Consider the following 144,179-nt stretch of genomic DNA (forward strand, 5'->3'; position numbering starts at 1 on the left):
ACTTCCAGACTCTGCCAGATCGTTCAGTCACCTTAGTGGTACAGATATCTAGGCTCTTGTCAGCTAAAAGTTTTGTAGTGTGTTTTTGGATGTTTTTCTGGATCTCTGTAACACCCTTTTTCCCTGTGCCTCAGATCCTCCACGCCAGCTCTGTGCCAGCCTCGCCTCTGTCTTCAGCCACCAGCTCCATTGCCTGCCCTGCTCAGCCATTCAAACCAGCCTCAACCTTCAAAAGAACCCACAATAAACTGTTTTGAACCTCTCTCTGTCTCCAGGCTGTGCTTGTATTTTGGGTCCAATATTGAATGGTTACAACACACACAGTCTGTACAAATTCCCACACATTCTAAGGGTCACACACTGGATTTAGTTATTCATCTTGGTCTCAGTCCTGACAACCTTGAGGTTAAGGATATTTGTGTGTTGGACCATAAAGCAATTTTATTTAATGTAATTTTATCCCAATTACCTTTTAATCGCAATTTACCTGTCTGTCGTCGCTTCTTTAACTCTGTGTCTACCAGCCAGTTTTCTGAGCTTTTTAATACTGCTTCTTTAACTTTTAATCCAAATGTTAGCACAGAGGAGCTGGTCTCCATTTTTAGCCAAACCTGCCACACTATTCTGGACTCTGTGGCCCCTTACAAAGTCAAAAAATCCAAGGGTTCACCACAGCCATGGCTAAATGAATCTATTGCCGAATTGAAAAGAGACTGTAGGAGAAAAGAAAGAAAATGGAAGAAAACAGGCTTACATGTATTTTATGAAATCTGGAAAGATGCAATGAAAAATTATCAAAAAGCAGTTAAAGAAGCAAGGACATCCTTTTACTCAACCTTAATTTTAGCAAATCAGTCTACTCCCAGAATTTTATTTCAGGTTATAGACTCTATCACCACCCCCTCTCCCTGTCATTTTCCTGATGCCTCGCAAGACATGTGTGAAGATCGTTCCCATCACAAATAGCCTCAGTCCCGTCCACAAATCTCACTTCCTCTGCCAGAAATCTCGGTGTAATTTTTGATTCAGATCTCAGTTTCCAAACACACATCAATAAAGTTGTCCAGTCCTGTTCTCTCCATCTATGTACCACTTCAAGAATCAAACCACTGCTCCCACACTCTGACCTGGAAAAAATCATCCACTCATTCATATTCTCCAGACTCGACTACTGCAATTCACTCCTGTGTGGTATTCACCAAAAGTCACTCTCCTGCCTCCAACTGGTTCAGAACGCAGCAGCTAGGCTTCTTATTGGTTTTAACAGACGACATCACATCACCCCAATCCTGGCTTCCTTCCAGTGGCTTCCTGTATGTTTTAGAATTGATTTTACTGATCACTTTTAAAGCCCGCCTGGGTCTGGCCCCTAGCTACATAGCTGAAATGTTAACTCCCTACAAGCCAGTACACAGCCTTAGGTCCTCGGGCAGGGAACTCCTGGCTGTTCCAAAGTCGAGGCTTAAATCTAAAGGTGACTGCGCTTTCTCCATCAGGGCCCCTCGACTTTGGAATGAGATAAGGCTTGCAGATTCAGTGACATCTTTTAAATCACTTCTTAAAGTCCATTTTTATAGACTTGCTTTTATGTGATGTTGATGTTGTCTTATTCCAGTCCTTTATTATTTATATTGACTTGAAAACATCATGTTATGTCTCTGTAATCTCTGCCCTCTTCATTTTAACTTATTCTTAGTGTCATGTTTTTCTAGTTTTACTGTTCTTATTTCTTTTACTGTGTTTTATTGATTTTTTCTATGTTTATAAATAAACATAAATATATATAAAGTTATTATTATTATTGTTATTGTTGTTGTTGTTGTTGTTGTTGTTGTATATTCATTCCATCCAGCCATTGGGCAATGCGGAGGGTGGAGTTTCTTCTGTTAACACTCTTCAGATGTATTGTTGACTGAGCCAATATCCAAAGGAAAGCTTGCCATAATGAGCAACGAATGGGGTGCATCGCATGTGCATCATCTTGCACAACAATTCTGAGTCGTCATAATTACGTCTGAGATATCTTTAAGTTTCCATCTGTAATTGTCACTTAGGATGTGTGACGAGTCAAGTGTTGGTTTCAGTGGCATCATTGGTGATATTTGTAATTCAGTTTTGACTAATCAAAACTGAATTACAAATATCATTGCAGGGCTGACACATAGAGACAAACAACCATTCACTCTTACATTCACACCTATGGGCAATTTAGAGTCAACAATTATACATATTATGCTGCATGTGTTTGCACTGTGGGAGGAAGCCGGAGCACCCGGAGAGAACCCACGCGGACACGAGGAGAACATGCCAACTCCACACAGAAAGATCCTACAACCACCCCCCAGCTGGCTGGGTGATGCGAACTCAGGACCTTCTTGTTGTGAGGCAGCAGTGCACCACAGTGCCGCCCAAATAACCTTAATTACAGATATCTCTAGACGTCCTTTTGACTGGTCAGAATGAAGTTATAGATATCTTGAATGAAAATTCTTACTAGTCACGATCATGACTAGTCAAAATGAAGTTGTTGATATCTATAATGTTAATTCCGGATAGTGAATCTTATAGCCATTAAATGTTAAAACACCTTAAACAGCTTGCCATATTTTCAAGGCTGTGTGCTGTGTTTTTGCCCAGGTTATTTTGTCACGGCCAGCCTTTTTAAAACCGTTCTAACTCAAGTGGATGGCAAAGTCCAGACCACAGCATTATAGATGTAGCGTGGACTTTCCCAAGCCACTTGAGTTAGAATGATTTTATAGTTATGGTTATATTTCTTGGTGGAGATGGCCTTTTGCTGTTTCTTGTTGAGGTCATTTTGTGATATGACAAAATTGCTCTCAACACTTTTTACTAACTTTTGTCTTGGTCTCCGTGTGCTGGGCTCTTTCTTTCTTACATGGTGTGGGCTGCACCTGGACAGCCCTGCATGAGATTGGTGGGAGAGCCGTTTTAGACACATGACGGATCTCTGGGATCGGGGGGGGTGAGTCTGATATCTTGACCTTTTTGGAAAAGGTGGGTGTACGAACCGATTTAGGGTCGGACTTCCCCTGGGGTTTAGCGGAGATGGGTGGTAGGCAGATGTGAGCTGATTTGAGGCCTTGCATTTCAGTGTGGCCTTGCCCTTCACTTGGCTGCTTGTGCAACACATAGGTGATGGGTGGGACCTGGATGCCTACTGATTTGACTTCAGGCACTGGCCTAGACTCACACACCTTCAAGAAATCCCTCAAGTCAGTGTTTTTCATTTTCTCTTTCAAGTACTTTTTTTTAATCTCTGTTTTCTCCTCGAGCAAATTCTGATACATAACATTATGCTCATCAACTTTTGATTGGAGCATATTAACTTGTGTGGTTAAGGATTTGTTTGCTTCCTGCAGATCTTTAATTTCCCTCTGGTACTTAGGGATCATCTTTAACGTCTCTGGAGGCGGCAGCTGTGACATACTGTGCTTCAGCTCCTCACACTGCTTTTCCTTGCACTCTATTATGCGATCCTTCTTCTCCAGTTGCCTGCGTATGGTGGTCAGTTCTTCTATCTTGGTGTACAGTATCTCTTTTAGTAATTTGTTTTTGTTGGTGTGGGACTGAAATAAATCAGGGAGCTCTTTCAAGGGCATATCGATATAGACGATTTCTTGAACATTAACTATCTCTTCTCGTGCCGATTCCAGTTGTAACTTAACGTTATCACACTTTTTCTTTTCTGCCTGAATGATGTCATCTTTTTGGGCAAGTTCCTTTTTGAGCTGTTTTATAGTGTTTACATTGATTGTCTGATTGACATTTGCCTCCTTTAGTTTGTCCAGCTCCACCTCAAGGGTGTTCACTTTGCACGTTAGATCTGCTGCCTGCCTGCTCATGGTCAGTTCCAGGTCTTTGTGTTTCTTCCTCCACCTAGACACTTGGCTTTTGCAGTCTTGCAACTTGATAGTCAGGTCTTGGGTCAACTTCTTCAGTTTCTCTTCCCGTTTAGAGGAATTATTCAGCTCTCTTTCCAGCTTTTTAGAATGTTTCTCCTGTTCCTTTAGGTTTTCCCACGCTGCATTTAACTTCAACGCTAAAGCTGCATTATCTTCACATTTGCATCTGTCAAGAAGTTTAAGTTCTAGTGCATCGTTTTCCTTATTCACAGCATTTAAAGCATTTCTGAGTCTTCTGATAGTTGACTTTTCCATATATTTAACCTTATGATGGGCCTGAATGCCAGTCTCCACAACAGAATGCAGGGGTTCTTGTTGTGCCATCTCAATCCAATTTAAAAAGTCACAATGTATTTTTCCAATGAGAGTGTTTCACTCACTTGAGAAAGTTTTTCCTCTTTTCAGTGCTGGCTCTTGGTGGGAACAATTGATTCTACAGTCTAGACCTGATCTGACAAGTGCCCTGAATAACTTTGTTATGATGTGGCACCATACAAACACAATTAACTTCAATTTGATCTGTCTGCTGTAACTTGGGTAACCCCAAAGAATCTACATTCCAAATAACCACTTTGATGACATCACTGTGATGACATCACATGACAGAACTGTTTTTTGTTTTTTTTTAAATAAACTTTATTTATATCGCACATTTCATACGACAAACATAAAAAGCATTCTATGATCTGTTATTTTTGAATAACAGACTGTTGCTATGAACACAGTTCTAATCATGGACTCTGGAAGAGCAATAAATAATTTAAAAATTATTTTGTATCAAATATATATATATATACACACATATATATAAAGACATTATGAACAACAATTCTGTGCAGAAATGACAACTGAAAGTGGCAGAGAGGTGAACAGATTTAAAGTTTTGACACAAGAACATGATTGGCTGATGGAGACTGGCTAAATCTGGTTGGTTGACTTAAAAAGTGAACACTGAAAGGGAGAAAGAAGAGAATAAAGTGGAAAGAAAAGAGAATAAGTGGGTAAACAAAGAGGGGGAGAGAAAGGCAATTAGGGATGAATGAGGCAAAAAGGTAGTCTTCCTGATTGCAATTACACAGAGCTTCATTAGACTAATAATAGAATAACTGTTAATCATTTCAAATCATTTTAAATAAATATTTTGTGTCAAATTCTTGACTTTTAAAAGTACAAAGCCATCTGATAGCTAATGACCATCAGGGTGATTCAAGAACCACCATCTTGTCAGAGTTCATTTAAGCAATATTACATGAAAGGGTGTGGTTTAATGTCATTATTAACAGACAGACATCAGCTGTGTGTAATAAAACAGACACTTGACAGTGAAAAACACCGACAGAGCAGAGAAACTGCATTTAAAAACATAAGGATTCAGTGTGAAGATAGAGAAGTACTGAGAGCTGAACATAAAGAGACTTTTAAAAATGCATTTCTCTCTGCTCTCCTGCACACATGAGCTCAGTATCACAACACTCACTTGTTCGAGGGGGAGAAAAGGAGGCTTGTCATGGTTTTGTAGCAGTCTGCTCCACGTGACCTCGGCCCGCTTGGAGGTGAGACAGGTTCGCCATTCATGTTGGGCTATAAAAAATGGCCAAAAATGTCAGTACAAAAGCACGGCACCTGTACCTGTGTGTTAATTACTCACCCTGTAAACAGTGTAGCTGGCTCCCCCATGGTGCTGCTGCACACAGGTTTACAAGCAAACATGAAGATAAACCCACTTTTTAATCCCAAAAGTTTAAAAAACAAACTCTGAGCTCTCATCTGGCCGGTCAGCACATCCATAATTGTTTTGTGAATCGTTGCTTCAGAGGGGCTGAGATACAGCAGTAAAACTAAACCCACATTTTCATCTCAAAAGTTTTAAAAAGAAATGCCGAGCTGTTGTCTGGCAGGTCCACATCTCCATGATTTCTTTGTTGTTGCTGCAGAAGGTTGAAGTAAGACTGAAAATAAGTCTACCATCATAGGACAGATTCTCTAAATGCTGAAAACAGAGTCATAGAGAAGGTGCAGAAGAATTTCTCAGTGATATCAAAACAATGTTGCCTACTGTGGTTCTAAATACATTAAACTAATTAGACTCCACCTTAGAGGAAGACAGCACGTTAGGGACATGTCCTCCGAAGTCCTGCCCTACTCTGACTTCCACTACCTAGTACTGATTGCCTTCGTTGGTTTGGGTTGTTAAGATTGCGACATGCAAACTCTATTGAACTCAGGACCTTCTTGCTGTGAGGAAACAGTGCCAATCACTGATCCAGCATGCCTACCCAATATTATTTAGAGTTCCCAAAGAGAGCAAGCACTGAAGCAACGGTGGTGAGGAAAAACATCCTTTTGCGACAGGCAGAAACCTCAAGCAGAACCACTCTACGACTGGTTGGGTTCACAGAGAAAGATGAGGGGGCTAGAACTTGATGGGTAGTGTTGGGGTAAGAATTTCAGGGTAAACCAATCAGAGTAGAGCAGATCAAACCTTTGCCACTGTGGGCCGAAAAAATTCTGAGATGTTTATATTATATTCCCAGAATGGCGAAGCCTCTGATTGGCTTACCTTGACATTCCTACCTTAACCCTTCCCAGTCTCACTCCTCATGTCTAAACCTAACCGACCCAAAAGACAGAAATAGTGTCAGAAAGTGACAGAAGGAGAGGGGAGAGAGATGAGTAAACACAAAAATACAGGAGAGAGAAGATGTTGTCAATTGCGGTCCATCCTTCACATGTCTTCATGGTCATGCATCATTGTGTGGTCCTTTTACATTTACAGCAGGGATGTCACAGTACACCAGTATTAACCACAATATTTAAAAAATAAAATATTGATATCATGGTAATAATACACTTATGATAATATCTTGTAAATAAATTAATGCCTCTTTAACATACTGATATTGTGACATCCTCCAGCAACTGTCAGTCTTCTTCTGGACCTCAGTTCAGGACGTAAGCAGTGTTGTCTTCTTACGAGTCTCTTGAAGAACAGGATGAGTCCTGCCGCTGCTCACACATGGATGCACCGGTTGTGTCGTTGACCATTACGTCATTGAATGTGAGCCAGCAGTCTGTTCGGTCGCCAGGAAGCTCATCTGGATGAACACCGTCACAGATTTAGTGTCCTAATAGGAGAGAGACTGTTAACAACGCTGTAAGATCTAGAGGAGGTTATATAGATTAACTTACTCCAGCTGATGTCAGACAACAGTGATTTAGTGTGTATCAAAATCATAATAGCTTGTGTGTGTTCAGTCAGAGATGACGTGACTAGACAAGGACAGGTGGATCTTAACTTTTACGTATTCTCCAGCTTCTGCTCCACAGTACCTCCAGGAACCAGATCTAGAGACGGGCTGGTGAACTCCCAGGCTCACGCCTGCAAATTATAGAAAAAGTACACATAGAGGTGAGGTGAGTTTGGGAGGTTCTTAGTCGGGTTGTAAAGGGACAAAGTGTTGGGTGGCATCACACTGTGGGGGGCCCTGGAGGCAAGTTGTGTTTAATTTATTCGTATTCTTGGCTGACTACCATACTGAAAATATAACATTAGACAACTGGACAGGAATATTGTTTTTTTTTCACAACTGTAACAAAGGACCATGAGCATCAATAATAAAAGTAATCTCTTAGTTGTTGCCCTACACAGCTTATTACATGAGAAAAGCTGGACAATGTGGTATGAAATTTACTGACAGTTAAAGATAAAGCAGTCTGTGAGGTCTGAAGTGTAATGCTTTCTCATGGTCAGCATTTCAAACACTTCATGGTGTCCTAAATGAATATTAATGGAGTGGACATGCAGCAGTGGTCAGCACTCCAACAGTCTACCCAGGTGTGTGTGTGTGTGTGTGATGTTTCGCTGTGTGCTGTAACCTCTTGCATGTCCTGGTGTTTTCAATGTCGAAAACACGATGGTCCTCAACAGGGCAGGTGTATTGTCTTCTGTCAGCTTGGATGTCCTGCAGCAGAGGATGGCGGTCAGGAACTCGTGAGTGTCCTAAACACACAGCAACACGCGTTCTCTGAGTTTATACACAGAGAAGAAGCTATGAGGAGGAGGTGAAATGATGAAACGTAAAACCAGATGACTTACGTTTTGTTGATGGTCACTAAAATCGGGTGCCTGGACTGAGACAGCCTTCTTAAATGAACGTAGAAGGCTGCTTTTCTTTCGGGAGTCTTTGGAGTTGCGGGCCTTTCTGATCACCATGAATTGTCTGTAGAATGAGAAAGAAAAGAGATCTGTTGTTTCATTTAGTTCTTCAGGTTTGTGGAGGAACTTGAGGGTCACATGTGTGAGTGATGTACCTGATCACTTGGGCCCCGGGCACTGATCTCCAGACCCGCCACTGGCAGATGATGTCCTTGATGATGTCCCCCAGCGTCAGGAGACTCTGCAGGCTGGGGTTCATGTAGCAGCTCTGCCTGATGTTTGGAAATCTGACATACAAACACAGCCAGACAAAAAACACCTGAATGTCAACAGTTCTTCACTGACCAGTCACAAACTGGAGCTCATTTTTGATGGATTCATGCGTTGCTACAACTTGGACCCCATTTACACCTGTTGTTAAAATCCGATCTGTGTCCACACACATTAGACGAATGAGGAAAAATGCATGTTAATGAAGGTGAAGCTTCAAATGTGTCCACATCTAGAGACAGTCTGGCTCACACTGAGTCCCGATCTTAGGCAGATGTAAATGAAATCCATACACAACAGAACATGCAGATATTTGTTTTTTGCTAACTGACTGAGAAGACAAATAATTTAAGAATATGTTGTATATGGTGTTTTAAAAAGGTATAAAGTTTCCCCTAACTAAACAACTCACAAAACTTATTTTTAGAGGGTTTGTGGCTGATTTGTCGCCAACTCAAATGAGGATGAAGGACAAAGATCTGATCTCAATGAGGACAACAAGTAGAAATTAAAAATACCAGGTGTAAACACAAAGCCGAGATGGAATCATGTATTATCTGGATTTATTATCCCATTTTAATACCAGGCATAAATGGGGTGTTAAATTGTGGTGATGTACTCACCCAGTCATTCCTGCTGATGAACTCCTGGCGAGTGTTAAATAGTCACTTGACTGCGCCTCGATGTTGCACTGGTCTTCTTTTTTTAAGCTGTAGATGAGGAACAGTCCTCTGATATTTTTTGTTGTCCACCAAGGAATAAGAAGCTATCCTCCTGCTGCAGATGAATTCTCGTAAACCTAATTGATCAAAAAGAAGTGATATGATGTTACAGACAACAGAGAAGTGGTAGCTCGTGTAAGCTCGAGACTTATTTTGTTTGCTCCTAAATCAAAAAAATGTATTCTGGAACAAGTGTCTTTTCTTTCTTCCACACTTTAACTGGCGAGGAGTCTTCTTGGCTGTTTGATCCAGTTCTGTAGATTTGGCTGGTAAGGTGATGTCAAAAGTGCTCAAGAGAAACATGACTTTTTGTTTACCCCCAAAAGTTTGTGACCCCTTAGAGAGGTTTGCAACCAGCACTCTGAAGTTCTTCTGAGTAAAATCAGTCATTACTAACATGAGTTTACAAAAACTGTGACTACAGAAACTAAAAAGTGCAATCTAGATGACGTGTTGTTCCTTTCTTTTCTTCCAATACTTGCATGGTAATCAAAGTGGTTGATGGGGACACCAACTTTAAATTCTTCCTTAGATTCTTAAATTATCTAATAGAAGTTTTTTTCCTTTCCTGTGTGATTATTCAGATTAGGACCAGTTACATTTATCTTGTAACCCACTGGAGAGGTTGGGAGCCAGTGCTTTAAGATTCTTCTGAGTAAAATAAGTCAATAAATTGCATAGATAGCAAAGAACACGATAAACTTTATTCTTGATAAAGTGTCTTTTCTTTCCTTTCTTTCTTCTAAAACCCACATGGTGATCAAAGTGGTTGATGGTTGGGACATTTGTGGCGACTCATTTCCTTGTCGATTAAACTCAAATTTTAATTTAGACTAATCAACTAGTCTAACAGTAAGAAAACACTCAGAAAGCAGTTAAAATTATTTAACCTATTTCTGGTGCTGACTAGGGAGGGGGTCAACTTTTAATTGTGGAGTTGACTAATCGCACTGATTCCTAGTTTACACCAAAGTTAAATTCTTCCTTGAGCACCCCCTCGATGATGGTCTGCTCCATTTTGGTGTCACTGTCATTGTTGAGAAACTCTGGCAACAACAAAGTCTTTAGAGATTTTTTTTTTCAATTCAACAGGTTTTATTGGCATGATTGTCGTATTAACAGTATTGTCAAAGCATGAGGGATACACAGTTAATAATAGAGCGACAGTGTTATGTGGAGAATTATTGATAAATTAATAGTAGTACACATTAAAGTTATAGTTCACGTTTTTTAATCTACAGGTACATTATCCCACCACTTATTGAATGAAGTAACAAAGCAGCGCCGGTTACCAAATCCAGTATCAGAGGTTCTATACTCTCATTCGACAACAAAGATGTTAAATGTACAGTCACCTATGAATTTCCCTAAATATTTTCTTCAGTAGTCCTGTGGTTGTGAAATATGATGGATAAGATACACGTGGGGCAGACTTTGCTAAACTTTCCAAAAAAAAACATTTCTCATTGTTTTCTGCCCCGTACAGCAGTCAGCCTGTATGTAAATTATGTAGGACAGCAGAGTCTGAAGGCAGGATGCTGCAGGTGAAGTGATGGTGATGCCTTGGTGTACACTGACACCTGGTGGAGAGGTGGTGGTATTACACTTGGTGTGAGTTACACAAAAATGACACGGGGCATTTAAAGGTAAAAAAAAAAAAAAAAAAGTTAAAACAGGAAAAAAACAAACAAACAAAAGTGGTCACTGATCAGAATTTTTTATTCCCTTGTGGACACAACTAAACATAAATATTGAAACATAAAGGTGGACTGCATAATGCAGTATCCACAGGGACAATACAGAAGTAACATCCATCACTTTGCAAACATTGAGAGCTCAGAAGGAGAGGTAAAAAATTTCTTGAAATCAGTACAAACATCAATACAAGCCAACTGAAAAGAAAGGAACATGCTGATCAAATTTAATTTTCTTTTTTTCAATAAAATATAGCATGAACAGGCTCTGTTGTGTTGCTTGTGCCAGCCAAGAAACACAACTGTTATCCATAAAGCTCTGCTTTTGAATAAAATGATACAGAGACAATATAAGCCATATTAAGTGCATACAAAAAAGAAAAAATGAGTGTTATTTGAAGAATAATGCACTTTCTATTCAAATCACTTGTGTTTTTGCTTGTTTCTGAATATGATCTGGTGTCACACACAGTCTAGATGTGTCTTCTCTCTGCATTGGCTGTATACTGTTATGATGTGGCTGTTTGCACACTGCAGGAAGAGTCTAGATATGATCATAAATCCAGATGTAGAAGAGGAAATTTAGTCTTATACACTTAAGGGTGAACATGAAAACATTGAGCACCAAAAGTATAAACACGGGGTAAGTGCCTGAGTTTGTGGAGTGGCTGTTAAAGTACTGTATTGCATACTGATCACCATGAAAAGTATTTTGGTATAAAGTGGCAGACTTGATGTTTTCATGTCAAGAGCCAACCTCCTCCTGAATCCAGGGTTTCCCCCAGTGTTTGGGCCTGATGGGCAAGTATCTCTTGACAGGAGATGGCAGATAGTGTTTTTTTTTGACTCGGGCCAGGCGTGGGCTAGTGATAGGCTGATGGTGGCATTAAGGCAGGGCCTAATAGTTTCTGTTATAACATCATGGCTGGAATCAGGGAATCAAGAAAAGCAACACAGATTTGATAGGGCCCTACATGGGACTGGGTATCTAATGTCAATACCTTTATGGCACTGACCAAATTTCTTCAATATTATTGAGTATTAAAAAATGCCATGTTAGTCAACACCAAATTACCTAAAGAGTAAATCTCATCAGTGTCTCTGAGCAATTCAGTTCTTTCTAGTAGAACAGAAAGTAGTTCTGGTAGATTCTAAAGTTGTTATGGCAGATTCTACTGTCTATGGATAATTTTGAGTAACCAGGCCATGGTTTTTGTAAAGAGACACTGGTTATGAGTTTTTCAAACTTGTTTTGGTGCTTTAAGCACCACAAGTGTGAGTGTGATTCAGTCCAATTATATTAGTGAGAAGGCAAATCTCTCCAAAACTGCAAAGTACAGCAAAAATGGATAAATAGCACTATAGGCCAGGAAAAAAAAAAGTATTTTTGAGCACAGCGCATGCTTGTACCAAGCTCTAATAATGCAGGTGATTGGCTGTTAAGAGGCTTGCAGGCAAAACACTTCATCTTTAAAGAGCTTTCTTAATGTGTGATGTAATTTTGTTTTTGTTAAAATTTTGGATTCGGTATTGAGAAAAGTATAATTCTGGAACTGGTATCCAAGCCAAGGTATTAGAGCTCATACTGGTATAGAACATTTTTGAACAATGCCCAGTCCCTACACTGAGTCATTACTCAGAGCTGACTAGAGATTTGAAATATTACTGCATAATATTTTGTTATAAATAAGTCATTTATTCAACACACATTTAAAAAAAATCAACAACCATAGTTTTACAAAGAATCTGGTCATGTACAGTCTTGGAATGTTGTGTTTTGAACAAGAGAAGAAATAAATTGTGACTTACGTGACTTTTAAATTATCTTTTGAATTGACAAACAAAATATGTGTAATTCATGTCACAAAGGGATCAAAAAACCCTTTTTTCCTTGTCGTTGACTACCTTACATATTTTTCTGAAATAAGGTCCCATGGAGGTTAATTGAAGGGGAGGGACTTCACGTCTCCATAGTGCATTCAGGTTTTAACCATCAGATGTTGCTGATGAGCTTTCCAAGCATCATATCTATGTTTCTAACTGTTGTTTAACATCTTAAAAATACATCCCCTGAAAATAAGGATCCCCAGTCCTTCGTCCCACTGAGGGGGATCAAATTATACAATACACTGAGGGGAACCCTGCTGAATCTAAGCATACAGCATCATTCATGCTGACTGTTTTATGATGCTGCGCTTTGTTTTTATCGAGGTATGTTGTACATTTACCAGTATCATGTACAGTACAGGGCTTCTCTTTGAACCGGTCATATTTCAATAATAAGAGGAACATCATGAGTAACTGTTTGCACTGAGGTCAACACAAGGATCATGTTGTAAGAGTAAAAGCTGTAAAGAGTCATGTCAGGGTTTTTCAAAACGAAAAGGTAAATCTTTGTTGCCGTTCTGTATAAAGTGTCTGATATAGTTGTACGGCCCTACATTTAACAGAGATGGGTCGACAGAACAAAAGATAACGGTAACATGAGTTTAAAAGGGGGAAAATATCATTTGGCCCAATAATCATAAAAAAACAACACATACACTTATAATCCTAATGATTCTAATAAAACATAAAATGTCCAGAACAAGAAAACCTCTGGCACAAAAACAAATGTGAACATCGCTACAACTGCTACAAATGTGAGAGAAACAGATAAATTACTACTTCTTTTAAAATATAAATATTGTTGAGAGTTCTGAGCCCTCATGTCGGGTATCTGCAAGGTTCAGTTTAAGATGAAATATCCACACAAATAGTACGGAGGACCACAATTGTCTGGCATTTCATTATTTAATTAAAACTGTACAATAAAAAAATAATCACAATTCATTTATTAATCTATGAATAAGTAGACTGAATTACAAAGTAATAGGCAATACAAAGAATTATGAAATTATTATTGTTTTTATACATAATGGAATTTAAAATTCTATCTGCAATAATATATAATATAATAATAAAAAATAAATAACTGGATTCATAAATTGAATTAAGAATACAGATTTTAATCAGGCTTTTAAATGCACAATATTAATTCTCCCGATTTTCCCAGGAGGCTCCTGTTTTTATTGTCCTTTCCTGGTTTCCCCCCAAGGTCACAATTTTCATGTATTTCTTCCTATTAATGACAAATTATCACACTTTTTTTCACCCCCTTTTGTTACCGAACCCGTCTCTGACACTGTACAGCATGTATAAGCCCTACAACTGTAAAAGTTTTTTTTCCACCTGGACAACCTCACAGCTTCACCAAATATCATAGCAGAGCTGCTCGTGCTGACTGTATCCAGTTTTCCTTAATATGTTCATGCTGGCGCCTTGTCCTCCTCAGTGAAATGGACAATCGGCTGCTAAGAGAAAGAAAGACTCAAGCAAATTTCAAACATCCCAGGCATTTTTCTTTTAAGAGAAGCCTGACTGACATATCTTTAGGAAAACATTTGTAAAATTTCATTTTCTGCATTATTGTGTTCAAATTTGAAATTGGACTAGGTAAGGCTAAAGGCTGTGGTCCCACTCTGTTTTCCAGCTCAGGCATCATCTACAGCCATCTATTTGGGGGGAAAAAACTACTTACTATTCATTATTATGTTATGTTATTTTCAAGTTTCCAGTATGCAGGAAACAAAGTCTTTGAAGCTGAAGTTTTTGTGGGGAGGAACCCCCACTTTGGTTTCAAAATCTTCCATGTTTTTCAGCTCTCAAGGGCAGCAAGTATGGTTATGATTCGTCTTGTCGTCGTTCCTTCCTCGCTCTTTGTCATATCTAACGAAACACACCGATAACTTTAATAAATCATAGATTTCTCTGTGTTTGATCACTGTTGGAAATATTTGGGATAACGTAAGCACATAACTCAACAAAATATAATAAAATATGCAAAATATATAACATATAAATCTAGCGTTTTCAGACATTTTAATGGAGAAATGTCACATTTTATAGCTTTAAAATATCAAATAATGAATTACAAAGTAATTTAGTCTATTTTTTAGATTAATAACCTAAGCTTCTTTTTATTGTACAATTAGTTATTAATGAGTGAAATGCTTTATTACTATTTCTGTGACACTTGTGGTCCTCCATAAAACAGTAGTAAACCAGAGTTTTTAAACTCTGACTGGGACATGCACATTTGTGAATTAATTCTGAGAGTTTTTACTGTTGTTCTTTTGAGCACCCATTGGTTATTTATAAATCTTGGACCGGTAGCGCAGGTTCATAAGTCTTATTGAGCCAAAGGACTCAAGCTCCAGTCACTGTAGAAGAAAACAGAGCTTTAAAGCTTTAAAGAGCGTCAGATTAATGCCTGTGGGTCCTGCGCCCGTCACGTTGGCTCCACACTGTAGATTGGAGTCGTGCTCAGGAGCTCTGTCATCCTCCCTCTATGTGTTTATCACTGTCCGTCACAGCACAGCGTCTCTATGTCCGCAGGGGCAGCCAGTGTCCCAGACCCTCAAAGAACCTCCGTACATTCGTGACGTAGAAGTCGACGTTGTGAGTGAAGTCGGTGCAAATGTTGGAGTAAGTGCCCACCAGGGTGCAGTAGAGGGCGGTCCCGCCTATGCTGATCACCACGGTAACCAGACACAGCAGCAGCAGGATCAGGCAGGAATCTCCACCTACCTCATCTACAAGTAAGAAACAGACAAACAGAATATATTTCTTTATGGTGTCCAGATATTGACAGTTTGTCTGTAGCACACAGATTTCACTCTGCAGCTGCTTGAAATCACTCCTGGAACATGCATTTTAAAGGCATCGCCCACAATTTTATAGAAGTGTTTGCACTGCAGATGAGTTAAAGGAGCATTATTTAGCAATTGCAAAAAAGTTGGAGCCTTAGACTGTAAATTAAATAGCTTGAACCCTATTTAATACACAATATGATTGAAGCGAGTAGTTTCCCCCCGCCTCCTCCTATTCAAACGCACAGAAGCTCAGGACTCACAAGACAAGCACAACATTGTAAACTGACAATAACAAGCAAGGATGAGTCCTACATTGTAAGTTCACCAGCTGTTTATGACAGTAATATGTCTCTCAGTGTAAAGTTAAGACTGTTATCCTGCAAACAAAAACCCACTGCTCTGAAAATACTCTCTGGAGTTGTAGTTCAGTAACTGCCTGCCAAACTCCATTAACATATTGCTCAGATTAGCCGTTATATACATCTCCTCTATCTAAAAGATTATTAATGTCTTCATGAGACTCAACAGACTCTTACTCCTCCGGCGATCATTCTGCACTAATTTGACCTTAATTTGACAATTATTCTGGTTTGCAGTAGAAATTTCTAAGGAGGATGCCACGGCTGTAGAAGTGCTGTCAGACGTGAATATTTCAACTTAACATGTGTCCTTCATCTTCAACATACCATGGTCATTTTATGATGAATTACAATAAATACATCACATATTTCTCCTTTAAACTGTACCTTGCTCAATGCCGTCCTCTGGCTCACTGAAGCGAACTTTGCGTTTGGAGTTCTTAATTACATTGTTGCTTGGAGGAGGCAGTCCATCCAGAGACGCTCTCCTCCTCTTCAGAATGGAGACCAGGCCATCTGGAGAGGAACCCTGAAGGAGACACAGAAACAAAAGAAATGACTCCTAATTTCCCTTTTTCTTCAGGGACCTAGATTTTTGGATTCACTTAACCCAGAATCTGAGCAGTGGGCATTAAATTAAATCATCCTGATGTCATAATAATAATAATAATAATAATAATAATAATAATAATAATAATAACAATAATAATAATTTTATCAGTCAGTTCACTTTTTTCTTCCCAATAAAGCTCAGAGTTTGTTAAAAACTTGTTCTGTTGATGCTCATGTCAGTTGCCTTGTTGGACCTATTTTTAGTCTTGCCCAAGTTGTGATAAATCATATTTTTATGGTAAGTAATTAAACAACAAGTATATACAATATTAATTGTTCTTTTTAGATATTCCAATGTAACACTAATTTATCTGGCCTTCTGTGGCCTGATGACTTCCCATCATCATCATCAGTCTCTGCTGGCACCAACTGAATTTGAAAACAGTGCCATACTTTCATACTTTGGTCAATGGTCCTTTCAATGGTCCATCAGGGAACAGTGAAAAGAAGTGGCTAGAAAGTCTTTTTCATAAAAGGACAGTTCTGATTATTTGAAGCAGGGTTGTATAAGGTACTTTTCCATGGTCAGTATACCTACAGTAGACGCTAGTCAACGTGCCTCCAGTTTGAAGAAGGAGGAAGGAAGGAGTGTAAGCTAAACAATATACTGCTGTGGACAAGATCAGCATCAAAATGTATTTTAGTTACTTAAAAAAAACAATATCAGTATACATATTATAGTCAGTCAGCCTTTTTTGACAGGAAACTCCCTAGATTTAGCTCTATCTTGCTCCACCACACTCCATTGACAAAAACGTCCTTTTACCTCGCAAAACACTTAAGTTGATGATTCAGACTGTTTTCTCCTTCACGATGCTGATTCTTCTGATTCCCTGAACTATGCGTATGTTACAGATACAAGTATGTTTACCACACATATATATATCAGTCAGTCAGGAGTTAATGAGTTATGTGATGTCAGATCACTGCACAGACACATGTACTCACCAATACCCATACCAGTAGTTTAGGCTGTGTCACAGACATATACAGATACTGGTGTCAGAACAACCCTATCAGTTAGTTTGTTTGTGTCATTGTGTGACTTCTGTGTTTTAAAGTGTTTGTTTGCATTCATTAAAGTCACACAAACGTGCACAAACTTATAGATCGAGGCACTGATAGACCAGTGTTCTGTGAGGTAAAATGTTTTCATCTATAAAGTTTGGCTGAGCAAAAGAGAGTGACATTTGGGTTATACAACAGCACTTTCACACTGGAAAAGGCAGCCTGACCACAAGGTAAAGTGGTGAAACATTCTTAATTGTAGTGGAGACTTAAACTAATATAGATTTTTTTTTGTTGTTGTTGTTCCTTTTTTTAAGTGGCTAAAATATATTTGGTCGCTGACCCTGTCCACAGCAGTGCATTGCCTAGCTTCCATGCTGGTCCTCCTCTCTGCTCCTTCAAACTGGGGGCGTGCTGTAATTAATACACTGATTATTGATTAGTACAGTCAGTCATACAACCCTACCTCAAGTAATTCAAACAATCCCTGAAACTGTACTTTCAAAATACTTGCTTAACTTAAATCCTTCTGTAAGAATATGAGCACAAACCAAAGCATTGTGGTGGCTGAGTGGTTTTTAGACTCATGTAACTGCGGCATTTGATTCAGAATAAAAACCTTTGTCACCACTAACAGCTCAGTTGAACGCTCTGTTTTAAATAAGGAGACTAAAACCACAGAATATAATGAAAGAAACACACCACCTGACAAGCTCCATCAGCAGGCTAATGTGAGACCTACTGTATGTTTGGTATTAGTCAACAGACGACCAGCGGCATTTTAGATGATTTATACTGGAGCCGAGCCACAGAAGCTTGGCTGAGGCAAGTAAACACAGAGCTGCAGAAACACAGGTGCAGCAACACAGAAGAACAAATTATTCTCTGCTGAAGAGACACAGAAAGCCTGAATAAAGTGTTTCAGGAGTAAATCATGACTGGGCAAGATCAACACGCAGAAAGACCAAAGTTGCAGCAATGTCGACACTGCATTAAGAATTTCTGTTTAAACTCTGTTCACTCTGTACAGTCAGTAATAAGTAATTCCTTGCAGGGCTTGAACACCTCCCACCGTGATGGAAACCTTCTGACCTGATCATAATTTCTAAACAAACCACAGAGCAGAAACACTAACAGCGCAGTCATATGCTAATCTGCTGAAGCAGAGACATTTCTCAATCTGTCAGCCTCATCTGCTGACATAATTTATAGGTCAATTATTTACTGAGGTCAGTGGGTCAACAGCGTGCCGACTATAGCAGAGGTCATCACATTCAGACATTCAGTATATCTTGTTTGACTTTTTTAGGAGTGCATTCTGGATCTCAAGTCAAGCCCTGCTCAAATCAGGATTATCTGCGTCGCCACTGTGGAAATCGTGATGCTAAAGAGAAATGCAGCACGGTTTGAGAAAACTGTCAGGGCAAAGTAAAGCTGCATGTGAGCAGGAACAGCTTTCACCTACAGTCCAGATCCGGAGCTCCACCATAGAGAACCGGTTAGATAAAGGCTGCAAAGGCGAGAGAGGAGAGCACCCAAAGCAGATTAAATGGTCGTGGTTAAAATCATTTTGAATAAAATCTTTCTGTAGGTCCTCAAAATTTCAAATTAAATGGTGCAGCTCTGGATTTTAAATAAAACAACATAGGGTGTAATGGGATTTCTGGATTTTGGATATAGTACAGTGGATCAGTTCTACATTACCACTTGAACTGGCTCAATCAGTAACATTCAGCAGTCTTTTTATTTGTGTAGAAAAATGGTTTTATAGACTCTAGCATTCAAATATGAGTACTGTAGGAAAAATAGTTAATTTGATCCATAAGCAGTATATTAAATAGGTCCAGGTCCTATTTTATATACGATCTCTGGTGGAATTGAGTTGTTTCCCCCTGTTCCCTCCTCCCCAGACTCGGAGCTCAAGCAGGTTGCCTGCAGACTGCAGGGACAATAAAACAGGAGCACAAGACAAACGCAACATTATACTTGGACAATAGCGAGAGACGACAAGTCCTACTTTGCAAGTTGATCAGCTGTGTATAACTGTTACTTGTCTGTAGATGTTAAGTTAAGCCCATTATCCCGAAAAGAAAAGCCCAATGTTATGAAAATGAACACTGGATTTAGAGTTCAGTAAGTGACTCCATTAACATATTGCTCAATTTAACCGTTATAAACATATACTCCTTCTAAAGTATTGTTAATGATTGCTTATGACTCATAAAGAGTCACTTACTCATTTAGCAAACATTCAGAATTACCTTTAATAAATGTGAAATGAGCAAAAAACTTGTCAGTATTTCAACTTGGTATGATATCTTTAATGCAGTAAATGTCTTACATATTGATTCAGTGCTGTTCCTGTTGAACTTTTGCAAATCTTAAATAAATAAATAAACTATATATAGAATGGAATATGCAATCATGCCAAAATAAGACAAAGAGTCTGTAGCCATGATAGCATCTCTTCTGATGTTAGCATGCTAGCATGTGTTAATTTGCACTTAACACAAACTGAGCTGTGAAGCTGTACAACAGTGTTTTCAACTAAATGATCACATATGCTATCATCGTATGCTAACATGCTTAAAATGACAATGCTACCATATTGATGCAGGTATTTTTATCAATAGTCACCATCTTAGTTTAGTGGGTTAGCGTGCAAACATTTGCTAATTAAGATTTAACATAAAATATAGCAGAGGATGATGGGAATGTAACAAGCTTTAGGCATATTTGGTCATAAAGTAACCAAAGTACTGGAAATATAAAAAATTTGACTTGATAATGGTGTTAGTAGAAACGTCAGGGGATCATTTAAGTCTGAATAATTCATGTAGATATTGAGATATTTTAAATACACTGAAGAAGAAGTCAGATGATCAGTAGAATTCATCCTCTGGGGATCATGAATGTTCAAAATGTCTTCTAAGTCTGATCAGTAGTTGTTGAGATATTTCAGCACGGACCAAAATAGTGGATGAACTGACAGACCGACATCTCTAGAGCCATGCTGAAAATCTAATCTGCTATGATGCCACATTTACAGGGAGCTGCAAAATACACAAGAAATTTTGTTAAATAACTTTGGCACAAGTATGAGTAAGATGTATGATCATTAGCAGAGGCTCCGAGTCCTGTAACTGATGATCTCCAGGCCAGCTGGTGTCGTGCCAGAAACAGAAATGGACTAACAGAAACATTCAAAGCCACAAACCATCATGAAAAATGACTCATCCACAACAGACGAATATGTCTTTCAAATATTTTCTAGTGCTTTATTGTGCTCTAAGACTTCATTCCACAGTGTTTGAAAGGACACAGAACGGCCTATTCACATTGTCAACAAAGTGCTCTGTTATACAGCACATAAAGTAATGCTGCTGCCTGCTGCTCAGTTTGGTTCAGCCGGCCAAAACAGTGACCTGCTGAGGACTGGATGAGCAGTGAGATACTAGAGTAAGTGTCTTGTATTTGAGAAAGAGAGGTACTGTGGCTTCACATGTTTCTGTTTGCTAGTGGCTCATTTTGTCAGGAAAGTAACCAGCTGACCAAAGGACCTCAAGGTACAAGACACACAGGACTAATAGCTAGAGCCTGACGATACTGAATATATTGATATTTGAGAGTTGATCACAATGCATGCTAATGATCCCATCCATCCATTATTGAGAACTGCTTATCCTTTGGAGGGTTTCGGGGACTGGAACCTATGCAGTAGCAGCTGACATTGGGCGAGAGATGGAATACACCCTTGACAGGTCATCACATCAACACAGGGATAAAACATAGTGACAGACAAACAAAATATATTTGAAAAACTCAACAGCAAAGTCTCTTTCCACAGTTTCCAAGTCACAACCCAGTTACTTAAAATAATCCAGAGACCTTGTTTTGAGCAGTTTCATGTAGGAACTATTTTCTTTCTGCCAAACTACACCTACAAACTGAATCACTGCGCAGAAGGAAATGTGCATCTGCTCATGGATGAAAATTTCTGGAGAAAAGACATTGCTAGTGAGTTTTTCAAATGTATTTTGTATTTTGGTGTGTTGAGCACCATGAGCTAAGTGCCTCTAGTGCCATTATAATCAATATAACAAGAAGGCAGACAGCTCTATGCCTGATCTCCAAAACTCGGCAACTCACACCAAAACAATCTAGATAGATAAATAGCAGAACATGTAAGAGAATCCTGGAGTAGAGCATTTCGTAGTAAGCTAGCAAATGAGCTAGCAAAGTGAGGACAAACTAAATGGTAAATATGTCATTGTGACTTTCTAATCTAATCTATGGTTAATTTGCTGCAAACGTATCTTTCACATTCTGCACAGCAATTTCTTCTTAATCATCAGCCAAAATACACACCAATAACTGGGGCTGCACAATTAATCACAATTGCAATAAAATCACAATATGGTCAAGTGCAATATCCAAACCACAGAACCAAACAGCAATTTTTTGAGGAAGGAAAAATGTGTGAGAAAACAGGATTATAATGAGGCACTGTGATGCTTCATAGATGACCTCGCCTAAAAATCCTGTTCTCCAGATGAACGAAAATGTGTTTGTTTGGTACAGACCTCATTAATATCACATCATCACATTTTATTTAATTTTTTTTTAGTGAACATAAAAAATGTAATGCCAAACTGATCATTTCCACTGATTGTATTGCATATTGCAATTTCAGTCAAAATATTATATGGCAATATTTACCAAATCATGCAGCCCTACTGATAACAATATACTATATGTGCAACATGCCAATTGCCAATTGCCTCAGTTGTCCATTTATCAAAACCACAACAAGCCAGCAACTCAAACCAAATTTTGTCAGAAAATGAAAGTAATGCTTTTAAATTCAAGAGAGTTTTGTCATAAAATTCTAGTGTTTCTTTCTTCTTCTGGCCAGCTGGTGTCAATGTATTCCTGCACTGGGTGTTACATATTTTCTGAATTAGAATTATGTTTCTTATAAAGTGACTGAAAAAGAGAAAGAGGGAACGATCTTCAAAAGCCTCATGAAATGTGATTCACTGTTTTCCTTGCCAAAAAAGCGAGAGTCCCACCCATGCCCCACCCATTTAAACCTCCACTGGATTACATAACATCCATGGTCCTGACCCCATCAATACAAGGCCCTCAGCCTGAACTGCTTGTTTGGAATAGCTCTGATTTCATCTCCACCTGTAGGAAGAACCAGGCCCCTTCAGCTCAGGGTTTGAGCCAGGACATGATGTCTTGGCTCAGGCCCCGGCTCAGTAATCAAGCCCATTTGGCAGGGTCGACATCCCGAGCGTCAGGCCACACCAGTGAACATGGGCGGAGGTTTTTGGTGATGATCTCACCAAGGGACCACAGAGATCATTCATGGGAGTGTCCCAGCAAAGACAAAGAGCTGCGAGAAGAGAATAGAACTTAAACAAATACAGTCTTTCAGTCTCTCTGCAGGCGGAAAATATAGTAGATGGTGAAAAACAGAAGAGGTCAGGGAGAGGAAGGAAGGAGGGAAGGAAGGATAGATGCATGCAGGAGATGATATACAAATGGTGAGGAGAAAGGAAAGAAGGCAAGAGAGAAATACATGGCGGGAAAATAGATTTATACCTCTCCTTCCACAACCCCAATTCCAAAAAAGTTGTGAGGTTGTGTAAAACATTAATAAAAACAGAATGCAATGATTTGCAAATCCTTTTCAAGTTGTATTCAGCTGAATACAGAACAAAGATAAGATATTTACTGTTCAAACTGATAAACTTTATTGTTTTTTGTAAATATAATTTAATGCCTGCAACATGTTTCAAAAAAGTTGGAGCGGGGCTACAAAAGACTGGGAAAGTTGTGGAATTTTCCATAAACACCAGTAAACAGGTTAACTTTTAACAGGTGACAGTATCAAGATTGGGTATTAAAGGAGCAATTCGAAAGGCTCAGTCATTCAGTGTGAGGTTCAGCACTGAGAAAAACTGTGTGGGCAAATAGTCCAACAATTTAAGCAGTTTCTCAAACAAAACTGCAGGAACTTAGAGATTTCACCATCTGTGATCCATCATATCATGAAAAGACTGCACATACACAAAAAGGCCGAAAACCAACACTGAATGCTTGTGACCTTTGACCCCTCTGGTGGCATTGCATTAAAAACTTAATTAAAACCCCATTTTATTGTACTACATGCGATCTGGGACACTTTTGTCAGTTTGTCGCTGCATCTACAAATGCAAGTTAAGACTGTCCCGTGCAAAGAGAAAGACATATATAAACAACATCCAGAAATGTCGCCTGTGAGCTTATCTGAGATGGACTGATGCAAAGTGGAAAACTGCGCTGTGGCCTGACGAGTCCAGTTCAGATTGTTTTCAGAAATTACGGACGTCCCTCAAGAGGAAAAGGACCATTGAGAGTGTTCCTAGTGCTAACTTCAAAAGCCAGCATCTGTGAAGGCCCCATTGAGACGTCCCTGCTTATTTCAGCAAGACGATGCCAAGGCACGTTCTGCACCTGTCTCTCACTGAAAATGTGTGGTGCATTATGAAGAACAAAATACTACAACAGAGACCCCGGACTGTTGAGCACATAAAGTTGTATATCAAGCAAGAAGGAGAAAAACATTTGGATTATACATTTATTTCATACCCAAATCATGTTGTTTTACCAACATGCTTATTAGTTATTACATCACCTCCTCTGATAATAAAAAGTAACAAAGCAGACAAACAAACTACAGACCAGCAGACACAAAGTGTAGTCCTACCCCCTCTGTGTGGGACAGCTTAGCCAGGTCCTTGTCTGAGGCCTGGGGGACTCCTGTCGGCCACTCCACCTTCACCTCCTCCTCCTCTGGCGTCTCTTCACAAGGCTCCTCCTCCTCTTCTACTTCCTGACCTTCCTCATATGTCTCTTCCGCTCCTCGCCCCTCCTCCTCACCTCCCTCCTGGAGGCCCGTCTGTGGTGAGGGAAGCTCTGATTCTGAGCTCTTCATGCTTTGCTCTTGTTCTTCAGCCTCGTGTGTTGTTCCAGGCTTGTGAACTGGAATGTGAGAGAAGAAGGACATTGGTTATTGATTATGGATTATTACTTAAGCCTTACTGTATGTGATCTTGTGTTGCTACAGAGGCCGTGGGTGGCTTAATGGTTCATATGTGGATTAAAAGGTCATGGCACTGATTCTACCAAGGTTAAAGGATTTTGCATGTTTGTTGTGTTATAGGTCGCTCTCCAGTTTTCCCGTTCTCGTTTTGTTTGTCAGTCCTGCTCACAAACAGTAAGTTGGAATAGTTCATGTTTTTTCAAATTTGCAGCAAACACTGAGACATCATATGACCGTTCCAATGAAGACATTCTATTGTGATTAAAAAATAGTCCCAAAAATGAAAGTTGTGCTGATGTCCAGAACATTATATTTTTTTCCCAGGATGATAAAAGCATGTCCCGCTGTACACTGCCTCTATCTGGCTTACTCTGATCCCTATGACAGTCACCAAAGTTGGTGATTGTCATAACAGTGGAAAAACTGGACTGGAGATGGTTTTGGTGAGTTTTATTTTGTTTCTGTCTTCAAGGTTTAAATGAAGTGTTTTTAACTGAGTAAACAAGGCAAATAAAGCTCGTCTTAACTCGGTAAAAGAGAGAAACCTGAATTCAGAAGGTGTTAAGTTGTATGTTCCTGTTAAATAAGGGAAATGTGTGTGAGAATATTTCCTGTCTTGATATTTTGAGTCCATTTTCAGTTGCTTAACCATAGTTGTCTTTGTTTTTTGACTGGCAGTGACAGTTGGTATGCGATATAAAAACCATTACTGGCACCAGCAACACAGCAAAATTACATTTTCTCTTGGTTATGTGGTTTACTACTCTGAGGTGATTGGTGTTTGCCTCCAGTTTTTTAATTATGACATCGGCACAAACGGATCCATATCTGTCCCTGTTTTAAATAAACCAATAATATAAGTGAGTCAAATTTTTAATCTATCCAAAGCTTCATAACGATTTGTCCCATCAGCCTAATTAACAAATGTTAGCATGCTAACATGCTAAAGTAAGATGGTGATCATTGTACATATTGTACGTGTTTAACATCAGTATGTTAGTACTGTCGATGCGGGCGTGTTAACATGCAATTAGCATTGAATTCATAGCAGCAGCTGTTGTCGCCATAGACTGTAATACATGTTTACCTTTATCCTGACAGGACTGCAGTGTCTCGTTCTTGCTCTGAGTGTCTTTCAGTGTTGTGTTCAGGGTGTTCTGTTGAAACAAACATAGCTGATTATAATTTATCATGTAGGACAAATTATTTTTATATGAAACTGAGCAAAGATCAATATAGAAAGGGAATGTTTACTTGTCTTACCTGTTCCAGGCTGGCGCATGGTCTAAGTGAAGCCAAAAAGAGGAACACAGAGACAAAGAAAATCAAGAAGACGGCAAGACAGATGGAAGGAGAAACAGAAAAGAGGGATAAAAGGAGAGGTGGAGAAAGGTCAGACAAGATTAATGTGTGTCGTTCATCTGCAAAAACAGATATCTCCATCTTCATTTAGCTTCCTTTTATTAATCAGTCAAGCTGGTGTTGATGTATTCATTTAATTTTTTTCTTCCTGTTTTTGCTGATGAATATTCAGATCATCTTCAGTCCATTCCAGCATCTGTTCTCATAAATCAAATCCACCTGCACCATATGTCTTTGGGCTACAATAACATACCAAGAGAGTCACACAGGATAGGTGGGACACAACAGCGTCTGGCATGCAGACCTGAAGTATTTGTCTGGTGGAAATCACAATCCCGCGGAAATCTTTTCTGCCGTGTCAGAAATATAGATTTTTCCCGATGAGTCCCATGTGTGTCTGTATCCTAAGAGGATCTCCACATATTACGGGACTCCTCAGTGTGTTCAAATGAGAGACGGAGATAGAGGTCGATTGCAGTAGAGCAAAATGGGCGCTAAAAGGTTTCTGTCTGACAGTGATGAAGGTAATGGGAGGAAATGGCATGTGAGGAATCTAGTTGTGAAACTGAGCTGTTTATAGTGGAAGTTTCTGCTGTCTGTATACTGAGGTGTGGGAAACGTCACAGACATGACTTCACTAAATGCATGTTTAATGACAAATTGTGAAAACAAAAATGCTTTTGTGTCCAACCTTATTTCAGGGAGGGAGTATTATGGTTGATCACAAGATAAAAAGGCTCTTTATGAATTCCAGTGGTGGGAAGTAACTAAGTACAAATTTTACTGTACTTAAAGTAGAGTTTTCAGGTGTCTTTACTTGAGTATTTATTTTTCTGAATTAATTTGTTGGCATATCCATCAGTGCGTATCGCACACATCAGACTTAACAAAACTGTAACAACACAAAAGATGTGACACAATGAAAACGATGTACAAGACGTAACAACACAAAAACTACAAAACAAGACATAATATGATGAAAATGAGGTAACAAAACGAAAATGTTGTAACAAGATGGAAATGATGTAGCCAGACTGTAGCCAGACATACCAAGACAAAAAAGATGAACCAAGAAGATACATAAAAGACATGACAAAAACAACATAACAAGACATAACAAAATGAAGACGTAAAAGACTTAAGAAGACAAAAATGATGCTTGAACAGGCTTGTCACTTTTGATTTAATGCATTTGAGAGGAATTGTTGACTATTTTTACTTTGCATCATTGCACTTCTCAAAGTCAAAACCAATTTCAAGCTAAATGGATGAGACAATAACAGATAGAAAAGAAGATTCAGCAGATGTAACAAGACAAAAACGACATAACACGCCGTAATATGATGAAAACAAAGTAACAAAATGAAAACAAAAGATGAAAATGACATAAGATGAAACATGAGAGACATAACAAGACGAAAATACTGTTAAAGACAAAAGTGACAAAAATGAAAACAACATTAGGACATAACAAGATGAAAACGACATAACACGACAAAACAAAATGAAAATTATGTAAAAGATGTATCAAGACGAACATAATGTAAAAGACATAACAAGATGGAACAGTCAGAGAGGGAGACTCTGCCGAAAGGTGAGGTTCAGTTAGCTTTGAACAAACACAGCCAGTAGAAATGTCCTTCAGAGGACAACTTTACCTTTGTACTTTGAGTACATTTCAGACCTTGTACTTTTTCACTTTTACTTGAGTAGAGTCAATACTTTCAGGATCTGTAATTCTACTTGAGTGAAGAATATATGCACTTTTGCCACCTCTCATGAATTCAGGTTATCTACCATGTATCTGTCTGTCTCAGCAGTGCAGGACGGGTGGATTGGACAGAAGAGTGCCCACGTTTCGTCTGATAAATGCTGTGTTGACGTGTTGTGTTGTACCTCAGGTGTGTCCTGCAGATCTGGCTCAGCGTCTCCATGTGTTTCTGACTGATGCCGTCTGTCTCAGCGGGCGAACTGCTCTCGGCATTGTTCTTCTCTCTCCACTGGCTCTCTGGGAACATGTGGAGTACAGACAGGCACGCAAAAAAAAATCAACGCACACACCCACTTACGCTGACAATACTGCAGAACTGCAGTGAGGTTTTTGATCACTGATGGTAATGTACAGAGGGAAGAAACAAGGGATTTTCACACTGCATCCTTAGCCCTGGACTAAGAGTTGATCCTGGGTTGATCCTAGTTGATCCTAATCCTGCTCCGCTTCAAATACACACTGGGTCTGCTTTTTGACGGATGCCGCATCAATCTGCCAGGCCATCCAGAGAACGGTTGTTTGGTCTACGCCAGAGTTTGAGTCCAGCGTTCACGCCAACCCAAACAAAACGCACCGGAGTTCAGTTCAACTGGACTAAACAAGGCTGGTGTGAACCTGTCCTGAGAATGCTTTTAGCCCTGAGCAAAGTGCAGTGTGAACATCCCCTACGGATGCATGCAGTACCCCAGGTCTCCTGCAGGGCAGCGAGGTTGGACAGCAGGCGTTCATGGTAGAGCTTCTCCAGCTGCAGGAACTGGATGGCCCACTGGTCTGGTAGCATCGCTAGTTAAAGACACCAGCTGAGACTTTCCATTGAAGCATCTCTGATAAACTGCAGTTATAGTTATTTTTTCAAGCTTGTTTTCTGTGAAACACGTTTCATGTACCGGCAGCTGTATAATGGCAAAACAGGGACTGAATTAGTTCACAGTTAAAATTAAAATGTGTAATATAATGTACATGTTGCATTCAAGTGGCTACACGGATTGTTCACACTGTGTAGATTTTAGAGGCCCCTGTGGACAAAAGTGGTAGATTTTCCAGCGTAACAACCACAAAATACAACACCAAAAATAAATAAAAATCTCCTCCTGCGTCCTTTGCCTGGGATCATGTAAGCACAGGCTCTTCCAGGCTGCACACTGTGAATCGTTTCATCTGATTTCAAGGAGCCTTCGACAGGCATTAAGAACTATACAGAAATAGCTGCTCTTCCCGTGGATAGTCTTTGCCTATGTAGGTCATATAGAGGCATCAGTAATAAGATGTGTGCAGCAGGGGTCTGCACCTGTTTTTGTCATGACATCAATACCAATTCATTCTTCTGACTTGGATTCAAGCGGCTGGTGACTCATTATGGTGCACCTTTTAATAAATCCCAGACTAAAATCAATACAAAACAGAAAGTAAATGAAACAGGGCCTCGGGTGACCTAGAGGTTAGAAAGATTATCTCATAATCAAAAGGTCAAAAACATTCCAGGCTCTGTGCATAGCCTCAATCTGGAGTAGGATGTGTCCACCCACCGAAAATGTTTCCCCCCCTTTTCCTCTTCTTGCTTTCACTAACACTCTGCAGTGCATCTGCGACTGGAGATCGTTCTCCTTCTCTCTGATGAATCCTCCCTCGCCGTGCATCGAGCCTTCTCGCCTTCTCTCTCCCCTCGCACATAAACACACAAACACCACACGCCGACCTCCTTGCGGCAAGACAGGCCAACAGCAGCTGTTGCCAGGCCAACAGCAGAAACAGAGCCAGAGGAAACTACCGCTGCAAGCCATCAGGGCTCTCAGCCAAAGTATGGGGAACACCCAGTGACTGAGAGACAAACGAACCGATAGAAAACAACAACGAGACAGAGAAAGGCCAGGCTGATAGAAGAATAGACATCCAAGCAAGCATTAAATAAATGAATAACAGAAACTATTTGCCTTCTGGCGTAGTTTGTTTTTACATTTTCATTGCTTACTGTCATTTGGAAATGGCTGAATATTATTCCTTTTGGTCCTATTCTCTACTTGCACTACATATTGTGGTGTACAGTGGAGCAGTTTTACAAACCAAACATCTGTTTACTTCCCACCAACTCCATAGTAACGTTACCTTCGCCTCCAACCATAGTGATTTTTCATTCTCAAGATTATTACTAATCAGAGTTTAGCAGCGCAGAGTTAAGTGGATGGTGCCCAGAAGAATTACATAGCAGCCTGTTTATGCAACGCTCAATTCTGGACCAATTTCAAAGATTCAAATATTGTTGTCTCCATTAGTCACTTATACACAGAGACATGGAGAAGTTGGGTCCAGGTTGAAAAATATTGAAGTTACCCTTTAATGGAACAATGCTGGTTAATGTTTAAGTTATGTTACCTGGACACATACAATTTAAACTCATCCTCGAGCAGTGAGGTCAGAGTTTTGCACAAGACACAGAGAGTGAAAAAGAGCCATAGTGACCTAACATTTGCTAAGCTGTGGAAATAAGACCAACATTGGTGCTACACTGAGTATCTAGCTAATGTTGCTAACTGTTAGCTGACTCCTTGACTCCTCTGGACACATGGCGTCTTTGCTACAGTTCTGTACAGTATCTGTTCTCCATATAGCTGCATGCTCCACCAGCGTTTTGCCCACCTGATGATGTCGAACGTCACACATTGTGCAGATTGTAAAGAACCCTGAGAAATTGTGATTTGGGATTTTGGGATTTATTGAAAGACCGTAACTCAAAGATGATAAATCACTAAGGTTGAAGGTAAAGGTAACATCACTGTAGAGCTGACAGGAAGTTAACAGATGTTCGGCTCGTAAAATGGATAAATGTCGCGCTACATTGTGCAAGTGTATTGTGTTGTGTTAGTCATCAGACAAACACAGGCGTCTAATGGAAGAACTTGAACAGCTTGAAATCTCTTCTTTTTTTTATCATCACATGTGCAATTTTGGCTTCATCATGACTCCGCTGGAAAATACGAGTGATTTGCAAATGTCGAAATTCATAAAAACAGAAAAGATGAGGTCACTTGAAAGGATACAGTCCTCTTTGAGTGAGTAGGCCTCTGCAATCTGAAAAAAAGATAACTGAATAAACACGAGGAACACTGATTCACACACACATTCATACAGTACACCAGTGCAGTGTACAGAATAATACATACATGTTATTCTGTGGCTTAAAATAACTCTGAAACAAGTCATGTGACAGCGTTTCAGTGTGAAACATCGCCATTAACCCGTGCAGCATCAAAGCACGCAGTAACTTAAGCTGTGCTGCTCTTCATTGAAAATGATGTCGGCAAACACTAATTTGGCTGTTCAGCCACGTGTAGTTATTTTTGTTTGAAATTCAACAAATTCCTTCAAAGATGAAGGTCACATGACAGCTTCACACCAGGAGTTAGAACCATGCAGACACCCTGTCAGACATGAAGTCACATGCAACTGCTCATGGTACGGATTAACGTGTCTCTGTGGGATTTTTTTCCCATCAGCTTTTTACCTTCATCTCCATAACCAGTCGACTATATGATTTAGTAAATGTACAGATGAGAAAGTTACACCTCCTCAGTTTTTCTTTCTTTCTTTTCAGAGTGGAACGGATCTTATTGGGATTGCTTGTTTGATCACATCAAAATGTTTGGGCTGAAAAATGACTGAACTTGTTAGTCAATTATCAAAGTAATTGCTGATTAATTTTCTGTCAATTGACTAATTGACCTGTGACCTTAACTTTGTACTGTAGGGGAGAACAGGGTAAGTTGAGCCAGTGAGTAAAATGAGCCACTCCCTGTAAGTAGCTAATAGTGCATTCATGTGGTGTTGGAATAATCAGAACATTGCAAACTTGCCACTCACATGCATCTCCCAGCTGAAACTACGCTAACTCGGCCTGAGCTATACTATCAGAGTGGTATTATAAGCTAGCTGGTTAGCATCTGTCTGAAATATCTCTGCAAATGTAATAACTGCTGCATATAACAACATACATGTCTTTCACACATTGTCAGAACCATTAAATCTTCACATTCAGTTGCTAATTTTTTTAATGTTTCAAACTAAAATTGTTATATACTACACCTTTAATGACATATCCCTGCTTTTGATTGTATCTGTTGACTTTTCAAATAGAAATGTGTGTTCAGAGAATGGCCTGTTCAGTAATACTTACACAGATATTACTTCCCTTCTAATTCAGAAACCTCCTTGCACTCCCTCATTTAATTGATGATGTTTGCACTTGTAGCTGTATCCTGCATTCATCATAATCACGGTTAATTCTAATGGTTCACCAAGAGCCAAGCCTACTATCAGAGGCAGACGTGCAAACTTACATAAAGGACTATGTTTAGTGTTTCACAAATGAATTCAGGCACTGAAATATTTGGCAGCAGATGCTGGCAGAAATTACCAAATATGGACCCTCAAGTCTAAGAGAAAGTGAAAAGACATTGACCATGTTTCTGCTAGAAGTGAACAAATCAGTGACACCAGATTCCTTGTAATTGGAGTGTCTTTAAAAATATTTAAACAAATATTTGTTATCCAGAGTTGGTAAGTAACAAAGTACACATTCTTTGTCACTGTACTTAAGTAGTGTTTTCCAGTATGTGTACTTTACTGGAGTATTTATTTTTCTGACAACTTTTTACATTACATTACATTTTAAAACGTATGCCGCCTTTCTAACATCAAGACCAATTTCAACCTAAATGGACACACAGAAAAGACGATTCCTGGGTGTGTCCACCAGTGCAAATCACACAGACAGGTGTAAAAAGTTGAAAATGTGGAAAATATAAAAGACGTAACAAGATGAAGCAAGGGTGAGGTTCTGTTAGCTTTGCACAGAAACAGCTGGAAGAAATGTCCTTCAGACAGCTACATTTTACTTTTATTCTTTCAGTACATAATTTGAGATATAAATATAACATGTAACCGCTCCTGTCTCTCCTTTCCTTTCTTAGTATTTGAAAGAAAACAGCTTGTCCTTTGTTCCAGGATTACTGCAGCTGGCAGTAAAGCAAAGTAAACTACAAGTAGACAAAGGAATCATACTGTCTAAGTGTTGTTAGGAAACTGTGGTCGCAAAGTATTGCACCCGCAACATGCAACCACCGCCGTGATCCTCTGTAACTAAACACAGAGACTGAATCAAACCACATTTATCACACCTCTAATTAGCATGTCTGTGTGAATACTGTAATTGTGATCCAAGGCAGCAGGAGACAAAGAGCAGAGGGATGCCGGTTCAAATCCTTGCACCTGCAGAGTAGTTGCATAAATGTTCTTTTCTGCTTCAGTAACCACCACTGATGTCTCTTTAAGCAACGCATTTATAAGGAAGGGATGTTTAAGACTTTCAGACAGCCGACCTTTTTGAACGATAACCTAACCTATAACCTAAGTCGGTGCATCTGCACGCTCAAACAAGCTATTTTGATCCGTTTGTGAAACACCAGCTCAGGGATTTGTTATATTTGTCTCAGCTAATTGGGAGAACGTAGACTATGGAATCAGGTCACACACTGCCACACAAACACACACACACAGACACACACACACGCACTGTAGATGTAGGAATACAGAGACGTACGAACATATGTTGATGCATACACACCCACACATGAAGCCATTCTGTCTGACTAAATAAAGACACACATTCCCTCAGGAATAATGCTCCCGCTTTCTCTCGAACATTCACCTACACACACACACACACACACACACGCACCTGGTGCAGGGAGTGTGGCAGCAGTGTGTAGTCACTGTTTTCTCTGAGGGACTGCAGTGAGGCCAGCAGCTCCGGGCTGGGGCCCAGCGGTCCATCTCCAGAGACACTTCCTGGAAACATACAGCACAAACAAACACTAGGGTGAAATATACCTGATGTTTGAGATGTTTCACATCATGGCAACTTCCTGCAGCCTTGATTTGTCACGTCTGATCACAGTTTGCATCAGGGTTTGAGGGAAAAAACCCTGATGAGCCTGGCTCTATCCAAAGGCAACCATGGACTATTTCTTGGAAAGGCGCAGTCACTTCCTGAACTCTCCCATCACAGTGATGACGAGATTTGAGGAAGTGGAAATGGCCAAGAAATACAGAGACGCATAAAACCCCATGAACCACGCCTTGTCATTTTTATACTTTGGCTTTTGTGAAAATTAAGCAAATGAAACGTAATAGTGTTTATTAATCATTAGTGAGCTTTAGCTGCTGTGAGGCAGATTTATTAACCTTTGGACACACCCAGGCTAGCTGTTTCCCCCTGTTTCCAGTCATCATGCTAAGCTAAGCGAACCATCTCTCTCGCTTTATATTCACTGTACTACTCTTTTAATCAGCTTACAACAATTAAAAACTTTATTTACTGCACTTCTCAAAACAAAAGTTGCAAAGTACTTTACATGTTTGAACCAGGATGACAGGAAGACATCACATTTGATGATGTCATGAAGTAGCATGGAATCATGGGAACTGTTTTCTACACTTTTAAGCAACCATAGCTGATAAAAATCTTTATAATATATTATATGAAACTTATGTTAAATTATACTCATGGTCCTTACTCTCTTCTATATAAGTTCTAGAAAATAGTAACTAGCTAGCAACAGCTAGCAGAAAATGCACCATTAACATGAATAAGTAAGGTATTTCTCTGTGCTTAAACATTATTGGAAACGTTTGGGATACTTAAAGTGCACAACTGAACAAAATATATATATATAACATATGTCTATATATATATAATATATATAACATATGTCTCCCATTGTTAGACATTTTAATATGTAAATGTTTCATCATATAGCTTTGTTGGCCAGATTCTGCAGCAGCTAGTTGAAGTCAAACATAATGTATTTGATGGAGTTGGATCAGTTTTTGAAAGTACAGGCTACACTACACTTCTGGTGTAAAAATACATCTATAAACATGGAAGAATATTTTCAGGAATTTTTCAGTTCACATGGTTAGTCTCAAAGAAAGTACTCTATTGGTATCTGTGTCACTGGTACTTAAACTGGTAATGGTATCGTAATTTTTAAAACAACACCCAGTAATGACTGGGAGATAAACCATTACAAGCTTTTTAGGTAATCAGTAAAATCTTAAAATCAATTCTAGCAAGAGCAAGTAGCACAACATTGTTACAACTGTGTCAATCAGTATGTATGTCTGCTCATATTTACTGTGTGTGTGTGTGTGTGTGTGTGTGTGTGTGTGTGATGGCAGCCCCAGAAGACGTGGAAGACGCTAAAGCTAACTGACAAACAGGCTGTTATCTCAGCAGGTTGCCATCGGTGACAGCCTGTCAGCCCCTCGCCTGCAGCCGTTACTGCGACAATTAGTCGCTATTATCTGCATCTGTATAGTGCAACTGTTACGCAACACAACTCCAGCTGCATACATTACAAACATCCAAGAGTATCCGCTGTGGCTTCCTTACAGCTTAGTATCATCCTGATCATCTTAAGCTCTGCTTGTTCCGGCAGTGTGTGGGAAACGGTGGTCCACAGATGGATGATAAGCTCTGAGATGTTCTGAAAAGCTTTCAATCAGCAGAATAATGTGTGTTTTATCGTTCCACTGCGTCTCCCTACTGTGCTGTAAGATTAATAAAGTCAGTCTAGGGTTGTATGAAGATGATAAACTATCTTTGAGAGGCGTTCGAATGAGCTGCAGTGTGTAGTATATTTTATAGTATCATTATGATCCTCATTAGTTGATACTGCAGAAAAAGCAACACTCCCTGATGTGCACATATACAACCATAAAAAGCACAAAGAAGTCATACATTATACTGGTTCTCAACATTTTTGAGTCACAACTAAGGAAATCAAAAAGTTTATTTTATGTTACAAAATGCAAATGTTAGTTTTTGTTAGTGTGGCTGTTCAAAACACGGTGGTTTATGATGGTAGCTGTCATTTATGTGCTGGCTTATAGTGTAAATGGTTAGTGAGGTATAGAGCCGATAAGTCAATCGATCAAAAGAAGATTAGTTGTCAACTGTATTGATAATCAGTTAATCGTTTCAGCCATTCTTCATCATTTATGACAGAAAATAAAGAGTCTTTGGGTTTTGAACTTCTGGTTGGATAAAAGAAACTGTCTGAACATGTCACTTTGGGCTCTGAGATATTGTGATTTGCATTTTTTCACAATTTTGTGATATTTTTGTATATACTAAACAATCAATCTTGAAAGTAATTAGCTGAAATATCATTAATGAAAATAATCGTTACATGTTACATTTCTTGACATCAGTTGTACAATCTGAGACCCAGAACATCCGCAATTATCTCTAAGTCAAATCCGCACCCGCCCGGAACTGTTTATATAAATACAGCAATCTGACCTGCACTTGTGATTAAACACACACACACACACACACACACACACACACACACACACACACACACACACACGCACAGAGTCACTGTTGCCAAAGTGATAATGAGTCTATTTTGCAGCTATGCAGCTCATACTTTTTGAAACTTTTAACAAGCAGCGTAGCCACTGACAACGTGATTCTCACAGTCTTTGAGCGTACCAGTCTCTCACAATGTATTGTCCACAACTTGGTGTCCTCCACTGACTATTTTAGCTCTCATGTCGTATGTCATTTTAGCCAGCAGCTAGCCTACATTACTGTCAGATCAGACAGTGACGTCCCATTGTTTTACAGGATGTGAGGACAAACATTGTGTTGTACTTTCACTTTCACAATAAAACCCTTACAGCTGATTAGGCTTGATATTACTGTATAAATGTTAAAAATACCGAACAATCATTTTCACTTCTGATTTCTCCATGGTGAACAACATATTATTCTACTGTGAGTGTTATATTATTGTTCTCTCCTGCTCCCTGCCCTCAGTTAGTTCATTTTTATTTGTGGCTGCACTGTGAATTTATATAAATATAATTTTTATCTGTTACACAAGGTTTTTGCGGGTCACCCTCTGATGCCTAACCCAATGCAGGACTGTAAGCAGTATTTTTAATATTTATGAGTGCTCGTCTCCCCATCTGGTGGCCCCCAAAAATCATTTTGTGACGCCCTTTGGGATCCCAACCCCCAGGTTAAGAACCACTGATAAATTAGATAAAAATAAGATAGAGAAAAGTATTCTACCTGTGGCACTGTTGATGCAAACCCCTTCTTCTTTCTGTGTAGTCCCAGTGTTGGGACCCTTCGTTGGGATGGCGTTCTTGTTTCCCATCACCTCTGTCAATACAGTGATCTTCTCCTCCAAGTTCACGTTCCCCAAAAGCTTCTCTGAGAGCCGTCAGTGGGCCGTGGCTGGATCTCTTTTCTCAGGGCCCTCAATGGAAAAACATTAATTGTTTCAGACTTTTATCAGAGCGCTTCCTTTGACTGAGATAAGAAAATTACTGAGTTCGAGGAGTCTCGAGCACTGGAGAATATGAGGTCTCTGCAGGTTTGGTTTTTTTGTGATCACTCCTGAAGGAGCATGTGATTTAATCCTCCATCGCCTCTCCTGGGTGGTCAAAAGAAGTGAGATTTGACATTTCCACCATAGTCAATGAAGGCTGGACTGTGGAGGATGATGTTCTCAGTTTTTGCAGACTTTCCGCAGTCCTCTCTGTGGTTAATTGTGTTTTTTCTCGTCTTAAACACAGTACTCAGATGATCCCCTTTCCTTGTGCCTGAGAAGCTGTAAAAAAAAAAGAAAAAAAGTACAGTTTAAAGAGAGAACATGATGTATGCCTCATGCATGCAGTCTCATAAACCAAGAAAGAGGAGGGAGCTGAATGCAAAGAGGAGTAGCGTTGCTGGTGAAATGGCAGTTATGTCACTGACTGAAAGGGTCGTCTTTGTCTCTAAACTATGACTGCCCATTGAGGCATGGCAGAGTGCTCCATTCTGAATAACCCCCGGTTTGAAAATAACGTCACAGCAGTCTGTGGAGTAGAATAATTAGCAATGAGTGGCCTGTGTCATAGTAAAGACAGCACACTTTACACAATAATTCATCCCTTTTCTCATTTGTTCTACAAGGTAGGGATGTTTAGAAGTCACGGTCAACATTTTATTCATTTATTTCTTATATAATGTTGTAATGTTCAACTAAAAGGTGGATATGTTATAACTTGTATTTGTAAATGATTTATGTAAATTACAAAGACGGTAAAGAGTTCACAAGTTGTAATGTGTTTGTTAACTGTGTTTGTAATTTTTAGAGATATTCTGATACTATTTTTTTCCTTCCTGATACAGGAACTTCAGCTTGTGATCATGTTGGTCTATATCGAGTACTGATCAGATACCATATTCATGCAAACAGCCCTGTGAGGCTGTGAAAGAAGTGCTTATGTTAAGCTAATGTTAACCTTGGAAGCTACGATGCCTGTGTGTTTCGTACTGGGATGTAGTCCCGACAGACCAGGGATCAAGATAAGGCAAGATAATGTTCCAGGGGACAGCAAGATTGTACTCTGGTTGACGACCGTTCATATTTTGTCTGAAGTAAGACCCCATGGAACACACCAGAAGAGGAGGGCCTCTCAATTTTAGTTTGACCAAAGCTTTTTGGTTAAACGGCTGAACATTCTCTTGTTCCTGCTTCTGATATTTAATCATCAAAATGCTCCCTAACAAAGTTTTCTGATTAGCCTCACTGACAAATGGTTTTCTTACGGCTACACAGCTGTTTTGTCCCAGTCTCTTGAGTTCTCCTCACATTATGTGTGTGTGGATTTGATCTCACTTTCACTATTAAACATAACCGTGAGTTCTACTGTTGATTTTTTTTAATGATCTGATTCCAACATATGTTTCAGTGATGTCCAGTCATGATCATTCAAGAACATTTCTTCCTCAAAAATGATAATTCACCACTATCCTTCCAGGTTTCAATAATGTGTTGGACAGTTCTTAATCCAATTTAAGTATTTTCATCAATCTCAGTTGTTTTCTTTGCTTGATGCAGGCCAATAATTTGACCCTTCTAAAACAGTGTAACATCTTTTCTACGACCACAAGATATGTCTTCTGACATGGTTGTTTAAGATATGAGAAGCTCCTCACTGCATCAGTTAGAGGTAAATAACTTGTCAGCTGAAACATAATCACTGCAGTATTTATCCAATGGAAGGATCTGAACTATTTGCTTAGTTAAAACCAGGTGGTGACTTTTTTTTTTAGGCCAGGCAGTGTACATATATATATACTGCATGAAGCAGAGTGCTAAATATATGAAGTGAAAGTCTCCATTTACAGGCTTTTCTAAACAATGTCATACAAGGATTTAGTTTCTTGCCTCAGGTCATTTTGCATTAAGTTATTAAAGGTGTACCTGTAGCTGTTCACAAAGGTTGACATTATCAGGATGAATCACTGTCACTCTAACCTCTAACCAATCCTGTCCATGTCATTATTATGGAGAGATACCAAACACAGTGTTGTCAAGGCTTTTACTTCCATGTATTTTTTTCCTTTGTGTTTTATGGCTTCAGAGACGATTGTTCATTTTTACGCTGCAGGTAAACACCTGCCTCCATCTGTCTCAGCCTCTCCAGTGGGAACCACATCACAAACATGTGCAGTACCGCTGCTATTTTTTTTTTTTTACACAAGCTTCCCTGCAAGCACACAAAAACCATGGCTGCCTCTCAGCTGCAGAGGCTGGATAGACAATGGCTGACATGCTGCTGATAAATATATTTCCGCCTCATGAAACCTACATTTTCAGCCTGAGTGGCCTGAGAGCATCAAAGCTATGTGATACTCTGCGTTCACACAGCATGTTAGCAGTCACATGAACGCTGTGAATTCTGCAACATGGAATGTGACAGAAAGAACAAATGCTAGGAGCAGAAAGTGACTCACAGGATGTGTAGTGGAAAATTCAGAATGATGCAGGGAAGGCTACACATGAAAATCTGGGAACATTTAATGCAAATATGTTATGACAGTTCTGGGTTTGCTTTTACATTGTGAGCTTTCTCCTGGGAACTGCTACACGTAAACTTGACTGTTTTAGGCCCTTTACCTTTTTCCTAAATCAAGTCTTGGTTAACATTTAAATTTGTGCCGGTGTTTTTTTGTTTTTTTTTTAGCCTATTCACTACAAATTACATTGAATTAAAGGAACAATGTGTAGGATTAGGTGACATCTAGTGGTGAGGGTGTAGATTGCAATCAAATAGATATCCCAGGTCTCAACCTTCCCTTACTATACTGGCTGCAAACAGTACAGAAGTGAAATATGCTTAAGTCCCCATCTATAGGCTGTAGTGTTTGGTTTGTCTGTTCTGGGCTACCTCAGAAACATGGCTGTGCAACATGGCAGCCCCAGTTGAAGCACCCTATGTAGATAAATGGCTCATGCTAAGGTAATGAAAATACAATTACCAATTAACCAATTTATCTCTGGGTTATTGGTTAAAAATGAACATGAACATACCATGCTAATAAAGCTGTTGCTAGCCAGCATACAATATATGGTGATGGCTGCAAGACTGGGGCAACGGTATCGGCCTCTGAGCCATATGGCCCAATGTAAGCATTAAGTTTTATACTCTTGTCCTAATTGGGGAAAATAATTCAACTAATATGTTTCTTATGAATATATGTTTAATATATGTTTCTTATACTAAAAGACTGACTGACTAGTGTATATCAAGTAGCGTGTGAGTTATTAAGGAGAATGTAATAAATATTTATTTGAAAGATAGTAATTCTGGTAGATTTTTCTGATTAAAGACAACAGTTCCTACATGAAACTGCTCAAGGCAATGTCTGTGGATTATTCTGAACCAGGTCATGATTTTTGGTAAAGGACATTGATTTAGATTTTTCAAATGTATTTTTTTGTTGAGCAACCTAGGATTTGTGGCTTTTGGTCCCTTTATATTTAAGACAGGGCACATATGTCTCTATATCTCCAAAACTCACACCAAAACATTATAGCACTACAGGCAAGAGAGAAAAAAAATTGGGGCTGAACTGTCCCTTTAAATCACAACCGCTGTGAAAACAGTTCGTTTGTGCTGTTGTTTTTTTTTTAAGTAGACTAAAGTGGCTTCCATTAATTTTTTTTTTTCCAAAAAAATGTCGCACAAGTGGGTGGCCGCGCGTGTGCACGTGTCGGTGTTACGCAAAAAAAGTGAACATGTGCATCGAGAACGCGTGCTCCTAACGCGTTCACGCACTACGAAACCTCGCGCTCAGTTAAACGTTATTTTCATTTTTTTTAACTTTCAATATTCACAAACTTGTCATATGGACATTAACAGAAGACACGTTTAATGCTAACAATTTCACACTGTAGCATCCTTATGATCGCGTGTCAGAAGTAGGCTGTCGAGTTTATTGTGGTTTTTTCGACTGTTATTAACCCTTTAATATTGCTATAACATTCGGTAGTTGACATCCATCATAAATCCGTTTTTGGGTTTTTCTCGTTCCTTCTGGAAAGACAGAATATGTCCAAACCTCCTTGTACCATATGACATGTAAGTTAACGTCACATAATTAGACGGAACACACGCAGGACAGAGGATGCAGAGGTGCACTCACCGCTGGACGATGATGATGTCCCACAGTTTGTCGTCTCTTCATCGACGCCCTGAAACGGCGTCGCGGTGTTTCTGATGTGTCCTCAGCAGCAGGATCCACATAACAGCCCTCACTCTGTCATCTGTCCGTCTCTCACACTCTCTCATGCTTCTTGTTTACGCTCCAATCCGGGGATTTTTCTGCTTCCCCCTCATTGCAAAACATATATTCCTCCATGTCCCGCTTATTTATTTATTTCAGCGCGCGGCGGAGGCTGCCATCTCCTGGCAGATGTGTCGCACTGGCTGCTGGCTGTGTGTCGGTGTTATGTAACATGATGAGGCGGTCATATGATGGGGTGTTAAGCTGATAAACCGCACACAGGATTACAAGGGAAATAGTGAAAATGTAGACTGCAGCGATGTATTGTTAGTGTTATATAAGCGGAAAAGAAAACACATGTAAATTCATTAGATCTGTCAGAATGATGAAGGTAGACAATCATTACGATAATTGTGTTATTTATCTCCCATTGTTATCATGCACTCAGCTGTTTCAGTCTGTATCCCCTCAGTGTATAATAGACATGAAAGGATACAACACTTCAAATGTATCACTTTATTTTCAGGAAAAAACACAATAGCGCAACACACTGATACAGAGATTGTATGTTAGAGGACCTTTCCAGTCCAGACAGCAACACAAGTCATGGTGTGTTTCTGGGATATGGATTATTGAATAACAGACAAATACCTAGTAGCAATAATGTGTTGAAAATGTGTCAAATACACTAAATTCCTAGATCATATATCTAAATTCAAGATGTAATAACAGCTGTATTAGCTAGCAAAGCCCACATGCAGTATATTTCTGACATGTAGAAATAGGAAAGAATTAGAAGAGTACTAAATTATATAGGTACATACATACATTATCAATTATTCATCAGCATGTTTGGGAGAGCTACTTTAAAAATGTATTCAGATACAATACTAATTTCTTGGTATAAAAATGTCAGTAATCTAATTCACATATCACAATATTAAAGTAATGTGACTTGATTACTTTCTGTAATCTGTTGGTCTGTGTAGCTAAAGTTAGCTTTTTGTCTGTGCTGCTAAAGTTAGCGTTTAGTCTGTGTAGCTAAAGTTAGCATGTAGTCTGTGTAGCTAAAGTTAGCGTTTAGTCTGTGTAGCTAAAGTTAGCATGTAGTCTGTGTAGCTAAAGTTAGCATGTAGTCTGTGTAGCTAAAGTTAGCGTTTAGTCTGTGTAGCTAAAGTTAGCATGTAGTCTGTGTAGCTAAAGTTAGCATTTAGTCTGTGTAGCTAAAGTTAGCATTTGGTCTTTGTAGCTAACTTTAGCGGTATTCTGCATAGCTAACTTTAACAAATAGTCTGTGTAGCTGAAGTTAACGTTTGGTCTGTGTGTAGCTAACTTTAGCAATTAATCTGTGTGGCTAAAGTTAGCATTTGGTCTGTGTGGCTAACTTTAGCAATTGTTCTGTGTAGCTAAAGTTAGCATTGGTCGTGTAGCTAATGTTAGCAACTGCACTTACAGGTCTTACCATCTTTCTTTTAATTAGATGTTAATTAGAGATAATGACAAGATTTTGTTTTTACTAAATGTAACTTTAATCTGAGTACATCTTAAGTAACGATTACTGAAAAAATGGTGTGTAGGTCGATACCTCAACACAAAAAGAAGGGGGGGGGGGGGGGGGGGGGGACATATTACAACCAATTTCTTTGCCTTTTTCAGCACAAAAATCCTTGTTTTATACATGTATTCACTTTTGATAGCTAGTGTACATCAATACTAAGCTAGTTATTATTGTTTATAGTAACAGTTAACTTAAAAATGGCTGTGACAAACTATAACATATGAGAGTTTAATCCACTAATGATCTTGTCCACTCAGGAGCACCCATAACATCTTGTTAAAACAGCTAGTATAGGCTGTTAACTTCCACCATCTACTGGTTGGCATAGGAAAAACATTTAATTTATTCCGTCTGACCAAAAGGAGGGATAACATGTAACATTTATGACCACAGAGAGTGGGAATTCTGTGAGAAAACTCAGCTTTCTCAGTCAATGTAACACTTGCTTCCATTGACTACATTTACCATCAACACTGATTGGACATCCACATGAAAAGTGCCACATTTTCCCTTTCATCTTCAAAACCTCTCAGAGGCCGTAATGGCACAGTCTTTTAAAATCTACAAAATAAATATCACAGTAATTTACTCGCAAACTTGAATTAATCTTCATCCAAAAATAGATGTTCAGTGTGTGTGTTTGTGGCATTCATCCCCATTCCCTCTTTTCTAAATGTGAACACACAGAACATGAAAGCATGAATGAAGGCCTGTGGTTTTCACTGCTGCCTTCAAGTTTGTGTAATTTGAAATGAGGCTGAAAAAAATGAGGAAGTGGAGCAGAAAGAGAGGAAGGGCAAAGTCAGGCAAGGAAACATATTTGTATGTGTGTGTTGCCGGTTTTTCTTTCTCTCCTTTAATAAGCCTGACTGTATAATTGGGCCGCTTTAGGGCTGAGCTCTGCTTGCTCTCGTTACCTTCTCGCTTGCTGTGGACGGCATGAAAAGTCATCCTGCTGCTGTTGTTGTTGTTGTATTGCATCACAACATATACAGACCTTTTTCACAGCAGCCATTTTGACATTTCTCCATTTAGTATACTTCGTTGTTGAGCTTAAGTAGAGTTTTCAGGAATCTGCACTTTACTTACTCCCCACATTTTAACACAAATATCTGTACTTTCTACTCTTTACATGACAAAACAGGCAGGTTTGTTACTTTAGTTTTAATGCATTTGACAGGAATTAATGATTATTTTTATTTTGCATCATTGCATGCCACCTTCCCAACACCAAGACTGATTTAAACCTAAATGGAGGTTGGTGTAGCCATCAGTGCATCAGTGCATATCATGCACAACAGACAAAACAAAACATATAAAATTATGTTAGAAAATCACATTGAAGACATAACAAGACACAAAAAATATGTAACAGAAAAGACAAGACACAAATGTCATAAAAGACACAAGACGAAATAATGCAAAAGACGAGATGAAAATAACAACTAGATGAAAATGATGCAATAGACATAAGATGAAAATAACAAAAAAAAATGTAACAAGATGAAAATGATATAAAAGACATAGCAAAACAACATAAAAGACAAAACGACATGAAAATAATTTTATGTAAAGACATAAAGGCAAAAATTGTGAAAGATAAGATACAAACAACATAAAAGACATAAGACAAAAATAATGTAACAAGATGAAAACAATTTAAAGGACAAGATGAAAATAACATAACAACAACATAAAACGCGTGACGAGACAGAAATAACAGAACAAGATGAATATGATGTAAAAGACATAATAAGACACAAACGGACTAAAAGAAGACGAAAATAACAAAATGACGTAACAAAACAAAATGATGTAACAAGACGAATATGATATAAAAGACGTAACAAAACAACATAAAAGACACAACAAGATGAAAATAACATAAAACAAACATGATGTTAAAAAAATAAGAAGACAAAAGTGACATAAAAGATGTAACAAGATGAAAACAAAATAAAAGCCGTAACAAGATGAATATGATGTAAAAAAAAAAAAAAAAAAAAAAAAAAAAGAGACAATTCTTAATTTCAGGTGTTTATACACTAATGAAAACATATTTTTTACCATATTCTGCCAATAAATCCCAAAAATCTCACACTGGACCTTTAAATAAAGCATGTGTGTACTTTTGCCCCCTCTGTTACAGACAGACAAACAAATGTGACAGAAGCATGAGCAGGAACCTCATAATGACTTTAATCTTTGTAAATCAAAGGATGCACAGTTTGCAATGTCTACAAACACAGAAAATGACTTCGAGCTGTGGACGTTTATTAACAGTGACGTACAACATGCTGATTAATAGGATTCACAAAACAGACATCCTGTGTGTGTGTGTGTGTGTGTGTGTGTGTGTGTGTGTGTGTGTGTGTGTGTGTTCCCTGTATGTTTAAATGCATCGATCCAGGTAGAAAACTTGGCCTTGTCCATTGATTACCGTGCATCAGTCCATGCTCTCTTATTGGCTCAATGACTGCAGAGCCACGAAGCTCCTCAGACACCATGACGTTATTCCTTTAATGTAATTACTCCTCCATTACACAGAGAGTAGAATCCACATTTTTTATTCTGCTCCCGATCATTTACTAATGTGTTTCAGCAGCCAGCTTATTGATCACTGGCCTCCGAAGGCAGTAAAAAAAAATCACAACAGTGTTTCGGTTGGCGGCATCTCCAGTCCTCAGTGCCCATCTTCTCTACTCTGTCTCTGTTTCCACAGCTTACAGTGAAATTGCTTCGATTCTTCTGAATCATCACCTCAAACCAGCATCCTTCTAATTATTGGCAGCATGTTTACATTAGTTTCGAAAGAAATACATGAAATACACAAATCTATTTTCATACTTGTGTTCAGCACCAAAATCTATATACAAAATGGCATATTCCCTTTTGAACACTCATTGGAAAATAAGACTGCTTTAAGTTTGGCTACCAAATTTAAGCAACAAATCAGTAGGAAAATCATCACATACAGTAGGGAGCTAAAAAAAAAAAATGCAAAGATCACAGTAAAGTTTGAGAGCTGAAATCTTTCCTACAGATGCATGTTAAAAAGATAGATCTTCCAGAAATTGTTTCAAAGGAGTGAAATAAGACTATAAACAAGTTAGCAAAGGTGTTCACTAAGTTACCCTGTACTCATGTTAAGTATGTATAGTAGTTATCTAATATCTAGCATACTGTCTATATTAAAGGGATAGTTCAGAAGTTTTGAATAGGGGTTGAATGAGGTACTTATCTATAGTCAGTGTATAACCTATAGTAGATGGCGGTCGACACGTCCCCAGTTAGGAGAAGCAAACAGGGACGCCAGCATGGTAGCTAAGCAATGTGCTGTGGACAGGGTCAACAACAAAAAGTATTTTAACTACTTAAAATGGTAAACCTAAAAAAAAATTAGTATTATTTAGAATATTTTCACTGCTTTTTTTACCATGCATTTTTTTCAGCTGTTATATAAGCCAAATATTGCTCTTTCCAAACCAACCAAACTCCATAAGCAAATTTACTTGTTTTACCTCCCAGAACATAAGAGTTGTTGGTCTATCGGCGTTGGTTTGTTTGTGTTACTGTGTGACTTTAGTGAGGCCGAGCAATCCCTTTACAACACAAAAGTCACACAATAACTTAAACAAATTAACAGATCAAGGCATCGGTGGAGTAAGTAGTAGTAGTAGTAAGTAAAAAAAATGACTGATTTAATCTATGGAGTTTGGTTGGTTTTGACAGAGTGCTATTTAGCTTATACCGTGGCGGTCTACTGTTGGAAAAGGTTGTCTGACAGCAAAGTAAAGCTTCTCATCCTGTCCACAGCAGTTTCTGTTGCCTAGCTTTCATGATAGCAGCCCTCTCTGCTTCTCCAAAATGTGGCATCTACTGCTACGCAAATACACTGACTATCAATGAGTACCTCAGACAACCCCACTTCAAATAATGTGAGCTATCCCTTTAAATCCAAAGAAGCCTACCTAGAAAACGAATAATGCAGAATTTCTGAAACTTAATGACCTTAAAACAAAAGTTTTATGATTTGAATACTGAATCAGTGTTTGCCAGGAGAGGAAAGGTTACAATATTTGTCCTGTAGCTAAACTAAAATGTCTTGTTAGCATTAGATGCTGCACAGAGCTGAACTGCTTGTTTAAAATACACTGTACAACGCTTAAAAAAGGGTAAACAAAATGTTTTTGAGGTTATTTAAAGGACAAATAGAGAACTTGCATGAATATTGGCGGAAAACAGAAAAGAGGTCATGACATTTTTTTTTTTTTTTTTAAATCCAAACTGTGTCCTTTGTGGGTGTGAAGAATTCCTGCCGGCTGTAGGACTGTTGCTCACTGACCTCCCTGTGAAGGGCAGGCAAGATGTTATTGTACAACACTCCAATCTGTAGCACCCGGTTCATTCAGAGGTGATGTGGTGGCTCAGAACATAAAGTGTGAGATGTTTTAAATTTATCCTCCAACAGATTTCGGTGATAGGTAGCCAGATATACTACAGTAGATAAAACATTACCCTCATTTAACCATGTTTCAGTTCTCACTTGAATGCAGCTCAGCTCAGGTTCCCTTCAGGGCTCTCTGCTCTGGCGTTTTTCTCCGCCGCTTCTTATGCCGTCTCCTGGCGGTGGCGTCAAAGCAGGTGACCATCATGACTTTGGCCTTGCAGAGGCTGAGTCTGTCCTCCAGCCGAGACGTCACCACTTCAAGGGCCTCCAGGTGCTCCAGGGAGTCCACCTCGAAGGTCTGCCACAGGTCGACTGGAGAGGAACAGTGAGGTGACACTGAAGCAGTTTGCAAAGTAAAGCGTAACCAGTGTTGTTACATGTGGACAATATTGCAATGGTGCACCAGGGGAATAACTTTTTTTGTTTATTCTTTTTTTTGCTGCCCTATAGCCCAAACTATCCATAATATGCCTGCATGTTATTGATCAGCAAGCAACTTTAACAAATACTTGGCAGGATGCTGACATTTCCTAATTTCAAAATGAAACATAACTGCAGTTTTGGCACAAACTCACCTCAGTTTTTGGCATTTTAAGACACTCCCATGCTACAGTATAAAGGCCCTTTCACACCTGCCTCGTTTCAGTTTGATCCGAACCCCAATTACAGGTGTGAAACCGGACCGGCCAAACTTTGGTTCAATCAGAAGGGGTGGTCCTGGTCTGGATCACATTGAACCATTCAACCGAACCGTTCAATTCTAGCGTGAAAACATTTTTCTGGATGGCTCGGACTTTTGGACCAGTTACAGGACTTCCTGGCAGGCCATCGTCTTACTTGGAATCGGAAAAAGGAAAAACAGTGCGACAAAACAAAATGAACTGTGGAGTGAACACATGGGGAGAGGAGGAGACCAAATGTTTAATTAACACCTGGTCTGATGACTTTATAAAGACTCCAGAGGAAAAACAAATTGCAAAAAGTCCTACATTTTTCATGAGGATGAAGGAGAGAGGGATTGAATTAAACTGACAACACACCAACGCCAGACGCACACCTATCCACAAACCAATCCACTGCAAATATATGTAGACACAGCACACGTTGCTGATGATGACAGGACCTGTGCATTCACATAATTGCAGAATGAGACAGTCTGACAAACACATGAACCTTACATATACTTTACACTGTTCACAGTTAATATATTGTTTCATTTCAAATTCAAATGTGTCTGAGCAATGAAAAATGCTGACTGTCATTTTGTGCTTCCTTTAAAAAAAAAAAAAGTACTGGTTCAGGCACTAGTTAGTCACTGGTACCATGTTAGCACTGGTATCAGAAAACACAAAACGATACTCCACCTCATTAATAAGTCAGAATGAAGTGGCCTCCTGTCAGAGGTGCCCCCCTGGCAAAGCAAGTAAAGTATCCCTGCTGCATAGTAACAGCAGGCTGCTGCCCCCTGTTGAAATGCTGTTATACCACAAGCTCATTATTTGTTCATTCACTGCGGAGATAACTGACACAATTAGTCAATTAATCAATGTGTCAGTCAACAAAAATGAATTGGCAACTATTTTGATAACCTATTAACCAATTAAGTGATTTTTTAAAAGTAGAAATGCCAAACATTTGGTTTTACATTGTGTGTTCTGCTGCTTTTATGATATATGTTAATTAATTCAATATCTTTGGGCTTTAGACTGTTGATAGATGCTAACATGTAAAAACTGACTGAAATATAAAATAAAACATTAGAATAATCAGTTGCTAACTGGTAGTGTTTTTTAACTGAGGTACTGAGTGCATCATTAGAATTCATAATGAATATGATGAAATGAGTCCATATTAATTTAAATTAATTTTCAAAAGATGATCAAAATATAATTTTGCATGCTTATTTTTTCAGAGAGAGAATCATGCGACTGACACTCTTGGTTCCACTTGGCGGGCTCCAGCATGAGGTGGTGTTTGGCCTGCTCCAGCTCTCTCCTCAGGTGGTTGTATTTGGCTCGGACCTCTGAAATCCTCTGCTGACGGTGCTCCAAAAACTTCAGCTTGGCACTGAAGCACGCAGGCCCCTGAAAACACAAACACACACACACACACACACACACAGTCATGTTTCCATCTTTATAGAGGATATTACATTGGCTTACACTGACTTACATTAAATTAATTTATTTCATACAGACATTATCTAACCCTCCCCATAACCACTGCTTGCCTAAATCCTAACTCTTACCTTACCATAACCATAAAACAAGTCCTCAACCTAAAAGTTATGATTATGGGGACAAAATATGTCCCCATAAGGAAGATGGTCTCCATATTCATAACTTCTGCTATTACTGTTCTCATTAAAAATAAAAACGTGGTGTTTCGGCTGTGGTCCTCCACACACACACAGACATAGATGCTGGATGAACAACAGTACCTCCCCTCTCCCTCTCTCCACACACATACACAGGAACACACACACACACACATCATAAACACCCTGTCAGGGCAGAAACGACACCTCTGGGGAGTGAGACAAGACATGTCTGTAGGCTACTAAATAGAATTACACTGATTATACTAACCTTATTACACATAGGGGACCGCTGCAAAGGTCAGTACATGCACATTTTAAATGCAAACAAAAGAAAACCTCCAAATATGAAGCGATTCAATTCAATTCAGTGTTTCCTCAATATGTGTCTCTGTCTTTTAATAACCTTTTATCAACAACATGTTCAATTTGTTTTACTTCCAGTGGTCCTCTTTGTCCTTCGTGGCAGCTTTGACCCAGTTTCCCCCCATGTGGTCATTAAAATTGTATCAAAGTTGCCCTGCCTGAGACTGGTGGAGGCGGGGAATAAGGTCTCAGGAGGCCAGACTGCTCGTCATGGGGATGTTACGTCACCACATGTGCCGCATTTTGTTTTCAAGCACATTTCAACCGTGAATGCAAGGTGAAATCTTTATCCTTGACTTACCTAGGTTCAATTCACTGGGCGTACTATTTTTCATGCTGCCTCTACTGTAATCTCACATATCAAACCTAGTACTGTAGCTGCTGTATTTATAGCCACTGAAGTCATCATGTCTTCCTCAAGGGCAGTTTGATACTGGATTGTGTTATTCTCTCTTCCCCATCCAGATTTTTCCCGAGCGATCGAACCAGACAAACTCTTGATGTCTTACCTTTAGGCCACTACAGGAGCTGTGCTTACAGGATTTTTTTAAAGCAAAGCTGTATTAGCTTGTCTGTGTTTTAAACATGACATGAGCATTGTGGATATGTTTTTAGAGAGTAAAGCAGCAGCACTCTTTCTAGGTAGGACTGCACTTCTTAAATCTGAATAATTTCTAATTCCCTTATGAAATCAAAACAGGTTTAGCTTTCAGGTAGTCTTGCATAGCCAGATCTCAATGCTGGATGAAGGTCTGGCTTCACATATAATTCTGCTACAGGGGCCAAAACATGCATGGGTTGGTTTGGCTTTCTTTAAATCAACCACAATTGTTGCAATGTTGGTGATGGTGCTCTTGCAAAATAGTGTGGGAGCTCATGGGGAGGCGAGTCCTGGCGTTAAATGGCAAAATCTCCACAAAAGAAATCTCTATGGAGAACAAAATTTATGACACTTTTATATTTTTGTCCAGCAAGATAATCTTCACAAATGAACACCACTTATATGATTTTTGAGGCAAAAATGCAATTGCCAGGGGTAAAAAGCTAACATTAGGCTATAAACAAATTACACCATAGTTGCATAATTTCAACATCACCACCACTGAGTGACTAGTGTTTGGCATGATGACATTTAATGTCCCAGAAAAAAACTCTGTAGTCTTATTTAGTCCCTTGTTAGCGACCACCTTTTTCACATAAAAGCTTCAAATTTGCAATGGTGGGGAATTAACTGATGTGTTTTATTTTGCACAACAAAATGCATCTAACCAAGAACGCATTCAAAAAAAAAAAACATCAACTTGAGAAAAGGGAACTAGCGGTGCGAAAATGCTAATCTATTTCCCCTGTAGTAGATCCCTTTGCATGTAGCTACAATAGCTAATCCTGGGGCTAATTTCTATCTTTAGTTTGTGTCAGACTCAGAGACAAGCGTTTGAAATGATTGTTGTAAAGGTTTATGTTGAGTATTTGAAAAGTTAAAAGACGCTTGTGCTGCTTGCCTCTATAGCCTTGTTTTGCTAATGTCAAGTGTACAGAATTTGTACACTCGATATGGCGAGTGCAAAGTTAACCATAGTGAATGTGGCCAGGATTGTGAGCACTGATTGAGAGGAGGATGAAGCTGAAAGATACCAAGATGCCGGCCAAAGTTTTATTACAGCCATTAAATAGCTAATGCTAATGCAATCTGCTGTCTGTAACGTTTATAGCGTTTAGTTCAGTGGCTGCTGAGAATGAGCAGCTTTGCTAAATTACCTAAATGTTTTCTACACTGCTCTTTGTGAATGTGAGGATAGATAAAGGGTTTGATAAGGGCTTTGATAGCATCCAGAGCTTAGTGAATTTGCTAATGGGGTCCAAAATGAAACCAGTTGTTGAATCCCAACCATGGGGCAAACTGCCAGAGAGACTTTTATTTCAAATTGTATTTGGGCCTTTTTTTTTAAAAACATGATGAAAATGTTTTCAAATTTGATGAAAGTTGCTTTGGAGACCCCAGAAGAGGGTCTCCCAATTTTGCTATTCCCCGCTGGTTGCCAATAGAGGTCGATAAAGGTCACATTATACGTAATGCCTTCAAACCTCCTAAAAAAAAAAATCAAAATAAACCCAGCACCTGTTTGCCAGCACCTGCTCTTTTCTGCATCCTCTGCACATTGTCGATCTCATAGACCTTGATCTCGTAGGCCTCTGGGATTCCCCGATCCACCCAGCGAGACCGCAGACCACTGGCTGAGCGTCTCAGGGACAGGGGAGTATCATGGGAAAGACGACGCTGGTGAGTACCTACAGCAAGGTGAGGCAGAAAGTGCTGTGAGATGCTCTATCTCGACTTGTTTTCTTTCTCTCCTCCCATTTCCGAAGCTTTCTACTGTATATACACAGTGACACTGTTGAGATATACAGTATATTATGTATAAATATAAGTACGGTTGTAGCTGTAGTCAGTGCATTACTGGTCAGCACAGTTTGGAGAAGCAGCAGGAGTACTGGTGTAAGCAATATACTACTGTAGCCCACCTAAGAAAATCACTATCTGTTTAAGCTATATTTACAGTATTTTCACCACTTAATCTTACCATCAGACAGCTTTTTCCATAAGCCAATAATCGCTCTCTCTAAAGCAACCAGACCCCTTTAACAAAAACAGTCATTTTACCTCGCAGAACACTGGAGTTGCTGGATCACCACTGCCTCAATCGGATAGTTTGTTTGTGTTATTGTGTCCCTTTGGTAAATCGAAACAAATCTTGTAAAATATAGAAGTCACATAATAACACAAACTAACTAACCAATCAAGGCAGTTTTAGACCAGCAACTCCGGTGTTCTGCCGGGGAAATTACTGTTTTTGCCAATGGAGTCTGGTTTAGCAGGAGAGAAAGCGATATTTGGCTTATATGATGTTGGTTTCCAGTTGGAACAGGCTGTCTGGCAGCAAAGTAGTAAAAGTAGTCTAAATATAATGTACACTTAAACTAGTATAGATTTTTTTTTACATGAGCCTTTTTTTAAGTGATTAAAACACTGAAATACATATTCCTGCTGACCCGGTACACAGCAGTACTTACCATAGCTTCCTACATCTGTACTCTGTATAGATGTAGGAAATACTCTGACTCAGCAACCCCACTTAAACACATCTACTTAAGGTAGTATTGTATTTTAGTTGACTTTTGATCTCGTTGATTTCAAATTTAGTGTTTGGTATAATCACTTGTCAGGACTGAAACAAAGAGAAGCCACTGCTGCAACTCATTTTAAAAGCTTTATTTATACCAATACGAATTTATTCTTGCAATAGATGTACAGTACAGAGATTAACTTACATTCAGCACCATAGACTAAGATTATGCTGTTTTGTTGTAAAGTCATATTTTTTTCTTTTACAAATAAATAAGCCTGTTTGTGATGCTCATGGATCTACAAGGTGGCTAAGGCTGTAAATGGTGTTCTTGAGCTGCTACATTAGTGTCTGATAGATGAAGGCTTGTGTCCCTAAGAGGCCTCCAAAGCCCAGATCACATGATCTTAAGGGGAGACTGTTTGCCTGAAGGCAAATGCAGCTTGCCAGAGCTACCACATTATTCATAAAAGACACGAGACATGATTTCTGTAGGTCTGTCTGGACTGACTCAGTTTGCCAGTACAAGAAAAAAAAGGGTGGATAGTAGATACTTCATGTCAAAACCTTAAGAATATGTTTTAACTGTAATGATAAGGGTACAGCATTCATCAGAATGTAGATGAGTTAATTAAGTAAGGGGACACTTAAGCAGAAATTAAGCGCAGGCAGAATTTAATCACCCAATAAACTGTAGATAATGTTTGGGCTTACTTAAAATTCATATGTTCATCCAGCAGAAGCTCTGTCTCTCGTTTTAATCACTCCATTAGTAGGTTTCACTATGTTAACCACATTTTCAACAAAATGCTACAAAGAATTTCTCATCCATAAGAAAGTATTGCTAGTATGCACACAGCCATCCTTATAATTTACTGTATCAGGCAAACACCCTTCATTTTCTGTATCTGTGCTGCCATTAGCACGTGCCGTCACTAGGTTCATATATTAATGATGTGACCTCCTACACTGTACACAATTAGGCTTTTAATGCCAGTAAGGAAAATAGGTCTGGCAGCATTTTCCAGATGTGTGTCATCTCCAATTAATGTCACATTAATATGTTATGTGGTCAGATTACAAACCAAAAAAATATCATTCATAAAAAATGTGTCTGTGTTTATGTTTTGTCTGAAGTGTCTGAATAACTAGAGAAGAAATTTTAAGAGCAGATTTGTTAACCTCAACTTAAAAAAGTGATTTTCTTTCTTTAAAAGAATAGAATGAAATTTCCATAAGATTTAACACCTGATTTTTTTAAATAACATGTGATTCAGCACTTTAAAGGGACAATTCACCCCCAAATCAAAAATATATAATGTATAATAATATTTTTCTTCTTACCTGTAGTGCTTTTTGTTCATCTGGATCACATATGTCAAACACAAGTCCCATGGGTCAAATCCAGCACAGCACCTTGTTATATGCACCCCCACAAGAGCTTGGAAATAATATAATTTACGCAATATAATTCTATGCTACGTTATGGAAATAAATTACATGTCCCAGAATGCATCCCGATTTATCTGCACACTGAAAGTGTCTAGCTGCTAGATGTCATAGCATCTCATTATAAATTAGTTGTTTCCACCAGTGGCAATTTAGCTAAGTGGCTGTAGCTGGTAACATTAATAGCAGCAGCCTAACAAAATGCTATTATTTCATTTTTAAAGAAATATAAATTTTGGATTTAAAACATTGCCTGTTGGCTACCCAGATGGAAACAACCCTTATTGTTATTTTGTCTTAATTACGTACTATTTTTTAAATTTATTTTTTCCTAAACTTCTGCTTTCACAGATAGTTGTTCATTAATAATTATGTTATTACTAAAACAAATTGGATGATAATTGGATGCAGTGGCAATTACAGTATGTAATATAATAACAAGTACATACATTTACTGTATATTGTCTTACATTTAAAACTGGCCTTTACACCGTGATGCTGATTTGGCCCAAGATGAAATTGAATTTCACACCTTTCTCTCCCTGACACCCTTGGCTTCTCTCAAACATAATGGAACTAGATGGCACTCAGCTTGTGGTGCTCAAAGTGCCCAAAAACATTACAAAAAACAAAAAAAGATCTCTTTCCAGAAACCAGAGACCTGTTTTCTCAAGATAATTTATAGTAGTGCTAATGTTACAGCCCAATGGAGGAGGATGACATTAATGTTTTCAACCCACATTCTAACAAGCCACTCATTCATGAGCAGATGTAGGCTTCTTTTTGCAGGGAGAGAGAGTTGGTGGATGCAGTTCAGTAAAAGACAGTAGCTCCTACATTAAACTGCTCACAAAAAGGCCTGTGGGCAACTCATCAATCTACACCAAAACTATTTAGATGGATAAATAGCACTACAGGTAAGAGGAAAAATATGTTTTTTAGATTTTGGGTGAACTGTCCATAATCTGACAATTTTAATATTGTAGTTATTTGGGTTGGTGTGGATGTGCCAGAATACTATTCATCATATTCACACAGCAGGCATTTTCCTCTGATGTCATGCTCTCAGTGTTAAGTTAAAATGGCCCACTGCTGTGTTTCAGGTTCCAAATCGAGAATCTGAAAAATTGATCAGCAACTACACATATAATGAAGAGTGAAAATCTGGAGGGGCATATTTCAAGCTAAAACAACATATTTGATAACCCACTAGCATAGCCATCCAGCCACTTCCTAGCTAACATTACCATTTGATAGGAAAGGTGTAAATTAATTCTGAAATATAAGGCTTTTTATTTAAGGCTGGAGGCAAAATGCACTGGACCTAATGTAACGTTAGCCAATAATCTTTCTGTTTCTTCACCCAACATAAGAAATATTATGTCAGTAATGTTATGTGACATTTTGTTCATTACGTCCAATTCTAAAGTGTGTTACAAACACTTCAGCAGTGAGTGTTTTGGGTGGCAGTAATGATGTAAGTCAGGTTAGCGAGAAAGTTGTTGAATGTTGCATTAACATTAACTGTTGTTGAACTGTAGTTAATGGGTTATCAAATATGTAATAGTTTGAAATATTTCTCTACAGATTCATATGACTTGAAATCTAAAACACAGAAGTACAACATTTAAGCTTCCCACCCTGAGCATGACATCAGAGGAAAATGTCTATCGTGTGACTATGATGAATTGATACATTACAGGTTCAAAACAGCAGATTATAAACGTTTCTGCACATAACTGCATTACAATGTAACAAAAATCATGAGAATGACAAAATGTAACTTGATGATACTGTACTGAAATTAATAGATAAAAGCAGTTGCTTTAAGAGGAAAATATATGAATCAATCTAAGATGATTATTGCGTGTTATCATTAAGATGCTCAACATGTATGTTAACTTTAGACACTGAATACACAAAACTAACACTTAACACCAACAATACACTTTGCACTTGGATTAGGTTCTGATCTTTCCAGAAGAGAGAGTCACTCAGTTCATAAAAGGCCAGTTAATCCAGGTCTTTTACCTGTGTTGCCTCTCCTTCGAGATGACCGGCTGCTGCGAGCCACACTGAGGAGAGAGCCGCTCCTGTCGCTAACAGAATCTCTGTTTGACGTGCTGCTGCCTGTGGCTTCACTGTCCCTCACCATGCTGTCATATCCACTGCTCACCATGCTGTTCCTGTTAGAGAAGTGCAGGGATGTCTTCCCCATAGCTGGTGGCAAATCTCCACTCAACACACTAGTGGTGTCACTCGCGTGCCCACTCATGTGATCAGGCGTGCGGGGAGCAGTCACCCGGCTGTATGGCGAGGGAAGAGCGGCCATTTGGTCCAGCCCTCCTGAAGTGGGGCTTGGGGCCCTTTCCTTAAGGAGGTCTGAGAACCGGCCGTTGACAAACCCCTGTATGGCAGATTTTGTGGATGAGCATGTGGAGCTCTGGCTCGGAGTCCGACTGATGGAGTGATAAGACCGAGGAGGGGAAGAGGACAGAAAGGAGGATGTGCGCTCAAAGCTAACAGTTTTACTGTCAGGGGAAAGACTGTTACTGCGGTTGATGGACTGACGCAGGGCCTTGTGGGGGAGGCTGAGGTTCTTGATGCTGGGGGCAGACAGTCGACGGACTTTGGGGCTCGCCATCTTAAGTTTTCCCACAGCAGAAAGCTTGGAATGGGTATGCCTAGCCGACTGAGTTACAGGCTCTTCAGAGGGAAAGAAGTGATGACCCTGTTCGGACCGAGGATTCTTCCTGGGGCTTCTGCTTGCCCTCGGTAAGGTACAATCTCCCTCATTACGTCCTCTATGACCTCCCTTACAAGCCCCTTCAACACTTCCCTTGGAGCTCCCTTTAGAGCTCACAGAGGTGTTACTGCTGTCTCTGTCCAGATTTGGGACGTCCCTTGGGATTCTACCAAGGGAATTAGTCCTGGTAGCCAGCTGCTCCAGTTTGGCATTGAAAAGCCTGCTGCTGTCTTCAATGGGTGACTTCAGCCTCCCACTCATATTGTTCACTCTTACACCTGAGGCCTCAAACAAAGATTCAACGCCCTTTCTGAGAGCACTGCTAGCATGCTGTGTATACTCTGTTCCATGTTTCCGAGGAGAGGAGGCGTGGAGGCTGTGGTTCGCTGGGGAGTGCTGTCTGCCGTGCCTCCTCTCCAGAGTTACCCGCGGACTACATGGAGTGGATGATGTCACCCCCCTTGGGTCTTTGTAGTCGTCTGCTGCGTAACCACCATGGTAGCTGTCCGGGTGGTTGGCATTTTGCCAGCCTCTCGGCAAACTACCTGTTTTAAAGGAAGCTGGGGCGGTTTCTTGGCAACCAGGTGAAACACCAATTCTCTTGGGGGCATTCCCAACACGTCTGGAAGAGACTTCTACCCCCTCTAAGCCCCATGGAGTGTTTGTGGAATAAACATGTTCCCTGTCTCTAGGGTGGTTGTTGTCTGTATTTCTCTGCCTCCTTCCACACATTTTGTTTTCTGCAGTTTCATGGCAGAAAGCTGAAACTTCCAAAACCTTTGGGTCATTAAATGTTTGGCTAAAGGCTGAGTCTTGTTTTTCATGTGTCTCAGAAGCAAAAGCCCCACTGCTCTTCTCAAGTGCCTTCTTGTCATATGAACATTTGATATTATTCCCTCTGAGCTCAGACTGTGGCTTCTCTCCTGTAAAAGTGTCAAGAGGACTTTCTTTTTCTTTTGCGCTATCCAACTCACAATCCATATCTGTATTAATCAGCATGGGGTTTATAAACGAAGGTAAGAACCTCTTTTCCCTCTTGAATTGACACTGAGCCTTTTCAGCATTAGCCTCTGTAGCTACAGACTGAGCTACAGAGCTGCTTTTTGTTTTAGAGGAACCTTTAGCTGCAGATTCTTCGCTGACATTGCTGATTATCCTGATCGGTTGAGAGCTGGCAGAGTCTTGAGCATGTGCCTGTGATTGGGTCGTGTCTCTGATACAAATAATGTTTCCACCTGTCCTCCCTTTGTTCAAAGCTCCACTGATGGTCACCTCCTCCACCATCGAGAAGACAAGCTCATCTTGACCTTTTAGGTCCAGTGGCTGTTGAACAGTTACTGTGATAGTGGCCTTCATTTCCTTAATGTCCTCTGGGGGGCGATTAGGTAAGACATCTCCAAGTATAACACTGTTAGCCAGGGAGTGTGAAGAGGAGCAGGAGGAAGAAGGAGATATGGGGGAGCTCTTGCCAACCGGTGAGGCCCTTTTGTCTGGTTTGAACCAATCAGCAGCTTCTGTACTTTCTGTTTTGCCTGAAGGCTGAAGCACAAGTGAACTTGTTATAGCCATGCTCTGAGCATCAAAGTCCTTAGTAGAGAGGTTATCATCTGACTTAAGATTTCCACTTTTGGGCAGTGTCGAGCGATTAGTCTTCTTTAGACTGAGAGTTTGATTCAGCAGTTCCTCACTGGAACTGGTCGCACTGCACTCCTCACAGTCATACAGACCTGAATCCTCTCTCTGAAAACTGTCTCCAGGGAAAGCACCATCTGTTTGGTTTTCTCCAGCAGAGGTCTGCCCACAGCCTAACGCCTGATTCAACAATGTCTGCGTTGTCTCTGATGGTTCAGGGTCTGTCTGTTTCCCTGTTTCTTTCTGGGGTTGTGATTTGGCTGTGTTAACAGGAGGCCCTTTTGAGGAAGACTTGAGCATTTCCAACATTGTCTCACTTCCATCAATACAGCCCAAGCGCTCTTGAAGTTCAGCAAATGTGTCGCATTTAAGACAGTCCCTCCCCGGCTTTGTCATGTCTGCTTTCAGCACTTCGATATTCCCTTGAACGGTTTCTTCATTCTTCTTCTCTCCCTGCAGTTGAGGAATTCTCAGAAGCTCCTGAAGCAGAGCAGTAAACTCTGGATCATCCATGTCAGCCTTGTTAGGATGCAAAGAGGGTATGATGGGCACAAATTCAGGTTGTGCCAGTCTTGAGGTAGCTCTGGACTGGACCAAGCCATCTGAGTCTAGCTGGATGACCGTGTCACAAGACTGGTCACTACTGGAGCGCTCATCCAGTTCACCACGCAAACGGAAACGAGAGACGTCAACATCTACTTCTTCAGTGGAGTGGAATGCCCGCAGGGACAAAGAGTGAGGCCCTCTCTCATTTCTAGTCAAACTCCTCCCGGACGGAGAGCATGAGGTGGACTGCTGTTGGATGAAGATATATTGTACAGTTAGTTCTTGAACTGGACTAAGTGAAACATAAATCAACAAATAAATCATTGGGATGCCTTAGAAGCAATCACATGATCAAAATATACAGGAAGTTTTAAAACAAATGAACTTCTTAAACTCTCACTTCCTTTACAAAAGGGCATCAACAAGGGATGGGATAGGATGACATACAGTCTTACCGCATATTTTTTAGCAATTGTGCTAAAAACTCTCAGATAAGTTTCTCATGCTGAATTTCCATCATCAGGATAATTGTAATTCATGAAGCACAATAATTTTGACCAGGATAATTACAACATAAAATTTTCATATTGTCCTATGCCATTAAAAGGTTTATAGAAAGACATTCAAGGGCATGTACGGTACCTTCGTCCTCTTTTGCGTCCTGCGGATGCGAGAAGCCAGCTGGATGGTGGATAAGGTCTCTTGAAAGTGTGCCAGTGAATCAGCAACCTCAGCGACCACTGTGGTATGACAATTTATATGGCCCAAGGACTCTCGAAGGAGCATTGTCAGTTTACTACCCCTATGCAGAGACAGTGCAAATGTGCATTAATTCAAAGGATACAACAGTTATTTTGATCTCCAAGCTACCAAATCCATTAGTTTCCAAATTTAATTTAATTTTCACTGTCATCCAACATATGTGTCCAATGAGCTACATCTCACTGTCACAATATTAATGCAGTTAAAGGCTCATTTATGCTAAATGTTAGATATGTATATGTCTATGTAAGGAGCCTTCTGTCTGTGCATTTTGTCTGTATTTCTGCACATTTTCTGAAAAGTTACAGACATCGACAAAATGCAGCAGTACCTCCAGTAGTTGTGGAGGCAGCGTAGCCAGTAGTTGAAGCATTACATGACCACAGGACAAAACAAGAATTTTTAAAAATCCTAAAGTATTGGAAATTACTTTCGTCAATAAGTTAGTGAAATGAATTTTCCCATCCACATCTCGCATGTCAAAATTGTATGATTTCAGCTGCTTAAATGTGAATATTTTCTGGTTTCTCTATGACAGTAAATTAAATATCTTTGAGTTGTGGCCAAAACAAGACATTTGAGGACGTCATCATGGGCTTTGGGAAACAATGATCAAGCCTTTTCAACACTTTTTGACATTTGACAGGCAAAAAATTGTCAGTCCATTAAACAAGAAAAAGCTATGAAATATAATTGTTAGTTGCAGCCCTAATTTACATCAGTAATATTGTGAAGTTAGATTCTTACTTGTTGGGGGTGCTTTTATGTCCACTTAGTAGAGACACGACAGCAGGGCCCACTTCAGAATATGGAGGCTTGTTTGTGATCATGCCCCTCATACCACTACACACATCTATCATGGTCAACTTAGTGGGGCCACGTGAACCTACAGATGGAATCAGAGAGTAGAGAGGAGAGTCTAAATGCAAAAAGGTTTTCATGTTTTCAAATACAGAACACAAGAAATATAAGCTGTATATTAAATAGTATCAAAAATCAGCAGAGAATTTAGGGTTAGCTGTGTAAAATAATTCATGGGGAAACCAACAAATTCAGCAGAGACAAGCCGCCTTGGTAACTGAATAATTCATTACAACCTTTGCCGATGGTGCTGCTTTCTGTGCGAGGGGGCTGGACGTGGAGAGTGAAGAACATTATGGAGGTGTGAGACAGGTAGGTAACGAAGTCATTGTGCCGACGTGCTGCAATGGCCGCGTCAAGGAGGGAGGCGGCCCGCTCAGCAGTGGGAGCCTTCACCCGGTTGTGGTTACGTAGCTGGAGGGAGGGAAGAGGACAGTCAGTAAAGACACTTTTCACATAAACTACTAAGTTCCAGTGTGAAAGATTTATAGGAATTTATTGGCAGAATATGGCAGAAATGGAATATAATATTTATAAGAATGTTTTTATTAGTGTAAGAATTGTTTATCTACAGACAGCATGAGTCCTCTTCCACAAAGGTTGCCATTTTGAACCACCATGTTTCTACTGTAGCTCAACAGACAAACCTGACAAACCAGACAAACACTGGCTCTAAATAAGGCCTTTCATATTATGGCCACCGTAGTTTCTCCTACGTGTTTGGAAGGGGAGGGTGAGACAAAGTGTCTGCAATCTAAAGCTCACTGCTAAATCCTACACACTGGCCCTTTATAATAAAAAACATCTTCCATTTGATTTTTCTTCTGTCAGTCTGCCACATGTATCCCACCATTGTCTATCAGTATGTGTGTTTTGATTCTGGATTATTAAAATAACAAATTTAGAGAATTGACGATTTCCCGCCCCTTTTTGTTCTGAGCTCCAGTAACAGTTGAGTAAACCTCACCCTTGGTCAACTTTCTCTTTTTCCTGTAAAACAACATGCAGGATCATATCTTCCATAGGGATACAAATAATGATTACTTTAATCAGTTAATCAACTTCTTGACTAATTGATTAGACGTTTGGCCATGAAACGGTGAAAATTGTTGATCAGTGTTTCTTAAAGCCCAAGATGATGTCTTTGAATGTCTTGTTTGTCAGCAATCCAAAGATATTAAGTTTACTGTCATGAAGGAGTAAGGAAAGATTACTCAAACTGATTAATCAATCACCAAATGGTTGGCAATCAAATTAGTGAGTTAAAAATCAATTAATCAATTAGTTGTTGCAGCTCTAACCTTAAAGTAGCTAATTTTAGCAAAAAGCTAGTTAATATGAGCAAAATGTCAGCTAATTGTTTAGTGTATATTGGCTAGCTACTTAGCCATTATTTTGATAACATTAGCTAATTTATTATGTAAATATATGTTGCTTTTCTAGCTTTTGACCATCTGCAAAATTTGGTTTTCTTTTCAACATGGACACGCCTAGCACATAGCATATCTACATACATAAAACAGGACAGGAGAAAGCTGCTCAAGCTTGCTCAACTGTCATTTGAGCACAAAACAAAAAAGGGGCGGGACTTAGGAAGAGTCAATTACTTAGCCTTGTCAGAGGTTTGCTCTTCCTGAACGATTTCTAGTGTTTACTGTGATGTCATTTATCCCAGTGACAGAGTGTTTTGGAAGAACAGCTCTATTCATACAGTAGGTTTCATTTTCCTTGTTTTTAATGAAGAAATAGAGAGAAATACACGTGAAGTGCTGACTTGCAACTGACATACAGCGGTGCGAGGGAGGAGGCTGCTGCACAGCCATAATAAAATCAGATGTAATCTTTTTATTCAGTCTAATTGGTTTCACTCCCTACCAGTATTATCTTCTCACATACAGTGTAGACCATTATACAAACAGACTACTGTATCTGTCTGAATAAACATTAACAATAACCCTACGATATCAAGGGGGCAAAGCCTAAACTCTAATTTCAAGGGATCCCAAACGAGAAATCTGAAACACTATCTGTAACATAGGGTGTCTATAAAGTCTCTTTACAATTTAACAAATTTATTACAAAAGCAAATGAATAGACAAATCTGTGGAAATTATTACAAAATGAAAAGTAGATATTGAAGTTTTTTTTGCCTCATTTAATACACCTCCATTAGTTGCATGAAGCAAATCAAGACAGTACTCGATTTCTTGCCATGTTCGCTGTAGCATAGCCTCATCAATGGTGGCAACAGCATCAGTGATCTTTTGCTTCATGTGTAAAGCATGAATGTGATTAAAAACTTTGATAACCACTGAGTACATAGAACAAATCTGATTAACATATCACATCAATTGCTTTTGTAAAACATTTTTTAAATTGTAAAGAGACATTGTGGACACCCTGTATATCATTGACTCCTACTGAAAATGAATGAGCAATTAATTTGCTTTTTGGAGGCCTTCTAGGAATCTGGGCTCAGTTTCTGGTTTGTAGCTGTTAAAATGACTGTAAAATAACACTTATTTTTGTGTGAATTCTCAAATTGATGCACTGCCAAATTGATACACTGCCAAACTGATGCATTGCCAGCGAAGCAGAGCCAAGAAATTGTCACTGCCAGCAACAGAAAATGTAGCCTTTGCTCTCTGCTTTACAAAGATTGATTAGATTACACATAGCCAATAACAGTAACTCTATATAATACTACATTTTAATGGTTTTAAGGCTAATTATGGTCTTTAAAGGAATACACCAACAATGTGGGTCAATGGACACTTGTGTGCTTGCAGTTGGACAGAGATATAGACTGAGAGGGATGCAGACAGAAGCAGCAGTTTATTTAACAAGACCCTTTTCCAAATAAAAAACACTTTTCCGTCTACCTGAATCCCATAGACGGGGTCCTCCTGGAGTCTAATGTGGGCTTTTGGGCTGTCCTGGACGCTGCCTAATGAGGGGACGACCTCCCCCAGCAGATCCCTCAGCGTGTCCTCCTCTCCACAGCAGAGCTCTATAGCAGACACCGATACAGTCAGATCGGTCCAGGTCTTCTCCCTCCGTCTCTCGATGGCACTGTACAGCCAGGAGATGGCACAGGGAATGAGCCCGAGCTTCTGGATGCTCTCACCGCTCCCCACCATGCTGGACCAGGAGCCTGTGGCAGACAGGAACAGAGCACACACATGTATGCGTAGGCGATTAGAGGGGGGATGCCACCCCCCTTGTTAACAAAATGACTAAAATGCATTTTCCTTGTCAACCTTGTCATCCTCAGTCCCCATCCCCAAATATCATAGATGGTTGTGGTGAGGGGTCATTTAATCGAATATGTTAGTCTAGTCTGCCTGACTCATTGATCCTTTATGTGACTGAGGTTCAAGTTAGAATCTATGGCCCTGACCATGGCTCTGAAATATCAGCAGCCCCTTCAACGCTGGCCAAAAAACCCACTAACACACATTTATCAGCAGAAAAACATGACTTCCACAGAGTTTTATCATTTGTTTTTCCTGAAACACATTTAGAGTGAGACTCAAGTTAAATCCAACTAACAGAGTTAACATAAACATCCTAATTCAATCAGTCAAAATCATAAAAGGCCTAATAATCAGATTTTAGACTTTTTAAGACTTTCTAAGCATTAGAGTACTACATTAGAGTTATACTTACTTACACTTTTATTTAATAGTACTTTAATAGTACTTTTTTGTATATTGTTTTTATTAAATGCTGTAATGTGTCATATGATTTTCCAATCCTTGTTTCCCCCTTAAAAATCACCTTTATTTTGAAAAAACACTCACTTATTTAATTAATTATCAGAATTGATATCTCTTAAACTTGTAACAAAAAGTATCAGTATAATATCAAATTTTAAAAGTTTGGTATCACCCGTCCCTACCCTGCAGTATTCCTATAATATTCTTAGAATATTCCTGTAGTATTTGTATGATCATTCAGTAGCTCTGTGCTGCTGAAAATACGCCCCCAGACTAAGCCACATCCGTAACTAAATATTTCAGGGGATACATGACTACAGATGTTGTGATGGTGGTGTGGGGGCAGGGGGTGCTCCCACTGGACCATCCCCCCCTCTAAAAAATTAACAAATCACTGACTGATGCTGTATGCACATTGTACATATACATGCACATGGGCACCCCATCAGCACATACAATGTACACTTTGAAGAAGATGATTTTCAAGCTAGTGTACTAATTCCATGAGTTTCAAAGTGGGGGCTGCCAAGGGGGCCTCACTAAACTGGAGGGAAGATGAGTTAAAAAGCTAAAAGTAAAAAATATAAGTAAAGGATAATGAACAGTGAGCACATCATTATTGTAAAACAAATTTATTGTAAAACAATCCCAAAATATTAATTTTAAAATTACTTTATGGCTTTATTTCACAATTGTGACCTGCTTGCTGCACATTATCCCGCTTGTTACATGATTATGTACCAAAATCCATAATTTGATCAATAATTTTATTGCTCCTCCAGAGTCTGTGATCAGAACTGTGTCCATAGCAGTGGTATGTTCTTAATAATAAGTGTCTGTTATACATAGCAAGAAATAACAGAAATAACAGACCTTAGAATGCTAGTTGACCAATCGGAATGATGTACTTAACAAAGTCATGTAATAATTTTTATTATCATGTGTATTTTTCTCAAATATAATGTATTTATAATGAATTTTGAGTTTTTTTGTTTGTTTTTATTTGCTTTAGTAGGCTAATGTCAATGGGTTTTTAAAGACACCTTACAAAAGGGGAGCCCAAGTTTGTGAACACTAGCTTACACAAATCACAAGACACTACAGGACCATACACACACTCACAAATGCAGAAATAAAGATGGAGCAGATTTACAGAAACACACTCACAAACATTTTCTTGTGGACCGGTGCCATACTGTATCTGTGAGTGCACTTTTGCCCCACATTATTTTTGAGTTATGGGCCTGTTTTACCCTCTCTCGTCTTATCCCAACTCTAATTGAATGAGGATGGGAGAATTGGTTTACTCCAATTAAAGGCCGAGCCGCCTGCCGTTATTCAGAGAGAATAGTATTCTGTGGAGGAGATTGATATCCCCTGGCTGGGGGCCACATGCAGTTTGTATTGGCCAACTAATTCAATCAGATTTACGGAGAGTGGCGTCATGTGAAAAAGCAGCTCCAAGGAGACCCTGTCCTTACCCTGTACGTGTGTGTGTGTGTGTGTGTGTGTGTGTGTGTGTGTGTGTGTGTGTGTGTGTGTGTGCGCGCCACAAATCTATTAAACCCCTTCACAGACGCTAAGTGCAGGGTTCCATCTCTCTAATAGCAACGTATCACAGTCCATTTTGTTTACAGTCCCCTCTGAGCTCAGTGCTTCAGCAAAATAAAACAAAAAAAAATATGAGTGTGTTTTTGTGCAGAATGCTGACAGGCAATGGGAAGCTTTTAAAAAAAGCGTATGTGTTGTATAATTGATGAATAGGCTTTTATTTACAAAATAACGGGTGAAAGATGGATGACTGAGAGGAGAGACTTGAAACGGCAACACTTTTCTGTCACTACCGTGGAAAAACGTCATGACAGAGGGAAACAAATGGAGCAGGAGGCTGGGAATGTCTATCAAGATTGATAAGAGGCCGGGGAGAGAAAATAGAGACAGCGAGTTTAAGTGATAGGTGGAGAGTGAATGATAGCGGGAGTGGGACAGAGAAGAAGCAGTAGGGGGGTGGGGGTGGGGCTGGGTGGGTGTATGGCCCTTGAGCGCAGATAAAAGCGTCCCACTCCCATCTTGAGATTTTAACCCGTGGCCTCTCTCACAGTGACCGATTACTCACCCACATCAGCACATCCCAAACCCAGAACGCATCCGTCGCTGCCGCTGAGCACGCAGCGGATGACATCAGCCAAGACGCCTGCACACACCTCGGCCTGGACAGGGAGAACAAAGGACAGCGAGCATCTTATGATTCATCCGAAAGAAGTACGTCCAATGAAATGAAAGAAGTGAGGCAGAGGAGGGATGCTGCATACTGATTCTGCAGATCCCCTTGGGCTCAGATACTGTAAGCAGAGCTCGGAGAAGGTTGAATATAATTGATGGACTGTGTAATTGTGGTGGCTATCCAGGCTCTATCAGTTTTCAGGTCATCAGACAGAGAGAGCAAGCCAACCATGGTGTGTAACTATGCAGGAAGATATGTGGAAAATATGCACTGAAAACTCAGAACGCGTCAGATTAATGTCACACTATTAAAGTATCTGTCAATATATAACAAATCCACCAAAACAGATCAGTAATAAGATGCACAAAGAGATACACTGGAAACCATAAGTGGGTTGGCCCTTTTCCACCAACATGGAACCAGCCCTGTTCCAGCTAAAGCACCTAATTCCACCAAAGTGGGCGTGTCAACAGGTTGTAAGTTGTTCTGCATCGTGCAATGTCTTCTGTTGATGAACGCTTGATTCCACCGGTTCCACTCAACACTAGTAGAAATGCAGGCTGGTTCAAAAGATAGCACCAAAGTTCCAAGAAGCTTGAATAGAACCGGTTCAAGAACCAGAGCATATTTGGTGAAAAAGAGCCCTCAGAGACAATCTGAACAACCAAATCTTTGTATATTAAACTTACATTTGTCTGTTAGTTACCCATACCATTTAACAATGGTCCCATGTGACATATCGTTCACAATATTTATTTGAAATGAAGATGTCAAATGTTGCAACTTCTGGGGACAGTTGCAAAATGATCACGAGACAATTGCAACATATTAAAGATACATTTAGTTTCACAAACTTTTGCTTTTTGTCTCAAAAAGCAACAAATTTTAAAAATATGCAATGTTTTAAAACAATATCATAGTAACATAAACACACCGGTGATGTATAAAATAACATGCTGGCGATGACACTCTGGAATTTAACTTGGTAGGTTGCTACAATGTCAAATGCTGCAAAAGTTATGTTGCAACTACATTCCTGCAACAACTTTGTGTTAGTATAGTAATAGGTATTGAGTTTTGTTTGTTTATGTGTAAAACATAAGTCTAGCGTGAGTCAATGTGCAGATGTTACAGATGCTATTCAGTCTCTCTGTAAAGCGAGAGACAGGAAGAATTGAAAAAATTGCAATACAACAAACATTTTTAAAATATTTACATTTGTATTTGGGTGAACTATCCCTTTGCGCACCATTCAATGACTAATTTATATTGTTTTATGTAACTGTGTTGTCTTCTTTATGTAAAAATACAGCTGCGTGGTTTGTTTTGATATGGCTTAGCTCAGTTTAGTTCAGCTTATTTTAGGTTGGGGACAGTTGAAACACACTGTTGTCCTAATAGTCAGGACAGACCATCATATGCTAGCTAAACACATTGACCTACACATATGCTTGTCACCTACTCAAACTCAGTAAGTTTCAATTAATTCACACAAAAGGTCAGAAGAGTATGACAAAAAGCAGCTCACCAAAAAGAATTCCTTTCATACCTCCAGTTTTTTTTTTCAATAAATGCAGGACACATGTTGAATATGCCTGCAGTCTTCCTGGTCAGGAGGAAATCTAACTAAGTATGTACAGTATGAATATCATCACTCTACCATGTGTCTGACTGAAGGAATAAGGTTTGTTGTAACCATCCCTTGTTGCAACCATTCCCAGTGTAACCAGGATAAAGAACCAAACCTGGCTTGAATCTTGAGGATAGGCAGCGTCAACGCTGAAGGTCTTCAGAAGATTTTTGCCATCCCTGTCCAGTGTCATCGAAGCGTGTATTTGGCTTCTGCTGATTGGTTCCATTATGGTGACTCTTTTCTTGGATGGGTCAATCTGGAGAACAGGTGGTTGGCCTTGGCCCCCTGAGAGTGTCGGACTCACCCTCAGCACGACTTTGACCTGCACACCAAAAGAGATGGAAGCATGTTGAAAATTACATATGATATGAAGTGTTGAGTACGCACTGAAATTTAAAATATGATGGGGTACACATACATGGCTCTAGGAATGGCAAAAATAATTCTACCACTTTGGTCCAGTCTAGCCCATAAATATCTCAACAACTGTGAGATGGACTGCCACGAAATTTTGTACACACTTTCATGACTGTAATATCCATAGCCATGACTCTTAGTCTTGTTTAAGTGTAAATATTTGATGCTGGAAACACCACACACAAAATTCCAATTACCTCAATTGTAACTGAGAGGTGACAGAGAGACAGACATCTCAAAATCTGGACAAATAAAACAGAAATTGTTTGCATGGTTGCAGTCGATAAGTTAGATAAGTTAGAAAATATAGTTTTGGTCATTGGGGTGTTCTAAGTTATGGTATATATTATGGTAAAAAACACACATGCTGACACTGTCCAGTCTTACTGTCCCGCTACTAGCATACTACAGTTGTGCTAGGTAAGCTAGGTAAGTGGCTAGCCAGAGGGGTCTCTTCTAACCCAAATCATGATCTTTTCCTTAACATGACCAAGTAGTTTTGGTGCATTAACACAGCCAAACTGTGACGAAAACTGAAAAATAGAAGAAACATTGAAAACAATGAGTCGACTATGTCTAAAAGTGCTTCACACAGCACACAAACTATGGTCCTGTGTCTGACCCATTCACCACACCATCAAAATCTGCTCCCTTCAAGGACTTTGTTGCTCTTTATACTTCATTAGCTGAATTCCTAAAGCCTTTCTGCCAGAGCCTGTCTGACAGAAAGCTCTCAAGTCGAACTTCTCCCAATGTCAATAGTGAGCAGCTACCATGGTACCATGGCAGCTACAGACTGAGAGATCAAATGCCTTTTACAAGGGTTGGTGTGAGGAAAATGGCCAGCACTTACCTTTGTATACATACTGTATAGATACTGTATGTATATATACAGGAAAGGGCTAAACATCCTAAACTACTCTGGGACAGAGAAGAAGATTCCATTATTTATTTAAGGCAAGGGGTGAGTAGGTGCTCTGCTTTTACAGAGCAACATGTATGTAAGTGATTTCAGAAGAAGCCTGTGATCTTCAGCTTGGAATGTGAGCGCCATGTAACTTTTGAAACTAAATACCAGCAGCAAACGGAAACTGATGAAAAAATTATGAGTTTCAAAACAGTAAGGTTCAAAAATATCTTCATATTGAATTCAGGGTTTCAGTCGATGCACCCAGGGATTTGAGAACTCTGTACACTGTAAAAATAAAAACAGTTAAGAAAGTTTGCTCAACACAGGACTATTTTTTTGTGTCAACTTAAGTTCAGAAGTTCACTCAAAGTGCTATCTTAAGTTTGCAAAACTCAACATTGCTATTCATATCTACTCATGTGCTTAAGAAAACCTAAATTATTACATTTGGCGAACTAATACACATTACTTGGTGACAAACTACATAGCATTTTGAGTGAAGTTCAGTACAGAAGAGCAGATATGCATAGTAATGTGAACACTAGGAGATCTGAATAGTTACATAAAATTTGACAAACTTTAACGCATAGCACTTTGAGTGAACTTCTTTACCTAAGCTGGCACAACAAATGAGCCCTCAGCTGAAAAAAACCCCAAAGGCTTTGCTGCTGGTTGCTTTATTTTTTCAAGTTTTCTCAAATTTCCTCTTTTTTTTCAGTCAGAAAACTCTAAAATATATACACAGACCGCATGCATGCTACAAAATCTTAAAATTGATATGTTGTCACTTGTGGTGCTTTTTTTCACATCTAAAAATACATTGCTTTTGAAAAGAGGTTTGATTCATGTTTGATTCATGTTTACTATGCAGGGTTTTTTAACTCAGGAGCCTGACATCAAATGTAGCTGTAAGAGAAGGGAGTAAGAGTCAGGCTTCAGCTCTGAGCCCCTGCTGCTCAGCTATGGGAGGCTAAGTTGCTATTTTATGCAGCGTGGGTTGCGAGAAACCTCAGTTGGAAAAGGGAAACCTTGGCAGAACAAAGTAGTATATGTCAAAAAGGACTATGTTTGAGGATTGGGGTGGTGACTGAAAGATGGTGTACTTCTGCTGTTGTAAGTGTTCGATTCACTGAGGCAAGTTTGTACTATTTAACATGTGGTAATATGTGGTTTGGCTTCATATAATCAACTGATTGTATAAATACACTCAACAAAGACATAAATGCAACACTTTTGTTTCTGAGTTGAATTAAAAAAAATCTAAAACTTCCTCTTTCAAAGGTTAATTTCTCTCAAACAGGTGTGACATAAAAAGACGCCGATTAAACAGCAGCATTATTGCACTGATGTGCATCGGGCTGATCACAGTAAAAGGCTACAGAAAAGCTACAAATGCCAACTCCCAGGAGGGCAAAGTCATAACCAACCCTACTCTGACTCTGATTGGCTAGTGCTCATTGCCTTGGTTGGGTTGGTTACATTTAGGCATGAGGATTGATTGGTCAGGGTCAGGGTTAGTGTTAGGGTTGCGATGTTAACCGCATTACTGCAATATGGTGGTCATGTGATGTCTAACACGGGGTTGAGTTCATTTCTGTCATTTATTTATTTCTGTCCTTATTCTACAACGTCTCCAAAAACCAACCACCACCAACGTCTCCTCTGAAAGGGATACGATTCCACCAGAGCCAATGTTGTAAAGGTACAATGCTAGCAATAGGGTTAGCATTAGCTTAATGTTAGCCTTTACTGGTAACCTTGCTTCATGGCTAACCACCTTAATTTTTCCAGCAGTGGTGAAATAACAAACAATACTTGACTTGGTCTTGAGGAGCTGCAGCATTTATTAAGTGACACACTGTAACCTGAACTGTACATTTACTGCCAGACTGACAGATTACTACTAAGTTTAAATTTCTGCTCCACTATGAGCAGCACTGTCTCTCAGTCTGCTGCTTGCGCTGCCTCCCTCACTTGCCTGCCGTGCACAAACATTATGCCCTGCCCTTAGTTGAAATTGTTCAGTTCAGTGCCTAATTAATGTTTGTCTTCAAAATAAAACTGCACATTTTAGAGTGGGCTTTTATTGTGACCAGTCCAAGGCACACCTGTGCAATAATCATCCTGTTTAATCAGCATCTGTATACCACACCTCTCAGACGGATGGATTATCTTGCTCACTAACACAAATTTTGTTCACAAATGTATTAAAAGATAACAGAAATTTGAGAGAAATAGTTTGCTTGTGCAGAAAAAAAAGTTAAGGTTTTTACTTCAGCTCATGAAAAATTGGAGCAAAAACAATTGTTACCTATATTCCTGTTGAGTGTACACTAGTGACCAACATGTTCTTTAACATTAAGGTTTTCCTGGCTGCAGTAGACAGACAGTTGATTCACTTAGTTCAGAAACATGCTCTTACAGCTGCATGGCTATGCATGCCTCCTGCTATATTTCCACATGTCATGACATTAATTCCTTAATGCAGTTCTCTGCAGGAAGCCTTAGGATTTAGAGGCTTTAAGGTCTTAAATTAAGTTAGGTCCTGACTCTGACAGCATTCAACAAGGCTTATAGGTCTTAGTCTGCAGGAAGCCAAGGAAACATTTACCTCACAAAAGACAATAAGCTCTATTAAGGCTTATAAACCAGTTATAAAATTATTCTTAATCAGGATTCAGGTCTGCAAGATTGCAAGAAGCCATGCACACCGTGACGCCCAGTCGATTATGGTTTTCTTGAGATCGTCCAGGACTGCATTACACCACAATGACATCATTGACAATCTGAAAACCTGGAAGCATCTGCCACATGATCAGTTCCCAGTGACTGTAAAGGATTTTTTTTCCTTCTGCTCTCCTCATAATTTTAGTACCTTATGCAAGAAGTGGCTCCCTAACCCTATTGAACATGTGTCAAACTCTATTTATGAGGGTTAAATTATTCAAGAGGTCCATTTAAAAGTGGAGAAAATCCTCCTCTGTTCTCACACACATTCTTAATGTGGCACGCAGAGGCACACAGAGCTGAGTGCTTGGGCAGGTGTGGCTGGCAGCGTGGGTCTATCTGAGCCCTTATCTGTAACTCTAGACCGAACCCAAGAGTCCATCTATCTGAGACAAGGGGAGGGCAGGCAGCCATATTGATCTGCCCAGTTTCTCCCAGAGGAGGCGGGTGGAGGGGAGGAAAGGAACAAGATGGAGACATTAGCACCACATTACAGTGTATCATAAAGAAGGGGTGATATAGGATCTCCTCCAAATTGACTGTGATCTCTTTACTCCACAACAAGGGTGGTAAAAACACTTCCAAGGTGGTGGTTGTGGGCGAGGACGGTGGACTGCGTTGATGTATGAGATGAGCTGCAAAGAGCCGCACAGAGTCAAGAGTTCACATGTGGTGAACTGTGAACCCAAGATGCACTGATCTTCATAAGTGCAGCTAATGGATGAAGGCTACCGCTTGCGCTGCTATCAAAGATGGCAGATAAATGAATGAGGTGTCTTTTGGAACATAACTATGATAATACATCATAATTTATTAATGAAACCAAACTATCTTTTGTTGTAACCCCTCGCAAATGTCTGAAACTAACATGAAAAGGAATAATTTGACAATTTGGGAAATGCGCTTATTTGCTTTCTTGCAGAGAGTTAGTGGACAAGTTTGATACCATGCTCATGCCTGTATGCTAAATATGAAGCTAGGCAGATGGGCCACAGAAGGTGATTAGCTTAGCACGACGACTGGCAGTTCAAAAGAACTCCAACTTACCAACACCTTTAGTTTTTACAAATAATATTTCATTTGTTTAACCCACACAAACTGAAATTTAAAGGCACAACTTGTGGTTTTATGGGTAATTAGGTGCTGCTTCCCTTGCAGTTTTTATGCTAAGTTAAGCTAACTGGTTACAGCTATAGCTTCATAATTACCATAGAGACATGATCTCAACAAGAAAATAAATATGTATAATTAACAAAATGTCAACCAACTGTTCCCTTAAGGATGTAATATTTGCCAACACCTTCCGGTGTTCCCAGTCAGACCTTCTTTTGGAAAAACTATGTACAGTAATCAACAGCAAGACGCATATAATTTTTTATCCCAATTATGCCATATTATGTTTGTCGATTTAAAGCATAATTTTGCAAATGAGAAAATGGTTTAATGTAGGTTTGTAGTACCATGTAGATATGTGTGAGACTGCTCAGTAAACTATCACACTCGTCTCACACAATATATGTCACAAACACCAATATGGCCGTCACCTTGGCTCACTTCATCTTGTTCCTCCAGGAAAAAAATGAATTATGAGATGAGAATCACTGCGCGTCTGGCCATGTTCAGAGATGCAGCCAGGCAAAAAGAGAGTTACTTGGTTCCATAAGAGCTACAATTCTGGAACAGCTCTACAGGGTTTCAGTGAGTGTTAAATGAATGACATCACTTATACAACTTTTGGGTATGTAGTCTTTCTAATTACATATTTTCACAGTCTTATACTTTAACAGTTTTACAGCAAACTGTGACTTTCTTGACTTGCAGAATTGTCTTTGAAATAAACAAACACCATATGTGTAAATCATGGCTCAATTCAAACAGGATAAGAAAATAATTTGTCTCCAGCGTTAACTACCTTACATATTTTTTTCCAAAATAAGGTCCCATGGTGGTCCACCAGAAGGTGTGAGACTTTGCCTCTCTGTAACTTTACACTGTGTATGAAGTAAATGTGTAAATCAGTATATGGCAACCAAAATTTAAAATATTGCAAATATTGCACTGTAATACTGGCATATATTTGGACTCCCCAACTTTGATCAATTAGTATTTTGTGAGGGTGTAAATTTAGTTCTATTATTAATAACATCCAATTGCTGCAGCCATTCCCACATTGCAGCAAAAACAGGAAAATCTGCTTCTACTGTAAATCCAGTGGAATCTGAAGCCCTGTGGTTTACCTTGCCAACACTGGGCGAGTCTTTGGTTCTGGTGGCAGCTTGGAGCAGGCAGGAGGGGACGGGCGGTGGGTTTTTCTGGATCAGCTCTCTGAAACAGGTGGAGAGATGAGTGGGAGCCGGATCAGAGGCCTGGCCCTTTTTCCTCGACATCAGATTGAGCTTCTCGGCAGCCCTACAGGGAAGAAGGGAGGTGGCATGTCATTACCACTAAAGCTCATGGTGTAACCAGCACAGACATGTAGCAGATAAATCTCAAATTAACACACAACAGTTTCTGTTTTAATATACATTCAACAAAAATATAAAGACAACAAAAGTGTTTTTGCTCCAATTTTTCATGAGTTGAAAAGATGTAATTAAGCTAGTAGGCTAACTGCTGTCTCTTGTCATAATTGTAACACTTTTGTGTTGGATGTAATCTGTATGAACATTATGCAGAAATTTGTGTTTTAGTGAGCATAATTCCAAATAACATTACTAACTTCAAAACTTATAATACCAGTATTTCTACTTGTGCTCCTAAAGTGATACTGATACCAACAGAGGACTTCATTCAACTCTTATCTGTACTTCCATACTTTCAAATGTTTTGTCTTGAATCTCAGCATGCGAAACTGCAAACGCTTTTATGCCTTTATTTATGCGATAGCCAAAGATGTAACAGGAAAAGGTTAGAACGAGTGAAAGAATGACATGCAGCAAAGGGCTGCAGGCAGGAGTCAAACCCACAGCTGCTGTGGAGAACTCACAGCCTCAGTACATGAGGCAAACATTCAACCAACTGAGCTACCAGGCCACCTTCATTTGTTGATTTAGTTAGGTTTAGGAAAGAAGAGTGATTGTCTAAGGTTGGGGTAAGAATATCAGTGTAAGCCAATCAGAGGCAGAGTAGGGCAGGTCATGATTTTGCCTCACTGGGACAATTTGTGATTTCTGTATCCCTTTGTGAAACAGTCACAGTCCAGTGCATAATGAATGTCTTTTGCATACTAGAGCTTGACATCTGTGCCCGTACCCGACGTGACCCGACGTGACCCGACAGGACCCGAAGCAACCCGACGGGTCATTACAGGTTTGGCCCATTTCAGGCCATATTTCTCACATATTTCATGGGCTTACATCAGGTTTGGGCTGCATTATTTTCATCTTTTATTATTTTTTATTTTTTATTTTTTCTCACCAAGGTTGTCTCTGCCAATTCAAATGCCCCCCATCACTGCCAGCTCCCACTGTTTGGTAAATAGAGAGAATCTTGTTAAGAAAAATGTTGGGCTGTAATCAGGTTCGTGCTGAAATATGCTGATGAGGGATGGGTTCGGGTCGGGTTCAAACAGAATTTTGTCAGGCTTGGACTTTTTCGGGTTCAACATTTCAGGGCCTGTTAAAGTTCCATTGCACACCTGTGCAATTTCCTTTGTTTGATTCCTGGCTTGAGAATTACATGAATGATCACTGAGCATATGGAAACTGAGTCATAGGAAGGCACTAAAAGCAATCTTAGCACTTAGCAAAGTAATCATGGGGTCAGTAGTATTGATTATAAAACCTTGTTATGTAGTAAGCAAAAAAATTACTTGCGCACCTTTTAAGTACAATAAAAGTGTCATGAACCTCTGTTGTTGACCGCCAATTCATAGGAAAGAACATGTTACCACACAGTAATGCTTAAAGAATCAATTTATTTTCATTTTACCCGCTGCCACGCCTGTCTTTTACTGCAACTCATGAATAAAAATTGCATTAATATTTTTGCTGAGTATAGATATAGATTATTTACCTGGCTAAAAGAGACATAGCAGCAGTGTTGGCGATGGTCACCACTCTGGATATGTGAGGGATCTTGGAGCTGGTCTGCACGATCCCGGCGCCACCACAGCCCTGTGCAGTGGCATCATCTGCAGCCTGCGAGGGGAGAGAGCTCATTATAAAAATCCAAATCTATAATTGCGCTCCTGCTGCACCCACTCCAAAAGGGGCTATTATCACGGGAATTACTCTCGGGACACGTGTGGGGTGCGTCTGGCTAAGTAGGGCATGTAGGCTGAGAGAACAGCGGGTTAAGTCTACTCCATTAGCTATGTTACGGCACCGTGTGGAGTGTGAGGAATAGTTTGTGACTGCTGTAGTGACGGCTGTCTGAGTTTAAAACATGACTCAGGGTGGAGGAAGTGCAGTAAATGCACGGTCACTGCCTCTGACACACACACACACACAACTCTAAGTCGGACAACTTTATGTAAAGCAACTCCAACACTTTTACACAGCTGTAGCTCCAAGGTGTGTGTTTTACATTCATTCATAACCGCACTGAAGCATGACCTATTCAGCATTCGCATGAAGTCAGCGAGCCTCGCCGCAGGCCAACATCTTTGTACTACAGTGCTCTCATCAATGTCTCAGCCTTTTTTTTAGGCCAAGATAATGACGAGTTCAGTTTTTTTTCTTCTAATAATGTCCAACCATAAACTACCAATTAGTGCCATAGGAGGACAGCAGCAGTGGATGGTTTGGAAGAAGACTGGGAGGAGGATAATGACAGGGCTAAGCCAATATATGTAGCCAAAGGTAATAATGTATATACTACCCCGCCCCTCCTAATGTCCTCTTCTTGACTCACATCTTCTGTCACAACCTTTTTCATCTTCACTTTTTCTTCCTCTCTGCTCCGATTTCTCTTGTTCTCTCCTCTTCCGCCCTCCGCTCCATCTCTTTAAATCATCATTTTCTCCCCAGTCTCTTCTCCAGCCTCCGATCTTAAATGCTTAATTTCCCTCTCTCTTCCTCTACTATCCATTTCTCCTCCGCCCTCCACTCTCTTCACTCTTTATCCTTTACTTTCGCTCTGCTCACATTATTTCACCTCAGTCACGTACAGTAAAACCTGTATTGATCTGCTCTTGTACTGGACCCGCTTGGCTAATTTCTCATATAGTCTTTGAGTAAGATGTTTCACTGTTATTGATCAATTTGATTATATGAGTCGATTAAAAGTAATAAGTTAATTACAATATTGCTCTCAAGACTATTGCAGTACAATTGAGCATTCGATGAGCCTCACACGCTTCACTCTTGCTATGCCAAGCTTTCCATGCACATAATAATAAGAGTGGAAGATTTAACATTTAAATTTTTTTGTAATTTTTTTAAACAATGGGTCCTTGATTTCAGGAAGAAGTAGACAAAAGCCCCTCTATTCACTCCAGGCTGGCAACCATTGATTTTGCAGATTTTATCTAGCTAATTAAGATAATGCTAGTTCCATGACTTGGATGACACTGCAGCATTAAGCTGACTCAATGAATCAAGTCATGAGTCATTTAAAAAAACAGGGATCATAGTAACAGTTGATTAAGAGTAACAACTTAATTAAAATAGTTTACTCAAGACTATTTTTAATCCAATTGAACATTTGCTGTGCACAACTCCTTTCAGCTACTGTTGCTGTGCCTGTCCAGCTTTACATTCTTGCACAGCACATAATGAACAGTGGCAGGTTTATCACTACAAATGAGTGTTTTTTGAAACAACAGGTACTCTATTTCAGACAGACGTAGATAAAAGCTGATTTCCTCCTGCGACAATCGATCTTGCAGGCTGCAGATAGCAGATTTTATCAGCTAGCTAATTAAGCTAATGCTAGCTCCAGGACTTGGATGACACCGCGGTCTTCAGCTGACTCAATGTTTCAAGCTAACTCCTTTTAAAACAAGAATCCTGTTCAAGGGGTCTTTAATGTGTGTGTACACTTGTGTTACAGTGTAAAGCTAGTTAGTCCTAGTATTATATAGTGTTATATTATATTAAGCATGATGAGAAAAAATGTCAACTCATTCATTCTCACAATTAGGTCTTCAATATGAGGTCCATGACCCCAAGGGGGTCCTCAGAGTTATTGCGGGGGGCTGCCAATTATTGTTTATTTATTATTTTAAGTTGATTTAAATGAAATTATTATTAAACAATGTCTGAATAGTACACAGTACACATCAATCAATATATTATTACCCAAAAAAATATTTACACAATATTGAATACTTGTGCAATCATGTAAGTAAGCTAACCTACTAATAACTGCAGCTTGGCACCTCTTCATAACGGTTAACAAGTTAGCTACAGTTAGCTCTATCATTATCCCAAGTGTACAAGCACTCTGTGAGGCTCAGTGGATTGTTTTGTAACTTCACAAGTAAGAGACTCTGACCCTCCACCTCAGAAACCACCGCTGAAAGGTTGAGGCTAATGCAGCTAACATAGCTAAAATTACTGTGGACTTACCAGCTACAGATAACTGCAAATGAGAGAAGACCCAAAAAATATTAAATACAGTATATGTGGCAGGGGGTCCCTGCTCTGTCTCTCTATCAGCTAAGTGATCCAGGGCATGAAAAACATTAAACAGCCCTGTACTTGCATATCTAGGCTGCTTACATGGCTTATAAGCAACACAGGGGTTTTCCAGTGCTTATAGTTTGAATTTCCAGATTTTCAAAGAGTATGTTTTTTATTTTACCAGAGGAAACCCCTTTCAAACGGGGACTAACATTAACTGATATGTTTTTGTGATGCTATCAAGAAAAACAGTTTGTCTTAGGATGTATGTAGCCGCTAACATTAGCCTAAACTCTGATAGCGTTCAGGACTGGCTCTCACAGTGGATGTGCTTTATAAATCCAGATTTTTTTTAAACATATCCTGTAACCCACAAAATATTATAGTATTAAATTCGTCTTGTCTTTGAAAGTAACACTAGTTTTGGTTATTTCTTTGCATAATAAGCTAGCTGGACCCGGTAATGTTTTCAACTTACATTAGAGCACATTTACAGTTTCATCACACTGAAATTCTTGTGTTTTGGGAAAAAAAAACAGCCAAAACCACTACCCTTCAACCATATGCTATTGAGTGTTAGTCTCACTACAGCACTGTGAACGCCTCGTACCTTTCTCACAGCAGTCATATTGATATGAAATAGTAGGGTAAACACAGGTGTTACTGATACTAATGAAATGCATAATAAAGAAATTCTCTCGCCATAGGTTCTCTCTCCCATTAAAACAATAACAAAAGACATAGTTTGATGACATATATTATGTTTCACAGAGTCCCAACATTATCCTGTGTTTTCCTGAAAGATGAAGCCACTAGCAACTAGCTAGAATTAAATTAATTAATTAATTATGTGTTTCTCTGCATTTGAACATTGTTGGAATCATTTCGGACAATGCATGTACACAATTTTATAAAATCTAGAACACAATTCTAGCATTTATAGTTTTAATTACTATCATTGGTAAAACCTGTGTTTATCCTACTATTTCATGTCAAAATGGCTGCTGTGAAGGAGGTCCGTTATCCACGTAGTTACGGTTACTAAGCAATAATTGAGTAATAGCTCTTCCTGGGAGGGGCTTAGTGAACAGCCAGTTATTATGGGTATGAACATTTTTAGTCAGGGTACATGATATCTACATGTGTTATGCCAAAGGAAGGACTTTTGCCATATGGACTGGAGTGAAACACAAGTTGAATCAACAATATAATATAAAACATCTAAAACACTCACCTTGTACAGGTTTATAACCTTTTTCATTTTGGACTTGGGGGAGGGCGGACTTCCATCACAGTAATGCATATATTCCACCATCCGCCCCCTGTTAAATATGACCATCCACCTATTGATCACAAGTGCTTTTTGACTGGCTGGCTTTTATGACAGGGATAAATCATGACCCAATTCCATTCCATTAGCAAAAGTACTTTTAACAACATCCTCAGCCATGGGATCTAAATAGGCTCTGATTAGCCGTCATGAATCACTGACTTTGCTGACACGTGCACCCGTAAAGACACACTTCTCCCAGATAGCTCATTAAAGGAGGAATGCACACTAGGGAATGTGATATGTGTGATTTAGTGGTAGGAGAAGGCTTTTAGGGGTACCTGATGGCGAGGGTAGGTGGTGACACCATCAGTGCTGGATGCAGATTTAGAAGCAACCAGCTGCTGCTGCTCCTCCACCCAACGGTCCATGTCCGAGTTGGGGAGCTTGGGCCCCCTCCGTCTGAGGGTTTGAGGCGTCCTCTGAGGCGTCCTCGGGCTTCTCGGGCTGCCGTGAGGGCTGTGGGTGCGGCTGCGCGATTGATGCACAGCCGTGGCAGCTTCCCTTGGAGCTCTGTCTCCATGCCTTGTCCCACTTTGTCCCAGCAGTGTCCCGGTGCTAAAGCTGGGTTCAAAGGGGGGCTTAGCTAATGACTGACCCCTGCTCAGAGCCAAGTGGATGGCCTCTTGTTTGAGCTGGTTCAGGTTCACACCGCAGGCTCCACACTCGCCCTGATCCCTCTCTCTGTCCCTGGACTCCATGGTAGACCGACTATGGACGCGAAGGTTGTCATGAAGAAATGCAGACAGGTCGCTAGAGTCCTGCAAAATTACAAAGAAGCAGTAGTAATTGAGATAAACTCTGTGCTACAAAAAAATCAAACAGGAATTTAGTGGAATCAAACTAATCTTTTGTCATTAACTTAATGTAAAATATATGTTTTATTCATTTAAGTTAATCAAACGTAAAAATTCTAGTTTTTATTTTCAATAGTAGAAGTATTTGACTTGAAATGATGAGTTCAATCAGTTCAGTAAATTAAGTTTCTAAAGAATGATCAGCATATCAACAGACTTCCCAGCATGCATTGTGTGAGTTATCCCGAGACCCTTCTTTCTTACACTTTGAAGAAAACATATGATGAAAACCTGTTATGTGTTGCTAATACACTTTGAGATGAGATTAGTATTGAATTAGTTAATTAAATCAGAAAATATAATAAATGTTCAACATTATAAATGTTCGTCAGTGTGGCTCAACAGTTGTCGATTCAACTTAATATCTTGAGCTTCTCAAACATGTCTTCTCATGTAAAATTGAATTAATATCAAGTTGTTGTTTTTTTTACTGGGAGGAGTTAATTTGTTTTGAATCATTACAAAATACCTCAACTTGTCTTTTCAAATTTGGTCAACAAAATTTTTTTAATTGTTTTTTATAGTTATTATTTTTAGTGTATTTTTACAAAAGAAACTGGGTTAATAAGGCCAGAGATTCAGCATGTGCTTCTAGAGAGACATAATAACATCGATTTGTTTGATTTGTGGCTTGAGAATTACATGAATGAGCATATGCAGACTGAGTCGTGGGAAGGCACTGAAAGCAATCTTAGCACTTAGCAAAGCAATCATGAAGTCAGGAGTATTGATTAATATTACCCCTGTTATCATTAAAAGTGCAGTAAGCAAAAAAATAAATAAATAAAATAAAAATACTTGCTGCATTTTTAAAGCTCCACTGTGGAAGATTTACAGGGATTTATTGGCAGAATGTGGCATAAATGGAATATAATAGTCATAAGAATGTTTTCATTAGTGAATAATCAAATAAAAATAAGAATCATTGTTTTTGTCACCTTACAAAGGCGCCATACTAGAGCCAGATGGTTGGCTGATATTATCAGCCCAATATTGATCCAATTTGTTCTATCTGTGACATTTTAGGGCCAATGCAATACTGAAATTAATATTGATATATCAGCTGATATTTTTTATATAGAATATAATACACTGAATAAAGAATATATGCATAAACACATTTCTTGCAATGATCCTTCAAAAGTAGTTAACACTTATGACAAAGATATATAGTGGAGCCGAGATATTTTACAGTGCAACAATAAACTTTATTAGCCAAAATCAGGGAACTGAAATAGTAAACTTTCACTTGTATGTTTAATAATTATAAGTAAAAAAAAAAAAAACAAGAATAGAGCAAAATATATTTAGATATTAAACCTGAATTAAGAAAAAGGATTCAATGCACACAGAATGTTGTATACAAAGCTAACAAATAAAGACAATCTGCACTGTTCTAAAAAAAAAAGTTTTCATGTAGGTGCATATCAGACAACACATGTGCCGATATTGATTTAGATCAATATAGCTGTTATAGGCCAATATCTGGATGATAATATCTGTCAACTAATATATCAGTTGGATTCTACTTTTAATTTATAATAATTAAATATACCAGTGAATGTTTCTATTTCAGTGCCCTAATTGTCATTTTGGATTATATAATCAATATCGGCTGATATATTGATTGATTAATTTTTTACCTTTAACTTTAGTTTTCCTTTTCCACGGAGACCTCATTTTGAACCACCACTTTTCTACAGTAGCCCAAAACAGAAAAACCAAACACTGACTCTTCATACAGCCTTTTGCGTTTTGTGTGAATTTCACAGCCTTCCTACATACCTGGAAGGGGAGGGTGAGACTAGCTATTTTGCAATCTGCAAGCTCGCCACTAGATGCCACTAAATCCTACACACTACACTCCTTTATAAGTGTCACGAATCTCTATTGTTAACCATCAGTTCATTGAGAACAACATGTTACCATGTATCAATGGTTCAATTAATATTTTATTTTCATTCTTCCCTGCAGAGGAGAAGAATAAAATATTGGTCCCACTGGCATCAACACAGGCGGTAAAGTAATGCTATAAAATCATATAAATAAAAGAACAAAGCTATGTTGTTGTCTGTGAATGAGTGCTGGGCATTCAGTTTTATCATTTTGCCGAATTCTGTCAGGATAATTTAATGAGATTGTTGTTTTCTGGATGGGACTGATAATCATATTTAATTTAGAAAATCCTGACAGCATGACGTTTGAACAAGTTTAAATCGCTCCACTTCAAAAAGGTTTTTTGACATGTGTGTTCCCAGCATGGACCCAGGCTGTCAAATCTTACAAAATGAACATCAAACTGTCATTTTGCTTTTCATCCTGACAGAGACTCTTGTGTCACATCCTGTGTTTGGTCTGCCCTTGACACCTACAGCATCCAACACGCTCACTTGCTCCTCTGTCCCATCCGTCCTGAAAAAAGCTGCCAGCACATCGCAAGTGACCCATATTCCCCCAGTAGAGTGCTGCAGGATGTCTCAATAAACAAAGTCATTAAAACTATAAAAGTGCTGAAACATTAGGGACTAGACTTATGTCTTGCATAAAATAACATGATATTCTTTTTATTTAGCTTAAAAATGGTCAAAATGAACAAATTCTACAACCTGAAAATTCCAGTTTCAGGTTTGGGTGTCTTGATTTTTGTCAAATAGAAATGATGGCAGATATAAAGAGGAGGAGATGTGCTGTGGTTGCCAGATGGGCGACTGGACTTTCCATCTTAGCCAGATTGCAAATCCATCTCAAAAGATGACGTTACAGAGCCATGATGCTTTTGAGAAATCATGCCCCGATCAATAAACCTGCGAGGAGCTAGCCGGCTTATCAGATTTCTTCTGACCATGTCTGTGGCCACAAGATACCATCATCTCTGCCCGGCTCACCCCGTTCTGTGCACTGCTCCGATCTGTGGTCTCCCTCTAAAAACATGACGCTAGCTGGGCCCCATCCCACTTAGGAGGACAAAAATAAATAGTCTTCCCTCAATGGAGAGGACCATGAGGATGACACATGGATGTCGGAGATGAAATATTCATGCCCATTTGAAACCACTCGCGCAAGAATGGCACCGGTTTACTCTGTCGATCGGAGTGTGTTTGATGGATGTTAGTGGTGACAAATGTACAGATGGATGGTGTGCGTCGCTCCCAGAGGCAGCACTGTAAAGACTGATGAGCCCACACCAACATTAAGACACTAAACATCCACACATACAGGCAGAAAATGTATCAAAAATGTCTACATGTGTGACATCATTTCATATCAGGGTTGAGGCTCATGATTATGTTCGCATTTTTCTATTTTTTTTATGGAGTAAAAACAATTCCGGTATTGATATTGTACATTTTGTTGAACATTTCTTCTCACATGTGGTCATGAACAGAACTTGCCCGCATCTCAAGATGTGTAATGAAATGGTGAATAAAATGAATATATAAATAATAAAGACAACTAAAAATAAACTTTATCGTTGGATTCCGGACACTGAAAAAAAATCTGCAGTGTGTTCTGTTAAATAAAGTCTTCATGTATGTGCATATCAGACAACATATATGCCGATATCAATACAGACCGATATAACTATGATGGGCCAATATCAGGCCACTAATATTGGTAAGGCTCTACTTTTTTCTCAATTAATCGACGAGTCCTTTCAGATATTCATAGAGCCACACATATATCAGCTCACCAATTATTGGCCCGATATCACAGCTATCATAGCTATCTGTATCTGTGTATATGTTGTCTAATATGTGCCTATATGAACAGAAATTACAGAACATTTTATTACATATATGTGTTCATATTTGATTTTTTTTAAATTCACTGATATCAGCATTGGCCCCAAAAATCCAGTATCAGTCAGGCTCTAATTCATATTGTTTGCTGATAGGCTATAAAGAACACAACAGATATTCACTGTTATACTGCTGGTATCAGTAAGTTCTGGTTATTCTCCTTTAAAAAAAAAAAAAAAAAAAAAAAAAAAAAAAAAAAGCACATCACTGCCTTATCTTTACCATAGTTGCCTCTGATTACTTCTAATTTGAGCAGTGAAATATATCAACCCCATACATTAATATTGAATCCCTAATATCGGTATCAGCTCCAGGAATCCAACATCGGTCAAGCTCTAATTCACAGACAATAAAAAACAGACGATCACATTTAAGATGCCGGAATCAAAAAAGTATTTCACTCCTTAATCGACCAAAATTGCTGCTGATTTGTTTTTGTTTTTTTGTTTTTTTATCTAGTGCACTGGCGATTATAATCGGCAATACAACTTTATGATTACATTGATTTGGGGTAATTAAATAAATCCTTATACGTTATTATTAGTTGCATAAAGAATATTCCAGCAGTGATAACATATTTTTTTATTATCTATCAACTATTACCCCGTACCACCACCTGCTGAGAAGGTGTTGAATCATCAGCCTATATTTTTGTCTACTGTTTTACTGACCTTGCAGGAGAAGTGATGGTGCACAGCCAGGCTCAGAGCTTGTTTCTTCAGAGCAACAAGGGTCGCCGAGCACTTCTCACAACACGCAACTTTCCGCTCGGTCCTCCAGGAGCCGGTGTTCAACGCCGACAAGGTGCCTCTGCATAAAGTCCCACTGCCGGGGAACATGGTGCTCCTGATGCGGTCCCCCACGGCTCCGGGGAGGGACTTGTATCCCGGGACAGCGTCCGCTCTCTGGCACATATTCCGATGCGGGTCGCCTCTGGCACCCTCCGGAGCAGGGCGCTCTCTGGGCTGTTTCCCGGTTAAAGTGTGAGAAAAGCCGGCGGGCTCACAGTGATGCTGCACTTCTGAGCTCTGAGACATAAACCATTAGAAGAAGGATGTATGTGGGCTTTGGCACAGGGAAATTACATGTCAATCGACGTGCAACTGTAACCACACCCAACTGTTTTCTTTCAGTGCAACAATATGATTATTGTGTGAAACTCTATTAAAAAAAAGCATGCAGTGTTTTACAAATATGAATAAATCCTGCTTATAATGAACAAATCAGACTTACCCAGAGTGCTCCTGTGACCGAGGCAGGAAATCTCTCTCCTCTTCCAGTCAGAGATGACATGACAACTTGTTAATATTTAAAAAGACATCCGAACAAAGGCAGGCTGCACTTTTATTTGTTTGTGTCGAAGCTCCATGGATATAAAGCGAAAATATGTCACTCATGGTAGGTTTAAAGTTGAAATCTGACAAAGTGAGAGGCTGAGCGCATCTCAGAGCTGGACTGATGACAGGAGGAGGAGAGGAGAGGAGGTGAAGGAGTGAGCGCTCCGGAGAACACTTCATGATTTCACTCCTGACTATTTATTATAACCTCCTCAGGGTGGCGGCAGGGAGCAAGTGTTCAGGAAGACAGGGGGAGCAGGCTGTTGCTCACTTTGATGATGGCATTCACTTCTGTGGAAGTGCCATCACTTATTTTTTCAGTCTTTGAGTTTAGTCATAAAGACTGTCTTTGCAATGATAAAGCAATGTTTAATTTAGGCAATTTATTTCCAAATGGCAAGTACAAAGAGCTGTCTTATCGCCTGGATTAAATCTCATTCACATTTACATTAACATTAACATTAAATCCACTGAACAGAACAATGGAGTTGCAAATACATAGCTTTTCTATTTACTGATGATATCAAATACGTCATTCACCCAAAAATAATGTCATTACTGCTACACAACACTTTTATGTTGAAATAATTCACTGACCCTCACGAATGAAGAGGTCATTGGAGGAAGTGCAGTGGACAAGGACATGTGGACGGTCAGATTTATTCCTTTTTTGGTTTGAAATGACATGATTTATTTTAGAATTTGAAGCTTTTAATTTTTTTCACCTCATGGCCACGAGGGTGAAAATTTGAACATAAAAATTCATTGATCTCAATAGTGAAATGATTTTGATATGGCTGAAGGCATGTGGTATGACACATGGCAGCCATTTTGTTAAAACTGTAGTATTTTTTTCTCCACATTGTCGCTGGTGTTGTGGTGCTGGTGGTAATGTTCCTGCTTCAGTGTTGTTACTACACGTTCTTTCAGTTATGTGACATTATAAATGATTTTTTTTTGTTTCCTCATGAAAGTAACATGAAATGTTTCTTGTTATGATGTGATAACTTATTTCATCATAACGTGACATTTGAAAATTAAGAAAAGTTTTGTTTTGTGTTATAAAATTTGCCTATGGATTATCCTGTTATAATATAAAACATTTTGTCATAACAATAAATGATCATTTTATAACAAAATATTTTATATCATAACAATAAGTTGTAATGCTAAGACAGAAAACATTTTATGTCATAAGAATAGGTTATCATGTTATAATGTAAAACACTTGCATTATAACAGGATAAATAGTGGGCTATATTGTGTTAACAATAAAAGTTTTATAATGTGACAAGTTTGTATGTTGTGATAACATGAAAATATCCTGTTATAAGGTGAAAAACATCTTGTTAAAACAATAAACTTTCCACATTGTGTCTTGATTGTGTGGCAGCAATATGTTGCTGTAGAACATTGTACATGATGATCATTCTGACACACTGACATCATAATATAATGTCACTGTGTTCGCTATGTGCTCTCTGATAATGTTACTGTTAGCACTATAAAGGTCACCTTTGTAGTAGCCAAGTCAAAAGAGGAAATGGAGTAAAATTACCACAAGGAAGGCTTTTTAAAACAAGTTTATTGAACTATGCAAAACTGGGGAATATCAGACATGTAGTAAGTCTGCGTACAAGCAATTTTAGAATTATAACATAAAGCAGAAACAGTAAAAGAAAAAAAAAATAGATAAGAGGATTGCTCCTGTAATTTATTACTGCATTTCCATAAAGCTGGGGGACTCTCAAGAGACAGATTAAAACAGAATGGTCACAATTAATGCAGCAGAAGCTGAGATATCCAGACTTTCAGTCCCTATTGGTAAAGCTGTAAGGAGATTAGTAGGGTGGGAATCACCAGATAACATAAATTATGATATATTATGTTTTTTTTTAACTGTATTGCACTGCAAATTATGTCACCAAAGGAAAAAAAAAAAAGGATTTTCAAGCAGACAGACCGACTGACTGTGACCTCTGCTGACCTCCCTGGAGAAAAAACTCCATCTAGTGGACTGAAAAAGAAATTGATTTTTGTTTTCTAGTACCAAAAAGTTTAATTAGCATTTTCAATATTAAAAATTACTAATATAATATAAGATAATATAATATAGCAACAGTTAAAAAAAGTCATTTATTCTGGAATTTAATTAAAAGTTATACAATGGTCTATTAAGCGAATAAAGTGAATCCCTCTTACCTGAGTCTGACTTTGAGGGGGGCACAAAAACCAACCACCATGACCTTTGACCCCTACATCATCCAGAGACACTGCAGACTTCTCTGGGCCCGAGCTCATCTGAGATGGACTGACTGATGCAAATTGGAAAAGTGTGCTGTTGTCTGATGAGTCCACACTTCAAACTGTCCACTTCAGAAACATGGATGTCCTCGGGGCTTAAGAGGAAAAGGACCATCGAGACTGTTAGAGTTTCAGTTTGTTTCAAAACTCAAAACTCTCACCTTTCCCACTTCAGGTCATTACTCAAGATCTGGTACGCTGCTGCCATTGCCAGAGAGGGCAGACTGCAGCGTATCATTCGCTCTGCCGAGAAGGTGATCGACTACAGTCTGCCATCCCTGCAGGATCTGTATGCCTCCAGGACACAAACTCCTTGTGACTCCTCCGGCAGGACGCTGCGATCCATCAGGACCAAAACCTCACGCCATAAGAACAGTTTCCTTCCACAAACGCCCTCATAAATGTTGCCCATGACCCCCACTGACACTGCCCCCACCCCTCCTATACATTACATTCATGTAATTCTCTATTTTGCACATTGCAATATCCCTGTATACTGCAAACTTGCATGTTAAATGTCAGACCTTTTGCACTCCCACATAAAACTGCAAAGCTCCTTCTACTATCTACCCGTGTAAATACCAGTAACATTTATAAATATTGTTCTTCTATATTGTACATTTTTTAGTAACTTTTTGTTCTCCTCTTTCATTGTGTGCTCTCTTTTAGGTGTCTATTTATGCTGTTTTTACCGACAGTACTTGTCTTGGTCTTTATCTATATTTCTATTATTATGTTTGTATGCACCAACATACCACAGCAGATTTCTTGTAAGTGAAAACCTACTTGGCATTAAAACAGTTTCCTATTTCTGAATTTCTGATTTCTTTTCTTTTATCATATTTTTAAACACTGCATAGTTTCACAAAAAGGGGGCCTTAAATAACATTTTGCTAGAAATGGCCCTGCTTGGAAGTCTACTTTTATAATATGTTACCAAAATGTAGACCAATAGCCTACTTCGTACCAGGACCATTATTCCTATGTTAATTATCGTAACTATTAGACATTTATGGTTCTATAGGCCTACATACTCCAGCCTTATACTCTAAAATTATTTACTTACTGTCCTTCCACATTTGACCCACTTTTTTCTCAAAACAACGGTTTCTATGGGATTGGTTTTGTTATTACGGCTGTGACAGATGGTCGGCGAGCTATAAAGCCAAGCTGCGTTGCTTTCTGGGTAATTACGGTAGGATACGTCATCCTCCTCCCCCACACACCGCAGGCTCGGCTCAGCTCTTTTGCCGGTGAAGATTGGTCGGACAGCGCGGGTGCCATTTGGCGCAGATTTGAGCTACATCCGTTAACAAAGGGCGTCCAGTTATTTATTTATCCTCTTATTTCTGAGTTTTATTTAATAGATTTTGCCGCCAAACATTCGCAATGAGCTCCGTTAACGTTAAAAAGCTGAAAGTTAACGAGCTGAAGGATGAGCTGAAAAAGCGTAATCTTTCGGACAAGGGGCTGAAGGCCGAGTTGATGGACCGCCTGCAGGCCGCACTGGACGAGGAGGCCCTCGCCGGAGACTCCCCGCTGAACCAAGAAGGCGCGGCGGACGGGGGTTTCGGCCAGGGCGCCGATCAGGAGGGCATGGGGGAGGAAGAAGAGGGCGACGGCCCGATAGAAGAAAGCATGGAGGCCAACGAGGAAGAGGAGGAGGAGGAAGAAGAAGCGGAAAATGGGGGCGATGGTGATGGCGTTGCCGAGGACGAAGAGATGGGTGAGGGGGAAGAGGACGGGGACGAAGACGATGAGATGGACCCTATGCTCAAGGGAGATGTAGACGATATGGAGAAAATAGATGCAGAGGATGGTGAGCCCGGGGACCAGGCTGCTGAGGGTGAGTCGACTAGTTTGGTTAAATAAAAATGTGACTGGCTGGATTGACTGTGGTTGGGTGTCGGTTTTTTGCTGTAACGTTAGCGCTAATGCTACCGCGGGAGGGAGCCGGCTGGGAATGACCAAATTTGAATGCGTAACCATACAACAGAGCGTCCATGTTGAGCTAGATAGCGTGACCTCACTAGAGTAGCAACTGAACCAGTTAGCCGGTTAGCTAATATAATGTTAGCAGCGGTCACCGCCTTGATTAGCTAGATAATCATTTTGTAACTGTCAGTCCATGCCACAAACGTTAACTTTAACACATTACTTGATAATTCGATGTCGTTAGCTAAGATAACTAAGTGAAGGAAGTGAGAAATAAGCTAGTGAGTTAGTTTAGTTTGGCTTTTGGTTTCGCTTGGTTAGCGTGTTAGCTTGCCTGCTAGCTAATGTCATTTTCTTTGTCTGTGGTGCAGTGCTAACTAGCTAATCAGCCGGTAAGCTAGTTCAGTGGTTCCCATATTGGCGTTTCATTACGAATGGGGTGGTAGGATGGTGGTGGGCGAGGACAATGACGCTATAACTTGCATTAAAAATGACATGGCTTGAAAGCAACGTGGTTGGACTACTGCAGTGGTTACCTCCGCGTCTGCCCTGTTAATTAACGGTCGTTTGTAGAAGGGAACTCCGGAGAAGCGAAAGATCTCGCGAAAGTTTCCATTTGAACACAAACCGTGACATTTCTCTAGTGCTTTTGTCCCTCAGCCTAGTTAGATTTTTAACAGTGTTGTCAAATTATAAAAAAAAAAACAATGTTCAATTTGTACAAGGTGCACGTTGAAGAAACAATGCGAGCAAATCTCGCGAGAGTTTTGCATGTGTTCCATTCTAGACACGACCTTAATAAACAATATGCAAAGATCAAAAGGGATAATTGGACTGTACTAAAAGTGATACAGATGAATTCAAATTTAGAATTCCGTGAGGATGGATTTACAAAATGTCATATGTATTTGACGTTATAAGGCCGGGAACACCTGAACTAGCTGACCCAAAGCTGTGCGGAAGATGGGGCAGGCGCCGAACTGCTTGTTTAACAGGGTTCAGTTTGTACGTGGTTTGAATAGAAAGTGTCATGTCGGTTGACAGAACATAGAAAATGCTGGTTTACAATGAATAGCCACTTAAGTGATTTAGGGTATGTCATGGGGGAGGGGGTTGGTCAGTCCAGGCCTACGTAGGAATCCACATTTACTTGCATGATGAATTTGTCCCAGACCACAGACTTTTCTTCTTAAAGAATTGGACTTATATCTGAATCTTATTAAATAGTGTATATTAAGCAGGGTTAATGTCCCTTTATTTTGCAGAGACTTGTATTTTCAGCCCCAGCTAACACTGTTCACAATGTTCATTTGGACCAGCTTACATTGTAACTGCTATCTGGTCAGTAGGGCTTGTTAAAATTTATGGAGTATGATTGTGTTGTTTAAGTGTAATCATGAGGTGTTACCTCTTAGTTATTACCTTTTAATATTGATGATTATGGTCGACACAATGTAACTAATGAAACGGGCTATGTGGGCCAGAACCCCACTGCCAGTCCGACCTCTTCTCTCACATAAAAAGGAACACCTCATTCTATATCTTTGTTCTATTTTCAAAGGGGATGCGGACAAAGACACGAATGCTGATCAGAAGAATAAGAAGGGTGTTAAGAGACGCCGGGAGGAACATGGAAGGGGCTACTTTGAATTTATTGAAGAGAACAAATACAGCTGGTAAGGATGGGACAGAGCGAAAATGGCCTTCAGCATCCCTGAAGCGCCATGCATAGCTTTGTTTAACTGTATTGGCTTTAAGTGCCAATGCACATATAACTAGCAAGAGGAAAACCCTCATTTTCAAGTATTATTCTACTTATTAATATCCTTACTTTCACACACATGCTTTGAGGGTCATCCCTGACTACTTAAAGAGCCTTACCATTTATCTTTTTACAGTGCCCACTCACTATTTGTGTCTTTAATGAACTGCATTCTGTAGCAGAAGTGCAACTATCAAGTCTCTATGAATTTTCACATCTGTTCCTCATGCCACTTATTGTTTTGGAAAGCCCATTGTGTTCTCAAGGTGAAATCGAGGCTGCTCAAAGAGAACAAACCCAGAGGAAAGTAGCAGATGTGCACTTTTCAATCAATGGAGGGAGGGTGGGGAGGAATAGCTGAGAGGCGTGGGAGGAGGGATCCACTGCTGCAGGCTAGAACACAAGGATGTAGGAAAAACAAAAACCCCCAAAAGTGTTTGGAACGTCCACGGAGGAGCTCGCTATTGACCGTCCATCGTTTTGCCTCGCAGTGGTCTTTTTTTTTATTTTTTCGTTTTGTTTGGTTGTATGACGTCAAAATGCTATTTCTGTCTCATGTATCATGTCTCGTGTGTATGTTATCATGGCGTGAGTGTGGATGTGTGTGTTTGCAAGGCTCTTCTACTCCTGCACAGGTGACATCATGCATGGTGTGCACGTGTGTGTCTGAGTGTGTGTGTGTGCATACATGTACCTATTTCTTGGTCAGTGTTTTGTTTTCATTGCGCTGTTGACACACTGTAAGGACCAACTGGCAGAAAATGGAATCACTTTTTTGATTCCGCTATTTTTTTAACTTTTGGGGAAAGCCTGGGACTCTTCATGAAGGAAAAATTACAGCAATTTTGCCTCTTCGGGTGCTTTTTTTCACCCCTCTCATACGACAGATTTTTTTTTTGCAAGCATAAATTTTCAATCAAAACTCCGCTTTTTCCCCTTCGTTTTCATTACCACAATATTTTCCTCAACAATTTGATAGAGCTTTAATCTGCTAGAGAAATCAGTGGCCCCTGGGCAGCAGCCAGTGTGTGGCCTGCTGGTCGACTGCATTGACCATATGTTCCAACTCAGACAGAATGTTCTCCAGAGCCTCTATAAATCTCCCCACAGCAGCCATTTCTACAGCACTCAAGGCTGTTTGAGGACAAATACAATGACGGATGTTTTTGGAGACGTTAAGACTGCTGCAGATGATCAGAATGGGACAAAGAACCCCTAAATAATTCCTCCACTGGACTTAAATCATTGCTTCACGTGGAACGATGTGAAAGCATCAGACATGTTTACCTTCTGTAAAATATTTTGGATTGGTTTTTTAAACTTGCTATGAGAGCTTTAGGTACCTAATCTCAAGCTACAGAGTTGGTAAGTTGCTGTAGCTCAGTACACTGTAATTGCTCATTTCAAGCAGCTAAGCATGGTGACGACTTGTACCGCATAGTTACACAGAACAGTGAGCTACTCATGACCTTTTCATTTAGAATCCCACACACGGGAAGTTAAATATAAATGCACTCACCATCGCTTTGACTGACCCCACAGCCACCCCAGAGATCATAAACACTGATCTTGAAGGGGAGAGGTCTGCTTTGGTTTTATCACTCTCACCAGTGGATATAGCCTTGCATGTTGAGGCAAGCGGAGGTGCTTTCTTTCTGTGTATCTCTTCACGTTTTTAGATTTCGCTGGATACTGCAAGGTAAGTGTTGTCTGCCAAGGCCCACAATACAGCTGACTATCCAAAAAGTTTGGAGGCTCGCCTGCCCAGTTTACTGTCTCTTATTTTCTATCATTTCCCCCCTAGTCTGTCTCCTCCACTTCTCTCCTCAAATATTTTTCAGCCAGTGGTACCCAAGGCATCTATCTATATGTTCCATGCAGCAGCAGCGACGTGAATCATCTAAATGAGTGGTTGGTATCTCTTTGCAGGGCCTCATTTAAGTCTCCTGTGCCACCCCTGGAGGAGGAAGATGAGGAGTTTGATGACACAAAAGTCTGCCTGGATGCCTGTAAGTTATTTAATGTGAAAGAACTAGACTCAACAATATTACAAATGCAACACTTAATGAGTACTTCTCATTTGTATGCACAGGTCTTCAACTCCCTAGTAATGACAGCAAAAACAAAAGTCTTAAGATTTTAGGGTACATTTTAGAGCCCATTTAATGGCATTCCAAGATCTAAATCTATTTACATGGATACAGATACTCATGTGTTTGTTTCTTTTTTGTGTGTGTGTCTGTGTGTGTGTGTACTCTAGACAACTGCGACCTGCACTTTAAGGTGTCACGGGACCGTTACAGTGCCTCATCTCTCACAATGGAGAGTTTTGCTTACCTGTGGTCTGGAGGCAAGGCCACTTATGGTGTGAACAAGGGCAAAGCCTGCTTCGAGATGAAGGTGCGGTAACACTGCTGATGTATATTACTCTTGGAAAAAAAATCTTTTCTCATCGCACACTTTTCTTTTTCTCCCTTAATGGTTGCCACTTTTGATAACTGATTAATTCAGTACAATACAGCATTGGGTCACTTTTCAAATCAAAATGTCAATCATGTCCTTATTCCAGCTTCTCAAATGTAAAGACTTGCTGCTTTTCTTTGTCATTTTTGACAGTTTTAGCTTTTGGATGTTTAGTTGGACAAAAAAGCAAGTTGAAAGGCCACTTAACACTCTTGGAGTTTCTTGACATTTTATAGACTAAATCAACGATAAAAATAATCATTGGTTGCACTCCTAATGTGTATAGGCTTATGTATTACGAACTAAGTGTAAGATGGTAATATTAAAACATGGATTTGGCTGTTGGAAATGACTTCTGATATTTTCCATGTCAACAGATCACAGAGAAAATTCCTGTGAAGCACATTTCCAGCAAGAACATGGACATCCATGACGTGCAGGTCGGCTGGTCCCTGGCTACTGGCACCCTGCTCCTTGGTCAGTGTTTTTATATACACTTCATCTCTCTTCTGTATATTATACAGTTGGTTGCGTCCTTCAGACATTCAGTACCAGTGGAATGAAGTGTCGAGTCCAGCTGTAACTTTCCACTTACCCTTGGCAGTGTTTCTTCCACTTGTTGCCAAAAGTTGTACTTGATCACTTCACACATGCAGTGTGCAGAAAACTATTAAATAATTAGTTCACTTCATTCTGTAATTTATGACTTAAACACTATGGGATACCATCATCTCTCTTTGACACAAAATGGTGACTAAGCCATTTGCTTTGATAAAATGCTGTGCAGTATTTTGTTGAACTCTATAGTGCCTTGCATTAATTGGATGTATATGCAAGAAACCTTGTGAACAAACTTTGACTAAACAAACTGGCTCTATGTTGCATGAAGCTCTGCCAAAAATGTGACACTGAAACCTAAGGCTGCTGTGATCCTCTGTAAGGCAGCCTGTCCCAAGAGGTCCCTCTAGTGGCTCATAAGCAGCACGACATGTTAATGTAAAATGGCTCCGGCTGCATCATAGTAATGGTGGCTGGCCTATTGCCAGCAAATGATTCACACACCATTACAGAGTCTTAGTGTATGAGATGTGATGTGTTATTAAAACAATATTCCATCTGCTAACTGTCATTAAATATTTTGTCAATGTAATGTGTTCTCCGTTTAATGTTTAGGTGAGGAGGAACATTCTTACGCCTACTCTGGGAAAGGCAAGAAGACCACCAACTGTGTGACGGAGGACTTTGGAGAAAACTTTGAGGAGAACGATGTCATCTGCTGCCTTATTGTAAGACATGAATGCTTTTTAGATTTTTATTAAAGTAAATGAAAAATAAGACTACATATTGATCCCTCATTTAATGTACATCAGAGACATGAAAATAAAGTAATTCTCATGTCATAACTTTTCTTTATTACACAAGAAACAACTTTGTATCTCGTTTTCTTTGTTCAGGACTTTGAGGGCGAGGAGGTGGTCTTGTCCTTCTCTAAGAACGGCGGGGAGCCGGCCGTCGCTTTCCAAATCAGCAAGGACAGCCTGAACGGCCAGGCCCTTTTCCCTCACATCATCTGCCACAACTGCGCAGTGGAGTTCAACTTCGGCCAGATGGAGACTCCATACTTCCCTCAGCCTCAGGGCTACACCTTCCTGCAGCAGATCCCTGTGGAGGATAGAGTCCGGGGTCTCAAGGGGCCGCAGACCAAGGCCGACTGCGAGGTAAGCATAGTATTCTATACTATATGTTGTTTATATTATTGATATTCAAAACCAGAATATTCAGGAGTGTTTAAAGTCATTTATTTTAGGCAACATTGATGTGAATTCTCTGCCCTTTGTGTTTTGTAGATCATTGTGATGGTTGGCCTGCCAGGCTCAGGGAAGACTACATGGGTGAAGAACCATGTTCAGGAGAACCCTGGCAAATACTACATCCTGGGCAGTGACACCATTGTGGACAAGATGATGGTCAGTACAGATACAGTTGTGTGGTTTACTGCCAGCTGTTTTTAGTATCCCTTATAGCACCTTTTATGCAAAAAAAGATGCAACTCAGAGTGCTTTACATTCTAAGTGGCTGTACATATATACTGCATGAAGGCTTGATGAAATGTAATACACAAACTGCTATAAAAACATGATCATTTAAAAGACAGGACTTGTCATTTGAAAACAGCAGAAAAGTACACTTACAAACAGCCTGTGAAACGCCAAGTGATGCACACATTTTAGTGAGTAGTCCTCTATAAAAGCAACGTAAAAATTCATGTGGTTGTCTCATCATTCACAGATTAACAGCCTGAAACGTCAGTCAAAGGACATCACAAAACTGACTGCCATTTCCCAGCGAGCACCCCTTTTCCTGGGAAAGTTTATTGAGATCGCTGCCCGCAAGAAGAGGAATTACATCCTGGACCATGTGAGTAGCTGGCACTGAATCTGATGACAACCATCAGAAATTATAAATTGCAGCATAAGTGAGCCTCTCTCTCCTCTTCCACAGACTAACCTGTCTGCCCCGGGCCAGAAGAGGAAGATGTGCCTGTTTGCCGGCTTCCAGCGCAAGGCCGTGGTGGTTTGCCCCTCTGACGAAGAGTACAAGCAGAGAGTCCAGCAGAAGGTTGAGAGTGACGGCAAAGAAGTGCCTGAGCACGCAGTCCTCAAAATGAAGGGTAAAAAAAAAAAAGAGTAACAAGACAGTATTTGTATATACTCAGAATAGTATGTCTATTTTCAAATTTTATCATGAGTTTTATTGCCAAGTTACCCTTATATTTAACTTGAGTGACATTGAAGTCTTGTATTTATCTTGGTGATACAAGTATGAAGATCTAGGAGTGGTTTCAACCACTAAAACACCTTTTTCAGTCGGATTTGCTTTTGCATCCTTGTGCATCACGTTCTTTTTTTTCCATTCCAGGTTTCTATTCTCTGCCTGAGGAGGGCGAGAGCTTCAACGAGGTCATCTTTGCTGAACTGCAGAAGGAGGAGGCTGCCAAGCTGCTGGAGCAGTACAAAGAGGAAAGCAAGACCGCTCTACCAGCTGAGAAGAAACCCAACCAGGGAAGCACAACACCAAAAAGAGGCGGCGGACTGCGTGGCGGCGGCCGGGGAGGCAAGAATCAGTTTGGCCGTGGCGGTGGACCCGGACAGAGAGGAGGTGGCCGCGGAGGCTTCCAGAACAGAGGCAACTTCAGAGGAGGTATGATTGACATCTGGGGATGTAATTGGCGCCACTTTAGTAGAAAATGTTCTTGTTTTTAAGCTGTTTAAAACAGTTATCCTAACTCGTGCTGTTTCTGCAGCTCCCGGCCCTCGTGGTGGCTTCAGCCGTCCACCTCGTGGCTTCCTGCCTCCCCCAGCCTTCAGAGGAGGCTTCCATAATCGTGGAAACTTCAACCGGGTGGGTGGCCCTATTCCCAGCCTGGGCGGATCCCCCAGGGGCGGCCCGATGAGGGGCAACATGGGACCCAGAGGGGGACCCATGAACAGAGGCGGCCCCATGCACAGAGGAAACATGAACAGAGGAGGTGGCGGCAACATGAACCGTGGTGGAAACAGGGGACATCCCGGCCAGGTGCGTTTGATAATATCAACCATACATATTAGTAGACACACTTTCTGACACAATGCTGCTTTGCTCAGTTTTTTTATTGTAATAATCTTGGTTTTAAACTACCTCGTTGGTTTAATGTGTCTGCCAAAGCTCCTTAAATGGCTGAAGTCTTTATCGGCTGCTAAAAAGTCATAATTTTCCTCTTACAGTTCCATCAGAGAGGTGGCAACCGTGGCAACTTTGGCAACAAGAATGGCAACTTTGGTGGCAACAGGAACGGCAACTTTGGTGGCAATAGGAACGGCATGGACAAGGCCCAAGCCTTCAACCAGAGCTGGCAGCAAGGGGTCAGTATTTCTGCATTTAGATTATCAATTTGTACTTAATACCAGACTTGACAGACCATCTTTAAGACAACATAGATTAAGTTTTAATTTTACTTGTATATTTAAGAATAAAACTATTTAAGGCTGGCTTTCTTTTTGTTTCTCTGCACAACATGCAGCAGTAACGGGTCAATACCTATTTTCCTAAGCTGCTGGAGCAGGTAGCGATTATTTGGTGCCACTCTGTACCGAATGTCGATGCTTAAATCGAGGTAGCTATTGCTTTTGGTGTGGAAGGCCCTTTAATCTCAACTCCAGCAGTACAAAGGTTTTAAGACATTATATATATTTCCAGATGTCTCTAGTCTACAAAAGTTAAACAAGCTTCTTGACAGTGACGTTCTAAAATCTGTGCTTTCTAACACCATCTTTGAATCCATGAATGTACAAAGAACTTTAAAAACCCCTGCGTGTTACTATATTGTTCAAAAACCGATGCATGACTTTGACTATACAAAAGCAACAAATAACTTAACGCACTGCTGATTTGTGTGTCCTGTGCAGTTCTGGAACCAGAAGCCGTGGAGCCAGCAGTATCAGCCTGGATATTACTAAGACAATTGTTCTAACGGACTGGTGGCCGACACTGAGATCCCACCGCTAGCCACGGAACATCCCTCCACCCTGCTTTTTGATTTTTCTTTGATTTTTACTTAGAACCCACTTTTAATCATCTTTAAAAACCCACCAACCGAAGACTAGAGTGATATGGAGCAACAACATTCCACATCAGAGAGGAGACCAGACATCCTGAGTGTAATTGAAGCTTTATATATCTATATACACATGTACAACGTGGGTTCAGTCTCATTCAGCCATCTGCTTATTTCTTTTGTTGTATATTTTATTCTTTTTCACCACTTTAAAATGACGTGCTTTTAAGAAAAAAAAAAAAAAAGAAAATCTCATGTTTGTAATATCAGGAACCAGAAACATTTGGCCGGCCCGGCAGATGTTAAGAAAAGATTTTTTTCAGGGTTGTGCATTTTATCTGTGCTGTGATTTTTTTTGTTTTGCTTTTTTTATTACAAATTGTAAATATTTTTTTCTTTTGCGTAGTTTGTATGCGAAGTTTAAGACACAGTTATGATTGAAAGGAACCTTGGCTTATTAGCGAAGAAGCATGGTAGGTTGATTCTACTGTTAGACTGTACATGTCAATATAGTCCACTGTCAAACAGTTAAACTGAAGCAACAAATGAAATACAGCAAAGTTTTTGTCTTTTGTTCCCAGTATCAAACTTGTAACCTAAACTCCATAGACCTACAATAAACAACTCGTTGGCTTTTTTACATTCTCCCTGGCTTATGACTTTTGATTCAGTTCAAAGGTGCGTAAAAAGACCTTTGAATGGGCGATGACCTCGTTTGCTACTTCAAACAGTGAGGACATCAAGCCCCAGTTTACACCTCATTAGTGAAGTGTTCCCTTCAAGTGTCCTGTCTTTGATACGTCATTTCCAACCCTTTAGCTATTCTAATGTACATTGCTTTGAGAAAGTATTTTGGCCAAGCCATTTTAAGGATATAAGTAAGCCATTTTTAGTACTGCATTATGCCTCTTTTTAATTAATTTGTTCTTAATTTATTTTTAAAATTAGGGCACTGACTACGCCTGAGTGTGGTTTCTAGATTGTCTTTATAAACGGTTCCTTTTTAGTGCAGAAGACTTCTGAAACAAAACAGCACTGATCAATCTAATTACAAAACCAGAACCATAGTAACAGCATTTTTACATGTTTTTAAATTTATATTGACACCACTATTTCAAATTTTGAGCAGATTTCTGACGCTAGTTCAGCACAAACGTGATTGAAAGCAGGCAGGGTTTACTCATTTTCACCAGCAAACCTAAAGGGCTACACAGTATCACGACACATCTTCCACCAACAGTCCATGAAGACCACCTCAGACGCAGAAGAGTATCTTTTTGTCAACTTTTAAAGGCGTTAATGTTTGGAAACACCCCTGAGAGCTCATGTTGGTGACTGTGTGGCCCCCGGCAATAATGGCAGCTCCTCATCCGACTGCTCATAATGTGTCTCACCACATTGTGCTGGCAGCCAGAGGACACCCAGCTTGTGTTTTCAACAGAACGTCAGAGCTGGAAAACAAACCATGACAGATCAGACTAAGACATTTTTATTTTTGAACTGCCCGTGTTATTTAACAAACATGTAAATACTCCACCACTATTTCAACCATGCACGAATGTTCATGAATTAATTGACTTTGAGTAATAACTGTATTGTGATTAAGAAAGTGTTAGTTTGCCCGAATACTGCTGTGTGATGACTATATTTAAATGTCTGGAGAGTTTGTGCCCTCCTGTTTTATTGTACTGGATACATACATCTAGCAGAATGCAAGCTTTTGAGTTTACAGTATAATCTATAATACAACAGACACTATATTTTTATCGCTTTATGTTGCAGGTTGTATATCAGGTCTTTTATGATTAAACCAACAATGCAAAAGCTTTGAGACTTTTTGAGATTTGTTGTCTTTTCTATCTGACAGTTTTTTGATATTTGTGTTTAAAAATTTGGGATTGTATTTTCTTTTTTTAATTTGTCTCAACTCTATTAAAGTTAAAGAAGCTGGTACACAGTGACTTTGTGTTTTTTTTTTTTTGTTTTTTTTTTACTTTACAGTTATTTAACTGAACTCCAGTGGATGTTCAGTGACTTTGGATGCTCTGCATTTGTCTTTTGACTTGTGCTTGTGTAACGTGCTCCTTTGTCGTTGTGTGTTCAATTTTGCCACAATGACTTTTCTGAGAGGTGAACCATCCATATACAGGTGTAATTATCACACACGTATTTGTACAACGGATACAGGTGTATTTATGCATCAGATGCTGCTGTATTTATACAGCATTTACAGGCTTATTTATATGACAGATGCCAGCATATTTTTACAACACATACAGCTATATATTTATACGAGAGATACTGCTGTATTTGTACAACAGATACAGATGTATTCATATCACTGATGCTGTTGTATTTATACAACAGATACAGCTGTATTTATATGATGGATACAAGTGTATTTATTGCTGCAGATGCCTGTAGTATTTATGCAACAGATGCAGGTGTATTTATGCTACAGATGCCCATATACTATATACAACACATACAGGTGTATTTTATGATATATTTGGATGTATTTATACGACAGATACAGGTGTATTTATATAACAGATGCCACTGTATTTTATACAACAGATACAGGTGTATTTATATAACAGATGCCACTGTATTTTATACAACAGATACAATTGTATTTGTACTACAGATGCCAGTGTACTTATACAACAAATACAGGTGTATTGATATATCAGATATAGGTGTGTTCATACTACAATTAATTACAACTCTCTGCCTATAGGCAAGTGATTTCCATGTAATTTAATTCTGTTGATCAATGTAAAAAAAAAAATCACAGTAAATCTACTTAACATGAAAACTTTCAAGTGTAGTGAATACTTACAACTAGTAACCATATGTATGACATTCATTCTTCACAGCACCACTTTGTTTCTTCTATCTCCATGTCTTCTGGTGTTGCTGCTGGAGGTGCATGTTGGGAATCCACTCCCTTCCCAGACAGACAGCTGCTTGTCTTCAGCAGGGCAGCCTGTTTACTTCCACCAGCAGCATATTAGTGAATGACAAGACCCCCCACTCAGACAGCAAACAGTGCATTAGGTATTGGTCCTGATAACCAACGTTTGCCCCGGTCTAAGTCTGATGTAAACACACCGTGGCTTAATGTGAATTGACTTGGTGTTTCTCTGTATGTGGTCGTGTAGCTCCTTCCCACTGCAAATAAAGCATTACAAGTAGGCTGGACCGTCATTGTCAGCGATGGGGTCCCCTCAGTGTTACCAATGTTATAAGTCATTAGGCAAATTATTTGCTCTTCTCTACAATTTCCTATAAGTGTAAACAAGGTGGTGAAAGAGGCGGAGGGCAGCTGTATGTGAATGCATGTGAATGTGATCATGAATGTGAATGGGGCCCAGAGAGCCTCGCTCGACAGCAGGGGAGGAAGAGGAAGACCAGGAAACACTTTAAGTGAAACAAAATATTTTATTTTTCAAAACATAAACTCATCCTTATTATGTACAGCTCGAAAATATAACACATCAGACAGAATTTGAATGATCGTTGCAGATTCGACACACAAATTCGAATAAAAAAAGATATCAAAATTTACAAAATATATAAAAAGTGCTTGCAGAAGGAGTTAAATGGCAGCCAGACTGCCTTTTTTTTGTGTGTGAAACTCCCAATAAATGTCCATTTAAATAGAAAGTACTACATGTGCTGTCTAAAACCATTAAATACATCAACACCCAACTCAAAAACACTGTAATAGTCCTATAATACATCCCAGCAGTGATTATTATAGGATTACTACAGTTGCTTTCCATGACTTCATACTATGGAGACATTGTCCATCGTGCACGCACACCTCTCTACAATCATATTGGGGAATTCAGCCACTTCTATTTCAGTGTAGTCCCCCTTCTTCACCAGGTACATGATGGGTAACGGGGCGCTCTCGGACACCGTGCACCGCCTCTCGCCGTAGCCGTAGTTGCGCCTCGGCTGCTTGCAGCCTCCGGTGCACCTGAAGGCCTGGTAGCCCGCCGGCTCGATGATCCAGTACTGCGTCCAGGTGAGAGCGCGGAAGTTGATGAAGTACTGCTCCCTGCAGCAGGTGTCTTTGTTCTGGTTGACGTCGCAGTCACCGCGAGAACTGAGAAAAGAAAGGGTGAAGACAGTTTAGATAAGGCCCAGAATCTCTTAGCTACACCCCTGTCTTTGTCATATTTATCTAATGCAGCTTTTTCCTGGCTGCCATTTGGACATAAAATAGTAGGATAAACACAGGTGTTACTGATGATACTAATTGACTGCTCTTAATTTATCTGTGCTCCAATAACAGTTAGATAACAGATAGTTTTTCATACCACATATTTAACAAGGTATAATATCCGTTAATTATAGTATAGCAAGTACCAAAGCTATAAAAAAAAACTGTGCAGGTTGTTAATTTTAAAATAAAAGACAAAAAAAGTGTTAGTAACTATAGTAGTGGTATCAAGTACTGTCTTTGTTATAGTAGTGTTGTATTACAATTTAAAATTCTGTTATGGTGACAACTCTAATCATTAGCAAGCTAGTTAGCTAACGTTTTGCTAACATATGTCACTTTTACAGGAAAGCAGAAACATGTATCAAGCTAGCTTTACTTTTACTGGACCACAGAGTGAAAGGGGGCGGGGCCAGTTGTGCATGTTGACTAACTGGAAAGACTATGGCTGCAAATGAAAAACGTATATTTTGACATTTGTTCATAGGCCTAATTAACTCTATTTAGGCGCCGTAATTGTAAAAAGCTCATCTGTTAAACACTAACATACATGTTTGTTATTTAAATGCGCTTTTTGGACTTTGTAAATTTTCAATGCCAGTCAGTACTTTACTGCTACATTTCTCCAAACCATGACAATAAGTAAACTGACGCCCCTGTGTCACACACACACACTACTACAAATGTACTAATGAATGCAAATGGGTTTTTTTTTTTAAAAAAGAGGATATGGGCTAATTGTCACACTGATACAATATCCTGTATATCAAAAGCTGGCGCCCTTCCTTACCCGTACTCTTCGAGGTTGAGTGTGTAGAGGATGAGCTCGGGCTTTCCCAAGGTGTTGTCCGTCTGCTCCTGGGTGGTAAAGCGCACACTCTTGGCCATCTCTGCCGCGTAGCTGCCAGGTCTCTCGCCCTCGATCCACACCTCCAGGTGCATAGGTGTCTTCTGCTGCGACTTGGACCAATAGTGCACCGCCTGAGTCACATCAAAGCTCTTCCAGCCGGTTTCGTGAATGGGGATCAACCTGTGAACGCGAGGGCGATTAATTAAAAGGAGGTAGAACACTGATATTTCCCGGAGAAAACACAATTTAATTATTGAGATGACCCACTGAGTCCGTGGTGATGTATTTTCCACTTGTCAAAATGGTTCATTACCGTGAATCTACCAGCGATGTCCGGTTGGATCCGTTTGGCAACACCTCCACCCAGTAGATGCTGACCCGGGCGTTGTTGACGGGCCGGTGGTTCTTCTTCTCCACTGCGAAGCGTTTGTGGAAGGAAGCCCGCTGGTAGAGCTTCAGCTCCGCCATGGTCACTTCGCTGTTATCGGGGATCCTCGCCTCCATATCGAACACCATGCGATGCCGAGTGGTGTCAGAATACACATACTCCCCGGAGATATCTAAATCACAAAGCATTTTAAGCGTTTTAGCTGATATATTCTCTAAAATGTCTTAAAATGACTGTTTTGTAAAAAGGAATTTGGTGCGTAAAATCACTTTAGCGCATCAAGTGTCACAATTACGCACGAAAATAACTGTTTACTTCAACTGCTGTTTCTGTCAAAGCTATTTCCATATGAATTCCTACACATTGTATGTTATATATTTCAAATATGAGAACAGCTCTTACCTGCATTACCAGGGATTCCCCTCAGGATGCCCGCCAGGCTGGGCAGAGATCTGCGTCTCCTGCTGTGGTGCATCTTCAGCATGGACAAGTACTTATTTCTGATGTGCGCCGGAATAACAAGATTCTCCAAATCCCTCTTATGGATTTTAGGAACTTCATCCAACCCGAGTTTCTGCAGCAGCGCATCCTTCATATCCTGATGCGTGAAAGCCTTGGCGAGCCCGAAGAGGACAGCGGTGCACAGGACACAAGCGCGGAAGAAATCCATGAGTGAAAGGAGTTCAGTCAGTGTGATAAAAAGCAGCAGCACGGTAGCACAAGTCAGAGATAGACAGTGTCCCTCTGACACTCCTCGGGCCCCTTATATTGTTGCGGCCCTCCCAGTCGTTCGCACTTTGTCAATGGGGGCAGGGAGCCTTATCAGAACAAAGGTGCGACAATACAGCCCCATCCTAAACAGGATATCTAAGTGGCCATACTTCAAACAGCAACAATTAGACTCGAGTGCCATCCGTATTGTAGTGTAATTTCACCATAGTTCTACTAAAAGCTAGGCTAGATGTCGGTGGCCTGTGTTGTGGATCTAAAATCTGCTCTTTATGGTGTAAACAAATAAGGCAGCCGAGATTCATCCTGCTTGTGGAAAATAGGACAATCAGATCATTATTGATTTGTGTATTTTATGTTTTCATGTATTTGTTCAACTATATTTTTAAAGTCAGATGAACCAGAAAGCTGAAATAGGTATCATCAGGGCTAAAATGCACAGAAGACTTTTCAAAGGGAAATGCTAAATACATGAATTTATTTGGAAGTGAATTTGGAATGGAATGGAATCAGACAGATATTTTAGTGGGCTGATATTATCAACCCAGTATTGGCCCCTTTATGAGTTAAAAACTCTTATGGGCATAAAAGCTGTCTAATATGCACTGATATGAAAACTTGTTTTGTCATTTCTTTGTTTGTTTGACAGAACATAAGACAGTTTTTTTTTTATCCTTTTGTATGATGTTTAATATATGTACATCTTATGTTTGTTTAAAAAAATCTTAGTCATTTAAAATGATTAAAATTATTAAATATATTAGTGAAAATTTAGTTTACAGTGATGTCACTTTGGATTATATGTGTATGTATGTATGTATGTATATTCTGACACCAATACTGGAGAGTAAAAAAATGGATATATCTGCAGATTAATCATGTTCTATACTATTTTCCATTAAAAAAGTGTTAATATCAGTGCATATTGGACAACATATACACTGATATAGATGTAGGCCAATATCGGGTGGATAATATCTGGTGACTGATATATCTGTTGGCCAATATATATCAGTATTGTTTTTGTTTTGTTTTTTTCCTACTTTTTTACTTGATACTTGTGTCAGCATCAGCCTCAGAAATAGAGTATCAGTTGAGCTCTATTTGTCACTTATGAACAGTCTAATCATTTTCATTTTTATAGGCCCAAATCACAATAGAGGTTATCTCAGGGAACTTTTCACATAGAATAACATTATTTACAGAGATCCAATTTTTCCCACCATGAGCAAGCACTGGGGCTACAGTGACAAGAAGAAGAACTCTCGTTTAACAGATCCAGATCTAGCTAGTCAGTGATTTCACCAAAATTAAAATGTCTGGCTGTCTCCCGGGTCCGCTCTGAAGTGTTTTCTCTGCTGCTACACATGCGTCCCAGACAGACATCTCTTGACCCTGTGAACCTGAAGTGCCCTCTCTTCAGTAGCACCCTTGTCTACACACACACCCCACACTCTGACGTGTACATTCCACTGGACGATGTCAGGACGGGCCAGTCTGGCAACAGTCTGTCACACAGCGGCCTTATTTCTGTCTGGGTGGCAGATTTTGTCCGCTTCCCTGCACGAAGATGATGGAGTAAAAACCAGCAGGCTCTTCGGTCTGTTCACTTTGGTACAAGTGTATAACCACGAGGTCAAGGAGGAAGTAGTGCAGAGCTCAGAGGCAGGATGAGGAGGAGGGGGACTAGAGGATTAGATGTTTATTCCGAGCCCTGTCACCCATTCTGGGCCCTCTCCAGCAGATTAAAATTATTAGCCAAACAGACAGTTAATCCAGGGGCCGGGGGGCCGGCGTGGATGTGGATTGGGGCAGGCTCTTCACAGGTTGGTGATTATCTGATTCCATTGCGAGGATTTGCCTTGCCTTTTTTGTCACACAAACATTAGAAGAAGGCTGCTCTCACTGGCTGCCCACAAGGCCCTGTGGCTGGGGTTGTGTATTGGCCCGTGTTTGCTCAGAGATGTCAGACAGACTGAAGGGGCACACAGGAAGAGCAAATGACAGATGACTGCCAGACCCCTGCTCACTGCAGCAGCCAGTGCCTGCAGCCTACAAACAAGACAAATTATTAATTAGTGCTGTAGAGGTGATAGCACATGACAGGAGCCATGTATGATACAAACACAGGATGCAGATCTCTGGCTTGTAATCTACTCTTCATGGAGTAAATAAATAAACTAGTTCTGATTCAGCTCAACTGTGAAAATTAGACAATCAAATGACCAATTCTGTGTGTATTTTATGTATATATATTTGAAAGCCAAATGTATCACAATGGTTTAATGACAATCATGATGGTTAATTTAACAGAAATGGCAGCAATTACCAAATTTATTGTAAATAATGTAATGAGACAGATGTGGGGTTTTGATGCAATACTAAAATAGTCAGTTATATTTTGTGTTGCCATTCAATATTTCAAATTTGACAAATTTACTGCAAAATAAATTCATGCATGTTGTATGGTACATACAGAATGCAGTACGGACATGTGTAATGAAAGTTTTTAAAATATATCCAACTGCATGTGTGCAAAGGCAATCCTGTGTATAGAGTTCATACTAATAACATTGTTGGCGTTATAGAGGTGTAATAACTAGATCATTATAATTTGGAGTTGTTGCGTTTGTGTTTTAGTCAAATTGATTGAATTTTGTTGCAAGTACGTGAAATTCCAAGATTTTTTCTTTTGTTGAATTTTTGCAGCTTTCTTATATGATTGAATCAATTAATTCAATTTGCAGTTGTGCATATGTATAACCACTGGTCTCATAAATAGCATTAGCTTTTCATTATAAGTTTGGATATTTGACATTTGGTAGCATTAATGCTATTCTTTAGGGTGCGACAGATACAGAATATTTGCGGCTGATGCTCATAGCAGCATTAAGGTGGTGGGGACAAAAATGCAGTATAGACATGTTGGCAAATATTCTTTAATCATAAATCTAAAATCCAAAATGACACCAGGACACTGAAACAGGAAATTCTCAGCGGTATTTTTAATAATTATAAATAACTATTGAAAAAAATAGAACAACTTACATTAAATGGGATCAAATTTACGTAAAATGCTGCCTGTAAAATTAAAAAAATGAATACAAGCAATCTGCATTATGTTCTGTAAAAATATTAGACAACATACATGTCATACCAAAGTATCTGTGCAAAGCCAGTATCAAGCTGATATCATCGACTGACATCAGTCTGCCTCTAATATTCTTAAAAAAAACAAACTTTAATCAGTTCATTTATTAACAACACAACACTTTATAATCACCATCATTAATAACTGGTCAACTTTAGTTATAATACAATACTGGACAACATATACACAGATGTACCAGTGATGACTAATACAGCTGTGCTAAGCCAACAACAGGCTGATAATATCGTCTGTACCTATTTATATCTGTTTCTATTCTTACAAAATCTGTACTGAAAAAAATTTAAATCACTTCATTTATTTAATTAGTTAGTTTATTTGATGGTGACTTTAGTAACTAGTTATTTCAAACAATGAATAATGCTTTTTATTAATGCCATGTTTTATGTTAATTTAGTTAAGTTTGTGTAATAAAATCATTTGGTTATAAACTATGCATTGTATCATACCTGATAAAAGATGATAGCAATTACTTCTGATAAGAGATCTGGTTAAAGAATAAGGTATTATTAATAATTAGCAAAAAATAATTATTATTTCATTATTTTAGCACGAAAAACATATTTAATAAAGTTAAATTATCTGTCAGTTTAGCATTTATTAATGATGGTTATTGTTAGTATTGGTTATTATAAGGTGTTACCAGCGTTGCTCAACAGAGAAAATACTGTAAATGAATATATATATTTTTTTAATTATAAAAATCATCCACACAACATCATAAAAATGCACAAAAAAGTACAACACACATCTATCAGTATATAATGTCACTGTTGTACAGTTAAGTTCTGTTTTTGAGGGCTGAATTTGTATTTTTAACTACTAACTAAAGAAAAAGGTGACATTTATTTCCCTCCAAAACGGTCTATTCAGATGATATCTGAGTAGACCCTGAATATGAGCAGTAAACAACTGAAACAACACTTAGTTTTCTCCTTCATGCTCACAGCTGAGGTCCCAGCTGCTCTATCAGATCTCTATGCAGACATGTAAATTCAGAGCACATCCATTGTCCAGTCCAGTCAGAGACCAGAGAAGTCTCAGTTCCTGCTGTTGTCCAGAGCCTAACACACATAGACCTTTGCAGTCCTCTCTGCTTCACATTACAACCCCTAATTCGGGAAATTAAGATGGCCTTTGTGTGATATTTCTCAGTCTTTCTTCCTTCCCATGCCAATCAAAGACAAGTTGCCTAGTTCAAAGCTGCATCTGATGCTCCGAGGTGCCATTTCTTTTCAATCAAAGGCCAAACAAGCTCCCACAATCAACAACACAGGTGTTAATTAACATCCACACATTTGCATTCAAAAGCAGTCCAATTTATAGGTCATTGCCTTCCATTTGTGAAACATGAAATCCCCTTTGCTCGGAGAAGCTGCTGTTTGTAGAAGAAGGCGCAGTTTGGAAATATAGAGAGAGGCCTTCAGGAGGAAGAGGTGGCTGCAGTTTGGTAGTTTTCTGCGCGGTAAGGAGTTTAAACACATTATATATGTCAGCATCTCATTTGGAGTCTCCCTGGGAACGAGGCGGAGCTGCTCCAGAAAGTCAATATTGAACTTGTGTTGGTGGTCAGAGCAAATTCCTCATTATTCACATGGCTCTATTGTCACAGACTTTCTGATCTACTACTGCCTGCTTTATCTTAATATCAAATATTTGGGGAATGAGCTAGTTTGCACCTTAATAGCCCATACAACCTCTTTTTTTTTTATTTTTCAGCTGAGGCCGCAGACGTCAAATATCCACTCCTGAGTCTGAGAACAATCCATCGAGCTGGCTGCCAATAATCATCGATCAGTCTGTCAGAAGGGGAAAGCGCTAGACCTGCGCAAGGACAATACAATTATTGCTCAATGGCTTCTCTCCACAGATGTAGACAGAGTACAGGCTGGGCAGTCTAATTGCATTTCACACAGCTAATGATGGCTCAATCAGCGCAGAGACAGAAGGTTTAATCCCAGCGCAGACTTAACCCAATAGGATCAGACATGATTAGATAGGACTAACAATAAATATTTTCATTAACTTTTAATTAATCGACATAGTGGGAAGACTTTTACTGTGCAGGGTGCTTATAATGACCCTGATCGTGTGGATACATATATGAAAAACGTTGCTGCGCACGTAAATCTTAACATAAAAATGCAATATGCAATCATCATGCAAATCATCATCAAACCAATAAAATCCAAAATGGACACTTTTCTAGGTTTTGGTGGATGACGGTTGCTGCAAATTCACCAAACAAATAAATTCTGTATATAGTCTGTAAATAGTATAAATTTATTCAAAATCTGGAAGAAAAAAAAAATCTATTTATGATAAATAAATGACAGTTGCAGCATCCTTGTATACTGTCAGTACTCCAGTTTAACAGCTGCATGAAGGTGGTTTGTACAGCAGAGGGCGCTGTGGTTACACTCTACACAGCTAGACGCTTTAAAGGTAACATCCACCATGAAACAGTATCTGTAGTGCATAATTTAGCATGGCTAATTAGGAGTTATAATTCAGCAAAATGGACAAATTCAGTCTCCCCAAACAGTAAACACTGATCAATACATCACATCTGCACACTTTTATTTTCTGTATTGGATTAAGGGCAGCTTCTTACAGCACTTTATCTCCCCTATGACTATATTCATGGCCTGTTTTTGTCAGTTTGTCTTTTATTTTATTACTGCTATTTTTCAAAGACTTTATTTATGTTTTTTTCATCTAGAAACTAAATCATACACACATATATTCCCCTCCACCACCGTCCCATCCCCAAGGCTTAATAAACCTCAGTCAGAAAAGTAAAATTACAAAAAAGAAATGCATTGAATTAACCAGCGAACCTGAGTTATTTTACATGAGGGACCTAAGATTTCAACATAATCCATGACTGGATGCACTAAATGTTTCATGATAATCAGCCCTGCTGTATCTCAATTTTGCAAACAGCAGCTTAGATAACACATCTGTAATCTAATGTTTAACAGAGAAAAGTGCATCTGAGTTCCACTGAAGAAGAACGGACCATTAATGATGCAAGAGCTATTGCCTTATTCATCTAAATGCAAAGACACTGTGTTAGTTAGTTATAGTTAGTTATAAGATATATAAGTTATTAAAAAAGTATTTTAAAAAAAGCTTTGTTGCTGGTTATGGCGTGCTCCATTATTTATTGTCATGACATCATCAACAGTGTGTCGTCGACTGTTAAACTACAAACCGACTCCAGACCATTAATCTTTTTAAATGGGTGACGTTTTGCTCCCAGTTGACTCTTCATCGGGTCAAAATGTTTAAAAATGGTCACCACACCCATTTATCCCCACCAACAGGCTGATGACAGGCTCTATGATGACAGCTGTGGTTAACTGTTTAACCCACCACACTGATAAATTAATAATAATAAAATCAATTAACAATCCAATAAGTTCACAATGAAAACTGAATCAAAAGCACAAAGAGGTGGGGCACGGAGGCAACAATACTTATACTGATAAAACTTTCACTCTTGCCTATGTTTATAGCACATTCTAAACATAAATATAATGTCTTATAACCATTTTGTAAACCCTGAAATATGGCTGAATGAAAAGATTAATAGCAGGAAAACATTTACAGATGTAATAAGTTAATTGATTATGTCATTTCTAAATGTTTAGTTGATCAAACAATACATTTTTCCTTCAGTGAGAAACACCAGAGTCAGGGATGGGGTTATTTCATTAGCGAATCCATTATGTCACTTAAAGCATCCAACTTATAATCATGTTATAATGCATTATAACAGTGATTATAACGCATTATGAAACGGTTATAATGTATTGCAACTATGACAAATATAATACACTATGATCCATGTTAGTGACTGACCAGCAATTACAAGATATTGTGATAATTGACCTTATAAGTCATTAAAATGCTTTATAATTTGGTATGATTATCATTTGAAGCATTATGAGCATTTATGAGCGCATCATCTATAACCCCAATTCCAAAAAAGTTTGGCTGTGTGTATAAAATATAAATAAAACAGAATGCAATAATATGCAAAAATTCAACCTAAATTCAATTGACTACAGCACAAAGACAAGATATGAATGTTGAAAACGATACATTATTGTTTTTGTAAATATTCACTTGTTCTGAGTTTGAGGCCGGAAACACATTTCAAATACGTTGGGAGAGGAGCATGTTTACCTCTGTGTAGCAGATTGTTGTGCTGGTAACAATCTGCATGGTTCTTTTCCTTTTTAGCCCGGAGGACACGACGTCCATGAAAACAATCTGAACTGTGGACTCACAGCACAGTTTCCCGCTTCGTTTCAGTCCATCTCAGATGATCTCAGGTCCAGAGAAATCTGATGTGTTCCTGGATGTTGTTGATATATGTTTTTCACTTTGCATGACAGAGTCTTAACTTGCATGTTGGTTTTAATGCAGTTTTTAATGCAGCACTGCCTGAGGGGTCAAAGGTCATTCAGTGTTGGTTTTCAGCCTTCCATCTTACATGCAGATATCACTCTGGATCCTCTTAATCTTTTAATGATATTGTGAATTGTAGATGGTGAAGTGGTGAACCTCATGCTTGTGAAGGAGTGACCCCTTCAGGGACACTCTGTAAATGCCCAATCATGATATTATCACCTGCTTATTTGTTCCCACAACTTTCCCAGTCTTTTGTTGCAGATGTCACAACTTTTTTTTTAACATGGTGCAGGCATCAAATTCAGAATTAGTGTATATTTACAAAAAAAACAGTAAAGTTCGAACATTAAATGTCTTGTCTTTGCACTGCATCCAACTGAACATAGGTTGAAAAGTATTCGAAAATAATTGCATTCTGTTTTTATTCATATTTTACATACTGTCCCAACTTTTTTGGTGTTGGGGTTGTATAATTATACAGTGCTGCGAGCAGATTATAATGCATCAGTATGTTAATGATGCATTATAGACATCAGAGTCACGGACAGTGCTACATTTCAAACATGACAGAAAAACATTCAAATAAATATAACCATACTAATAATAAACCAATTTATTCACATGCATAATTTAAAGCTCAGCTAAATTAAAACAATCCAACAGATATCATTTATGTTAATTTAATTTTAGAGTGGATTTTCCCTTTAACAATGTGAGCTGGTTCTGCAAGGCCACACATGGGACAGAGTCATAAATATTGTGAAAGAGGGTTGTTGTTATGTCCTCATACATGCTGTTTCTTGTGTACTTTTACACAGTATATATATATATTTCCAAACCGAGACAATCAATCATCCCAGAGTGGTTCCACATTGTAGAATATAGAAACTGTTGTGTGGCTGTTTCTGATAAACAGCCGTGCCAAAGCAGCATGCTTCAAATTACACTTGGTCACCATCAGAATCAGCTTTATTGGACACATGTTGCACGCTGACTCGTTCTGTGTGCGCTCACTTCATCACAGAGCTTCTTTGTGCCCTTTTTCTTTTTCTTTTTTTCCTTTTTTGTTTTTCCTCCCTGGCACTGCAGCAACGAGTCCATTTGAATATATTCTGGAGTGTATTATTTCATGCTGGTCTGTGCTTGTGTGTGGCTCACACACACACACAACAACATAAGGCTTCTATGTCTGAGTCCCTGCCCCCCCCCCCCCCTAAGATTGGGCCACCATGCAGGCCGTTAATCATTAATAGATGTACTCTGAGCAGCGATAAGCACCTCGCTTCAAAAGGATGGCACATTTCACAACACGAGATTAGAATAAAACCCTTTCAAGTGTGACACTGTAAAATATCACTTATTACTCACTGCTTTCATGATTTATGTGGTGACATTTCAGGCTCGGCTATTATTATTTACATACAATAAATTATCAGCTAGTAATGTGAGGATGACGGCCACTCCAACAAATTAGTGCAAATGAATAACTACTAACAGACACTTTGATTTACTGAGAACTGTTTGTGTGACACTGTATTGATCTTTGCTTAATTCTAATTTAAGGATGTGTGTGTGTGTGAACAGTGTGAGTCACTCAGGGTCATCAGTAAAATCCCACTCCAGCCTACAAGCCTGTTTATCTTAGAGAGTTTGCTCTCAGCATTAGAAGCTTTTCTCGTCTGTGAGAACAGTCCCAGAGGCAGAACATCCTGGACAAACTTGACACACCTTGACACTGACAGAGGGAGAGAGAACTGTCAAAATATAAGAACTGCATTAATATTTAATTATTGTCAAATTTCAGTCATGTTTTTGGGCTAAAAAACCCAGTTAGAGGCCTGTTACTAAAAATAGAACAGGAGTCAAAATTGCCATTTCGGATGATATTTACTAAGTGCATGTATGTGGAAGTCCATTTCTGCTAATGTCATGGACAAAGAGAAGTACTGTCAGTCATTATAATGAGAAACGTTTGAAAAAAAAAGTTTATTTCTTCAAATAATTAGCTGCATCTCAAAACGGTGACTTAGCATTGCAGATAATGAGTTCTCATCTAGACTTAGCATTTTAATATAATGATGTAGCTTCTTAAAATAATGACTTAGTATCTCAAAATAATGACTTAGAATCTCAAAGTATCTTAAAATGATGAGTTAGCATCTCAAAATAATTACTTAGTCTCTCAAAATGATGACTTAGCATTTTAATAATGACTTAGCATTTTAATATGATGTAGCATCTCGAAATAATGACTTAGCATCTCAAAATAATGACGTAGTATGTCAAAATAATGCTGTAGTTTCTTAAAAATAATGAGTTGGCATCTTAAAATAAATTGTTAGCATCGCAAAATAATGATTTAGTTACTCAAAAAATTACTTAGTATCTTAACATGATTAACTAGCATCTCACAACAATGACTTGGTATCTCAAAAATAATTTGTTAACATTTAAAAATAATGACTTCAAAATAGTTAGTGGGCAAAATACTGAGTTAAATCTCAACATAATGAATTACTGACCTCGCAGATTATTGAGAAAATATTTCTAAATAAACACCTAGTGTCTCCAAATAATGCCTACCTTTGTGCAAATAATGAGTTTGCACCTCAAAATAATTAGTCAGCATCTCAAAATAATAAGTTAGATTCTCAAAATAGTTAGTTATTAATTAGGATATTTCAGTTAGGCAAATTATTTAGTTATCTCAAAATAAGACAAAGAGCCTAAGTAATTATTTTGAGACAACTCAATATTTTGAGATACTATCAATATTTTTGACACAATAACTCATCATTTTGTGAAAGTTTCTCATTTGAATGACTTAAAGCATCGTGCATCAGCAGAAATGGGCTTCATTACATAGACATGCAGTACAGTTCTGACACACTTAATGCAACTTTCATGATACAGGTGTTGGCAAGGTGCTATAAACTCCCATTTAAAGACAGAAATTTGTAGGTATAGGCATTTCCATCAATGCAAAACACACACACACACACACACACACACACACACACACACACACACACACACACACACACACAGAGGCAAACTGTGACTGTCATATATTGTCTGAAGGTTGTGTGAATGTGTCCATTGCAACAACTGTCAGCACAGGTTATACTGACGCAGACCACACCATTATGTACATGTCTGTCTCCATACATAAAGGGACAGCAGTCATTGTTATTCCAGTCTGAAGAAAATGTGTCGTCTCTGCACCACGTCACCAAAAGCCTGACAGACAGACAGACAGACAGACAGACAGACCCGCAGTTTCCATTCACAATATTGACAGCCCCTACCACCCCCCCCCCCACCCCTTCCGCACAGCAGATGCTGTGACGGGCGCCATGATGATGATCTGGGATTTTGCCTGCAGCAGCAACCAGAGAGAGCTGCTACAATGCAGGGAGATGGGCTGCTAGCTGTAGAGGAAGGGACGGACCCACGCTGTTTCAAAGCAAAGATGGCCGACTTCGGGATTTGACGTACTACGCATGCGTTAAAGTTGGAAAACCTCGATATTTTTTGTACAAAATTACACACGACGGTCTCGAAAGGAATTGCATCGCAGCTGAGACGTCGGCCATTGAGTAAGAAAGAGGTAAAGTATCCCGAAAGGATTCATAAATTCATAAGTGTTTACAGAGCGAACAAACAGTAGCGAGACAGACGTCACCCAAGAGCTTGATATAACTTGACTGGTACCAGCAGTTACAGCCTGTAAACAATTTGAAAGTGCAAAAAGAGGAAACAAAGTGCCCGGGAATTAAACTGTGACAAAAAACTAGGATAAAAATAACTAAGTAACTAACCAATCAACCAACTAACTGACTAAATAAATAAATACATACATAAATAAATAAATAAATAAATAAATGGAATTGCTTGTGCATTGAATTGTAAATAATTGTAATATTAGTTAATATCAAGTAGAATTAAGGGGAGCTTTGGTTTTCTATTGGTCCAAAAATAATAAACAGTTGAATTAAAAAGATAATATATTTTCACATTGAGTTATTTTGGGTTATTTTCAATCACGACCATAAAGCATGATCATTTGACCTGTTTTTCTTTTTCTTTCTTTTTTTTTTATTTGATTTATTTATTCTGTAACAGAATGGTACATATAATAGAAACATAAGTGGAAAATGAGTGAGAAATGATTTCTTTGTTTTAAATCATGTAAATAACAACAGTTATTAATATTCATCTTAAATTTTTACAGCACAAGTCTTTCCAGAACACGCTCCACGATATATTCTGTGTAAAATTTTATGACACATTTCTTTATTTTATTGTCAATACAGTATTTGTCTGATATTCTCCATGCTTTTTTCCAGTCCAGTTTACTATTAGAAGACCGTACGTCTGTATTATGGAAATATCACTCTCTTTTCAGATTTATTTATTAATCAATTTCTATTTAGGACATCTAGCTAGCTGGGCGTCCATTTTTATCCCATTCATATTTTCCCAACCAGGCCCTACTTCCCATAATCCAGCGCGGCGTTACGGACAGAGCTGTCTACTTGTCTGTCTTTCCTGCGGTGAATCTCTGGCAGCAGGCTGCTGGTAGCTTGACTGTGCAGAGACGGCAAGAAGCGAGCGACCGGCGGGGGAGGCAGGCGAGGCGAAGGAAAGGACAGGGGGAATTTAGGCTGTGTCCCGTATTTGGAATAAGCAGGACTAGACTACAGCTCTCCCCTTGACGTGAAACGAGCTCCCGTGTAACCTTCAAAAAGGAGGACCTGCATTTTTTGATGGCTGGCTAACTTAACGGGCTGTTGGAACTGTTGAACTAACCGTCGTTTTTGAACTGTGAAGAAACTCACGAGACGTTTGGTTTGTGGGATTTAAAGAACATATCTGCCAGCGTTGACTTGAGAAAACAAGGGAATATTTTTCCACTTGGATGCAAAACAACCATACTGTCGAAAAGGGGGCCAAATTCAGTTAAGCTGTGTTAACACTGTGCATATACGTGTGTCGACTCGTGGAAAAAAAGAGGCGACGATGGCTTTTAGGAGCGAAGAAAAGTAACGTTAACGTTAGCTCGCTGGCTAGCAAAAGGGCTAAGCTAGCAGGCTGCTAACTAAGCCTGTGTCGCCCTTCCATTCCTGGAGCAGAGGAGGGGCGCTTGGGCTTTGTAGCATTGCAGATCTGCCTTGCATTTTTGGGTTGCTGCAAGAATGGAGAATCCCAAATATCTGCCACAACAACTCAGGGGAATCTGCTGAACCGCATCCACTCGATTTTTCCCATTACCCACACGGAAAAGACCAGACAACTGCCAGCTAACGTTGGGATTTCATCAAAATCAGCCGGCCCGGGGCTGTAATTGTGACTACTTCTTTTGCCCTGTGGGGATAGGTATTATAAAATGGGGAAGTGCTACACGTCTTATCCTCCTCTTAGATGCTGGATCTCGGGATGGAGATCATGAATAGGCCGGTTTTGACGCGGATTTAGCCCCTCAACTTCAAGTTTTATTATTTTCTAGGCGCATTCAAGGTGAGAGAACTTCTTTCCAGCAGGCCCCTCTGCGCTAACTCAGAGGCCGAGGAGGTGTTTGCTCATTTTCCCTCCCCACCACCACCACCTCCTCCATCATCATTAGTTCAGAAAGCAACAAGCCGGAATAATCATGTCGGGAGAGGTGCGTTTGAAGAAGCTGGAGAAGCTGATAGTGGACGGGCCAGCTCAGTCTAATGGCCAGTGTCTGAGTGTGGAGACTCTGCTGGATATCCTGGTGTGCCTCTACGATGAGTGCAACAACTCCCCGCTCAGGAGAGAGAAAAACATCCTGGAGTTTTTGGAATGGGGTAAGGAAGCTTTTTTTGTTGTTGTTGTTGTTGTCTTATTTCCTTGGCCTGGGCATCCAGCCTCCCTTCTGTCTTTTTGGTAAGATGATAGGCTAATAATGTTGGTGGTGCAGTGGCCCTCCCTTCCTCATCACATTCCTTTTATAGTAGTAGTGGGACTCAGTTGGCCTGCTCTCTCCTCACTCTAACCCTCCCTTAAAACTAAAAAGCAAGGCCACTTTATTCTCATGTAATTAAATGCTTTATATGTTTTGGAAAAGAATGCACAAGTTACAAGAGCACACATTAAACAGAAGGCATGTCTTATTACCAAAAACAGATTAGTTGTAAAAGAAAAAGCTGACAATGAGGAGTAACCAAATACACAGCAGGACATTAACTATAGTGAGGAAGATCTTAAACAGGCCCACTCAGAGTTTTGATATGAATCCAGGAAAGATCTCATAAAGATGTCCTGTCCTCCAGGCCATCATTTATTCTTATGAAAGCACACTCTTACATAAAGTTCATGCCTTTCTGTCATTGCACCAAGCCTCTGGCTCAGATTAGTTTTCACAACTACTTTGCATGTCAGTTTGTTTTCCTTTTCATGGGTGTGTGCAGTTGAAAGCTTGTTGATAACTTAGTATGGCTGCAACTAACAGGTTTTTTTTTTTTTGATTAATTGATCAGTTGTTTGGTCTGTAAATGTCAGAAAATGGTGAAAAAATGTTGACTACTGTCTACCAAACCCTTAGACGATGTCCTCAGATGTTTTTGTTTTGTCCACAACCTGAAGTTGCCCAGTAGGGATGCCCAGATCAATCGCCTGCCAATTGTTATAGGCAGATATTCTGAAAAATATGCAATCGGGAGATCAGCGTTAATGCTTTCTAGTTGATAATGCAAAATCTTGAGCCAAATCTCTGCTGAGTTGGTGTCATTGTCATATGCTGACTAACCTCACCTCATGTTTCCTTAAATTCAAGAAGAAGTTTTTTTCCCAGCATGCTGATGCCTCTACGCGAAAGTAGAATGAATCCACAACATGCTGTCCAGACTTGTTGCAGTTGACGGCTTTGAATGTTTTTAAAATGGCAAAACTTTATCAATACATCCATTTAAAAACTCTCACACAAGTTGTACAGTATAATTCAAATCTCAAACTGACATAATACTGCTGCACTTCTACACAGCTGCTATACAATGGGTAGACAACAAACAATCTGTACTGGCCGATATGGTGCATAGAATATTAGCAATTGGTTGCAAAAACCATGATAGGGACATCCCCAATATTAAATTTACTGTCATTGGGGAATTAAGAAACCAGGAAATATTTACATTTGAGAAGCTGAAATAGAATTTCGACTTTTTATTCATAACAAATGACTCACAACAATTGATCGATTATGAAAATAGTTAGCGATTAATTCAATGGTGGATAACAAATTGATTGGTCGACTGGTCATTTCAGCTCTATATCTTACCTGGTTTTCTCTTATCAGATAGACATTGTAATAACATAATTAGTTGTCTTTCTTTGGCACTGAAGCATAGCAATCACAGTTGCACAATCCAAAGGTTTTGGCCAGGATTTGAATAGTTTTTGGTGATAAGTTAGCAGTTGTGTAACCTTCTCACTCCCCTGCTTAAAGTAATGGTAGAAAAAACAAAACATAGGAGGCAGGAGGACCACACACACACACACACACAAACAACTCAATCATTTGTGCAGAAGGACTGTGTGTGTATGACATCGGGGGTTTGGTTTGTGCATGAAGCAGGAATGTGAACAACTCACCTTTTTTATCTGGCGCAGAGGCCCAGCTAGCTGCCGGAGCATGCCTGGCTGGCCTGCTTGTCTTTTAAAGCCCTGAAAGAAAGAAGTGCTGCAGCAGTGTTGAGGCAGTGCAGGAGCAAATCACTGTCCCAGACCGAGACAAATTAATAATACATCAGCCAGGCAATAAGAAACAAAAGTATAATGGAAACAAAGTGCAGTTTGGCACATTTGCTTGTATCTTATTTATTTCTGAAACAGTTTAAACTGCAGTGTTAAACAGGCAGCAGTTTGGTCCATTAGTGGCAGTGTCAAAGACTGACAGGATGGCTTTTAAATCAGGCAAATGGTGGTAAATTTTGGCTGTGGCTGGTAACTTGGTTCACCCCACCAGCCACCATCTGGACAACCTATTCTGAGCTAAAAATGGAGCTCTACTGGCAAGTAAAGTGGCTGGATTTGGTGATTTTTGTGTCTACAGAGGAATAAAGAGGTACTTTTCCTGCCTGTCTAAAAGCCACAGCCAACTGTGTTTACTCATTACACATGGGTTGTTTCCTTTGGAACATCCTATTTTTACCCATTTTCTTTAGTCCCTGGCCGATCTCCTTCAAACTAGCTGGCCTTGTTTTAACAATGCTGGTGCACCCTGGCCTTTAAGGAGTGGTGCCCTCTGCTTGGGTGCCAAGTTGTGACTTCATCCTGACATTTCCCTGTGTTGACACAAGAAACGTTGTGACCAAGCTCGGCCAGACAAAACACAGAACACACAACACACAGATGTACCCGAGTTGTTGTAGTCCCATAGAGGTCCTGTGTTCTAGCTTGTTATTGTGCTCCACTCCAGAGGGATTTCTATGACAATCCACCTGCTTCTACAGTTAATATAACTTAATTTAATTGAGCTGCAGTTTGTTCCTAGAAATCACTGAACCTGACAGTATGTAAACAAAATTAATTGATTGTCTTAATCAGGTAGCCCTGTAGAACAGCCCTAAGGGAGGTCTTATCAGTTGTTTTCTTTGACCACAAGAGTCCAGTACTGAAGACAGCCATTAGTGGTCCTGTTTTCAACAGCTTTCGTTCAAAGTAAATGTAGAGCGTCATGGACATCTTTGCTAAGTCGCATTCAGGTTGCTGTTTGTTGCACAACCCTCCATCTCACTCGTTGTTGACTATCTACAGGACCAATGCAAGTCAGGACCAATTGGTAGGGTGGGTAGATCAGCTGATTAAAGGAATAGTTTGACACTCATAATATACTCTGCCTGACCAAAAAAAACATCACCACCTGGATTTAAGTAAGAAAATAGTTAAGATCCTTCCATTGGATAATTACCTTAGTGATTAATATGTTTCAACTGGCAACAAGTTATTTAACCCTAACTGATGCAGTGAGTAGCTTCTTAAACAACCATGTCAGATCCTGTGGTCATGGAAAAGATGTTACTCTGTTTCAGAAGGGTCAAATTATTGGCCTGCATCAAGCAAAGAAAACAACTAAGGAGACTGATGAAATTACTAAAATTGGGTTAAGAACTGTCCAATGCATTACTGAAACCTGGAAGGATAGTGTTGAATCATCATTTTTGAGGAAGAAATATGGTCATAAAAAACTATTGAATGATCGTGATTGTAGATCACTTAAACATTTATTGAAATCAGAAGTTAAAAAAATGAACTGTGGAACTCACGGCTATGTTTAATAGTGAAAGTAAGAGGGAAGAAGAGTGGCAGATGAAGTGATGAACCCATCATGCATAGTGCCTTCCGTACAAGCCTGTGGGGACAGTGTTACGATCTGGGATTGCCTCAGTTACTCAGGTCGAGATTCGGCAACACTATGTGCCCAAAAAATGAGATCAGCTCACTACCTGAATATGCTGAAAGAGCAGGTTTTTCCATCCATGGACTTTTTCTTCAGATCAAAATGCCAGGGTTCATCAAGCTCAAAATATGAAAGAGGGGGCATGAGACATCATTTTCACACATGGATTGGCTGCCACAGTCCAGACCTTAACCCCACCGAGAATCGTTTGGATGTGCTGGAGAAGACTTAACGCAGTGGTCAGACTCTCCCATTGTCAATACAAGATCTTGGCGAAAGAAATTAATGCAATGGGGGGCAGTGTATAATCTGCTGTTTTACTTTCTTGCCTAGAGTAAAATGAAAACATCAATACCACTCTCATATCTGCTAAGCTAAGCATGGGGGAAACTACTCAGTTCTAAGATAAAAAAAAAATCTGCGCAGCAGCAGTTCTAAAGTTTAATAATTAACCCATTATGCCACGTTTGTTTAATCCATATCAAACTGAGGTGTAAAAACTGCCTGTTGCGGTTTGTGTTACCACTAGGTTACCAGGCAACCAATAGAGACTTAGGGAAGTCCTTGCTATGAGCCAAGACAGCCTGGACCTTATTACACCACTGCCTTTGTACAGATTAAATAAACAAGATATTTAAATTAGTGAGTTTTTGAGGTGATTTTGGCAGATTTTGTTACCTCTGGGCAAAGCCAGATCAGCTACTATGCTAACTATTGCTCTAACTGATTTGTTTTGTGATACAGTGTCAGAGTCAAACAACTTGGAATTTTAAGGCATTTATGTTCATCATAAATCAAAAACATGTTGGAACTGTGGTAGAGGACAATACCGAGGAGTAGACTTCCATCTTTTGGGAAGCAATGAAATGCTGCGGTATGGTTTTGTCATTGTGATAACGCACGTCCACATGATAGCAGACCACACCTTTTGGCGTAGCCATCAACAAAAACGTGGTGATTTAGGTCAAGTCTTGTCCTGTCTTGTCACCACTCCCATGTTTTCTCTTTCTTGGCAGAACATCCTGACAGAGGGTCAAATGAAAAAGCACACCTGTTGCACATGCAACACATTTTGTAGTATTTGGAAAATTTCTGGCTAAATGTTAGCTGAAGAAGTGAAATAATGCTATTCTAAACCACTATTTATACTCAGAGCAAAGAGTGCACATGACAGATTGTAGCCCTTAAGAAACAGATTAGATCAGACAGATAGCCTCAGCACACACTGAAAATGCAGTTTAATCCTACATACAGAAAAATTTGTTCAAGACGGTGAAACCCAAGACCTTCTCAACTTGTGAGTGATCTGCCTTTGTCAGCCACTCAGAGGCTGCCTCTGCAGCTACAGAGGGGACACATCATAGCTTACCCACCGGGCCTGTGTACCTTTTTGCTTCAGCAGCACAGCAGTGACAAAGGTGCAGCGATGTTCCCTTTTCTTCCCGAGAACGTATATGAGCCAGAGAAGAAGACAAACATTTGTATTGGGTTTGCTTTTCTTGTTGTTTGGTGACCTCATTTCAGCTGAAATAGAGACCCCTACATGACCTGCAGCCACAGGGGAAATGAACACGGGAAAGTACGCTGTATCCTGACTCCTCACATATACCACAGCGGTTACTGTGTACACCAAGTTCACAACTCAGACCTGCACTTATATTTATTCACTTATGAATTGGCTTGTGGAATTCGTTGTGATCCAGCCAACTTACGTCAACATAATATTTTTTGTAATGTAATCAGGTGTTACATTACAAAAGTGACGTGAATTCCAGTCCGTCTGTATTGTTGATTACTAAAGATATCATATAGAGTTACTAATGAGTTACCTCCAATGATATGATGTTCTCCATAGAACAAGCAATTCTCAGTCAGGAAGTGCATAAGTAATGCATCTGTATGATTCTTTATGTTTCACACTGATCCATGGCTCCTGTAAAGTGGTGTTAGCATCTACATACAGTAATGAAGCTATATCTTTTTGAACTGGCTATCTTTGTATAAATGTCATCTTTATATCTTTTAGAGCTGCAAGGATGATGGATGTTGTGAGTGACAGTCAACTAATCTACGAGTTGTCAACTCTGAAATTAATTGCCAAATAATATGTTTTTTTAACAATATTTTCTGGTTTCTTTTGTCCTCTCTCTACAGTAAGTTGAATATTTTTTAGTTCTGGACAAAACAAAACATTTGAGGATGTTTACTTGGGCTTTGGGAGACAGCGATCAACATTTTTTTTCTGACATGTTATGGACCAAAAATCTAATCTGTTAATCAAGAAAAGGATCCACGGATTAATGGATAATGAAAATAATGTTTTGGGCCCCATTAGGATGTCTTCAGTTGTCTAAATACGAGTTTATGTTTCAGTGGACACAACACTTGCATTCATTTCTCACAGATATCCTGTTTTCCTACTTTTCTCTCCCATCATTTCCTGCTCTTTGTTTTGTCCTGGTCTCCTTCCCTGTTTGGGGAAACGGATTGCCGGGCAGCTAAATGAAAGCGGGCAGCCATGCCAGCCCACAGTAGGCAAACATGGGGGAGGCAGCCTGACCTTTTCTCAATCCAGACTCAATGTTAGCCCACAGTGGCCAGCTGTTCAGCTGCAGCTGATGTGTGCTCCACCCTGCAAGGCTTTCATTGGCAGCATGCCTCATGCACTGCTCACAGTGGAGACACGCACACACATACACACACTTACACACACTTACACATGTACTTATTATTGTGGTTTTGCCTAACTAGGCTATCTCATAGTTCACTGGCTGGAGTCCCTCCCTGTTATTCCCGTTATTGAACAGACCAGAAGAGCTGCCACTACAGCTGTAAGAATTTCAGTTGTGTTGGTTCCAAAGAAAAAATTTATGTTACATGGTTTTAAATTCCACTTGGGGGCTATTCCACCCCACAGAGAACAAACAAGGCTATACGCAAAGCCAGCACTTTAAACCTCTGACAGTAATAAACATGCATTTAGATCAGTCTAGGCTAAACAAGATTGCTGATGGTTATGCAGCTGCAGTTTGATTAGCCCACTGCTTTGTTTAGGTAGAGGTAAACCAGGCAGGAAATGCTTTCGAGTGCTTTTATTTTTGGAAACCTGTGGTGGATAAGACAGAATGGAGAGTTTATTGTGAAGCAGTGTTTTATGTGTGCAGGTTATGGTCAGGATTTGGCCCTTTTTACATTGAAATAAATTAATTTAAGAAGTGTGTAGGAAAACCAATTGTGGCTGCGCAAGTAGTACAAAACACTAAAGGCAGTATCTAGAAAAAGCATTTGGTTTGTCCCTACTGCTGGCCCACTGCTCAAAAACAAAAACAAAGTGATTCTTTTGTCAGGTTCTAGCCCTGTAATGTCCTGCTTCAGTCACTCCTCAATTTCCATTGGAACATTGTGTTAGCAGTTTTAGTAGGCTTCGTAATCCCTTGCCTCAGTACCCTTGACATATTAGTAGCCAAGCTATCCAGTGCCGGGTGCTGTTCACTGTTTTTGTATAATGTTTAAGTAAAAGGCGCAAAGAGATTGGTATGTTTATGGAATGTGTTGGCAAAGGCTTGCCATATGGAGCAAAACTAGGCTGTCTTTTTGTGGCCATAGGCTATGTCAATGAGTTAATGTCAAACCCTGCATACTGATGAATATTATGTTCCATTTCTGCTGTATTCTGCCAATAGATCCCTGTAAATTTAAGACATGAAGTGACTGAAATAGTTGATGGTAATAGGAATAGGAAGGATAAATAGTAATTGGATATCAAAGAACTTGAATCTAACTTTTTACCAGTCAGAACTCAACTCTGAACAATGATTCAAAAAACATCTTAGCAGCATCGCCAGCAGTCTGTGTCAAGTCAGCAGAAAAAACAGTAATCTGTATCATTTATATCCTGTATGTCATTATTGATATGGGAGTATAAAACTCTGCATGGGCTGGACTTCATCAGGATATCCTTGTTACCTCTCTGGTTGTTCTGCCGTTTCCTGTCTGGGTGTCCGTTTGTCATGGTGGGCACAGAGAACAGGAAGGAACCACAAGGACTCGGTGAGCTAGTCCAGACCCAACGGGTACATGATGTCATACAAGGAAGTGGGACAGCTGTATCACATTGTGTCATTGTGTACACTGTGGCTCACTTGTGTCCAGTATTTTGGTGTTGTTGAGAAGGTGCAAGGTCACATGCGTGTTTACTTCCTTGCTGGTGGATTATTTTTTACACACATACAGTCTGTTTGTCCACTTGAAACATTCATAAGCTCTTTGAATCTTCTTGTCACTCTTTCACACACAGTTATTTTCTTCCTCTGTGTGACACAGCCCCACACACACACACACACACACACACACACACACACACACACACACACACACACACACACACACCTTTTCCATTGTCCTGAGTGGACTCCCAAACAATCAGACATGGCACAGACCCATGCAGATCCTGTGTAGAGTGTAGCATCCCAAAGGGAGCAGTTCAGAAGCCACCAACACTTGATTATGCTCTTTTTGCCCTCTGCATTTCACTCCCCCTTAATGAACTCTCAGTTAAAGAGGAAAAAGGAATGTGCATCATTCATTTGCAGAAGATCATATAGTCATTTAAAGTACCTGGGGAAAAGGGTAATGTTTTGAATGAATTGCTCCAGTTTGAGAAAAAATAATGGAACAGCAGGGCAAGAAGTATAAGTATTTTGAACATAATACAGATGTCAAGGATTTCCAACAAGTTGGTACATGTATATAATTTGTAGACTACATCTTTAATGGAATACTTTAGTATTGTAATTAATTAATTTGGGGCACTGGCAAGTGAGATTAAAAAATGGTCAGAATCTTTGCTGCACTCAATACTGCAGAGTCCAATATCTATGGACTACATTACTTAGCACAGTGGTTTCAAGTAAGATTAGCCAGCTCTGTTGAGTATTGGCTAATTAAGGCGAATCCAACAATTAAGACTGTTCATCAGTTTTAATGGGACCACGAGTGAGATATGCAAAATTAAAAGGATAGTTGGGGTTAGTTGAAATCTGGTTCTATGAGGTACTTATTGATATTGTATTTCTTACAGCACATGCCATGGAGAGGGTCAGAGCATTTATTGGCTAGTATTTTGGCTACTTAAAAAAATCAATATCAGTTAAAATGCACACTATTTTTAGAATATTTTTACCACTTTAGGATGCGGTCAGACAGCCTTTCCCCACAGGAGACTGTCATTAAATAAGCCAAATATCGCTCTTCTTAACCATTTCCCTGGTGAGTAATTCTACTTTGCAGAACACAGGAGTTGCTGGTCTGTTGCTGCCATGATCTGTTAGTTTGTATTCGATGTCTTAAATGGTCATTACCAATTCACCAAATTCACACAATAACACAAACGAACTAGAACCAATCGAGGTGGTGGTAGGCCACAGACTCTCAGCTTCTGCAAGGTAAAATGACCGTTGCTTAAGCAGTCTTGTTGCTTTGGAGAGAGTGATATTTGACTTTTGTAATGGTAGTTGAAAAAGGCTGTCTAAAAGCAAGGTAAAGCAGTGAAAATATTCCACTATCTGAACTATTTCTTTAGGGGTAGTTCAGCTTAACTTTGGTTGCAAAGATGACACTGCTGTTGTCCATGTTGAGGATTACCTGGACCTTTTACCAGGGTGAAACTGTACGTGGCATTTTCAGCATCTGGGTTATTCACAGATGGCCTTTAAAACTACTTAGTCAATCTGTCTGGGAGCTTTGTAGGCAAAGAAATGCCTGCTGCTAATTGTGATGCGTCATCAGAAAGTGGCAGGGAAAGAGGTTGGCTTTCCTTCTCTGTCTCCCAGAGGACACACTGTAGCGCAGGTCATTAGCTAGGACTCTCGGGATCTGACTGCAAAAGGCCTCCCCCTCTCCTCACTTTCCCCTTTCCTTTTTTCTTCACCTTCACTTCTTCTCATCTTCCCATCTCTTTTTTTCTTTCTTTCTTTCTTCTCTTTTTCCACCCCATTCCTCCCCTGCAGCGGCTGTTAGCTGGCTTTGGCTGACCTCTCTTCTCAGCTGTCTGTCCATCACACAGACCAAATGAAAATGAAGCTGTTCATTTGGCTGATTTTGGCTCATTATAATGTATTCTTTCCTACTGCAGCTTTTCAAAACAAGTCCACCTCTGTAAGATGGACCTATTTTAGCATTAGGTACACACCATAAGCACAAGTTATGTAATCATTCCGCCTTCTTGGCGATCAGCATGACTTACATTTAGTACACTATTATCTGTATCCATATTACTACAACATCAGTTAGTGCTTTTACTCAAGTAATTGCTAGTGATATCAAACGCCTGGCATCAGCATGCAAGATGAGTTTGATATTTTGGAGATTACAGGAGGTTTTAGCGCTACTTCTAACAGTTTTAAGCATTTGTGTGTTCTGTACATACTGGAGGAAAAATACCGGCCTGCTCTCCCTGTAATGACTCTTCAGCTCAAAGGAGCAATTAGCAAGTCTTCCTTTTCGTCTGCCAGCTAAGTCTACCCCAGTGACACACACACACACAGACACACACACACACGCACACACACACACAAACGCCATAGACAGAGCAACATTGTTTTCTCAACAGATTTTTTTATGTTGTCAAAGGGTGAATTTGGGAAAGCTGCTCCGCCCCCTCCACCCGTTCAGCCGAAACAGCCCCACAGCCAACTGGCGAAGGCACTCGCTCGCATAGTTTTGTCTCTTCCCATACTCACTGAATTTGGAGTGTGTGTCAGTGAAGGGGCTGCTTCCACACTGGTCTTATTAAGCAAGTCAAAAGCAAAAGCCATTTCAGTTGACAGCTGAAAAAATGCATAGCACACATAGACATTCCTTCCTTTTTTCATTCATAAAAGTGTATGCAATCCATAGTAATCACAGCAGCAGATTAAAAGAATGAAGGGAGATCTATCTTTAAAGTAGCTATAATTAATATTTTTTTATTAACAATGGCTTTAAATAACTATTTCTAATATGAAAGTGGCTGCTCGTAATGGCGAACCCACACATATCATAGTATCACTGGACTCGGGTTTTCCACAACTTCTCTTTTGACTCATTGTTTTGGATTTCCGGCCTGCAACTTTAATTTTATGATTCATTCTCATTACTCTTATAGCAGTGTTTCCAGCTGCAGTAAGCAGCTGCTTTCAGTGAGAAAGCTGTAAAAACCCACTGCTCAGCACCAAACAGTAGACAGACAGCTAGTGACTAACTGGTGAACATTAACTTTTAGCTTTTAAAAGGCTAGTTACCAAACCAGAGCTAAAAGCACACTGAATATTGAACATGACTCCAAATGAATACTAATGTTGCTCCATACCTTGGATTTGTGTTAATAGGCAACTTGCATACTAACAAAGTCAACATAAGTATTAAATACTCATTGCCGCTAACATGGTTTGTTGGAATGTGAATCTCTTGGCATGTCACAATTTGATTCTGATTCAGGGGGCTGCCATGCGATTTTAAATTGATTATTGATGCATATTGATACATCTGTTTTTTCTCACTGTAGGACTGCTTGCTACTTTTTAATCATAACATATTTGTAATGAGCAATAATTAGTTTAGTTAGACTAAACTTGGATGCGGGTTGGTTCAGTCATAAGGAATGTACAGCACAGACTTCCAAAACTGCTACAAACAATTTTAATGTTGAGAATTGGATTTTAAATTTATCATTTAGTTTTCTGCATTGAGTAATAATCTTTCAAGAAAGAATGGCGATGTATCCACATGCCGTTTAATTCTGTCTCCTATGAAAATGGCTTAGTACTCGTTGTTGACGAGACAAAGACTGAACAAAGATAAGACAGAGACAAGACAAAGACAAAGCCATAAGTTTACATTTGGGCCACCAAAAATATTATTTGGCTACCTAATTTAGGGGCTTGGTGGCCATGTGGCCAGTGCTTGAAAATATTAGTCTATCCCTGCTATGGGCTTGAAAAGTGGCTTTGAAAAATTTGTAGCTTGCTTCTTTTTAGAGGATAGCAGCTGTAGTGAGCCTGGGCGCACAGCATTAAAAAGTAGAACAGTGAGTTGATGTCAAAGCATTAAAAAAGACATTTCTAGAAAGCTACAGTATAATCCACCTCTCTACAGTTGATCTTTATATTCATAACATAAAGCCTCTGAGTGACGATACTTCGTCATGTTTAATCTCAGTGTCTCACATTATCTACTGATTCTATTATGATTAAATGCCCAGTGTGGCGCACATACTTATCAGTAGTATATTGCATGTTATTTGTATTGTGATACTCTTTTCATGTTGAAAGATGGAACAGGCCCAGTTTGGAGAAATCTTCATGTAAATCCACTGTTAAAGCTAGGGATTAGGCAATGTAAGACTGTTTGGGCAGCAGCCATAAACACAATTTGGCGTCCATACAGTTTCAACTAGATTCAGTTCAAACACACTATTCTATTATTTGTGTAGTATTTTATCAATATAGCTAGATTGTCTTTGTTATACCACTTCCTTAAAGAGGAGCTGATGTTTGATTTCTAGAAGAGGCAAATAAATTTAAATTTAAAACATGCTGCAAGTTCAGCCCAGTGTTTTACTCCTATAAATCTATCAGCATGGGAGCATGCGTCTGCTGCCCAACCCTCCATTGTCTCAGACCCCAGGATTAAACCTATTAGTTGCTCTAAAAACCAGAGCCCCCAGAAGCCCCGTCAGGGCACAAGTTCATAAATAACTTGGAAGAAGACTGCACCATATGATCCTCTCTGGCTATGTGGTTACTCCTCCTCCAGTCCCTCCTCTTCTCTCATTGCTTATTTCAATCACAGGATGTTTCTCTGACATGCAGCGAAACAGTGAGGCAGTTTGGCACGAAACTCCAGCTGTGGTAAAATGGGAAGATGCCAGGGAGTCTAATTCTGCTCTAGACTTGTATTTGCTGGGCATTATAACACAGACATTATCTATTTGTTTCATTTACTTATGTTTCATAGATTTTTGACTTGTAGGGAATGCAGAGAAAGAATTATACCATGGCCAGTGCTGCTGATGCCCCTGAGCACAGCCTTAATGCCCCTTCCAAAATGAACTACTCATGTGGCCAGTTTGGCATGCCTTGTTTTGATCTGGTTGTTGTGCCCTTAAAATAAAATTGTGGATTTCCTCATTTAAAACTAAAACAGTGGCACGATGTTTCTCCCACTCCATCAAATATATATGTAACCTAAACATTAACAGCTAACCAGTTACCTAACAATACTCCTCACACACATAGAGGGTGAATAAACAAGTTAGTCTTTAATCTGCTCTGTATCAGATCCATCTATGTATTATAGCTAACCAGCAAACCAGTGAAGGCTGGCAAGAGGGATGACAAAATCCAAAATGAAAAGTTTGTTCGGAAATATGGTTTATCTTGATACATTATATTGCAGACATGTAAGAAATAGTTAATGTCATATATTTTTTAAAGGAGTTTGGTTTAATATTTTTCTCCAGAGAGTGCAGGGAGCTTCAGTTTGACTCAAATTGCTAATGTGTAAATTTTTTCATGTCTTGTCACCACTAGGTCACAGAAAGACGAGATAATTGACTTTGGTTAGTTATTGCTTTGGTTAATGGTTTACAGTGTAATAATGTGTTTGTATTAATTACTGATGGTGACTGATCAGGCAGCCTGTCAGTTACACACTGTTTTGTCTTCATACAATGGAATTATAACTTACTGTTGTTACACCATTGGTTTTGGCGCTGGTGCTCCACATTATGGCTGCAATGCCCCCAAAATTTTGTGTTTACCAAAAGCTGAATTGGCCTTGCCCTAAAAATGACTTCCTTTCAGGATTGCTTATGGTCAGTGAGGATCTATTCCTTCCCTTCACCTCTTTTCTGTTGGTCCTGTTGTTCTGTTGTATCTGAGGACAGCTTCCCATTAGCTTTAGCACAGGGCCAGATAGCATTCATTTTAGATGCTCATTCCAACCAGTTAGTCATGGCAGTTCAGTGTTTCTGTTATGTTTTATTCATAGAGATGTTGTTCTTCGGTCACTGCAACAGCTCTGCCTCTGTCTGCTCTCCTGCCTCGACTCTCTTTCTCGTAGATGGATCATTTGCTGCCTTGTTTGATTTTGCATTTTAAATTTGTGTCAGAAACTTGCCCTTGGTAATTCATAACCACATCTTGCGGTTTGGATGCAGAAGTCTGCCATAACCAGGCAGAACTCCAAACCTTTGCTGTCATGGCTGCTTTATCTCTTTCTGCACATGCCGTAGCCAGCGCATCCCCTGGTTGCTTTGAGCAGAGGGCTCAGCTGTGTGAGTAAAAAGCGCTGACTCAGGCCCCAGCCCCTCACAGCCAGGCTGCCTGTGGAATTTGGAGCAGAGGTGCAATGTTAGAGAGAACAGCTGCTGTTTGGATGAGGCCAGGTCTTTGTCCACCGGTGCCTACCAGCCCCCATTCACTCTCCCTGTCTATCTGTTGGTCGGTCTGACTGTCAGCTCCTGGTGTGTCTCTTGCTGTCAGTGTTTCAATCTGTGTCACTCTTTCAGTTTGTTATCTGCTCCATTCACTCAGTTTTCATTGCTTGGATGCACTCTGTAATGCTGCACACGTCTTGTAGGTTATTTAGCCCTCTTTGTCTCAGTATTATCCCTCTTTTTTCTTCTCCTCTATTCTGTCTCTCCATCCTTTATTTCCCCTGTTTGCTCTCTCCTCCTGTCCTCCCCCTCCCCTCCCTGCCTTTCACAGCTTCTCTGCCCCCTCCCAGACTGCTGTATCCCAGCTTTGCCTAGTGACAGGGAGGGCTGGGTTGGTGTAGGAGCGAGTGTTGTGTTATGCACGGCATATACCTGTAGTATTGGGTATTGTGCATGTGTCTATGGGGGTGTATGTACTTGTCCTTTTTTGTTTTTTTTAATGTATGTTTTCATGTCTATCCTTTGTGTTAGCATGTGCAGAAGAAGCACACATGCAGAGCCTGTGTTGATCAGACAGCACAGTCAGTCCAGCAGCATTCTGACAGCACAGAGCTGAGCTGCATCCCTAATAAAGCTCCTCTGCTGCATCTTTACACACACACGCACAGCCTTTGATCCTCTGTCTCATGCTGTCATATTTGGAATGGCAACTTTATGCCAAATGAAAAGGACAGGTATTTGCCCTTTGAATTTGTTGAGGCTAAATTAGAACTGCACACACTTCAGTGGCTAAATTAGCTGCTAAGTAAGAGTATTGGAAGAGTGCTGCAGCAGCAGCCTACAGATTACACAAGCGGGCTCTGTCCCTGAATACCAGGAAAACGTGGCCAAGGACATGTTTGTCCCTACATCTCATCATTAGTGATGCACTAATGCAAATTATAAATCAGATATAAATACAGATATCCAGATTCTGTTAACCTGTGTCAGTTACTATTGATGTGCATTTTGTAAGATTCAAAACACATTAAGCAAATGAGGCATTGCTGTCTTGAAGTAACTGTCATATTGTTGTTTTGATAGTTGTGATACAGCAAGAGACATATGCTACGAGGAAAACTCACTAAAATGTTAAGTCCTCGCTCTGGCAAATATCAGCACTAATGGTAATATTGCACTGTATGTGGCCCCATTTACACTTGTAATTTCAAGGGTATAAAATCCAGATGCAATATAGCACTCCTCTATGTTAACTTCTCTTGTAGTGGATAACAGCCTCTCTGCTGCAGCATTAGTGCTGGGGAAAGCCATTGTTATCCAAAACACTGTACAGACCGGGGATAGACTTATTTTCTTGAACTGACTGGAGTTGGCTGGAAGTTTTGTAAAGTGCTGTAGTGTGACTTGATCAGCTAGTTTAGTTTGTTAGTGCTGGAGTTCAGTGCTCCATTCCACTAATATTAGCCCAGCTACTCTCTGTTTAATCGGGTACAAAGTAGGGCTGCACAATTAATTGAAATATTGCTGAAATTGCAGTATGGACAAATGTAATTGTATGAGCTTAGATAGGAAAAATGTGTGACAGAATAGTGTCATAATGAAGTACTGTAGTACTGCAGAAATGCCCTGGCCAACAAATCTTGCTCTCCAGATGCAAGAAAATATGTTTGTTTGGCACAAACCACAACGAATGTCATGTATCATCATGAATTTATTTATTTATTTTTTTGTGTGAAAATGAAAATTGTGACAAAATTATGACAAAAATGTGGTAAAATTGAAATATCAAAATAATTGCAATATGATTTTGTTTTGCCATATCTGGTTGTTTGGTCTGCAGGCTGTCAGAAAATGATGAAAAATGTTGATCAGTGTTTCCCAAAGCGCAAGATGATGTCTTCAAATGTCTTGTTTTGCCTACAACCCAAATATATTCAGTTTACTGTTATAAAGAAGTAAAGAAGCCAGAAAATATTCACATTTGAAAAGTTTTTTTTTTTTTCTTAAAAATTGCTGAAACCGATTAATCAGTCATCAAAATTGGTTGTCCATTAACTTTTAATCAATTCATAATCAATTAAAAATTCTTTGCAGCTCTAGTTGTGGACAAAACAGGACATTTGAGGAGGTCATGTTGGGCTTTGGGAAATGGTGATCAACATTCCTCACCATTTTTTGACATTTTATGGGCCAAAAAACCTGTGGATTAATCATGAAATTGATCAACAGATTAATTGGTAACGAAAATATCACTAGTTGCAGCCTTAACTGTAAAGTAACTCTAGTGTGCATGCTGTACATTGTCAGGGTGCTGCTGTACTTTTGCTATTTAGTTCTGCTTCTCTCATAACTTTATTCATAATGTGCAAAAATCTATTTTGGGCATTGGGAATCTAGTTTTTCCCTCACCCCTATCACTTTAGCTTCTCTGAACACATTAGCAATCAGACTTGTATTTTATGGCATTTCTGCTCAATCTTCTTAATTAGATAATGAGAGAGGAGATGTGAGAAATTAGACAAGAGAGTATAAGAGAGATGGGAACAAATTGCAATAGTTGCAATAGATTAGAGGAGCCCACAGTGTTGGCTTGGATTTGCTGAAGAAGATATCACTTGGAGTCAGTTCATTTATCTTTTGTACTGTTTGTTCCTCTGCCTCAGTGCTGCTTGCTATAGCTGACACTGATGGAGCATTGACCTTGGCTCGTGGTGTGGTGGCGAATTTGACGGTGACCCGATCTATTTTAAGGCCTATCCATATATCCACACTGCTGCATGCGTGCGTGTCTCTTGTACTCACTGTTCCGACCTCCATGTCTGTATAGTGGAGACGCATGACTCAAATAATGTCAGATGGGTGAGCGGTTTGTCAGCACCATTCATCCGTCTTCCACCTGAATGGTGGTCATTCACACCGGAGGCTCTCACATGTAACTGATCTAATCGTCCCTTGGTCCTTCAGTTTAGGTCTGAATCACTGTGTTGTCTGGGGAGATTCTCAGTGATAAAATGAAGCCCCTGTTAGGCGCCTGGCAAACTGTTTACACATTGACTCGTGAGCATGTTTCTTCCTGAGCGTCGTTGCATTCTGACAGTGATTTAGCGGTTTGGTGGTATCTGTTTTGAAAGGGGGTTTTTGGTGCTTGTGGGGAAGCGTGTGAAAGTGAGACCGAGTTTATGACTGGTTATGTGCACAACCTATTTGTGTGTGACTATATGTGGAGTTTCTGAAAGTTTCAGTGAGTTTTATGTGGTTTGACAAGCCCACACCACACCGTCCCCGGCTGTCCCTATCCTCTTTCTTTCTCCTGAGACATCTCTGCTGGGGGAAATCCTGTGGTCGCTTCTATTGTCATCTCACTTATCTTCCACTCATTCGTCTCTGTTATTCACCTCTATATATAGAGAGCTGCCTCACACTGTTTCCTCCCTGTGCTGAAGGTCACGATACAGACACAACAATTTGACACACTGCTGATGAGTAAATCTCATCACCCCCAAATTCAATTTTTCACCCCTGCAGGCATTTGAAATAAGACTAATCTGTGCCATAGTTACTTAATTTATTTCTCTCCCTTCCTGTTTATTGATTGCTCATATTTTAAAGTAGTCAATAGGGAGGGATTAGCATAGATTAATTTTCTTTAGAAAAACATATGTTAATTTACTGTGGTCATGCTGCTCTAAAGAAATGTTTGGGATTTATATCACATATCTACTGATCATGATTATGCATGGCACCTCCCTTTGTTAATTACAGACACTATTTTTCTTCCTCCCTTGTTCCCCACTAATAGCCCAAATATCTTCCATCAACAAACTGTAAAATTACCCCATACTTCAGTATCACTAATGCTGAACCCGGGGTTAAATATAATTAAGTTTTGATGAAAATGCTTAATTTCCTGATATTTGGAAATAATTATTTTCCCAATGCCATACATGCTTAAGCCCCTGTAGCTAGATTCTTAGCCTTAATTGCTTTGCTGGGTTCCCATCTGTTTTCAAAATGCCTTATTTGTGCAAATCTGTTTCCCTCTGTACTCAGTCCTCCTCTGATAAGGGAATACCATAAATGAGGCATTTCTATTTATTATTGTAATGATATTCCCAAGGTCTGCAAATAGCTTAGCTGGGGCACTTATTAGCTTGAGTGTAGATCACTTCCACCAGTAATCTGTGCAGTGAGGCTTTCCTCATTGCACACCACGTTTCTGACACTTTTGCTCTTCTATTTTTGGCTTTTGAAATACTGAATAAAAGACACAAACCTTCAAACTCTTTAGGTGCTCAGTATCGCTTTTACCACAGCCCCTTGAATATTCCATCATTTGGAGAAATCCAAAGCTTGATGGGCTGTGCTTTGTTGCACTTGCAAAGCTGTGATTGCACAATTGCTGCTCATAATTGTGGTTTAGCGAATGGTGAATTGTCCATAAATGTAGATCCTTGCCATTCAGCCAGTTCTGGATAAAGGTGCTTCATTTATTGTTTAGAATTTTAAGCCTTTTTTCCGTACACGTGCTGGCTTGGCTTGGCTTGTTTTGACTCGGCCCAACATATCAGGCATTTGTATCTCTATTACAACAGTGCTTCCTGTTTGAAGGTGTGTATTTAAAGGGAAACTTTTACTGTGGATGTCCAGTCATTTACCATCAGGGTAAATTTAGTCAATTGAAGCAATAAATTCTGCACTGCATGCTATATGCTGCATAGTGATATCATTGGTGTTATGGAAGAACAACAGGCTATTTCAGCATACATTTCTAGTCTTCTCCTCTGGTTGGCCAGGGGGCAAGCTAGATGAGTATTTCTGTCACCTAATGCTATTTTCTGGCAAACAAAATAATTGCTATAGGCTGATGTGGTGAAAACGTAGAGGCATGGATGTAGGCATCAAAAGCTTTAATTGGGTTTTTATAAGTAGTGACTTAATAGGACTCCTATATGGCTGAAAGCGACATAAAACAGTAAACTAAGGCAGATATCTGAGTAGGACCAGGGACACAGGAGAGAAACTAAACTTCAAACCACAGATATTCAGTTAGACACTACAAATCTACTCAGAGTCTGGCAGCATACACTTGTTTGAGGGGAGTAGGGAGGTCATCACGTGATGGCGATGGACTGGGAGATGGAGACATGTCACTGCAAGCTGCTTGGAGGTGGGTTGGTTGGGCTTTGGTCTGACTCCAGAGATGATCCCTCTTGGGCATGACCCGACATATAATGGGTTTGCATGTGCCTAATGTGATTTTGTGCATACCACAGTATCCATTTCTGTGTTTGGCAGAAACTAATTTAAGGTGAAAGGACCCAAAAGTGTGTTTTTCTCAACCAGTTCCTTATTATGAATAATGGGTCCCACTTAAAGACACTATCTGCCCACCTTGACTGAAGCACTCAGTTATACTCCTTCTTATGCTCACTGATTCATCGATCAATAAAGAAGAATGTGTGAGGTTGTGGAGGTGGCCCATGTGCTGAAGTCACAGGTGTGAGGCTCATTACTGTGTGGTGGCAGACGGTCCAGTTGTTTTGAGGTGCTTGGTGCTACTCTGCATCATGTCCGGCACACCACTGTGGAAGCAGACAAAGTTGCAGCCTGTGGTTTATCAGCCTGTTGAGAGAGTTGGTGTGTGATCACCTAGATGTCTCGCGTCCTCGTCAAAACAAGGGCCCGTCCTGCTGTGGCCTCCCACGCTGACTCAATCTGCTTATCAGTGAGGTCATTAGTCTCGTAACTGCTATCAAGGTGTCCGCCTGCTACTGCATGGCCGCCGTTTGTTCTTGCCAGCTTACACTTAGGCTTGAGCTCATGGATAAGTCCTAAATGGATAAAGGCTGGACTTTTCCCTGCCTGGTTAACTCTTGGATGGATCCATTAAGTGGTCGATTAGTTGTGTGACCAGTGTTTTTGTGTCAATTTATGAATGGATACTGATAGTCTTGTTTGTGCTTTTAGAAGATTATTAGCCCAGTATTTGTGAGAGGAGGAGGGACATTTGTAGAATACAGCTTCTTCTGTGCTCATGTTCTATGTTTGTGATATAAACATTGATAGTTTTTTATGATAACAACATGCAGAAGAGCCGGGCCCTGCCCTGCCCTGCCCTGCCCTGATCTGATCTGATCTGATCTCTGCCTGTCCTATCAGCTGTGTAACCCAGCCCTACCACCGTATCCTCTCTTTGAAATATAACTCATTTTTGTGTAGTGGTCACGTGTGTATCTCACTCCTCCTCTGAACAGGAGGCCTGTCCTAACATGCCCAGCTGCTTCCAGAAGCATATTTTCAGGATGCTTTTGGTTACAAGTCCCAGCACTAACACCTTTCTTCTGGAGGTTATAATTAGTAGCCAAGCTAGTCTTTTCTGCAGCGACGGGGACTGGTTGTGGCCTAGAAAGTGTCTGTTGTGCATGGCTGCAGCAGAGGGGGAAGTGTATATATAGCTGTAGCACTTCAGTCCCCTCCATTTATTTTGGGAGCAGCAAATGGTAATTTAGTGGTTTTCTCCAGATTTCAGTGTCAGTTCACTTCACAGCCTGCCCATGATTCTTTTGTAATGGGAGAGGCCACCACCTGCATTGGAAAAGTGTATTTTGTTGCTGTGTTGTGGTGATGGAGAGGAGTTACATTTGTATTATGTTTGAGTTATATAACATACTGATAGTTTGCTAAGATTTTCAATTTTTGTACCAGATACTGTGTTTTTGCATTTTGCATGACTATGATCTCATCCCTGTGTGTATAGACACCCAAACAGGAAGAGCTTGGTTTTTGACCCTTTAAAACATATTTGTCATCTACATTTTGTGCTGTCAGAGCAGCTGCTAAACACTAGTGTTATGTGCCTTATGTTGATCGCTCAGAAACTTTACTGTCAAGTTTTGAGGTTTTCCATAGTTGTGATTTGTCACCCATAATTGGTTGGTAATTGGGGTGTACCACATTGGGACGTCTGAGCAAATTTAATAGCAAAAACAATTTTTAACTCCACAGTCACATTTATGACATTGTTTTTAAATATTCAGCATACATTTAAAAGGATAGTTTTTGTAAGCTGAGTTGTTTTAAGTACTTATCCATATAGTCTGTGTATTACCTACAGTAGATGGTGAGGCAGCAGGAGTACTGATATAGAGAGTTAAGCAATGTACTGTTGTGGACAGAAGAAAATCATTTTTAGGCTGAGGGTGACAAACTCCTATATTCTGTTAGGTGAAATTACTGTTTTTGTCAAAGGAGTGTAGTTACTTTGGAGAGAGGAATATTTGGCTTATATAAAAGCAGTTTCCCAACAAAAAGACTGTCTGATGGCAGAGTAAAGTGGTGAAAATATTCTAAATATGGTACACACCTAAACTGATACCAATTTTTAGACAGCTAAAACAATGAAAATATTTTTTGCTCCTTATTCTGTTCACAGCAATACATTGCTTAGCTTCCTACACTAGTGCTCCTGCTGCATCTCCAAACTAGGGGAATGCCAACCACCATTTACTGTAGGTAATACAATGGCTATGGATAAGTACCTCATACAACCTCACTTCAAATACTCCGAACCATGCCTTGAAGTATTCATCTTGGAAACATGTAATCTTGGCCCGGTTTCTGTCTCATCATTGTCACTCCTCCATGCTGGTCATAGCTTCAGGTCCTTCCTGTCGGACCCATCTTGAGCACACCTACCTGGGCAGGTTTCCAGAGAATGAAAAGGATCTTGGGTTACCTCCATCATGACACATATCGCCACAGGGAGCCTGCAGCCAAACTTATTTTGATGTTGAAAAAGAAAAGACCTGGGTCATCTGTAAAGCACTCTGGTTGTTTCTCCAGTGACAGCAGTGGGGGGAGGGGTATGAGCATGTCAGTCGATGAATAGTTTACCTTTGCATGCGTGTAAGTAGACAGTGTAGTTTTACTGTCACGGATATCTTAGGGGTTCTGTCTGATATATTTCTCTTTCCTCTCCTCCCTAATCTTTTTTTTCTTACAAATCCTCTCTTCCTCTTTCTTCCCCCTCTATTGTCTTTTGAAGGAAATGTCAAACATTTAAATTCTCTTTCCATCTATGCCAGTTCCATCTTAATTTCCTTATTATTATAAATCCAGTTCGCTATCACTTTAAAGGTCTTAACAAATGTCTAGAGGATGCTTTCATTCATTTGGGTGGATCCATTTATAGTGTGGGTGGTCCCATTGGGAATCAAACCCTTAAATGGTGCAATGTCAGTGTTGGGCTGTACCAGTTGAGCTGCAGAGGGCCGTAGCTTATTAACAACCCCCCTCATTTTCCACAAGTGCTGACATCCAGAGAGGGAAAAAAGGAGAAAGGATGGGCCCAGAAAAGGCAGTAGGAAACTTGTGCTGTAATATCTGTCAGGATGTTGTGACATGTTGGTGCTGGACCACCACTGGCAGTAAAGTCTTACTTTTGTTTAAGTGATTGGCGACTTTAATTTGACTGATCTTGAATTTTATAAGGTGCTGCTCGAAGTTGACGAGGTGCCACAGCATGGCTCCCTTCTTGTATGTGCACTGTGCCAACTTGGATTTTTATGCACTTGGTATTGGAAAATATACTCTGTGTTGCTGAACATTCCCACAGCTCATGCCCAGTATTCCTAGCTCTGGCTCTTATAACCGCCATGTAGTGTTTTTCCTTTCAGGCTGATGCAGGAACTCTGGCCTGTGGAGGCACTCAGAGGCAGCCATAAAGTCATTTGTTCCTGGGATTGAGTAGCAAGTGTTTCTGCTGGCAGTAAAAGCAGAAGATTCATACAGCTGTCAGTGTCTCTTTCTCAGGTGGCCACCTCCAGAGCCTGCAGCTCCCTGAAAAGTGGAGATGGAGTCACAGCAAACATCACATCTTTTTAAATTTAACTGGACACTGCAATCAGTAAAGTACAAAATATTGCACTGCACTTTTGCTATCTCAAGTAGTGTAGAGTGCATTTTTGGTGGCCTAAATGTAATGCAAAAACATTACAGAAAAGGCTATTTTACATCCTTAGATGTGTCATATTCTAGCCACTTAAACCTTGCTTCCATTAGCTCCTAAATTTTCAGTGCCATTTGTTTTTTCATAGTCCACCTTTTATGCTTCTGGTCCTTCTGTAGGGATCATGCTTGCATTTTGAGTAGTCTTAGTAAACCCAGACGTCAGTAGCCCTGTAATATTGGGAGCTAGCCAGCAATGAGTACTGCTTGGTGTTTTTGTAGAATGTTGAACTAAGAGTTGCAAAGGATTCAGGAGGTTTGTGGAAAAGTAACATCAACATGTTACAGGCTTACAGTATGGGGATACCTCCAGGCCATGGTGGAAACTTGTCCTTTACAAGACACAAATTATTCTTTAATGTAATTGATCTCTATGACAATTAAGGGTGTCACGATTTCGATTTTTTATTGAAATTGATCGAAATTACGTCATGGTCTCGAGCATCGAAATCAAAGAGAGGATCGACGACCCCCCGAGGTTTACATACATCAGGGAGGTGAGCAAAGATGTAAAAGCACATGACGATGCAGCACATTGTAGCCGACGCCACTACAGCGAACCTGCAGTTTCTTAAACCATGGCAAGTGCAGATAAAGGAGACGCGGCACCAGAGCTTAAAGCCGCTCCTGCTTCTCTTAAAACACCAGTGTGGAAATATTTGTTCCCGGTGAGTTGTCGACAAGAAGACCACAATATGTAAGATATGCTATGTGCGTGTACCATACCTGGCCACGGGAAACACTCCGAACATGGCAGGACACATTCGCCCGCATCACAAAGATGTAGATTTGACAACTGGGAAAACACCATCACTGGTCCAGCCAACTATTCCATCCTCATTTGCAATAAAACTTCCACAGACCTCAGCTCGCGCAAAAGCTATAACTAACGCTATAGGGTTTTTATAGCAGCAGACCTGCACCTCCGGTGGTGGAAAACGCTGGATTTAAACATTTAATTAGTGTACTCGAGCCACGCTACAGTATGCCCAGCAGGTCGCATCTTACAACAAAAGTATTGCCCTCCATGTATGAAGATGTTAAAGAAAAAGTTTTGGGGGTCTGAGCAATGCAGAATTAGTTGCCTTAACAACTTATGGCTGGACCTCAAGAGCAACTGAGAGTTACATCACCGTCACAGCACACTACGTCAATAATGACAAATCAACAATAACAGTTGTCTGGCCATAAATATGTAAATATTTAATATTTTGATAACTCAAAGAGCATCTCTCTCTCCAGATAAAGATAACAGCATATCTTTGTTAAAGAAAAAAACTTGAAAGAAGAATGTAAAAATGACAAAGTCATTCTCAGGGGACAAAAAAGTCCAAACTACTTATTTTTTTTTATGTTCAACTGTTCAGACTAGTCTAAAAATGGCATAGGCCTCTGTGCTATAAGAAAAAGAAAAGAAATCGAGAATCGAATCGAATCGTGACCCTAAAATCGAAAATCAAATCGAATCGAGGATTTGGAGAATCGTGACACCCCTAATGACAATCAATAAAAACACTGAAAATTTTAGTTAATTTCAAGTTGAGCATGATGTCCAGGCCCATCTCACTTATCTAAAAACAAACTTCCAGCTGACTAGGAGATTTAGCTCACTACACCAACACATGTCCCACTCAATTGAATAATCTTCAAGATGATGATATAAGATCTAAGTATGGCAAATGATGGTGATGATTTATTTTCCGAGAATATAATTATTTGTGATTCAGTTATCATAATATCGATGAGACATGAAATGTGCAGCACTATCCTTCTCTGTACATCCTGCTGTCTTATCGTAGTCATCATTCTGTTACTATCAATACCCAGCAGAGGAACAATGCAGCACCTGGTGCTTC

At 39.6% G+C, this 144,179-nt stretch overlaps 5 protein-coding genes across 9 annotated transcripts in view; 2 read left to right on the plus strand and 3 right to left on the minus strand.

Annotated features, from left to right (window-relative positions):
- Positions 1 to 15,070: 15,070 nt before the first annotated feature.
- Positions 15,071 to 37,369, minus strand: cnstb (consortin, connexin sorting protein b). Its single transcript, XM_084737995.1, has 10 exons — positions 36,807 to 37,369; positions 33,399 to 33,508; positions 30,703 to 30,733; positions 28,352 to 28,438; positions 27,793 to 27,904; positions 25,798 to 25,819; positions 25,622 to 25,709; positions 24,199 to 24,473; positions 16,209 to 16,350; positions 15,071 to 15,402 (listed from the first exon to the last, which is right to left on the minus strand). Exons 1-10 carry the CDS (start codon positions 36,892 to 36,894, stop codon positions 15,194 to 15,196), a joined length of 1,164 nt encoding a protein of 387 aa, XP_084594121.1. The 5' UTR covers positions 36,895 to 37,369; the 3' UTR covers positions 15,071 to 15,193.
- A 7,580-nt stretch (positions 37,370 to 44,949) lies between these two features.
- On the minus strand, positions 44,950 to 86,880 carry kif26bb (kinesin family member 26Bb). 2 transcript variants are annotated; one of them, XM_084737536.1, is made up of 15 exons: positions 86,526 to 86,878; positions 85,964 to 86,320; positions 80,917 to 81,396; positions 76,754 to 76,878; positions 74,977 to 75,148; positions 68,798 to 69,007; positions 66,945 to 67,038; positions 63,992 to 64,263; positions 61,346 to 61,523; positions 60,996 to 61,134; positions 60,129 to 60,288; positions 56,594 to 59,735; positions 52,108 to 52,277; positions 49,239 to 49,389; positions 44,950 to 47,617 (listed from the first exon to the last, which is right to left on the minus strand). In XM_084737536.1, the coding sequence occupies exons 1-15, from the start codon at positions 86,583 to 86,585 to the stop codon at positions 47,418 to 47,420; spliced, it is 5,910 nt and encodes a 1,969-aa protein (XP_084593662.1). In that variant the 5' UTR covers positions 86,586 to 86,878; the 3' UTR covers positions 44,950 to 47,417. The 2 variants fall into 2 exon arrangements, with proteins under 2 accessions (XP_084593662.1, XP_084593663.1); XM_084737537.1 differs by having other exon boundaries at positions 47,433 to 47,617; positions 52,122 to 52,277; positions 86,526 to 86,880.
- Positions 86,881 to 90,145: 3,265 nt separating this feature from the next.
- Positions 90,146 to 100,327, plus strand: hnrnpub (heterogeneous nuclear ribonucleoprotein Ub). Its single transcript, XM_084736818.1, has 14 exons — positions 90,146 to 90,779; positions 92,430 to 92,544; positions 94,560 to 94,639; positions 94,891 to 95,030; positions 95,471 to 95,570; positions 96,267 to 96,379; positions 96,548 to 96,811; positions 96,941 to 97,060; positions 97,383 to 97,511; positions 97,596 to 97,764; positions 98,013 to 98,294; positions 98,398 to 98,669; positions 98,858 to 98,995; positions 99,539 to 100,327. Exons 1-14 carry the CDS (start codon positions 90,323 to 90,325, stop codon positions 99,587 to 99,589), a joined length of 2,430 nt encoding a protein of 809 aa, XP_084592944.1. The 5' UTR covers positions 90,146 to 90,322; the 3' UTR covers positions 99,590 to 100,327.
- A 2,784-nt stretch (positions 100,328 to 103,111) lies between these two features.
- lft1 (lefty1) lies at positions 103,112 to 105,881 on the minus strand. The gene is made up of 4 exons (XM_084737507.1): positions 105,562 to 105,881; positions 105,085 to 105,331; positions 104,712 to 104,951; positions 103,112 to 103,804 (listed from the first exon to the last, which is right to left on the minus strand). The coding sequence occupies exons 1-4, from the start codon at positions 105,827 to 105,829 to the stop codon at positions 103,480 to 103,482; spliced, it is 1,080 nt and encodes a 359-aa protein (XP_084593633.1). The 5' UTR covers positions 105,830 to 105,881; the 3' UTR covers positions 103,112 to 103,479.
- Positions 105,882 to 118,048: 12,167 nt separating this feature from the next.
- Positions 118,049 to 144,179, plus strand: part of cdc42bpab (CDC42 binding protein kinase alpha (DMPK-like) b) — a 98,393-nt gene continuing 72,262 nt past the window's right edge. For 2 of the 4 annotated variants that reach the window (XM_084737823.1, XM_084737824.1), the window contains exon 1: positions 118,049 to 119,310. In XM_084737823.1, the coding sequence (XP_084593949.1) occupies positions 119,133 to 119,310 (178 nt within the window). In that variant the 5' untranslated portion in view covers positions 118,049 to 119,132. The remainder of the gene's footprint in view (positions 119,311 to 144,179) is intronic. The other 2 variants (XM_084737825.1, XM_084737826.1) reach the window with 1 other exon arrangement.

The sequence above is a fragment of the Lutjanus erythropterus genome, chromosome 15 (assembly GCF_056507025.1).
Source record: "Lutjanus erythropterus isolate fLutEry1 chromosome 15, fLutEry1.hap2, whole genome shotgun sequence".
NCBI lineage: Eukaryota > Metazoa > Chordata > Actinopteri > Lutjaniformes > Lutjanidae > Lutjanus > Lutjanus erythropterus.

Coding starts and splice junctions, on each gene's coding strand:
- cnstb (XM_084737995.1), bottom strand. CDS start 36,894: ATGGGAAACAAGAACGCCATCCCAACGAAGGGTCCCAACACTGGGACT. Junction 27,905..28,351: donor TGCCCTGCAGGAGACCTGGG/GTACTGCATGCA, acceptor ACATGTTCCCAG/AGAGCCAGTGGAGAGAGAAG. Junction 24,474..25,621: donor GCAGTCCTGTCAGGATAAAG/GTAAACATGTAT, acceptor CTCACATTCCAG/TTCACAAGCCTGGAACAACA.
- kif26bb (XM_084737536.1), bottom strand. CDS start 86,585: ATGTCATCTCTGACTGGAAGAGGAGAGAGATTTCCTGCCTCGGTCACA. Junction 76,879..80,916: donor CCACCTACCCTCGCCATCAG/GTACCCCTAAAA, acceptor CTCCCCTCGCAG/GCTGCAGATGATGCCACTGC. Junction 75,149..76,753: donor GCTATGTCTCTTTTAGCCAG/GTAAATAATCTA, acceptor TCTTCCCTGTAG/GGCTGCCGAGAAGCTCAATC.
- hnrnpub (XM_084736818.1), top strand. CDS start 90,323: ATGAGCTCCGTTAACGTTAAAAAGCTGAAAGTTAACGAGCTGAAGGAT. Junction 90,780..92,429: donor CGGGGACCAGGCTGCTGAGG/GTGAGTCGACTA, acceptor CTATTTTCAAAG/GGGATGCGGACAAAGACACG. Junction 92,545..94,559: donor GAAGAGAACAAATACAGCTG/GTAAGGATGGGA, acceptor ATCTCTTTGCAG/GGCCTCATTTAAGTCTCCTG.
- lft1 (XM_084737507.1), bottom strand. CDS start 105,829: ATGGATTTCTTCCGCGCTTGTGTCCTGTGCACCGCTGTCCTCTTCGGG. Junction 104,952..105,084: donor ACATCGCTGGTAGATTCACG/GTAATGAACCAT, acceptor TCGCGTTCACAG/GTTGATCCCCATTCACGAAA. Junction 103,805..104,711: donor CTCAACCTCGAAGAGTACGG/GTAAGGAAGGGC, acceptor TTCTTTTCTCAG/TTCTCGCGGTGACTGCGACG.